This window comes from Erigeron canadensis, chromosome 7 (genome assembly GCF_010389155.1).
Source record: "Erigeron canadensis isolate Cc75 chromosome 7, C_canadensis_v1, whole genome shotgun sequence".
NCBI lineage: Eukaryota > Viridiplantae > Streptophyta > Magnoliopsida > Asterales > Asteraceae > Erigeron > Erigeron canadensis.
The window spans coordinates 5,403,988-5,514,267 of NC_057767.1; the positions used below are offsets into that span (position 1 = coordinate 5,403,988).

The 110,280-nt window shown below is 32.6% G+C and overlaps 8 protein-coding genes and 1 non-coding gene across 14 annotated transcripts; 2 read left to right on the top strand and 7 right to left on the bottom strand.

Moving 5' to 3' along the window:
* Positions 1-18,881: 18,881 nt before the first annotated feature.
* Positions 18,882-29,907, bottom strand: LOC122607327 (protein MICRORCHIDIA 6-like). Of its 3 annotated transcripts, none has more exons than XM_043780281.1 (20): positions 29,854-29,907; positions 28,455-28,733; positions 27,794-27,868; positions 27,651-27,685; positions 26,708-26,786; positions 26,507-26,596; positions 26,038-26,113; positions 25,690-25,768; positions 25,103-25,228; positions 24,570-24,668; positions 23,808-23,909; positions 23,446-23,577; positions 22,927-23,019; positions 22,404-22,455; positions 22,221-22,332; positions 21,158-21,402; positions 20,975-21,069; positions 20,633-20,697; positions 20,225-20,267; positions 18,882-19,259 (listed from the first exon to the last, which is right to left on the bottom strand). In XM_043780281.1, exons 2-20 carry the CDS (start codon positions 28,675-28,677, stop codon positions 19,176-19,178), a joined length of 1,905 nt encoding a protein of 634 aa, XP_043636216.1. In that variant the 5' UTR covers positions 28,678-28,733; positions 29,854-29,907; the 3' UTR covers positions 18,882-19,175. The 3 variants fall into 3 exon arrangements, with proteins under 3 accessions (XP_043636216.1, XP_043636214.1, XP_043636215.1); XM_043780279.1 differs by having other exon boundaries at positions 29,776-29,902; XM_043780280.1 differs by lacking the exon at positions 29,854-29,907 and adding an exon at positions 29,373-29,440.
* Positions 29,908-31,139: 1,232 nt separating this feature from the next.
* LOC122606972 (protein MICRORCHIDIA 6-like) lies at positions 31,140-47,629 on the bottom strand. Of its 4 annotated transcripts, none has more exons than XM_043779880.1 (20): positions 47,430-47,612; positions 46,239-46,392; positions 45,742-45,816; positions 45,599-45,633; positions 44,725-44,803; positions 44,514-44,603; positions 44,041-44,116; positions 43,559-43,637; positions 42,807-42,932; positions 41,842-41,940; positions 41,428-41,529; positions 41,073-41,204; positions 40,480-40,572; positions 37,924-37,975; positions 37,741-37,852; positions 33,521-33,771; positions 33,288-33,379; positions 32,942-33,006; positions 32,472-32,514; positions 31,140-31,403 (listed from the first exon to the last, which is right to left on the bottom strand). In XM_043779880.1, exons 1-20 carry the CDS (start codon positions 47,451-47,453, stop codon positions 31,320-31,322), a joined length of 1,863 nt encoding a protein of 620 aa, XP_043635815.1. In that variant the 5' UTR covers positions 47,454-47,612; the 3' UTR covers positions 31,140-31,319. The 4 variants fall into 4 exon arrangements, with proteins under 4 accessions (XP_043635815.1, XP_043635813.1, XP_043635814.1 ...); XM_043779878.1 differs by having other exon boundaries at positions 33,288-33,382; positions 47,430-47,609; XM_043779879.1 differs by lacking the exon at positions 47,430-47,612 and adding an exon at positions 46,739-47,070 and having other exon boundaries at positions 33,288-33,382; positions 46,239-46,480.
* A 2,263-nt stretch (positions 47,630-49,892) lies between these two features.
* LOC122606986 (anthranilate phosphoribosyltransferase, chloroplastic-like) lies at positions 49,893-56,327 on the bottom strand. The gene is made up of 10 exons (XM_043779899.1): positions 56,047-56,327; positions 55,679-55,822; positions 54,788-54,949; positions 54,185-54,268; positions 53,014-53,202; positions 52,493-52,583; positions 51,813-51,872; positions 51,401-51,519; positions 50,796-50,939; positions 49,893-50,228 (listed from the first exon to the last, which is right to left on the bottom strand). Exons 1-10 carry the CDS (start codon positions 56,245-56,247, stop codon positions 50,208-50,210), a joined length of 1,215 nt encoding a protein of 404 aa, XP_043635834.1. The 5' UTR covers positions 56,248-56,327; the 3' UTR covers positions 49,893-50,207.
* A 10,578-nt stretch (positions 56,328-66,905) lies between these two features.
* Positions 66,906-72,717, top strand: LOC122608537 (triose phosphate/phosphate translocator, non-green plastid, chloroplastic-like). Its single transcript, XM_043781638.1, has 9 exons — positions 66,906-67,425; positions 69,642-69,764; positions 69,852-70,004; positions 70,149-70,234; positions 70,556-70,640; positions 70,738-70,857; positions 70,960-71,028; positions 72,199-72,328; positions 72,447-72,717. The coding sequence occupies exons 1-9, from the start codon at positions 67,060-67,062 to the stop codon at positions 72,515-72,517; spliced, it is 1,203 nt and encodes a 400-aa protein (XP_043637573.1). The 5' UTR covers positions 66,906-67,059; the 3' UTR covers positions 72,518-72,717.
* Positions 72,718-72,936: 219 nt separating this feature from the next.
* LOC122608821 (transcription factor MYB98-like) lies at positions 72,937-75,401 on the bottom strand. Its single transcript, XM_043781902.1, is given in 6 exon segments — positions 72,937-73,569; positions 73,746-73,840; positions 73,843-73,871; positions 74,281-74,630; positions 75,076-75,106; positions 75,319-75,401. Coding segments are annotated over 6 exon segments (1,038 nt in total). The 3' UTR covers positions 72,937-73,119.
* Positions 75,402-75,529: 128 nt separating this feature from the next.
* On the bottom strand, positions 75,530-79,478 carry LOC122606895 (GDSL esterase/lipase At5g62930). The gene is made up of 6 exons (XM_043779782.1): positions 79,252-79,478; positions 78,978-79,055; positions 77,954-78,094; positions 77,788-77,864; positions 77,152-77,316; positions 75,530-75,851 (listed from the first exon to the last, which is right to left on the bottom strand). The coding sequence occupies exons 1-6, from the start codon at positions 79,354-79,356 to the stop codon at positions 75,683-75,685; spliced, it is 735 nt and encodes a 244-aa protein (XP_043635717.1). The 5' UTR covers positions 79,357-79,478; the 3' UTR covers positions 75,530-75,682.
* Positions 79,479-86,280: 6,802 nt separating this feature from the next.
* On the top strand, positions 86,281-86,352 carry TRNAP-UGG. Its single transcript has one exon. It is a non-coding gene; the product is annotated as a tRNA-Pro (tRNA).
* A 1,408-nt stretch (positions 86,353-87,760) lies between these two features.
* LOC122608172 (dof zinc finger protein DOF3.1-like) lies at positions 87,761-89,025 on the bottom strand. Its single transcript, XM_043781262.1, has 2 exons — positions 88,539-89,025; positions 87,761-88,205 (listed from the first exon to the last, which is right to left on the bottom strand). The coding sequence occupies exons 1-2, from the start codon at positions 88,990-88,992 to the stop codon at positions 87,832-87,834; spliced, it is 828 nt and encodes a 275-aa protein (XP_043637197.1). The 5' UTR covers positions 88,993-89,025; the 3' UTR covers positions 87,761-87,831.
* Positions 89,026-95,541: 6,516 nt separating this feature from the next.
* On the bottom strand, positions 95,542-99,270 carry LOC122607963 (54S ribosomal protein L51, mitochondrial-like). Its single transcript, XM_043781046.1, has 4 exons — positions 99,143-99,270; positions 97,107-97,186; positions 96,427-96,533; positions 95,542-96,018 (listed from the first exon to the last, which is right to left on the bottom strand). The coding sequence occupies exons 2-4, from the start codon at positions 97,184-97,186 to the stop codon at positions 95,846-95,848; spliced, it is 360 nt and encodes a 119-aa protein (XP_043636981.1). The 5' UTR covers positions 99,143-99,270; the 3' UTR covers positions 95,542-95,845.
* Positions 99,271-110,280: the final 11,010 nt, after the last annotated feature.

The following is a 110,280-nucleotide window of genomic DNA, read 5'->3' on the forward strand; positions in this document are numbered from 1 at the left end:
TACCACTCGTTGTGAGACAGCGGTGGACGATCTACATGTTCTTAATTGGGCGACTTAAAACGAGTTAAGAGGTGAGACCTTAACCCGTGGCATAAGATGGGACAAAACATGTTTACAAAACACTTAATACCCCTTTACAGTGTTATTGTAAGTCCCATAATCCTAGGAGTTACATGAATGCAATTATCGACTCTCGATTACCTTTTGAATGCCGTCATTTCTAGCAGATCAACTGATGAAATGATTGTATGTCAAGTTGGATCCTAGCCTTAGTGAAAGTAATTTGTTAGATGAATTTAACAAGGGTAAAATTACATTTCTTAAGGATAATTATCGGAATACTGATAATTGAACTTTTGTCTGTTTTGTAGATGGCAACAAACAATACCATTCAAAACATACATCAATCGGCGTTCAGGCTGATGTTGGAAAGGGAAAAGCTTTCAGGACCGAATTTCAACGATTGGTATCGTCAGCTCCGGATTGTTTTGAGAGCTGAGAGGAAATACCAAATCCTTGAAGAGCCAAGACCCGTTGTTCCGGGTGCAAATGCTTCTAATGAAGCATTAGCGGAATATGCGGCTGCATGTGATAGACATAATGAGGTCGCTTGTTTGATGTTGGGAAGCATGAATGCTGACCTACAAAAGCAATTTGAGCATTCATTTCCGTGTGATATGATTAGTGAACTCAAGTCTATGTTCGAGAAGCAAGCTGGCGTGGAGTTATATGATCTTATCGATGTACTTCATGACTTGCGACATGAACAAGGAACACCGATGAGCGCTCATATCCTTAGGATGAAAGGATATTTCGAGCAGTTGGATAGGTTGAATTATGCTTATGCAAAGCCAGTACAAATTGGTATGATTCTCAAGTCCTTGTCTAAGGATTTTGATGAATTCGGACGCAATTATACTATGCACAACATGGATAAAACCGTTACGGAACTTCTTGCAATGGCTACTGAATTTGAAAAGAAGTTGCCAAAGAAAACTGCTACTTCCAACGTTCTCATGATCAAGGGGGGTAAGGTCCAAAAAGGCAAACAACCGAAGGGAAAGGGCAAGGCTGACGGTAAAGGAAAGCAAGTTGCTGCTCCTAAACCTAAGAAGACCCCTCCGGCGAATAAGGGGCATCCCGCTAAGAACCTACCTTGTTACCATTGTAATGAAGTGGGTTATTGGAAGCGGAATTGTCCCAAGTATCTTGCTGAGTTGAAGAAGAAGCAGCCCGGTACGTCCGGGACTTCCGGTATATTCTTCACTATTGAATTATATTCATTTTCTAAGCGGAATTCATGGGTTTACGACACCGGGTGTGGTACTCATATCTGTAATTCTTTACAGGGGCTTAGAAGGGGAAAGAAACTGAAGCCGAGATCTTTACAACTGTTCGTGGGAAATGGCCTACCTGCAGCTGTGGAAGAGATCGGCGATTATCATTTGGTTTTACCTAGTGGTTTAATAATTGTTTTGAACGATTGTCATTATGCACCTTCTATTACTAGAGGTGTTATTTCAGTTTCTTTGTTGAAAAACAACGGTTACGTTAATGTCTTTAATGATATTGGAATTTCAGTTTTTCGAAATAATGTTCATTATTTTGATGCTATTGCTTGTGATGATGGTATTTATGAAATTGATATGCGTGGTTATGATTGAAATGATAATTCAATGTATCATGTTAGCAAACGAGTCAAGTCCGATTCGGACTCGACTTATCTTTGGCATTGTCGACTTGCTCATGTTGGCAATAAACGCATTGAAAGACTTCAAAGGGACGGTGTCTTGCAATCAAATGATGAATCATTTGAAAAATGCGTATCTTGTGTTTCCGGCAAAATGACAAGGAAACCTTTTCAAAATAAACCGGAAAGGGCTAAAGATCTACTTGGACTAATACATTCGAATGTATGTGGCCCATTTAGACATGTGTCAAGGAAAGATTCTAGCTATTTCGTCACTTTTACGGATGATTTCAGTCATTATGCACTACTAGAAAAACAGCTATTCTTGACGCGCAATGCGCGTCATAAAGGAGTCAGATGACGCGCAAATGCCCGTCAAGGAAGGACTAGTCATAAAGCTTCATGACATGCATTTGTGCGTCATCCGTCTATGACGCGCACTTTATGACACACATTTATGACAAACTTTGATGACACTATTTTATGACTCTTTTTTGCGTGTCATGGTTAATTTTTTTTTTAAAAAAATATTTTTTATAAAATTATTAATATCCACACATTAAATAACAGTTAATCTCATAATACAAATAAACACACAAATAGCAAAAAAGTACATCTCATATATATCAAAACACTGTGTTTCATACAACCACAAGTAATTTTAAAATTCTAAATTTACCATAAAAGTTTACAACCGCTAAAGTATATAGAATTCAAGACCGGTAAATGAAGCTTGCCACATAATTTGCCTATTCTTTACGAATTTCATCCAAATCATCAACCGTGTTTTCATAGGCGAGCTTGTATTCGTTTCTGCAATCATTATTAACAACAACAAAAAAAAAAAAACGTAAGAAGATAAATTATAAATGCTGAAATCAAAATTATAATACCTCCAGGTACAAGATAAATTATAAATGGTGAAGGCCAGGAGTTGTAAACTCAGATGCAAACTTAGCTTATGTATAAGAAAACGGGTTGAACTAAACTTCTCAAACCTTATAAATGACTAACTTTAACAATGGACGAAAAGAAAACAGTTTAGACTAGTCCATTTCATTCATCCAATTTCCTTTTTAACTGATACCTTAAGTTAACCACAGATTCTACTTTATATATAGAAATAGTGGCAACAATACCAAATAAAATACATCTAACGTAACAACATTGAAGTCTGCTTGAGCAATAGACATGAAAACAATAAATACAGATTAATACATATACAGTAACAGATATATTATCAGAAGTCTAGAAATGCTTATAGCGTACCAGATCAGAATGGACTCAATTCAAAAAGCTGATCAAGATTCCCTAGTTCAGCAGGAATTCCACCACTGAAGTGGTTATTATTCAACTGCCTGAATAACCATTAAATATGCCAACTTGGTTAATATAGGAACAAGACCAGGAATGTTAACAATTCAAGTCTAAGAGCTGCACTTACAGATAGCTAAGTTTCATCATATTTTCGAGCTCTGGTGGGATTGGTCCTGTAAGTCTATTTATCGAGATATGAGACTTACAAATACCAAAGACCAGTCAACTGGCACATATCAGCAGACAGGGTCCTAGTTAATGAATTGCCTCGCAGACCACTATAAAATCCAAGTACCAAACTACGAGTAAGCTTCTAAGGAAAAAATTTAAATGATTGTGCGTTGATTTTGTAAAACATTTAGAACTCACAGATACTGCAATACTTCATTCCAGTATATCAATCTCGGTATCTCACCAGTCAGTTGGTTTTGAGTCAAATCACTAAGAAAATAAAATAGGCAAAAAATAAATTACAAGTCACTATCATGTATGCATAATTTTGAACGTACTAACCACATAACGGTAAGCATAGAAAGAATATGAACTGGCATCTTTTGTGAAGTTATGATTTGGGGATTTCTCCTTTCTTTTAGAACTGGCCCCCCACACAATAGTGGCCCATGGAGCTAAAAGTAAAATCCCAACTAAAAGATAACCTTTATGGAAAAGGGAAAGGGACCAACACCCAACTTACAGTGTCTTAAGGTTAGGAATGTGAGTTAGTGTCGAGGGTATGGGACTGGTTATCTGGTTGTTCTTCAGAATCCTGTTTAGAGGGTTACACTATTAATCAACGACTATGAAACTTACAGCAAAATTAGAGAAACACAACTGCCAATTTCATCCGGCGGTATCTGTCCAGTAAGCTTATTTCCCTGCAAATCGCTGTTACCATTCAAATCAAGTTATTAGAACTATTTCTTATTAAAAGATACATACATATATATAATATATAAACAACAGGTGTTACATACATAGACTGCAGATTCCTCTAGTCTCCAATGGCAGGTGAAATTTCTCCTCCTAAGGTTTAAGTTTGAATGAATTTTCGAATCAGACAACAATTAAACCGACGTAACATATACCAAGTTTTGAAAATGCTTATAGGGAAATATAATCAATTTTATGAGAAAATAAACATACAAAGCAACTACAGTAGTGCTGATATTATCACATATAACCCCTCTCCATGAACATAAATTATCGTTCTGGTCTTCGTCCCAATCGAGAAGTACATTTTACGACATCGCTAAACGACGCTTTAATAGACATTAATGCTTTACCTGCTTAAATAGTATACAACACAATTTTATTAAAAATTTCCAACACTAGCAAAATAACATCATAACCTGTCTATATCAAAACAAAACTACAAAAACAATAATAACTCGTAATTAATTTACTAAAACATATAGCAAAAACTAGTAATATTATGAAAATGAAAACTTCATTAAAAGTTTAATACACAATTGAATAGTAATATAAAGCACAAAAAATACCTCTTGAAAATAATAATAATAATAATACATAAACATAATTTTAATAAAATAAAAACAGAGTAAAATGTAATATCCAAAATTAGCAAAAATTAAAAACGAAAAACCCATAAAAATTAAAAGATTAAAATTTAACATAATCTCAACAGTAGTAGAATGTTATAACAAAATAGATAAATAAAATTAACAAAGCAGAATATCATAGCTAAAACTAGTAAGAATAATTGGTCAACAGTTTGAAAATAAGAAATTGCCAAACAAAATTGCAGCCAATACGACGTCGTTTTAGCGCAATTTCACTATTCGAAATATTTAAATGATTAAAAATGCATAGTAAAAGCTAAAAATGCATCAAATCTGGATATGAACACAAATTACAGTAACAGCTTATTAAAAACGATAGATCAGACAGATACAGAAATATATATATATATATAGCAATAGATCTGAAAATGAAGAAGAAATGATATACCGAAATGTCGTGCTCGAGGTAGTAGAGTTCCCAACAAGCATTACCGACTTGGATTCCGGCCTGACCGATGTGAACAGAAATGCATTCTCTCATTTTCGCTTGATTTTGATTTTAATATTATTTTTTTTAAGAAGAAATGAGAGATCGGTGATCTAGGGTTTGAAAGAAAGAGAGAGATTGAAGGGGCGTTCGATTTTGGGGTTTTTTTTGTTTTATTTTAGCATTAAAGGCGATTTTGTATAATAAGAAGACACTGTAGCCCCGTGTTACCCTACCTTTTTTTATGACATTAAAAAATGCGTGTCATAAACCCTTCAGATTTTACAAATTATGACAGTATTATTATGACTTCTCACTTTGCGCGTCATCTATTAGTGTGGGTCATAAAAAGCGGGTCAAGGATAGCCCTGTTTCTAGTAGTGATGGTTATGTTTACTTGATTAAGCATAAACATGAAGTCTTTGAAACATTCAAGGAATTTAAAAGTGAAGTGGAGAATCAACTCGGTAAAACCATCAAGATCCTTCGTTCGGATCGAGGTGGTGAATACTTAAGTTAAGAATTTAAGGATTATCTTAAAGCTTGTGGAATAGTTCAACAGCTTACTCCTCCATATACTCCTCAACACAATGGTGTTTCGGAGAGGAGGAATCGAACCTTGTTCGAAATGGTTTGATCGATGATGATTCATATGACTCTTCCTTTTTCGTTTCGGGATTATGCCCTCGAGACTGCTGTTCGCATTCTCAATATGGTTCCAACTAAGAAAGTTGACAAGACACCGCATGAATTGTGGCATGGAAGTGTTCCTCAATTGTCTTACTTAAAGGTCTGGGGATGTGAGGCGCTCGTGAAACGAGATACGCCTGACAAGCTTGCACCTAGATCTGTCAAGTGCATCTTTGTAGGATACCCAAAGGAAACGATGGGTTACTACTTCTACTTTCTTACGGAAAACACTGTCAAGGTCCATCGATGCTGAGTTCTTTGAAAAGAAACTCATATCTCAAGAAGACAGTGGGAGGATTGTTGAACTTGATGAGCATCAAGAAGATGTGTCAACTTCTAAAGATACTAGCAATCTTCAACTTGGGGGGGAAAATGTTCAAAGAGATGAATCTCAAGATGAACTTCAAGTTGAAGATGAAGCGATTCCACTTCGTAGGTCCTCAAGGACCATACGTGCTCGTGATAGATTAAATCTTATGATTGAGTCTGAACAACACGTGGTAGGAGATTTGAATGAACCTCCTAATTTCAATGCTGCATTATCAGATCCGGAATCTAGAAAATGGCTTGAAGCTGCGAACGTGGAAATGAAATCCATGAAAGACAATCAAGTCTGGAGCTTGGTTAATCTTCCACCAAATGGTAGAACCGTTGGGTGTAAGTGGATCTTCAAGAAGAAGACCGACATGGATGGAAATGTACACACCTATAAACCTCGTCTTGTGGCGAAAGGTTATACTTAACTCTTTGGAGTTGATTATGAGGAAACCTTTTCTCCGGTTGCGGACATTAGAGCTATTAGGATCATCTTATCCATAGCAGCGTAGTATGACTTTGAGATATGGCAAATGGATGTCAAAACCGCTTTTTTGAATGGTTTTCTAGACGCGGAAGTCTATACGGACCAACCTGAAGGTTTTGTTGATCCGGAACATCCCAACAAAGTATGCAAGCTTCAAAGGTCCATTTATGGACTAAAGTAAGCATCAAGAAGTTGGAATAAAAGGTTTGATGAAGAGATCAAAAAGTTTGATTTTGTTCAGAATCCGGATGAGCCATGTGTATATCGCAGAGCTAGTGGGAGTAATGTTACTTTCCTTGTCTTGTATGTCGATGACATATTGATAATAGGAAATCACATTCCAATGTTTAAAGATGTTAAATCTTATCTTGGAAAGTGTTTTGCTATGAAAGACTTGGGTGAAGCAGCATTCATACTTGGAATCAAAATCTATAGAGATAGAAGTAAACGGTTGATCGGATTAAGTCAAAGTGCGTATATAGATAAGATCTTAAAGAGATTCCAGATGGAGAATTCTAAGCGCGGGAACTTGCCTATGCAAGAAGGACTTAATTTATCCATCAAGAATGGTACTTCTACACCTGAAGAGGTGGAGCGTATGAAGAGAATCCCTTATGCTTCGGCGGTGGGATATATCATGTATGCAGTTAGATGCACTAGACGTGACATTGCGTTCGCGCAAAATAATGTAAGCCGATATCAGCAAAATCCCGGAGAGGATCATTGGACTGCTGTGAAAAACATTCTTAAGGATATGCGTGCTACTAGAGAAATGTTTTTGGTGTATGGTGGAAATCTGGATCAAGAGCTTAGAGTCACTGGATACTGTGATGCTGGATTTCAGACTGATAAGGATGATACCAAGTCTCAGTCAGGGTATGTTTTCATTTTAAATGGAGGAGCAGTAGATTGGAAGAGCAAGAAGCAATCTACCGTTGCTATGTCTGCTACAGAGTCTGAGTATATAGCTGCTTCGGATGCAACAATGGAAGCTATCTGGATCAGAAAGTTTATTTATGGGCTTGATGTGATGCCATCAAATAACACACCTATGGATCTGTACTGTGACAATTCTGGAGCAATTGTCATTGCCAATGAACCTGGGGTTCAAAAAGGTGTCAGACATTACCAAAGGAGATATCACTATGTTCGAGAGCAAATCGAATCACGTGAAATCAATTTACTCAAAGTTCACACAGATAATAACTTGGCGGATCCTTTTACAAAGGCATTGTTAAAGGGAAAGCTCAACAAGCATGCAGAAGGCTTAGGTCTTAGATATTGCTAAGTTATTTCATGTAAATCTGTGATTAGTATTTGGATAATGGGATGTTAAACAATTGTTATTTTCAATAAATGAATTTTTATACGCGGTATAAGTGGTTTCATTTTTATAATAATTGTGTCCTATATTTGCATGTTTAAATCCATGAATATTAGTTGAATATTCTAACTGTCTTTTGTCGATTAATTATGTGGGAATATAACTAAAGTAAGACAATTGTGAGAGATTGGTGAAAATATTTAAGGGAATATTTTGAAGATGGTGGATCGTACCAAACTCACATGATATTCAAAAGGTGAATATTGGACTTACCCCACAGAACGAATTATCATTTTATGGATCGGCGTCATTAAATGAAATTCGTGAAATTGTTACTTTATTTATCCTTTGACTTCAGATACAAGTGAGTTATGCATGTGTGGATTGCATTTCTTGATATAGTTCCTAACTGTCCTGAACAAGGCAGTAATACAAGGCTATTTTCAGAAATGTTGAGAAACGACATGGCCAGACACTTGTAGTCAATACAGGATTTGTTCCTTCAATTTGCAACTGAAGTATGATACCATTTGGCGCCCTCATTAATTAATTAAGATGTTTGTATGGCCATACCCAAATGAACTCAAGAGGAGTCTTGACTAATTTGGTAATCTTGATTAATCGTAGAAATGAGAAACATAATCGTTAAATTATGAAATGACATTGATCCATATTCATATTTAACAAGGGTATCTGAACAAAGGGATATCAAAGACTAAATCATTTCAACTTGACAATTTAAGAATCTATTCTTAAATATTTCCGGGAGCATTAAAGTGTTGCGAGACGCCAACCAATGTTATTGCCTTTATAATAACATGCTCAAGTGGGAGCTGTTGGTATATGATCATATTATTATAAATCGCATGTCCGGAAATAGTTTAAGCCTACGGGGTCACACGAAATGACACGGTAACTCGATAATATTAATTGATATATTAAAGTAATATATTAATTAATTTGATCACGAAATAGTTAATTAAACATAATTAAAGGGTTAATTATATTTAATTGATTAAAAAGGAGGATTTAAAGTGAAAATCGGAAAATGGATTTGGACCTAAAAAGTCCATAGGGGCCGGCCACTTTAAGGCTTCTTTAAGCCTTGGTGTGGCTTATTTTCCAAGCAAGGTTAACCCTAATTGTGTCCTATAAATAAAGGGTTAAGCTTAAGGTTTTTCACACACAATTACAAAGTAATTCTCTCCTCTTTCTCTCCTTTTCTTTGGTTTGGCCGACCTCTCCCTTCTCTAAGGGGTTTTCGGCTTTTAAGTTTAAGGTTAAACAAAGGGTTGTTTAGGTTCGTGATCAGGGTACTAGCATACATTACTCGGGGTGTCTAGTGTGCGTTCGTAGAGGGGTTTTGCTTTAAACCCTAAGCATTAATAATAATCTTATTATTATTATCTTATTGGATCTTTGCATATAAGGTACACGTTTCGATTCTATTCTTTGTTAATTAATTTGATTGCATATATGTTTCGATTTCTTCCGTTGCGCTTACTCGTGATTATGTATGTCTATGTGTTCATATTCTAACAAAGGGGTATACATATTTTTTTTCTTGTTGTTGTTGTTGTTGTTGTTTTTCCACAATTCATTCCTCCTAAAAAATAAGGTGGTGCTTATAGATGTAATGAAATGATTATCATTTTATCTTTTTATTTCATTTCATTTATCTATTTTTTTTATTTCATTTCCTTCTAAAAGAAACTCGAGAACATATAATGCGGCGTCTAGGCAGTTGAAACTCTTTGATTCCAATTAAGAGGTTGAGTTTAAGTACTATCCACTTAAACAAATAAATATATGTCACGACATGTATTCATACACTTAAAGCCTCTCGTTAACATTAAATAGAGTAACCAAGGAAAGCAATATAATTTGTATTCCTTACTTTTGTTAGTACCCCATTTTTTGTGTGGAATTTTTTAATTCTCTTGTTCCATTTACATCACATTTCATCTTCTTAACAACAATCTTAGATCCATCATGTAACTCGCCTTATATTTCTCCCCAACACATTGTTATTGTCAAAATTATAGTGACTTGCTCAAGCATGTATGGTGTAACACCCCAACAAGGCGGAAACTTAGGGCATTAGTAGAAAAGCTCAGCGTGACATGGAAATTAAGTAGAGATGCTAAATGCATTCAAGGATTGAGTAATCTGTACATAATTCAAGTACAAATACAAGTTACGGATCAAATAATGCACAAGGAGCACAACACCATCAATAGTTTACAAAAGAGATAGTCCAAATGATGGCTAACGATCCTAGACATAACCCATAAACGGGTGCAATGAATCACGGATCCACAAAAGTCCAAGCTCAATCCTATCACATGCAATGAAATCATCCATCACGTCTTTGATTCACTTGATTACCTGAAAAGCGTACTAAAAAGCGTCAACATAAAGTTGGTGAGTTCGTAGGTTTTGACTATAAGAAACAAGTGTCGGGATAACAACCGTTTAACCTTGATACGAACATAATTAGATCATTAAATGATCATATAACCTTGAAACCTTGATTGGGTCATTAAATGATCTCATAATTGGGATCGTTAAACGATCACCAAGCCTTGAAACCTTGATTGGATCATTTAATGAACCTCATAACCTTGATACGAACACATAACAATCATAGAACCTTGATTTACAAATTAGTCAGACACATAACCTTGATAACATAGCCAAACAATCATTCAACCTTGATTCACAAAGCCAAAGAACACATAACCTTGATAAACTAGCCCACGAATCATTTAACCTTGATTCATAAAGCAATTGAACACATAACCTTGATAAACTAGGCAAACAATCATAAAAACCTTGATTTACAAGCAAACGAACACATAACCTAGATTTCTTACATAAACAAACACATAACAATCAAACAAACCAATGAAATAAGTTGTACACTTTTCACCCCAAAATCATGTAAAGAAAAGGGGCTACGAACTCACCTTGAGCGGCTACAAAAAGTTTAGATTAATCTACAAGCGTGCAATGTTCGCCACACGATCACAACCTATCAATATACACCCCAATACAATCAAATTCAACTCTAATAACCCTAATAAGTTGGTCTAGCAAGTTTAAGTCGAGTCACAAACCCACTAACGCTTAAACAACTTTTCCGGGTAAGAACAAGACACTTTGACAAGACAATTTTAGAAATGGGAAAGGATTGACTTAGAAAGGATGATACCATGAGAAATTAGACTCTCTCACGATTCCATCGATAGGTCACATGTCTAAAACGGACTTACGGATCAAAAGATACATGTATATATGTATATAGTTTGGCTTATAGATCTCAGGTTTGGTTCCAAAAGTGACTCACGACTTTGAATGAATGGTTTGTCTTGTGTAGAGCACCAATAAGGTCATAAGAGGACATTCCGGAAAGTTCGGGACGATCCTAGGATTCCAGAACCAAAGCTAGGAAAAAGTTAGTTGATTAAAGACCCAAATTGCGCCGCAACTTAATGTTGCGCCGCAGCTCAAAAACAGAACACTTCAGCTGCGCCGCAACGTGTATAGCTGCGCCGCAACCCACCCAATTCAGCACCAGCACGAGCCAAACACCCCCAAAACACTCATTTTGACCCCATAGACGACTTAGGAGGATCTAGGACCTGATTTCAAGCTTAAATGCACACATTTGGACATAAACAAACTCAAATGAACACAACCCATTCCAAGATTTCACTTCAAAACATCAAATCTAGTTTAAATTTCGCTTTGACCCATTACAAACCCTAACAAACCCTAATTCGACTTTTGGCTCAATTCGTGACCCGGAAACACTTGAATATGACTAGAAACATGATTATAAACATGAAATGGTGAATATGAGATAGTTTTAACTTACCAAATCTTCCACCAAAGTGTCAAACCCGAAAATGACGCGAATTGGATGATTTCTTGCACTTATAAACCCAAATTTTTGATATGTTGATAAGATGATGATATAGATGAATAACCCTAACAAAATCTTGTTTGAAACATTTAATTTGATGTATTAATTTTAGAGAGAAGGAGGAGAGTGCAAGAGAGTTAAATGCTCTTACATTTAAGAGAGAGAAAGAGATAAGGAAAATGAATGAATGAGAGGGAGAGGGGTGTAAGACTTTGGTTGGGTCATGGGTATGGGTCTAGGATATGGGTTGACCCATGGATAGTTCATTTGCTTAATCAATCTAGTTTCACCACAAGTTAGCAATCGACCGTTACATTAACGACCATTCGATCTCATAAAACACTTTCAATATCATGTAAACACAACTTGACTAAAAACGATCATTATATATATAAAATGCATATTCACCTTGAACACAATTAAATCATAGCCAAACTCTATCATATATAGAGTAAATGATCATCATTAATCAAATGTACACAAAACTAACGGGTCAAAAGTTAAATTTCTCGAATGTTACATATGGAAATCATTACATTGCCACTCTCAAAAATAGGTCTTTTGACATTACTTTCGATACGTGACTTTATATAGACTTTATAATACTTGTAATACACGAGAAACACAATCCTGGATGAAATATGAACATTAACTATTAAACTATCAATAATCACACGTAAAGAACCATTATTTATGTATAACTTTATCTGCCTAATAAAATATTCTTATGTAAGAATTTCACCATTTATGGGAGTACATGTATATTTCTCAAAAGATTATTGTTTGACACATCAAAGAACCGAAGATTCTCTAAAGATGCCAAGCTCTCAGAAATAAATAGGTAAACCATTCAATGAAATTTTTGTCTAACTTTTTTTTTTTTTTTTTGTCATAGTTCATTCTTCCTAGAAACAAGGTGATTAAAGAGAAAATGAAATGATTATCATTTTTATCTTTTCATTTCATTTCTTTTATCTTCTTTTTCTTCTTTCATTTTCTCCTAGAGTAGGGGCGGATCTAATTAATAAGTTACGGGGGGTAACGCCCCTAATAATTTTGTGGTGAGTAAGGTATGAGATTGAGGTTTTTATGGGTTTTTTTAGCTTGTTTATAACAATGTCCCTAGCCAAAATTGGATGTCTCTCCGTTCTTTCAATTGAAGCCAAGAAAAATCATTGTTGTTTATAAGAATATGATATATTTGCTGTGATGAAATTATGAGAAGAAGCCGCAGCAGTAACTTTGAGATAATAAAGAAAAGAAGAAACAATTGATGAAGGGTTGTGGGAGAGTGAGAAAGGAAAGTGGATGGACAGAGAAATGTCCTTTTATTTCTATTATACTATGATATTTATTATTTATTATTATCATTCTATTTAATTAGAAGTGATTGTGTTTTGTTTGGAAGGTAAATATGTTTTTTGATCAACTAATAATTGAGTGATGAAATAGAAGGGATGTTCACAATCTACCTTATTTTTACGTTTATCTTTTATTCTGTTAATACTTAATATTATATAAATCATAGATAACTTTTAGGTAATAAAAAAATGAAATTTATGTAATTGTAGCTAATTTTGATTTATTCTTTTACTTGTCATTTATTGATTTAATTACATACTTCTAACATTTATTGTACAATAAGTAAATCACATATCCTCATGTATTTTATTGTTTTAAAAAATGGTATGTGAGAAGCTTTATACCTAAATGTATAGTAAAACTGTCACATTAGTGGAAGTCTACTTATACTTGATATCAAAACTGCCGATTTACAACTTAATACTCTACATAATTATTGCATTGAGAACTTAGGGCTGTATTCATTTGAAAACTAAAATTTTCGTGAAAAATTTAAAACCAGCCAAAACATACTAGAATTTAACAAAATGTGTGTTAAGTTTCAAATCACCATGTGTTTGACCAGTGCGCTATCAAAAACACACTGTGATTTGAAACTTAACACAATGTGTTTTTAGAAAACTCATTGTGTTATGTTCATGTCATAGTGTATTTTGGTCAGTTTTTTAGTTTTCACAAAAATTTTATTTTTCAAATGAACATTTCTCTAAGAACCTAATTATTGTCATAATAATGAAAACAAAGTTAGAATAATAAAGTGACCGACACATTTTAAATGGATTCGTTTTGACATATTACGCATCTCGCTTATGTTATAACTTTTTCCCCTCTGCCCCCCTACACACTAAAATCTTGGATCCGCCTCTGAACCCGAGTACATATAATCCGAAGTCTAAACAATTGAAACCCTTTTATTCCAATTAAGAGGTTGAGTTTATGTGCTCTCCATTTAAACAAATGAATGTACGTCATGGCATGTATTTGTACACTAAAAGTCTCTTGTTAACATTAAATACAATAACCAAGGAAAACAATAAGATTTGCATTCCTTACTTTTGTTAGTACCCAATTTCTGCATAGAACTCTTTAATTTTGTCGTTCCATTCAAATCACATTTCATCTTCTTGACAACAATTTTAGATCCATCATGTAACGGATAATTTCCCAATGCTTCTTTTTCATTTCATGAATGAATGTATGCTTGTTTCAATTCTATTTTGCAAAACTATGTTTTTTAGTAAACCAAAACATGAAATTGGTTGCTTTCTTCCATCCACTACCACGTACACCATCCAAATTTTCTTTTTTAAGAAGTTCAAATCAAATATCTAGATAAAATTTTGTTAAAAATATAAGAGTTCTGATTGTGTAATGACAAAAAGATCAATATATATATCATTGACTTCGTTGTATGTTTAATCACTGAAATAATACATTATTTGCACAAAAATAAAATAAAACTATAGTTTCTATAACTTTATTATTTATTTGTATCCTTAAATTTGGTTTTGCAAATAATGTATTTTACTAGCGATTGAATAATTTATAATTTTGATCTTTTGTTGTTATAGTTAGAACTTAATTGTGTATAGTTTTTAGCAAAGTTTTATTAATTATTAAAAAGATAGATTTGGAAGGAAAAAAAAAAACCTGTAAATTTTGTTTTATTTTGCTAAAAAGCATAGTTTGGGAATGTAGTTTTGAAACAAATATATATTCATCCATGAAATGAAAATTGTGGGATATTACTCTCATGTAACTCGCCTTTGTAAACCATATCGAATCCACCTCTCCTCAACATAATGTTATTATGTAAGAACTTTACCTTTCGTGGGAGTACATATATATTTACAGAAAGATTATAGTTTGACACATCAAAGAACTAAAGATTCTCCAAATGTCAAGCTCTCGGAAATAAAACCGGTGAGATTATTGTCATTCAATGATACATTGGGACTCTTTTCATTTCTCATCTAATCATCACATTTTTTAGATGAAAGAATTATTTTAAAACAACTAGATATCCACTAAGTTACTTTTCTATATTGAGAAAGAACATAAAAACTCAAAAACACAATTTATTTTTTAAATATTATATTTTCATTTCCTTCCATTCTACAAAAAAGTAAAAATAAAATAAGAACGATATAGCATAAGCACAAACCTTTTTTGTGGTAGAAGGAAAAAAAAAAGTATAAGATTTCAATATGGATGAAAGATGAATGAATTCAATGGTTGTCATTGAATACACAACCATAACACTTGAATGAATGTTTACAGATTATACATATAACTATATACATATAAATAACTCAATTAAATTTGGTGGTTGACAATTGAATAACTCATTGATATATTATTGTCATTTAATACCTCAATTGGATTTGGTAGTTGAATTTAACTTGGTAGATTAGTAAAGTAACTTAAGTTTTACAACTATATATACATAAAGTAAATATTCATTTTGATTCTACATGCATTGCAATTGGTATAAGTTCTTAATAAAATTACTTTCTTAATTCAATTACTCTCTTATTCTTTCTATCTTATGCAACAAACTCTATTGGTATTATTCTTTCTCCAACCACCATTCTCAAAGAACACACAAAAGACCACAAGTTCAAGTTTTAATACAACAAATGTGTAAAATAGGTCTAAGTATTAATAAAATGTAAAGTTAATTGTTTTTAAAAAAATTGAAAGCTACATATATAATACTTGCATGACTATATATAAATTGAGTAAAAAAGAAAATTACATCAATTTGATTCATGTTTAGGGCAAACTGGGTAAATTCTAATTACTTCTTTTCATCAAAAGCATTCATTAAGAATGATTAACTTTTTTTAACTATTTTAAAAATGAGGAGAAACTAAAACTTCTATACACAAAGTAGAGAAGTAAAGAAGGATAATAAATAAATTTATTAAATAATATGTCATTAAATATACGCAACCATTACACTTAAATGTTTGCATATTATAACAAGGGATTTTTTAATGACAGTCATATAGGTTGTTTTTAAGCAATAAGTATATTCCAAATTTAATCTAAAATTTAATTCAGATTCCTTTTATTTATTTTATATTTAGTCCGTTCAAAATCTTTTGTCAAAGTAAACCAATAACTAAATATTCTATTTGAATTTACAAGTTTATGTATTTACATGTTCTTAATTTTCTTTTTACTAGTTCCATTGTTAAACAGAATAAAAGTCGAGCTCTATTACCAACTAGTTCTAATCACTTATTTCCTTCATGATGATAACAAATATCACGTCTAACTGACGTATCATTTCGTTTATGAGACCGATCTTTGCGAACCGTAAATCCATGTTGTTTCGCATAATTTTCTTAAAAAATTATATGCCTCTTGAAAAGTAATAATAGTTTGACCAATAAAAAGTTCATCATTCAAATTTCATCGATAATATCTTTATCGTATTCCTCGTATGAAAGATTGTTCAAGTCAAACATAATTCCTAACCGTACAACAGCATTATTAGTAACAATTACGAGTAATAGGCTAGACTATTACATACCCCAATTATGGTTTTCAAGAAAAAAAATGCACAACAAAAACACTTCTTAGATATAAATTACAAAGATAGCTAGCATAATAAACATATCAATCAAACTACCAACAAAATTAATATGGTGTGCTACTTGTTGGTTACTATATAGACAATTAACAAAGGAAAAAAAATACAACAAACAAACCAATCTAATAAAAAACTAATTATCATATATATATATATAAATGATATCCTATCCTATCATCCGACAACACTTGTTAAAAACAAAAAATATATAAATTAACAAATCATATATATCACAATCAAATACTTGTTCAAACGGAAACATAAAAAGTTTGAGATAGATACATACAAACTTGAAGAGAAGTAGAAACATTAAAAAAATTTTGTGTGATTTTTCTTTGATAAATGTAGGTGTACAAAGGAATTGCTGTTTGAGAATAATTAGGAATGTTAAAATTACATTGGTTTGACTTCGACAAAAGAATTCGAGTGGATGGAACCCAAAAATTAATTGAAAGAAATCTGAATTAATTTTAGCTTATATCTAACATTAATATTAAAGAGAAACCTAAAATTCAACCATGAAAAAGTATGAACCATTGGATAAAGTTTCTTATTAAATTTGAGCCATTGATCAAAAAAGATGATGTCATATTTGACTAATCTTTTAGTCAAGATCAACTTAAGTCCTTCAATATTAATAATTTTTCATTTAACCCCGTAATAATAAATTAGAGAAATAATTTATGATATTTTTAGAAAACTTTAATATATTTAACATAAAATTCCTCCCACTTCTTCCACTTATGAATTTCAAGGAATACATCTATTTTATGTTAATTGTTTGTACAAGAAAAAACAAACTTCTACAATATAATAAATTTAATTAAATAGTATATATATATAACTATTTTTTACGATTTGTTATAAATGTAAAAAGGTTTTTTTATATACATTGGCATGTTAATGGTAAGAGAACTAAAAGAATTGTTAAATAAAGTTCAAAAGATTGTAGCTAAGTTGTATAAATTAAAAAACTTATATCGATCTTTTGTATCAAAAGCCTACTTCCTAAATTTTACTGTAAGTGTACAACTATTTTGTGCAACTTACATACAACCTCTCTGGCTGGATTTACAATACTCAAAAGTTTATAGACAATAGTGAGGTTATTAATACATGATTTGTTGTTTTTACCTTAGATTTTTTTGGGCTTAATTCCCTTTTATTTTGTTGTTTTTACCTTAGATTTTTTTCTCTCATTTGAATGTTATTCGCTTTGAATATTAATTAGAATATGAATAAATACGCTATGTAGTAAGGATAAACGTTTAAAAAGTTTGGTTGATGTCGTTCAACATCCTTGATAGCCGTGTAAGAAACTAAGGAAGTATAATATTAATACATTATAAAGTTGATCATTTCTTTTAATTCTTTTTACATATGTTATTATGTTGACTTTTTAATAGTAAGTGTAAAATATAATAATATAATATGATTAATCCTTAAGTTTACTATTATTGTTATATGTAATTAGTAAAAATATAATCATTCGCGTATTACGCGGGTCATTAATCTAGTTTAGAAGTATAATTATTACTTAAAAACTATTTATAGGGTTGCCAATAGAAAATCCCTCATAACAATAATAAATGACGTCTGGTATCCCGACCATATTTTTGGTAATCCAACCAGACTATTAATGACAGGGGGCCGCTTTTACTCTATCAGATTTGTCATTACAAACAGAGGCCCACATTATTTTGGAGCGATATAGTTGAGATACCAAAAATTTGGGTTAGGATAACAGGCCTAATAAAGGCAAGCTCACTCATTTATTGTCATTTAATACCTCAATTGAATTTGACAATTTTGGTAGATAGAGCTTAAATATAGTCGTAGGTGAGCTTGTCCTTCGAATTTCAACAACCATTTTCACCTCAACAATATATATATACGCTTTGAGCAACAACTACCAAATAATGTTGATACTCCAATGATAATATGTATTTCGACCTCCTTTAGTTTGATGATTGGTTTGTGAAAGTAGCAAGTCAAAAAATTGAAGACAATATACAACATAGTATATGTTCAAGACAGCGACACAAAACGTAAAATCAAAGGTTGCTTAAACGATGATATGAACATCTTTGAGATCAAACCCAAAATAGATCTTGAGCCATTTTTGCCCAAAAACATTCGATGATAAAGAAAACATTTGGATTTTAGTTAAAGTACGATTGGATAAAGAAAAATTACATTTTGTACTCATAATGTTACAACTTACAACATAACAACAATGATACTTGCAACCGAACACCATGTGTGGTAGCCCCAAGCCCTGAGGTCTCACTAGAACTAATCACTTATTTCAAAGTATTTGTTAGGAAAAACGGACCTCAGTTTTCATCTACGGTAACACTGCGGCAGTTTGAAGCTTGAAATAAATGTGCCACCTTTAAAATATCAATGATACTATACACGCTAAGTTAATCAAACACTTGTACAGTTCCCCCTTCAGTTCTCCAAGTCATGCAATTCAGCCAAAACATGAGCATACTCTTCTTGGGCTTTTCCTAGTTCCGTTTTAAGATGCATCACCTGCCAAATATGGATGATGAAACCAAAAATAAACAAATGGGAGTGGAAAATGCAGCTTATGTATGTGAAGATATATTGTTCAGGGCTTTAAATTGATGCTAACATGATGACAACGGTCCTGGTTTAGTGGCAACGGGCAAAAGACGGTGACATCAACGGCGCCGGTTAATAACACCCCCTTTTTTGAAAAAAATCTTAATTGGTTGTGGTTTTACGGTAGAAGACGAATTTATCACGATAAAACGCAAATGTACCCTCAAATTACTCTTCATTTCAAAATCCCTTTGGAATTGATATACAGGGGTGATGGGACAGATGGGTGAATCTAAGATACGGGTTAAACAAATTTAACGGTTTAGAAGCAGCCCAGCATAACCAATTGTTAGTAACTTCAACAATCATCACTAATATAATAATGATTAATAAGTTTAAAAGACGAAGAAAAATGATGGTGGGTAGCCCTGCCCAATTTTAAAGATCTAATTTCTTTAGCCAAGACATGAACTGCTCGACCCGCCCGCTTTTACCACGTATAAAGTAATTCAGTAATATATTAAGCCTTAATATGTTGGTCTAGCAGTTAACAAGTTCAACATGATATTCGGTTTTCGAATCAACTTTAGTTGGGTGCTATCAGTTCTTATGAGGGTCATACCCCACAGTTCGCATGGAGTGGATGTTTTGCAAGAACCATGTACACTAGTTGAGTTGTACGAAATACCAAAAGTCCATAACAAATCAAAGAATATTATAACTTTAACAATCCTATATGCATCTAGAAAGCTGTTAATTGTTTAGAAAATTAAAATTGTATCATCATTATGTCATGGTGCAATAATAAATGAAGATGTCAATACTGAATATGATAAAGCAAGCAATAAATGGACCTCAAAAACGAGAAATCAAAACCGAGGTACCAGGAACAAAACAATAAGTATCTGCATATTAACAAATATCAAATTTACCTTGAGATTAAGTTGTTCTTCTGCCATCTCATATTCAGCACATCTGAAACAATGAACACAGTAACTATTATAAAAAGCAGACTTCTATTAGCGCCAGGACTGGCCATTTTCACCCAAAAAAACATCAATGGATCGATCCGGGCCATCTTTTATCGCTAATAAATCAAATGAAATTTCTTAAATTTCGACATGCAACCTTATTACCAGGTAAATAAAGAAAGCCAAAAAGTGTTTCAAGTCAACCCATAGCGTACCAAAAAAGTACCCGTTTTTACCCGCAGCCCAACTCGCCAATTTGGACACATGTACTTGAGACAGAATCACCAAGATTCTTAAGAATATCAAAAAAAACAGAGAAGTAATATCAAGTGCTTGGCTGCATGCAGCACATACGTAAAGAATACTTACTGGGCTCGAAGCTTTCTGTTATCTGTAATCACCTGTGCTGCTCCATCTGAACTGACCAAACCAGGCTATAAAGAAAAACAACATGATGTAAAAAAAAATCTTTCTACAAAAGTATAATCTTCATTGAGCTAATAAAATAATAATACATAGAAGAGGTGGCAATCTTGACCCGTTTAACTATGGCTAGTTACTCCACGTAATGAGTTAATCTCTAACATGTAAAAAGGGTGAATTAAAGATATTACATTCGAAAACTGTTTCATGTCAGCCTCAGACCCATCCATTTGACCTGTTACCCAACCAGCCCACCTTGGCACCTCTACATAGTGGTTGCAGTTTTACCTGATTAACTCCTTTGTTAGAGTCAACCTCCATCTGAGGCTCTAATTTGAGTATCGTAGGTTGAAAACTTGATTTCCTCTTCAAGTTTGACCCTTCTAAAAACAAAAAAAGAATCATACACAGTCAATTATAGGATATGAAGATTCAGAACACTCTTTATAATATTCATTATAGACTTCTCACCACCTTGAAAACCTCTAGGTATGATAGATTCTACTGGTTTTGGCAATGATTTTGATTCAAAAGCAGCCTTGCTATTTATGTTGGTTATCGTTGGTGGTTTTCTAGTTGAACCACCAGCAGCAGTTTTCTTTGAGGAAACATTTTGTTCTGTACCATGCTGATACATAAAATTAGAGGCACCCGGGGCTGATGGGGGCCGCGGCTTTTTATATATATGATAGCCAAGCAGTCCACAATGGTAATCCCTGCAAAATTGGAGAAAATGAGCATATTCAAATTCTACCAATTGAATCTTTTAGAGGAATATGTTCATCGGGAGTTAGGACGACACTAGAGCCGAAAATTAATAGTGCCGAGAACTAAAAAAACCTAGAGCAGTTTGGTTCTAACCTGGACTATAAACTGTATACAAACTTCAAAAGATACTAGAATTTAGTCTCATGTATGCACATGGGGAGGTTAAATTAATGACATTAAATATTTTAAAATATTTTATTATGATATTCTCGATTAATGCACTCCTCATATCCATAATGTAAGCTGATTACCATATATTTATTTCAAAATTTGATGTGAATTCACCTTGAAAGCTACATTCTGATCTTACTCTTAATATAGCATAATAAAAGAAATAACTCCAACTAAGTGTATAATAGTCAATGTATAGTCAATATGAATCCTGTATGACTTTCTATAGACTATAGAAAGAAGTTATCTTGAAAAATAATTATCTTTTGTAAATTTCAATTTATATAAAACTTTTATAAATAGTAGAGATTATCTCCTATAGAAAGCTAGAAAGTATACCTACTGGTCAATAGTAGCCTTTTTTCAAATTCCTTTTCCTTTTATTGTACAATTAAGATACTATAGAAGGACGCCAATTAAAAAGTATACTTGAAAAAAACTTCGTTCTGTCCGCATTCAAAATTGGTTCGAGAAACAATCAAACCAAGAAACAGTTTCTAACACACTCCAAGATTGATAACCAGTTTAATTCTTTGTGCTTGTCATCATAATGCACATGTTATGTTATTTTTGGCATATAAATATTACTGCTTACCAATACTCCCATGTCATTTCTTTCAAGCGATACATAAGTTTTTGGAAAGTAGAGGTCTTCTCAAAATCTTGCTTGTCATGAGTAGGCTCGATAAAATTTGCTTCAAGAACGCCTGCAAGGAGCCTTTGTGTGATTAGACACCAACTAGTTATCATTAGAGACCAAAAACATCTAAAGACGTACCAACTACGCCTCTCCCTCTATTTCGAGCAAACCTAACCGCAGGGCAATATGGCTGAAAGGAAGAGCAAAAGAAATGCAGATTATGTGTCATTGGTCAGAACATGTAACTAGATGTGTTTAATGAATGGGTTGATTTGGATTATGCTCTATTACAAATGGGTCAGACGGGTAAAATCAAAATAATATCCAAAAGTTAACAGATCATATGGGTTGAAATTCACTAGAACTGCATCATCAATTAATAATACCAACTAATTCATGTAGTCACTAAGATATCGAGTTATTGAAATAATAAGAATTCTGTAATTGTATATGAAACATTAATGTTCTACCAAGAAACCTGTAAAGATTTGACACAAAATGCTTCTGGCCAAACCAACCTGTCTAGCTTTCGCCCATAACAACATAAATTATTTAGACACGTAATCAATATATGCGGCCAATCAATATCGAACCCCTGTTACCTTGAAAATCACAAGAAGTAGTTTAGGTCTGTTTATATAAAAGGAAAGGTAGTAATCACCAGAATCAGACGATTTTTGTGGTAGACATTAAATCCGTGGACATTGACAAGTGGAGCCTCTTTGATAAATCCAACCGTTGTAACTACGGGACCCTAAGTTGATCAAATTGTACCTCAGATCAGTGTGATTGTTTCAACCTCATTAACTATTTTCCTTAAAGAAACAATACAGAGCAAGGTTAATTGCATAAAACGGTAACCAGCTTTAGTACAACTTCCATTTCAGGCAATTATCCGTAAAAAACTCTATATAAAAAATCTCAAACTGCCAATTTTTTGGTAAGAACCCTCAAACAAAATTTGAATTATCAGAAAAAACCATGTTAACCTTTCTTTGATATTACCTTAAATAGAAAGTTTAAAATCTTAGGGTCTTTACAGTGGAAACAGAATTGGTTTCCCGTTGCTGAAACAAAAATTGAACCAAAGTTTGTTTGCCTTCTAATGGATTTAACCCTATGAGTATCAATTCCTTGAAAAGCAAACCAGTATTCGAGTATCCATTAAATTAAAACTAACCTTGGGACTTCTATACATGATATATTCTGGGTACTTCAAGTCTGTAGCGACATTATGATAAAGGATGGTTTTCCCACGCAATACTATTGCAAATGTTTCAGGTAACTTTAAGTACAAAATGGATAAGTATGCCTGCAACAGGATAACGTATAGCAATTTCAGAATAATGTTAGTCTGATAAAACATATAAATATATGGGATTAAGAGTGTTCCAAACGACATCCCTAAGGGCTGTCATTAATAGTTCATAACATGCAAGAATGATTGTACTTCATGCATTTCCAGTGGTTTTAATGACAGCCCTTAGGACTATCATAGTATGGTTATCGAAACCCAACATATAAGATCATATTGAAACTCACACGGAGAGAATAATGGAGTTGATTGGCAATATGTCGTTCACTTGCTTCTTGGCGAGAAGCATCATTTATTTTGACAAGTGCAACCCGGGTAATACGAATATCCTGAGGCAAATTAAGCAATGAGAAATCATGCAAAAATACTCGCCCATCTCTACTACTTAATTTATCACACTCTCTCTCCTAACACTTTTCAACACTCTCCCTCATAAAAATGTCCCCACGTGAAATGACTATTCTACCCTTAATGAATTAATTAATTCTCTTTTTATTCATTAACTTAAACATCTTCACTTAACTTACAAATAATACCTTTAATGAAATAACCTACTATATAGACCCATGAACTCCTAAAATAACTACAACCCCTTTTACATTAATTATTTTTACAATAATAACCACACCGCCACCACCCATCACGCCACCACCACTACCAACCACTGCCGCCGCCACCACACCGCCGCTACCGCCGCCGCCGCCGCATTGCGCGGGTAAAATGCTAGTATAAAATAAGGGAAACCAACATTTAACTGTTTGTTTTACGCACATGTTAAAATCATTTAAATGAAAGACCAATGGATTTAAAAAATAAAATACACAACATGCCCTTTAGTCCTGTATTTCTTTCTTTCCACACGGGAATAGAAACTTCTCCCAACTTAGTTCTGGTGTGGTATATATCAGATACATTCAAGCACACAACAGATAACCATATTTTCCGTTCTATCTGCATGTAATGTAATGAAAGAGGAATGCATCAAAAACCTCAGGTTCAGAATCAAAATCAAGCTCCATATCCCCGTCCTCATCAAGCCATAAATTGTATACGATAACTTTCGTGCCATGAGGACCAATGTCTTCAAACTACATACAATAAAACCTTATTATGTTCCAATAAAAAGGTATTTTTCAAGCAACAAACCTGATATAGTTAGTCACCATATCAGGAATCGGAACTTATCTACTTGTTTTTCACCAATAATATACTTGCCCAATTTCACTCGCATTTGAAGTTGACAGTGAACCCTTTCAGCCTCAAAGATGTCTCACTTTTGACCATGAGGAAGAAAAAAGAGCACTCTTATTTTATGTTACATTCATGGTAAACAGTTAAAGCTAAAGCCCAGTAGCAAGTAGATCTAAGGGACACAATGACACATAATAACTATGAGATGGGTGGTCATACAGAGAGCATTAAGTCACAAGGAAAGTACTAAATACTATTGCTAGGTCATATGGAATGGTTTGAAAAATGATGAAAGACTGAGAAGTACAATAATGATTGAGGTCAGGCTTACTTGCTCTAATAGTTTCTGTTGTGTTGAATATGGTGACCATTGCAACAGCATGGAAAGATTTAAATTGGAGTTATCTGATTCCAGGAAATCAAAAGATCCCGTTGCGTAGTTGAACTCATAGTGGACCTGGATTTCATAAAGAACTTAAGTTCAATAATAGTATAGGATTAGAGGTGAGTCGGTGACAACTTCAATTCATTCGTACTTAAATAGGTTGATTTAGGGTGCTTGTCTTAAACAGGTCATATGAGTCAGATATAAATTTCAGCTAAAAGGAAAATGGGTTAAAACTTAGAAGATGCCCAAATTATTGGATAAAAACCCCCTAAATCTTTATATTAAGAGATCCATACTATTACTTTAATAATATTGATTCTGTATAAATAACTCATTACTTGTATATAAACATTAGGATACAAAAGTGTTGGTGGGGTCAACCAAATCCAGCCCATACTAAAAATGACCAGTTTAAACTCTGAACTCAATCTGCACATGCTACAAACCCTAAGATGAAATGAAAAGATGATGCCGGGAACTTGTAACAAACAAGGCCAACATAAGAAGATCTACAGAACTGAATGTCTTACCATTGGAACTACTATTCTGTCATAGCCCTCTCGAGTCAAAAATGTATATGATAGAAGTCCAATGCTTTGGGTCATTTTCCTGATCATAATGATAACAAGAATATGAAATATGAGGTAGTCATTAATTCATATGAGTACCCTCATATTTAAAGAAACCATTCCCAAAAAGACAGCCCCAAAACAGAATATAGATCCAGTGAGAATATGACCAATCATTTATTATTGGTAGTCATTAATTCAAGTGACAGTTATTATTAACACATATTTCTGAAATTCTTGGTTGTAAATGCTTCTCACCCAAAACAGTCTTAAACGTACTTTGGGAAGATCAAGAATGAAAAATAACACCTGTCCGTAAAGCTGCGGCTGAAAACTATGACATCAGCTCCAAGCCTCATAGAACTCGTCTTAAAGCCATTTCCATCTGAAAATCTACAAGTCAGTCAATTTAAATAAGAAAAAGTAGGCATTACAAGCCAGTTGGTTTGATTGGAGGATTGTGTCAAAACTCAAAACAAACAGGTTGGGTAGGTCGACCTACATACACTCTTTTGTCCATTATTAGATATTATTTAACTTGTCATAAGAATTACAAAAACAATGTCAGGACAATACTAAAACTTTTTAAGAGGTTCTATGCATTATACGAGTAATACTTGAGACGCTTTTAACAAGTACCCTTCTAGCTGAATTGCTTAGCTTAACTCATTTGAGGGGAAAACAGCAACACCCAAATTGCCAAATTAATAAGTAAATGGGTCAAAATTGCCACATTAGAGAAACGTTGTATTTCTAGAGCTTTGGAACATAAACTTACACTTTCCAATCGCTGATATTGACGACTTATCAGAAAATCCAAAACTCAGACAGCGGCGCATTGCTTGTGGATCCATTCCATTTCCATCATCTAGTTTGAATATACAATCTCATGTCACAAAATTCTATTTAATGTAAAAATATGAATATCCCTAGCAGGAAACTTTAAATCATCATAAAAACCATCAATGGAGTATGCTACCTTGAATTAACAATGCTGAAGTTCCATTTCTTGGATTTGAGGTCTTATCTACATATACATAGGTGGCTCCATATTGTATCTACACATTAATAAGAACTCGTATGGGAAGTTTAGAGTAAAAAAGAAGAGAGGAAGGTATGTCTTTGACATATGACCCATTAATGCAGATTAAAAGTATATAACATTCTTATAGAACATAGAATGGTTTCTAATCCTTGAATCCAGAACCCACATAATCTTTTAGACGCCACTCTCTAACACTAAGGTCTCACAAGCATCACTCAAACATACAGAAAAAGTTTTAGTCATTAATACCAGAGAAGTCGTATATCGATTCCGCAATGTTTTATATAGAAAGGTGCAGGACGGAAAAGTTGGGTAACAGGTCATAACTGAGTGATACTTTATGCAGGCCGAAATTGGCCAGATCGAGTTGAACTGCAGATTACTTTTAATTGTTAAATTTTTTTATAAATGGTAATACATGAAATATGATATAAGTAGTAACTATTACTATTATATATACTTGTAAATATGAATAGAGTGATTCAGAAGATTGTATGTATTAGACATTCACTTTAGGCAACTTTTAACCAATTCAGCCTGTCTGCCCCAATTGTCAGTTTTATGTTTAGCTTTTTTTACATGAACCATTTAAAAAAGGGTAATAGAGGAAACCCTAGCCCCGGTACCACAATTAGATACCCATTGACTCACCCCGTATGAGCCATATGATGCCAGTACGAATACTCATATTAACTACGAATATACTCATATTAAGTTATTAACTGTATAACGTTTCCACTACCAACATTTATGTGATGAGGGCAAAGCTTTGAAGCCAAGCATTACTTAATATACCAGTAAGCTAGGCTAAAAAGTGAATGAGGTAATCATATAATCTCATCCGCGAAAGGTCTGAAATCAGCAGTGGCTATATTACCTCGTCCACAGCATTGTCAATAAGCTCTGCTACAGCTGCACAAACAAATCAGCTATTACACTTGCATTCAGCACTTCTTCCAAATTGACCAAATATGGCAATCCAATATACACTTTAAATAGATATGGTGAAGCTCAACATACCACCAAAAACCCATTTGTGAGAAGTAGCATTTGAGTGAAGAAATCTCGGGTGTATGTGTAGATAAGTCGAACCAGCTGTAAATCATATAAGCAAGTCATTAGCTTGAACGAAAAGGACGCATAACAGCAAATATATCTGCAGGTTCATGTATAAGCTCATTCGCAAACAATAGAAAAATACGAGACATATGAACCAGATGTAACAACATACATACATACATACAGACATACATACATACATACAGAGAAGCAACAAGGAAAGGAAAGAAAAAAACTAAGAGGTGACAATTTCTACCCCTTCACCTATATGGGTTGATTTCGGTAATGCTTATCCCCAATGGGTCATCAAAATACATGGCTAAAAATAATATGTATGAAGCTGAGAGTCACCTAAATTATTTTCAACACTGAGTTCTTGATAGCTTCCTAAACCATTTTTATTTTAAAGAAAACAGATTATTATCGTAATAACAGAACAGTAATCATACTTAAAACATTAACAATTTATAAAAACATGGACAAAACAGACAAAAAAGGTTTGAGGGTCAACCCAATCCGGCCCAACCAATACTAAAAAACCGCATTTCGCCCACCTGATTGACCCACCCATTTGCCACCTTTAGAAAAAATTCACAAGGTACAACATGAGACAGAAAGATACATTGAGTTGCAGATTTAGGAGTAAACTCGGTATCGTAAGCTCCAGCTTTCCAGAACTGCCGAATTATAGGTGCTTCACAAACTGGTGATGATGAACAAAGGTCTGCATCATCAACCGCTGACTGTTCTTGATCCAAGATGCTGGTTCTACCCCTGGATGGCTGTTTTACTTGATCTGATATTCCATCTAAATCAGGTTCCAACTTAACAGCATTAGCATCCATGTCAGTAAGAACTCTACTAAGTAACTTAGAAATGTTCTTACAAACTATTTTAATACCTGCAGAAGTTATTCAGTCGTTAGAAATCTTCCAAAATCTTATCATTTCATAAGAATTTAAATCACAAATATATGAGCATATATATATATATACACATAAATAGATATAGAAACCTTAAAACATTTTATTGTATACAATACTAGTACTTCCTTCCGACTTAAGTCCAATTTATCATGTACAACAACAACAACATGACCCAATCTCTGCAAGCGGGGTATGAGGGAGGTGAGATGTAGATAGTACCCAGAGGTAGAGAGACTTCTTTCAAAAGGACCTCCAATATATCATATACAAGTAAACTAAATCCAACAATTTGAATCTTAACCCTTTCGAGCACTAAGAAAACACGGTTCAAACATCGAAAGAGATGATTATCTGCATTTTCCAAAATGCCATTTTGAAAATGCAAAATCTTTTTCGAAAACACAAATCCAAACACCACCTTATTAAAACATTGAAATTGAAAAACTGTTGATTTGGGTTGAGGAGAGAAGGTGAGGCTTTGACTAATATGTACGTGGGCCCAACCTACTTATCCCAAATTAAACTTCTTCTGTACACACAATCTTAAGTTACCATTTTTTGAAAAATTTTTCTCTACCAAAATGGAAATATGAAAGAGTAGAAAGTAAAATTACCATAAAAGAACCATTAGGTAATAGCCCAGTGGCCACCAGCCGCAACTTTCCAGGGAGGTCTTGGGTTCGAGTCTTGCCAAAGGCAAACTTGAGATAATCAAGGGATTATAATCACCTGGGCCTGGCTGGGGGATTAGTGGGTACCAAATGTTACATGGGATGAGGGGGTTTTCCATTCAATCACCCCTTTTTAAAATTACCATTAAAGAACAAATAATTCAACATTTTTTTAAATAAAAAAATGTAGGCATGCAGCTAAAAGGAATAAGCTTTACATGATCCCAAACTCTAGCTTAAAAAACCCAGTTATATAATCCTTTATTAAGCTCAAAAACACAATCTAAGAACAAAACAATATATATATATATATAATTAATAACTAAAAGACAATACAAAATCATACCAGTAGTGTATTTGCAAAGCCCATCTATAAATAAGTTTCAAAAAGAAATGAAAAATATTTATATATAAAATTCATTACATGCAGCAATGGATTCTGCTGGTGAGCTGGTGGCCTGAGTGAGTGTGTGTGTTTGGAAATTTGGGTAGCTACTTTTTTATACGAGTAACAGTAATTGTGATTTAATTTGTTTTTCTGTTACATAAATTAGATAAAAATAATATTCGGAGTAATTCCAACAACTTTTTGTAACGAACGGTCCGGGATACATCATGTTTCCGAGAAATTTTTTAAAGTAAAATCGATTTAAATTATTTATATTAGTGGAAAGGTTATTACTCAGTATCATTTAAAAACTAAATTTATTGTAAAAACTAAAAAATTGGTTAAAAAAACATTTTGATCTGTTTTTAATATGTTTTTTAAAAACACATTGTATTAGGTTCATATCATATTGTGTTTAAACAATTTTCTGATTTTCACGCATTATAAAAAAATGCATTGTGTTTTTAGAAAACACAATAAAAACATATTGGGTTTTTAAAAAACACGATAAAAACACATAGTGTTATGTTAAGATTACAGTGTATTTTGGCCAATTTTCTAGTTTTTACAAAAATTTTAGTTTTCAAATAAACATTTCATATTAGTGAAAATAACAAAATTATTTATAGTAATAACTTTATTAATATCAATAACGACATTCATAGGAGAATGATATATATTTTACGGAACATAATATGTAGCAATAATAAAATAAATATGACAATAAAAAATTTTTAAAAGAAGTTAAAGACCCTAATCAAAATAAAGTGAAACGGATGTTAAACAAAAAGATATATATAATTGAAAGTTCAAGACTCAAATATCATTGTAATTGAAGATGATAACCGGAGATGTCACCGGTGATTACATCTGACGATGAAGATGATTAGAGACCCTTCCATGTGTAAGTTTGCTTTTAATCTTAACCATTAATGATTGTTGATCTAATGGTTAAATTTAGCTCTTTGGATCTCACCAACTTCGGTGGTTTCTTCAAATAATAGTCGTAATTAACAAATACAATTAAGTATAGAGTAAAACGGGATATCTCGATTAGGCACACTAGAGTTAAGAAATACCCAGTACACACTATCGTTGATAATCTAAATCTAGAAAAGATTATCAATTTACCAGTTTAAATGAAGAGTAAAAGCAAAAACAATGGCTTTAGAGCATGACTCAACACAGAGAATAAGGAAGAGGCTTGCAGAGATCAGGGATCTACAACTTGGTGGTAAATTGGATGTTCCACTTCAAATTTGTTGAGATAGTTTAGTTTATAAATTTGATGACTGGTTTGTGAAAGTAGCAAAGTCAAAAAATTGATGATAATATACAACATTTTATTCAAGACAGCGACAACAACAAACTATTACAGACCTTAGTTTTCATCTACGGTAACAATTTAGCAGTTAGAGGCTCGAAATAAATGTGCCGCCTATAAAATAACAATGATACTATACACACTAAGTTAATCAAACACTTGCACAGTTGTTCCCCCTTCACTTCTGCAAGTCCTGCAACTCAGCCAAAACATGAGCATACTCTTTTTGGGCTATTCCTAGTTCCATTTTAAGCTGCATCACCTGCCAACAATGCATAAAACCAAAAATAAAAAAATTGGAGTGGAAAATGCAGCTTATGTATGTGAAGATATATTGTTCAGGGCTTTAAAATGATGCTAACATGGTGACAACGGCCCTGGTTTCATGGAGACGGGCAAAAGACGGCGTCATCAGCGGCACCCGCTGATAATACCCCCTTTTTTTAATTTTAATTGGTTGTGGTTTCATGGTAGAAGACAAATTCATTGTGGTAAAAGACAAATGTACCCCCGAATTACTGTTCAAATGAAAATCCCTTTGAAAATTGATACACAAGGGTGTTGGGTTAGATGGTTATTTTTAACAAAAAGGGATACGAAACGAGTTTACTGATTTAGAAGCAGCCCAACATAATCATCATCATTGTAATAATAACTTCCATAATCAACTTTGAGATAATAATGATTGATAATTTTGAATAAACGAACAATATTGATGGTGGGTAACTCTGCCCAATCTTAGATTGGTCTAGCTGTCAAAGCCCGACATGATATGCAGATTTCAATTCAAATTTAGTTGGGTGCTATCAGTTCTTATGAGGGTCACACCGCACAGTTCACATGGAGCAGATGTTTTGCAAGAACCATGTACACTAGTTGACTTTTTTTTTTTTGAAAGGCAGAGATGTATATATATATATATATATATATAAACTACTAGCAAAATCACTAGTAGTCCAAGGATACAAATTTACAACACATGTACAAATTTAGACACCCAAAAGGTCCAGATCAGAACTGAACACCAAAAGAGATGGAAAAAAACCTGGAAGACAGCTCAGGAATGTACACTAGTTGACTAAAAAGTAAGAAACACCATAAGGAAAATAAAAATATTATACCTATAACAATCCTACACCCATCTAGAAGCTGTTAATTGTTTAGAGAATTAACATTTCTGTATCATCATTATGTCTTAGTGCAAGGTGAAATGAAGGCGTGAGTATTGAGTATGATAAAACAAACATGAATGGACCCTCAAAAACGAGAAAATAAAAACCGAGGTGCCAGATACAAAACAGTATCTGTATATTGAAAAGAGAAAAATTACCTTGACCTTAAGTTGTTCTTCTGCCTTCTCATATTCAGCACATCTGAAACAATGAACACGGTAACCACTATAAAAGTAGAGTTCCAATAGCGCTAGGAGTAGCCATTTACACCAATTTAATCATCAATGGGTCGATCCAGGACATGTGTCATCGCTAAAGAATCAAATTGATAATCTAAAATTTCGACATGCAAACTTATTACCAGTAAATAAACACAGCCAACAAGTGTTTCAAGTTAACCCACAGCATACCTAAACCTTATTACCAGGTAAATAAATAAAGGCAAAAAATGTTTCAAGTCAACCCAAAGCATACCAAACAAGTACCCGTTTTGACCCGTAGCCCAACTCGCCAATTTGGACACGTGTACTTAAGTTGGAATCACCAAGATTTTTAAAAAAAGCAAAAATAACAGAGAAGTAATATTAAGTGTTTGGTTGCTTGCAGAGCATATGTAGAGAATACTTACTGGGCTCGAAGCTTTCTGTTCTCTTTAAACACCTGTGCTGCTTCACGTGAGTTGACCAAACCAGGCTACAAAAGAACAACAATATGATGTTAAAAAACCTTTTTACTATAGTATAATCTTGATTGAACTAATACTACGTAGAAGAGGTAGCAATTTTGACCCACTTATCAATGGCTAATCCAGGTAATGTGTTAATCTCTAACATGTCAAATGGGTGAATTAAAGATATCACCTTGAAAACTGTTTCATGTCAGCCCCCAAACCCGTACAAAAAATTTCCGCTTGACTTGTTACCCAACCAGCCCACTTTGGCAACTCTACATTGAGCCAGCGGTTTCAGTCTTACCAGATCAACTCCTTTGTTAGCGTCAACCTCCATCCGAGGCTTTGATTTGAGCATCGTAGGTTGAACACTTGATTTTCTCTTTAAGTTTGACCCTTCTAAAAAAAGCACAAGGTAAAATAAGCATGTAAAACAAAAAGAGAATCATACACAGCCAATTTCAGGTTAGTTTGCAATGAAAGTACAGGCATTAAGATTCAGAACACACTTTATAATATTCATTTAAGACTTCTCACCGTCTTGAAAACCTCTAGAGATGAAAGGTTCTACTGGTTTTGGCAAAGATTTTGATTCAAAAGCAGCCTTGGTATTTATGCTGGTTATCATTGGTGGTTTTCTAGTTGAACCACCAGCACCATAGTATTTCCTCATGGGAACATTTTGTTCTGTACCATGCTGATACACAAAATTAGAGGCACCCGGAGTGGCTGATGGGGGCCGTGGCTTTGTAATAAATTTATAGCCAATCAGTCCACAATGGTAATCCCTGCAGTATTGGGGAAAAGGAGCATATTCAAATTTTACCAATATAATTGTCTAGAAGTATATATTCATCAGGGGTTAGGACGACAATAGAACCGAAAATCTACCAATACTGAGAGCTTAAACAACCTAAAGCAATTTGGTTCTAACCCGGACCATAAACTGTATACAAACTTGGGATTTTATAGCTCAAAAGATACCAGATTTTAGTCCCATGTATACAGCCAGGTAGGTGAAACTAATCATATTAAAAACTTTGAATATTTTATTTCTGAAATAGTTGATTGATACACTCCTCTTATCCATAATGTAAGTTGAATTCCCTATATTTATTTCATAATTTTGATGTGAATTGATACCCTTGAAACTTAACAGCTACATTCTAATCTTAGTAGCATAATAACAAAATTAGTTTTAACTAAGTGTATAATTGTTAATGTATGATCAATATGAATCCATTATGATTTTTCTAAAGATAGAAGTTATAGCAATTGAATAAGGAAATGTGCTTTGTATTTTTTATGACATTTTAGTGTATAGCAGTAGTTGGACACAACACATCGAGGATTTAGGAGGAGTTTTGAAGCTTATGAGACACAACCTACCAAAGGAAACAAAGTCCAAATGTTGCAGGAGGTAAAGTGGAGTATATGGGACATGTAATAACGCAGGAAGGTATGTCTACATATCCACCAAAAATTGGGGCAATCCAGGAATGGCGCAGTCCCACCAATGTCAAGCAATTAAAAGGATTGTTAGGACTAGCAGGGTATTACAGGTGATTCATGAGGAGTTTTGAAGTAATAGCAAAGCCCTTGACTGAATTATTGAAGAAAGAAGGTTATAAATGGACTATAGAGGCTCTAATTGCATTTGAACAACTCAAAGAGGCTTTGAGTAGTCCAGCAACCAGATTTCACAAATACTTTCATTATTGAAACATGCATCTGCTAAGGGAATAGGTGCAGTCTTCTGCAATAAGGTCATTCTTTAGCTTTTATTAGCAAAGCATTATCAATTAGACAACAAAGCTTATCAGTCTATGAAAAAGAGCTATCAGCTATTCTTATTGAAGTGGCATAAATATAAGGCTAGCAAACAATTTGTGATTAATACAAATCATCAAAGTTTGAAACACCTATTGGAACAAAAGATTGTCACTCCATTGCAGCAGACATATTTTCCACAATATGGGAGTAAATGATGCATTATCCAGATTGGGTATAGCTTTGTTACAAATGGGTTTAAGTTCCATTGATTGTGTATTGTGTGGGACAAAATTAACTGATCATGGCGGACAACTATAAATTGAATAAAGCTCATCAAGTTGGAACAAGGGACAATGGTTCCTAATAGATCATGGGATGGTTAGTTGACAAGAAAAGCAAGTTGTTGAATCCTAAGGACCAATCTCTCAAAAGAAATGTCATTTCTTTATTTCATTCTTCTACTATGGGTGGTCATTCAAGTATGATCCCAACTGTAAAGAGGGTGAAATAATAGTTCTATTGGAAAAGATGCCACAAAGCATATGATCCCAACTGTAAAGAGGGTGAAATAATAGTTCTATTGGAAAAGATGCCACAAAGCAAGTGGAATAGTTTGCTAAGGAGTGCTCAAATTACCAAAGATCAAAGTATGACAATGTGGCTAAACCAGGTCTTCTACAACTATTACGACTTCCTAAATATTCGGTGATATTTCTATGGACTTCAATTTTAGGTTACTCAGGGTGCAAGAGAAGGATACAGTGTTAAAGTAGTGGATAGACTCAGAAAACATGGTCATTTTTTGCTTTTGAGCCATCCCTTTACAGCATCCATAGTAGCCAAGGTGCTTTTATACAATAAGTTCAAGATTCATGGTAGTGCTGCTATGATTGTATCTGATAGAGATCCTATAAGCAACATTTGGCAAGAGTTTATAAGACTACAGGGAGTACAATTGGCTATGTCTTCAGCTTATCACCCCCAATCTCAAATAGAAGTCGTGAATAGGTATGTGGAATCCTATTTGAGAGGCATGTGTATGGATGACCCTTTGACATGGGTGAAGTCGGTTCCTTTGGCTGTATAATACTACAATGAAACATTACTTGGCATTAAGCCCAACATTCACATACCCTACATACTTGGTGATACCTGGAGGAGTTGCATAGAAAACAAGGCATGATAAAGAAGTTGAAAGGAACTTTGGAGGCTACAAGAAACAGGATGAAGCAATTGGAAAATAGGAACTGAACAAATCGGGAGTTTTAGTTGGAGATTGGGTGTATGTGAAGTTACACCCATTTGCTCAACAATCATTGAAAAATCACAAGCACCACAACTAGAAATTATACCTTAAGTACTTTGATCCTTTTCTAGTATTGCAGAGGATAAGCAGGGTTGCCTATAAGTTGGACTTGCCTCCAGATGCACAAATCCACCCTACATTCCATGTTTCTTTGTTAAAAAGAGCTAATGGGTCAACTACACCTACTATGCCTTTACCACAAGGGGAGCGATTTATGTTCCAACCACGAGCAGTCATCGGAAGACACATGGTGAAGAAAGGAAACAAGGCAGCCATGAAGGTACTAGTACACTTGGAAGAATTGCCAACAACTTGGGAGTATCCGAGTGATGTAAATGCAGGTTTCCGAAATTCCATGTTTGATGACAAAAATCATGTTAAGTGGAGGGTATTGTTACGTATAAAATAAGATTTTAGTACTCTTTTAGCAAGTTGTAAGTGAAGGGGGACAAAGTGTAACAATTGGTAATAGTTGGTTAGAAATACTCATTCGATTGAGCTAAGAAAACTGGCCCACTAAAAGGACTTAAGGCTGCCGATCTTAATTAAAAATTAGTCCTGGTTTTATTAGTTACTTGGGGAACAAGAATTAAACCCTAATTTTGTAGCCTATATATATATATATATATAAGTTTCTCCCTGTGTATTAGTACACACTTTTTAGTGTAAGATACGTTAAATCTCTCGTGTCCTTCCTTCTTCCTTGTGTGTGTGTGTGTGTGCACATTATAATCCTAACAGCTGGTTACAAGGTTGCTGAAGCGCGGTTAAACCCTATTATAAATGTAACAATGAACGAATGAAATGATATACTTGATTTGATTCATTTTCTCCTCTTTCATTTCTCTCTTATCACTTATTTATATGTGGGAGGTTTGCCTCTATTTATTTCTAGAGATGGAGTTTTGATGTAACATATCTATCTTTTGTAAATTTTAATAAACTTTAATAAATAGTAGAAATTTTAACTCCAATTGAAAGCTAGAAAATCTTCATGCCGGTCAATAGTAAGCTTTTCTTCCAATTCCTTTTTCTTATAATAATACTATTAAGATAATATAGAAGGTCATCAGTTGAATAACTTTAAAAAAAATTCACTTCTGTTTCCATTTCGATTGGTACAAGAAACAATTAAAACAAGAACCAATTTTAAAATAAACTCCAAGATCAATAACCAGTTTGGTTTTTTGTACTCGTCATCGGAGACCGACTTTTGAAACTGTTATGTTATTTTTAACATATAATTAGTGTTGCAAATATCGGCCGGGTGATATATCGGATATCGGCCTTCAACTGATACGAAAAGTGGGTTATCGGGCCAGCTTATCGCTTTGGTCAAATTTCGGTCAAACTCGGCACTTATCGGTCAATATTGGCCATATATCGGTCAACAAAAAAAGTTGACTTAAAAAAAAGGGTTAAAATAAGTAATAGGGTATAAATTTTAGATAAATTTATTGTATATACTAACATTTATATATATACTAACAATATATACATTTATAAAACACAAATTGTATATATTGTTAGTATATATATATATATATATATTAGATAAATTCCTTTACAATTTAGGGTACCGATATCCTCGATATATCCGATATATCACTTATCGGGGGTCGGCGATACGATACCGAAAGCGATATTTACAACCTTGCATATAAATGTTATTACTTACCAATACTCCCATGTCATTTCTTTCAACCGATGCTTAAGTTTTTGGAAGATAGAAGTTTTCTCAAAATCCTGCTTATCATGAGTAGGCTCGATAAAATTTGCTTCAAGGATACCTGCAAAGAGCCTTTGTGTGATTAGACACCAACTAGTTTTCATTAGAGACCAAAAAAATCTAAAAACGTACCAACTACACCTCTCCCTCTATTTCCAGAAAAGCTAACCATGGGACAATATGGCTGTAAGGAAGAACAAAGAAATGCAGATTATGTGTCATTGATCAGAATATGTAACTGTGGGACCTAAAGAATGATAGTTATTGAAGTTTTGATTTAGAGGTGGCAAACTTGATGTGTTTACTTATAAATGGGTTCGTGTATATAATTCGGCCATGTATATATATATATGGATCCGAAAAGTTTCATATATGTATATATAAGTCGTTTTTGAGTTCGTGTATATATATATATATGTAACCGAAATCTAGACAAAATACATATATAAATCGGTTGTGATTATACATGTACATATAGATCCGAGTTTTTGACTAGAGTTATATATATTTCGGTTATATATACCCGAAATCCTTTAAATCCGGGTTCTTTGATGCGAAATCTTGTGGAATCCGAAAACCTTTTACCCGAAATCTTCAAATCGAAACCCTTTTGGTCCGAAATCTTTGTTCTTGGTTGGATTCGAGGTTGTAACTTGATTTTTTTTTCGGTTCTTGTACTTATGACTACAAAACGGAATTATTTAAATCCGTGGATAATAAGTAAATCTCGAATTATTTTGGTTGTTTTTGGGTTAGATTTAGACTTGTTCTTGGTTATTTTGGTTAGATATTACTTAGATCCGAATTGTCTTTGGTGAATTTGGTCTAAAAATGTGTTATTCGGGTCGGTCAAAGCTGGTCAAAGCTGTTTTCTAGTCAGTCAACGCCGGTCAAATCTGCCGGATTATGATTTTGGGTTCAAAAATCAGATTTGTTGTTAGTTTAGGTATTATTTCGGTTTGATGTGGATTTTTGGTTAAAGTCAAAATTGATTTTAGATTTGATTAAGTCAAAATTAATGTTTTCTAGTCAAAAGTCAAAATTAAGGTTTCTTGGGCAAAGTTAATTATGATTAGTCATTTCGAGCCGTGCTTATAATTGAATCAAAAATTGTCGTAATATCGAAGTGATATGGACTTATGTATTTATATATATACAAGAATCAATTTAACATGGACCTAAACATATATATCATCGATTTAATAAGGACATTGAATATATATATATATATATATATTTTTTTTTATATAAATATAAAGATTAATGGACTTAAAGGTATAACAATAATCAATGACTATCGGACTTAACATATTCCATACAGACTTTCCATAGGAGGACTTGACGTGATATAGACATTAAAATGTGACATTATTAAAAGATTATTTCATTTGGACAATCTATAAGGACAACATAACTATTATATATATATATATATATATATATATAATATATATATATATATTATGGCATTTGACGAGACATAATGGCATTTCCTAAGACACTAGTATACGACATGGACTTGTGCAATTAAGTAAGTACTTACTGGGTGACTTGTAGACAATGTAGGACTTTTGGACAAATAGTGAGCTTATTTCAGGTGTATCTGACTGTTCGTATTCTTGTTCGTTGATCTAGGATATCTATATTTGTGCTGCTTTCAGGTGAGTTTCGTAGCCCCTTTTTATTACAGGTTTTGGGGTGAAAAGTATACTTTTTCTTTTTAAACAGTTTTGTCGATTTCTGTTTATGTTCAATATTGAGCCTGTGCGTATAGAGTTACTTATGTCATTTGACGTGCTTCTGTCTTGTTGTATGTGTGTGATTATGTGTTTGTTGTTGTGCTTTATGACGTGCTTATTTGACGTGCTTTTATCTATTGGAGACTTGAGACTATGGACTAAGGCAGGTACCGTAAGGCCGGACTTGGAGACATTGAGACTTTGAGTACTTTAGGTACATTGAGTACCTTGGACATTGAGACTTGAGACTTGAGACTTTGAGACTTGGACTTGAGACTTACTTGACTTATATGGCGTAACTCTGCTCATTATATATTGAACAAATACTTATTTTGACTTAAAAGAATCGACAAAAGACTTATTTCTTGACTAGACTTTTTGACTAAAACCTACGAACTCACCAACCTTTGTGTTGACATATCTTAGTATACTTTTCAGGTACTCAGACTAATCAGGGATAAAGACTTTTATGCTAGGACTGGACTTCGGAGATTATGCTCCATTGCTTATTGTCAGACTTTAAGGCTACATGCCTTGGACTATCATGTAGATGGACTTATTGTATTGAGCTGTTCTAGCATCGTTATGACTTTGAACTCATGTTTTGGGAATATATTCATTATATTTTATTTCATATAGCAGTATCTATGTAATTCCATGTCGTGCTGTACTTTTCATGACACCTCATGTTTCCGCCAACGATGGGGTGTTACATTAACCAAAAAACCTATAAAGATTTGACACAGGGTGCTTCTGTTTAACCCTGACTAGCATTGGCCCGTAACAACATGAACCATTAGACACTTGATCAACCTAAGCAGCCCGTAAATTCTTCCACCTCAATTTAGATGATGTTAACATAACTTTTTAGATCAGTAGAGCCTCTGTTAACTTGAAAATCACAGGAAGCAGTTTAAATCTGTTTAAATAAAGAGAAGGTAGTGATCACCAGGATCAGACGATTTTTGTGGTAGACATTAAATCCGTGGACATTGACACGTGGAGCCTCTTTGACAAAACCGATCGTTGTAACTATTGGACCCTGAGTTGATAAGATGGTACATCAGGTCAGTGTGTTTGTTTCAACCTCATTAACTGTTTTCCTAAAAGAAACAATATAGAACAAGGTTAATTGCATAAAACGGTAACCAACTTTACTCCAGCTTCCATTTCAGGTAACTATTTGTAAAAAACTACTAAAAATTTCAAACTGCCAATTTTTTTGGTAAAAACCCTCAAACATAAAATTCAAATAATCATAAAAAAAAACGCCAACCTTTCTATGATGGGTAGTTCAGGTTAAGTATTACCTCAAATAGAAAGTTTAAAATCTAAGGGGTTTTTTTACAATGCAAATAGAATTGGTAGCTGAAATAAAAATTGAGCCAAAGTTTATAATCTAAGGGGTTTTTTACAGTACAAACAGAACTGGTAGCTGGAATAAAAATTGAACCAAAGTTCGTTCGCCTTTTTATGGAGTTAACCTTATATTCATTCCTTGAAAAGTATATCACATTCAAGTATCCATTTAATTAGATCAACCTCGGGAGTTCTATACATGATATATTCTGGGTACTTCAAGTCTGTAGCGACATTATGATATAGGACGGTTTTCCCACGTAATACTATCGCAAATGTTTCCGGTAACTTCAAGTACAAAATGGATAAGTATGCCTGTAACAGGATAACGTATAGCAATTTCAGAATGTTATACATAAGAAGTTAGATAATACATCTAAATATAAGGGACCAAGAGTTTTGATCATGACAGCCCTAAGGGTTGTCTTTTAACATGCAAGAATGATTGTACTCCACGTGCAGTGGTCTTAATGACAGCCTTAGGACTATCATTATCAAAACCCTACATATAAGATCAAATTGTAGCACATCAACTCACACGGAGAGAATAACGGAGTTGATTGGCAATGTGTCGTTCACTAGCTTCTTGGCGAGTACCATCTTTCATTTTGCCAAGTGCATCCCGGGTAATACGAATATCCTAAAGCAAATTAAGCAATGAGAAATCATGCCAGGAAATACTTGCCCATATAAAATAGGGAAACCAGCATTTAATTGTTTGTTTTATGAACTAGTTAAAATCATTCAGATAAAAAACAAATGGATTTAAAAAATGAAATACACTACATGTCCTTTAGTCCTGTATTTCTTTATTTCCATATGGAAGGGTTCATAGAAAATTCTCCCAACTTGGTTCTGTCCTGTGGTATATATCAGATATATTCAAGCACACAGCTGATAACCTTATTCTCCATTCTATATGCATGAAATGAAATAAGAGTGCATCAAAAACCTCAGGTTCCGAATCAAAATCAAGCTCCATAGTCCCGTCCTTGTCAAGCCATAAATTGTATACGATGACTTTTGTGCCATGAGGACCAATGTCTTCAAACTACAAATAAGAAAACCTTGTTACGTTTCAAAAAAAAAGAAATTTCCAAGCAACAAACTTAACATAGTTACTCACCATGTCAGGAGTTGGAACTTATCAATATGTTTGTTACCATTTAATAATATACTTACCCAAATTCGCTCGCATTTGGTTGTCTCACTTTTGACCACAAGGAAGAAAAAAGAGCACTCTTATATTATGTGACATTCATGGTGACACCTAATAACCATAGTTGTCAAGGGCGCAGGGGGCCCTCAATGCGCAAAGGCATCGAATATGGCCTAGGCGAGATGCGCAAAAAAAGCGCAGGACTGGGAAAGAAAAGGCGCACTTATTAAAAAAACACAAACGCCATCGAAATTGAACTTTAGCAATCAAAAACCAATATTCCATTTAATCAAAAGCTTGAAAACAAATTGTTCACAAATTGACAACAGAAAATCTTAAAACTAGATTGTTCAAAATAGAAGTAAACATAAAATACCTTCCAGTGATGAATATATTTTGTGATATATATTGAGAGGTATACGTAATATAAAAGGTAATTCAATGAAATATTTTGGATATATATGTTTAATATACCTTATATTATTAATTAAAATAATGATAAACTCAAGAAAGGCGCCTTTTCTTAGTGGGCCTTGGGCTTAGGGTTTTGATGCGGTTAGGTGAAATCGCCTGGGCCTAGGGCCTATGCGCACAAGGCGATGGCTTTTGACAACTATGCTAATAACTATGAGATGGGTGGTCATACAGAGAGCATTATGTCACAAGGAAAGTACTAAATACTATTGCTAGGTCATATTGAATGGTTTGAAAAATGATGAAAGACTGAGAAGTACAATAATGATGGAGGCCAAGCTTACTTGTTCTAGTAGTTTCTCTTGTGTTGAATATGGAGACCATTGCAACAGCATGGAAAGATTTAAATTGAAGTTATCTGATTGCAGGAAATCAAAAGATCCTGTAACGTAGTTCAACTCGTAGTGGACCTGGATTTTAAAGAGAACTTAAGTAAGTGAGTAATGATATATCAACCTAACAAATCAACCTAATTCTTTTATCACTTAACATGTGTAATCCACTCATTCTCTCTCCAAATATCTTCCTTTGATTATGCCAAATGTCATCATCATGTTATTAGGTTGATCATTAGGTTGATAAATCATTTTCCTAAGTATATAAGCACAGGTTATGTATGATTAGAGGTGGCAATTTCAATTCATTTGGTAACTAATAGGTTAATTTAGGGTGCTTCTGTCTCAAACAGGTCAAATGAATCAGCTATAAATTTCAGCTAAAAGGAAAATGGGTTAAAAGCCAAATTATTGAATAAAACATTAAAACCTCCTAAATCTTTATATTCAGAGATCCATATTATTATTGTAATAATATTGATTCTGTATAATTAGCTCATAACTTGTATATAAACATTTGGACACAAAAGTGTTGGTGGGGTCAACCAAATCCAGCAAATAATAAAAATGACCAATTTCAACTCGGAACTCAACCTGCACATGGTACTATGGTAGAACTCCTAGATGAAATGAAAAATGATGCCGGGAATTTCTAACAAACAAGGCCAGCATAAGAAGATCTCGGGAACTGAAAGTCTTACCATAGGAACTACTATTCTGTCATATCCCTCTCGAGTCAAAAATGTATATGATAGAAGTCCAATGCTTTGGGTCATTTTCCTGATCATTAAAAATAACAAGATGATATATATGGCTTGTCATTAATTCATATGACTGCCCTTATATTTAATAGCCACCATTCCCAAAAAGACTGCCCCAAAACAGAATATCATGATAAGAAAAGGATAAGTCAAAGAAGAAAAGAGCAAAAAAGCTTTGTCAGAGATAGCATACAAAAAGTCTCAAAGTCCATATGAGTGTCCAGAAATGCAAGCACGACACATTCATGGCACAAAGTATTCAATATTTATTAATATTACTGAAGTAAAGCAATAAATGTGATTCGAAAGCAAGTTCATATCGCATAAACAATCAAATTGAGCCAACTTAATCAATACAAAAAGAAAACATATGAATACTCATTGATGATTTATAGTAGTAAGCCAAGAATGAAAAATAACACCTGCCAATAACGCTGCGACTGAAAACTATGACATCAGCTCCAAGCCTCATAGAACTCGTCTTGAAGCCATTTCCATCTGAAAAACTACAAGTCAGTAAATTTAAATAAGATAAAGTAGACGTGGAAAGATGGACAGGCCAGATGGTTTGATTGGGACGATTGTATCAGAACTAAAAACAAAGTGGGTCCGTTAGGTCGATACGTAAACACGTTTTTGTCCATTCTTAGACATAATTAACTTGTCATAACAATTACAAAAACAACGTTAGTACAGCACAACGGTATAAGAGGTTCTATACATTTATGATGAACTTTTGACACTTTTAACCTGTTCCCTTCTAGATATATTGCTTAACTTGGCTCATTTGGGGGGAAAGACAACACCCAAATTGACCAATTTATAAGTAAAGCGGTCAAAATTGCAACCTCTAGAAAAAGGTTGTACTTCTACAGCTTTCGAACCAGGAACTTACACTTTCCAATCGTTGATATTGACGACTTATCGGAAAATCCAAAACTCAGACAGCGGCGCATTGCTTGTGGATCCATCCCATTTCCATCATCTAATTTGGATATACAAGCTCATGTCACAAAATTCTATTTAACGTATGTAAAAATAGAAATATGCCTAGCAGGAAACTTCAAAACATCACAAAAATTATCAACGGAGAAGATATATGCTACCTTGAATTAGCAATGCCGAAGTTCCATTTCTTGGGTTTGAGGTCTTATCTATATATACATAGGTGGCTCCATATTGTATCTACACATAAATAAGAACTCATATGGGAAATGTGGAGTAAATTGAAACGAAACAAGTCATAAAATGACATACAACAGAGGCAGGTACGTCTTTGGCATATGGCCCATTAATGCAGGTCAAAGAATATGTAATTCTTATAGAACATAAAATGGTTTTGAATCTGTGAATCCAGAATTTACAGAATCTTTTACATGCCACCTTGCACCAAGGTCTCACAAGCATCGCTCAAACTACCTCCCAAGATAAGGAATAAGTTTTAGTCATCAATAATGTTATATGCAGAAAGGTGCAGGTCGGAAAAGTTGGGTAGCAGGTCATAACTGGGTAATACTTTATGCAGGTACTTTATGCAGGCCGAGATTGGCCGGGTTGAGTTGAACTGCAAACACTTTTTTGTCCGCATTTTATAAAAGGTACTACATTATATATGACATAAGTAGATACTATTACCATTATATACTTAGATATACGAATAAAGAGATTCCGAAGATTGTATGCATTAGAGAATTCAGTTTAGGCATCTTTTAACCAGTTCAACCTGTCTGACCCAATTGTCTATTTTATGTTTAGCTATATTTTTATGAGCCAATGACCAGTATGGAAAAATAATAACCTGAATCTACTCATATGGAATGTATGATCTTTCCACTGCCAAGTGCCAAACATTTATGGGATGAGGGCAAACCTTTAAAGCCAAGTATTACTTAATATACCGGTAACCTAGGCTAAAAAGTTAATGAGGTAATCATATAATCTGATATGCGAAAGGTCTAACAAGAGCAGTGACTATTTTACCTCGTCCACGGCATTGTCAATAAGCTCTGCTACAGCTGCAAAAACAAATCAGCTATTACACTTGCATTTGGTACTTCTTCCAATTTAACCAAATATGGCGATCCAATATACACTTTAAATAGATAGGGTGAAGCTCAAAATACCACCAAAAACCCATTTGTGAGAAGTAGCATTTGAGTGAAGAAATCTCGGGTGTATATGTAGATATGTCGAACCAGCTGAAAATCATATAAGCAACCCATTAGCTTGAAACAGATAGAACGCATAATAGCATATATATCTGTTGGTTCCTATAGACGCTCGCTTGTAAACACTGCAAAACACAAGACTTATGAACCAGATGCTACTATATGTAACAGCACACATACATACAGAGAAGCGAAGGGGACTAGAGGTGACAACTTTCAACCCCTTCACCTAGTATAGGTCGATTTCGGTAAAGCTTAATCCCGGGTCATTAAAAATACTTGACTAAAAAGTAAAAACATTAATCATACTTAAAACATTTGTTATTTTTATACAAAACAGTAATCATACTTAAAACATTAATTATTCATAAAAACATGGACAAAACAGAAAAGAAATGTCTGTTGGTTAACCGAATAAATTTCACAAGGTATAAAATGAGACAGAAAGATACACTGAGTTGCAGCTTTAGAAGTAAACTCAGTATCGTAAGCTCCGGCTTTCCAAAACTGCCGAATTATAGGTGCTTTACAAACTGGTGATGTTGAACGAAGGTCTACATCTGGCTGTTTTAATTGATCTGATATCCCATATAAATTTGGCTCCAACTTAACAGCATTAGCATCCATGTCAGTAGGAACGCTATTGCTAAGTAAACTATAAATATTCTAACAGACTATTTGTCTATTTCATTACCTGTAAAAGTTATTCAGTCATTAGGAAGTCAGTAAGAAACTTCCAAAAATTTTTCATTTCATAAAAATTTAAATCATAGGTATATATATATATATATATATGTATAATAGAAGCCTAAAGACGTTTGATTGAAAACAGTACAAGCACTTCCTTCTGAGTCAAGTACAACTAATCATATTCAAGTAGATTAAATACAAACAGGTGCAAGATTGTTCCGATTCGAGAGGCAGCCGTGGGCCGTCTCTCAGATTGACTTACTTTCGAGGGGTAGCTTTTCTCCAACAATTTGAATCTTAACCCTTTAGAGCATTGTAGTTTGTTTTATGGACAACAACTACTCCAGCAAATTCCGCTATTGGTGGAGTATGAAGAAGGTGGAATGTAGACGGTCTTATTTCTACCCAACGTTAACAATTATTACTGAGAAACCCCAAATAATAAATTGGAATGTTTCAGCCGCAACTCACAAGCAACAAAGAGAACAGGTTAATAACACCAACTATAAAGTGTAGTTTTTTTTTACCATACAATACCAAAATACTTTTGTTCTTAATCCATTTTAATACTGTACAAAGTTATTATGTAACAACCCATTTTCATAAGTTTTCACTGTTCATAATTGCTAACTACTACCATGATTAAAGTTTTAATTGCCCCCATTTGGTTATTACCTTTTACACTATAATAATTACCAAACTAGAGCATTTAAAACTTACACAAAAAATTAAAATTGCCAAGAAATGTAATTCATGATCCCAAATGTGACAATGAAAATTATAAAGGAAAAGGCTTTTCATGATCCCAAACTGTAACTAAACAAACCCAGTTTTATAATCATAACCTAAGTTCCAAAAAAAGAACAATCTATGAACAAGATTAATAAGTTATATATAAAAATAATGATAATTAATATATATATATATGTATATATGTTCAGGGAAAATCATACCAATATTGTATTTGCAAAGCCCATTTATAAATAAGTGTCAAAAGGAAATGAAAAAACATTTATCTTTGAAGTTGATTACATGCAGCAATGGATTCTGTCGGATGACTGAGTGAGTGTATCAGTGTGTTTGAATTGGGTAGTTAGCATATTAGAGGGTGCCCAATGGTGAGACCAGACAGTCCGCTGTCAGCGCCACCACATAAAAAAAAAAACAACCCAAAGACTAATCCTCAAAATTCACTAACCCATTAATTTTTTTTCTTCTATTTTGTAGATAGAAAAAAAAAAAAAAAAATACTCGTCCCAAAGACTATGACCCGGATGAGCACAAGGATGCGTGGAAGACTAGTCCCATCCTAGGAGTGTAAGAAATGAATTGGAAAACCGAAAAACCGGTCCGAACCGCGTGATCCGAAACCGAAAAAATCGAAACCCGAAAAAAGCGAATACATAAAAACCGAAGTGTAACGGTTCGGTTACGGTTTTCAATATTCATTACCCGCGGTTAACCGAACCGAACCGAATTTTGATATATACCTACATATAATCATATATATGTATATTTACACATATATGTATTCCATAAATACATCATTTACATATCTTTTTAGCTAAACTTTTGTATTTGTTGTCTAAGATATTAACAATTTTACTAACTTTCTTTCACAATCTATAATTAATTTTGAATATTATAAGTAATTTTCTTATTTATATATATATATACTTTTTTTAAGAAAAGTTGTTAACTTTGTTTAAGATATTTATAAAAAACATTAGTAATATCATATAAAAGACATTTTAAGTAGTAAATCATGATACTCTTAGATAGAAACTTGCATTGTATAAATAAAACGTTAGAAAAAAGTAATTCACAATTAGATAAAATGTATTTATTTATAAAACAAATATTAATATAGTTAAATAACTATTATATAAAAAAAATTAATTAATGCAATGTAAATTGACTATTGTAATTAAAACTTAAACTTTATATTAGCATAACTTTAATAAATGGTTAACCGAAAATAAAACCGAAATTAACCGACTTTTTCGGGTAACCGATTTTCAGGTAACCGAACTTAACTGTTCAAAATTTCTAACTAACCGAACCGAACCGAAACCCGAAAAACGGTTCAAAATTTATAGCTAACCGAACCGAACCGTTTACAGCCCTATCCCACCCAATGGTGTAGACTAGTCTCTCCATGCCGGACTAGTGAGGGACGAGCCCCATTGGGCACCCTCTTAGGGGACTAGGAGTGTTAAACAAGATTTTAACCAATAATATTTATCTAACTCATTTTACTTTTTCAATTTTTCTACTCAACCCTTTCAACCCTTTTTACCGACATTCCATAAAATTTTCAACCCTCTCAAATTTATTGTTTTTTTCATTTTTCTTTAGCATAACTTTTAACTATAAATATAATATTACCTTACAAACTAAAACACGAAAAATACATTGCAAAATAATATATTTTACTTCCAATTTTGTGACTATTTTATGAAATCAGGTTAAAAACAAAACTGTAACTATTAAAACATGCATAATTGTTTGAAAAGTTTGGAATACTTAAGGGCCTAAGTTGAAAAATAAAATAAGAGATAAACATTATACGTCTTCTTCCTTCTCTTCATTATTGTTGTCTTTTTCAATGTTTTTTTTATAGTTTGAATGGTCATAAATCAAGGCATCCCCCTCCAACAGCTCATCCCCTTTTTCTCTCTCCATTATCACCAACGGGTTGTAACCCCACTCTCCAATCCGCTCGAGCATAAATTAAAGGGTGGCGTCGGTGTTAACGCCGATATGAAGTCATAAATTGGGTAAGCCGATGACTACTCCGAACGCCCTTAATATATCAACACTCAACAGTTGTGTTTTTCAAAGCTTGTTTTACTGTCAAATTAAAGCTACACTTGTCCCGATGCCCTTACTATATCAACAATAATGTTGGCATTTATTTATTTTTTAGTTTATGCATTAAACGGTCACAAAGGACCCCCACCAACCATCGGACGTTGCGTCTTTTCTTGGCCCAAACCCTCCAACACCGCAGCTAGACGTCGTTGTGCAACTAACGTCGAATGCCGGTCTTGCGTCCGTTGTGCGTCCGACGACCTTATAAGGAGGGGTCTAATAATGTTATATTTGTACGTATTAGTATACGAGTGTGTAATATTATTATAGTTTCGACTTTTACGTGTTGAGTCAGTTTATACTATAAACAAGACAATTGGGTGTTACATTACATTTACCATAGTGTTTTCCAACATCAATGTTTTACTTTACCTCATACAAAAGAATCTATTTTTCCTAAAATCTGTACTATAAGTTATTAAAAAAACGATGGATTATTTATCTACATTGTTATTTACACATCTTTAGACAACTTAGAAAAATATTTATACATATATAAAAAACTAAATCACTATAAAGTTAAAAGGCGACAATAGAAGAGATGAATTAAATTGTAATGTTATTATTATTCTTATTATTCTTTTGCATGTTTCCCCCCTTTGATACCTCACTAGTTCGTCACTTCGTCGATATCATTAAAGAGACAACAAATGAAATAAATACACAAAATTTTCTATGATCTTCGTATGATATTATGATAAGGATATACCCATGCATGTGCTTAAACCATGCCATAAACCCTATAACTGATCTAAAAAAGAAAGTTAAAAAACTGATTCGGGTTTTCTTTTGCCAAACCTCCTGCAAATAAATCTACAACAATTCGTCGCTTTGAACAATATTGCATGATCTGAAACTCAAGCTAACACTTTAATATTCTGCAAAAATGCATCAAGCGTCAATGCATCACCAAATTTAAAACAATGCAGAATTATACATGTGTCAATTTCAATCATTTATTTATTGGGTCATTTTGGGTTATGTTTCATCTCTAACGGGTCAATCATGACAAGCAAGGGCGGTACCAAATGGGGGACAAAGAGGGACAATGTCCCCCTCAAAATTTAGATTTTGTCATGTATTTTATATTTTTCGTGGATTTTTAAAATTAAATTGTAGGTTTTTAACATTTTGCCTGCTTTAAACTTTGCCCCCTTTGAGATTTTTCCGACACCGCCTCTGATGTCAAGTAGAAGAAATATACAGTGATAAACTAGTTTTACACAACCTAAAGTGTCTTGTTATCATAAATTCCTGGATCATTTTACTCAAATAACAAAAAAAAACTTATTGATATATAGTATATGTAGAGATTTTTGACCAACTATTTGTATGATATTATTACATTTGTGTCAGGTCAGCTATACCCGTCCCATTTCACAGCCCAACAAGCTCATCTTGCCACATAGAAAATATACCAACTTTAAACAGCGGATATGACTTACCATGGAGTTGTTGGAGATATCTATCCATGAATCAAGAGTTTTGATTGCCGTTCCAGATTCTAACGTTTCACGGGCCACCGCCACCCCGTCTCCCAGGCTATTTACACATCCGCTGACCAACAAGGCTGCTGCCGCATTGAGAGCCTAGAAACAAATTCTTGTTAGCAGATAGGTCGAAAGTCAAATGTTGCTTTCTCAGAGATGGTAGGACGAAAACAAACAGATTTCACTTAATGATAGATGGTTGAAATCTGGCAACAGAAAACAGATCAAACCGTCGAACAGAACCAAATTCTGCCAAGTGTATTTCCAATGCGTATAACCTCCTCAAGGAAATAATACTGCTATATGACACTCATTAGTTATATACTTATACTAGTTTAAAAATAGTTTTGACCAAACAGTGTCTCAAGTCAGCCTGTATCAACTCGTAACAAAAGTTACTCATTTTTATTAGTTAGACCTGTATCCAACCTGTCCAATTTGTCACCTCTAGTTGGATTGACGCACAACAGAGGTATTGCTAACTCTGGTTAAATTTCGAACTATTATCACATGAGCACAAACATGTGTAAAGTTTGAATTTGGGCAACCAAAAGACTTACAAATGCATCAGCAATAGATCCTTTTTCTCCTGCTAATACACGTCTTAAGATTTCTGCATTATATTTAGAATCACCACCACGCAAGTCATCTACAGTGCATCGTGGCATCCCAAAATCCACTGTCAGACAAAAACATTAAGTTAGTTAAACATGAGAGGAATAATAAGAAGGCATGACAAGTCCTAAATATTGCATGACTATATACTGTTGATTTGGTTCTAAATTCCAACACAATACCAATTGGCATTGAGTGGATGCGGTTAAGACATGATGATATATGATACATATTTATCGTTATATTGTACTTCCATGCAGAGTGCATGGTACCCGTTTTGTAGGTTCACAGTCTCAACACTTATAGCACACAAATTAATATTAACAAAAGATCTCAAGTAAATATTTGAAAGCTTACATGGATCAAATGAGAACTTCTGAATTGAACTTTGTGTAACATCAATGACTAGCCCCGGCCCTGAAATTGGATGAAGTGTAGAAGATGAAGATATGGCTCTAAAAAAACACAAAAGATTGATTGACCTTTCAAGACATTGTACAAGGTATTTGTTTTTAGCAAGCAACATAAGTTTGAAATTGTAATATACAGAATACTCCAGATTGCAACAAATAGTTGAAGCAACACTCCAGTGCCAAACAGAGGTGGCTAATTCTGGGAACCTACGATGTCTCTTTCCCAAATCCTTTAAATAACTTCAGAGGGTTTTTTTTGTCATTTATAAATACATATTAGTAGATATTTAGAAAAAGGTGTCAAACATAATGGTTAAATCGATCACATGTAATCATAGCAATATTCGTGCACATGTGATCAAGAATCCAAATCTCCACATAATTGTATAACGGATGATAATCCATGCCTCCACACAATTATAAACTTCAAAATTACACATAAGTTATTCAGAAAACAATCAAAAAACAATTTTCATGTAAGGAATAATCATCGGTTGGGCTTGATTTGAAAAGTTCTCAAAGGTTCTCGCAAAAAAAAGGTTCTCAAAATAACTTTTCACTATATATATATATATATATATATATATATAAAGGTATAAGTGTATAACACAAACAATATCTTACCAAGAGGGCTCATTTCATCTAAGCCTTCAGAGTGGACAACAAGTGCTCTTTTCATGCCAAACCGTTGAAGTGCTTTTGCCATTTTATGAACCTATGCAACATTAAATTATATTCAATAACATGATTCATATATTTAGCGACATAAGATGATATAGGTAAACAAAGGATAGAATGCTCCAAATCATAACAGAACAAAATTTTCTTTTGGCACCAACCTAGAGGTGGCAATTTCGACGCATTCCGTTATATATGGGTTAATATAGGTTTGTTTTTACTAAAATGGGTAAAATAAGAAAAAAAAGGCAAAAAGGGAAAGAGGTTAAATAGCGATTAGGGTTCAAACCAGTTACAAGCTGCCAAATGTATATTTAATGTATAAGATTTCCTAAATCGTTTTAGAAAAAACTGAGGATGTTACAGTGATAAAGTTGTTTCGGAATCATATCTAAGAACATCAATTAACTAAAAACATTTCAACCCATTTGCCACCTCTGTGTAAAGTAGTGGTAGAGAAACTTAACTAGGTCTTCCTTGTAGACACCAACAACTGCATAAGGTACACTTGCTGGATTTAACATAGGACCGAGAATGTTGAATACAGTTTTCACTTTGAGTTGCTTCCTCACAGGTCTAACAATTTGCATTGCAGGATGGTATATTGGAGACATCATAAAACCAATTCCTGCCATTTCCACACACCTTTTGACCCCCTAATCCAATGAATAGCAAAATGGAGCAAAGATTACCAGGGAAGTAAATCATATTTACTTTATAAACGTGAATTTCTATACTTATTTACAACTACTTCCCTACATATACTACACTTCATTTCTATAAAATGCAAAACAAAAAAGTAACCTTTGCCTCATAAATGGTAAGAGATTTGTACAGGCTTTTATAATCTAGAAAGTACTCCATCTGTTTTGTAACATATCCCGGAGACCCGGAGTATATTCTCAATATCTATATTAGCGGTCTTTTAATGTTTCAAGAAAGTTTTTTTTAGTTGTTTCACGGTTAATAAGCTACTTTTCTCAAAAATCGTTTTTGTTAACATATAAACAAATAAAAAAGGAACAAACACGACACACTCTATGAGAATAAAGTATTTCTAATTGATAACCAAAATATAAATTTAAAGTCAAATATAATCTTTGTAAAATGTATTTTGTTTTCATCCTAAAAGAGGGCGTATGCAATATGCATGTAAACTGATTATTAAAACTTGTCAGTTTGCCAGTTTTACGTGTTTGGGGTAGAAGTACATAATTCTGAAGAAGGGATCCAAATATAATATTGCTGTAAAAAAATTGATTACTGGGATATTTGTAAAAGAACATCACTATTCTTAGCTTTAAGCAACTAATTATCAGATTCTGATTCTAATTTATGACCATTATATGATTGCTTTCAAAACTCCATCAACGGTTAGATACATAATTTGTCTTTCTTGCTCTAACAGAATGATGGTTTGTTTGGAATAAAAGATCAAGTACCATGGTTTAAAAACCTGATCACAGTTTTACTTCAATTGAATAGTTGGCTTAGTTTTCTGGGCATCGAGAAAGAGCCTGCTAATACCCACAATGAGATAACAAAGGAAATATATTTCAATGTCATTCTATGAAAAAATGTTAAATGGCATAGCAACTCGTAAAGCATTATCCAACCAAAATTATGAAATCAACAAACCTCAGGGTCTAACTCAATCGCCACACCTAATTCTTCTAAAACATCTGCACTTCCACAGGCTGATGAGCTTGACCTATTTCCTTGCTGGCATTACATAATTTGGATCATTATAATCTTTCAAGAATAACCTCAAGATACACCAAAAATACTGCATAGAGGTGACAACTCGTAACTTAACCAAATTACTTATGAACAGGCCAATTTGGGTTATGTTTCCATCTCAAACAGGTCATATTAAAAAATGGCAAAAGGAGGACTGGAGCAAATGGACTCAACGAAAGTTTATTATCAAATAAGCATACAAGCTGTTAAGGGACTTTTATTTAAAGATTTACAGTATATGTTATAGATGGTTGCGTTTTAGTTTCACATTTCCTTTTCTCATTGTTCACTTGTTAACTTCACTTATCTTTTTCGGACCTATCTTACCTGCTTGGAGCTGTTTTTTAGTCCTAGTATGTACATCTTTCGAATTAACACATTAAATATTGATAAAAATATATATGAAACTTCATCCCAAAAAAAAGTGATTACCCAGCCGGTTCCAACCTGAATAGAAATTGACTAGTTACAAAAGAAGCTAAAGTTGGAAAACAAATATACCTTAGCAACTTTTGCTCCACAAGCGGCTGCTAATATAGATGATCCAGTTGAGATATTTACTGTATTTGCACCATCACCGCCGGTTCCAACTATGTCTACAGCATCACCTAACCCTTCTACCTTTTTACAATGTTTGATCATAGCTCTTGCCAGTCCTACCACCTGCTCATATATGATTCCAAAATTCCAATCAACCAAACTACCAAAAAGCATTTCACAATGTTAATCAAAACTGCTGCATTTTGAAATGTGGGTCAGGCATGCTAATATATGCACTTAGGGATCTAAAGTATAAAAATAAATGTAATAACACAAGAGGTTATAATCACTTGGAGCATCTCCAATGATGCACCTTTTTATAGGTCATTGACATGGCATGTCATCAATTACAAACTTTTTTCAAATTGTAAATTTACTTTACTTTCTACAAATCATATAAAAATAAAACGGGTAACAAATGAGATTTTCGCTGTTAAGGTTACTATGGAAGGGAGAGTCTTTGACTTAGAATTACACGGCCAAACAAGGACCGTTTCCGAACCCATTCCCTAATGTTTTACCTAGGGAGGTACAAACCTATCAGGACACCTGACCACTAGGCCACCTACGTGGTGGTTAGCCTTACAAATCAAATAGACATCAAACTAAGAAAACTTACTTTATATACCATTTCATAAGCATGTATCATTGTGGATGCCCTTAATACAAAAATGCGCTACAAGTTGAATTTTCACCTTTTTAAGGCCAAACAATAGATTTATTGATCGAAACAAAAACCATAAATCAGGAACTACCAAAAAGTACTAAATTTAATGATATGAAAAAAATAACAAAAACTAGCACCAATAAAGCTTGTCAAAATGAATATATAGCATTGGGGTAAATACTTACTTCTTCGTAAGTTTCGCCTTTGGCTCTCAAAAGAACAAGAAAAGCACTAATCAAAGATTCATTTGCATCATTCAACAAATAATCAAGACTTTCTTCAGCCTCTTCTTCTGTCAAATTCTTTCTTTCAATCAATGATTCAATCAACTACAACAAACAAACCCCACCAATCAAAATTCAAACTTTTACACAAATTAATCCAAGAAAACATAAAACTCACCATAAACAAAGAAACACAAACCGCCAATATATATTAAAACTTTAAATCAAAGTAAATACAAAACCCACTAATAAAGATACAAACTTTGAAACATTTTAGTCAAAGATAACATAAACCCACAAAAATTAAAAAAATACCCAGATGAAAAAACCTGTGAAAACGATGTAGTTTTGGAGGTTGTGCCAGGAACAAACACATTTGGATTTGCAGAAGATATCAAATTCTTGAAATTATTGAAGGTGAAGTTAGAGTGTAGATTGAATGAAGAGTTTAGATGAAGTTGGGTTTTGGTGAGAATGGGTGAAATTGATGATGTGAGAAAGGTATAATGAATTTGAAGAGATGATGCCATTGAATTGAAATGCAGGTTGAATATGATTTTGCTTTGATTGAATGAATTAAAGTAAGTTTTTTGTGTCAGGGGTGTAAATGCTGGTGAAGTGGGGGTTGTTCTTTTTTTTTTTTTGGGATAAGTTTATGTAACAAACTTTTTAACGAATGTGTAAATACTAAAGTTGTATCTATTGAACTCGAAAATAATGTATTCAACCAATTAAAATCAGACAAGTAACATCTCTATATGGTTGTTATATATGTTTTCTTACATACAATAAACATTTTTTAAAATTGTTTACATGTAATACACACAACTTTAGTTATTTCCTACTATAGACATTCATCCAAAGTTTATTACATTACAAGATACTTATTTTTTTTAAGAGCGTATTAAATGAACAATTTAAGGTTTTGTTGGTAGTTCATGGTTTACAAAATTACAAGTCAACTTTTACCACAAATAGTCACAATACTTACATATTAAAAAAAGATGGGTTTTACTAGATGAAATTCTAAAGATTTTCGTTAAGGTGTATTAAATAGTTGTATAATTATCATAAAAATCAGGAGGTGAACATTTGATATGGAAACGTCCAGCCTTTTTATGCACGTTAAGTAAAGCCTTAAGGGTTTCATTTAGCATTTTCTTTAAAAAAAACTATTTATTAAAAAAAAAAACTATTACTTAAATAAAAATTAAGTATTCAACTTTTTTAATATGATAAAAGTTTTATTCTTATCTAGAAACTAGAGCGCTCGTTGCAGCAGTGATAAATGGTGGTGGCGATGGTGGTGATGTAATGGCGGTGACGGTGACGGGTGGTGGTGGCGAGCGGCGATGGTGGCAGCGGAGATTGGTGGTGGTGGCGGTCGCGCCGATGAGGATTGAAAATTATTGATGTAATGTGATTGTGATGTATACAACCCAACCCTGCTCAATTTTCACTCACATTCACAATCAAATCGAAACTATTTATTTTATTATATTAATACAATTTAAAATTGTTTTTATCATATTAAAAAAAACTATTTATTTTAAATAAATAAAGAGTATTTACAATAATCTTGTATTAAAAATAACAAAAATAAAACACAAAATCCGTAAAATCTTAAAACTACATTCTTGAAATATAATTTCATTTTTAATAAAATTTATGTCAAAATGTACGTAAAAGAAAAATGTAAAATACCATCATTTTATATTTATATAAAAAAATTTTATAAAATGTTAGATATTAATGAAAAACTAACAAAGGATGAAACTAATTATATGTAATAAAAATTTATAATATAACTAAAATAGGAGGTTAAGGGTACAATTCACACCTTTAAAATATTTTTTTAGATCTAATACTCTCTCTTAATTAATCTAGATTTTATATTAATATTTGTAGATAAAGTTTCATTAATTTATATTTTTTTATTTTCCATCAATAATTTATATTTTTCAGCACTGAATACTTGATTTATATTTATTTTTAGCCATCAACTTGAGAAGATTTTAATCATTTAATTAATAAAAAATTTCAACATATAAAATATTGTCTACAAAAAGATATTTCAAAAAATGAAAATACAATATATGTATTCAATGTAATTTTGACATTGTTTTCCTTATAAATAAATATAGGTTACACATATAGATATCAATATCGACAACATGACTAAAGATAAATATTAGCTTATAAGTAAACGTTATAACGTATTATAAATTAATACTTATGAATGTCGTACATTGGTTTGTCAATACAAATTTGATAATGTCGTCCAATTTAATAATATGTAAGATTATATTATATTTGATCATGACTTATTCTTCTGTTACAAACAAATTTATTATTTTAAATTTATTTTGTTCATGTTTTGTTATTTATTATTTTGATATTTGCTATTGATATATATATATTAGTATATTAGTATATATATATATTGAAATTATCTATCCATCGGACGGGCTTGAATACTTATATAATAAATATTATCTAGTGAAAACTTGCCATGTGGCGAGAAAAATGTAACGATCTTCAATTGGAATGAGAACCAGATCGTGAGGATGACTTTTGGCATTTTCTTGTTTTATTAATTTTATATTATTCGATCCACCTGTCAAGTTCACTGATAAAGGTAATCTTAAGTCAGCCTTATTAAAATTTTAATATAATCACCTACAATTATCTATGCTTTTATACTATATTATAACAAAATAATATATATATTTTTTTGGAAATGTTAAAAAATATGTAATATTTCACTTAGCACCCTTAAAATATTTTAACCCACATTACCTTTTAACATTAATGATTAAATTACACTATCAATATTTTATTATTTAAAATATCTCCATTAACCTTTTACACAGTTATCTAAACCACTCGACACTTCATCTACCACCAACAATTGTCCCCATTATCACATCATCACCGTCACGAGTCACGACTACCGCCGCATTGTACGAGTAATGTGCTAGTATAGTAGTTTTTATAATCCATATTGAAAAAACTTCATGTCTTTAATTCTCGTACACCTCAAATCTCAAATTTAACAAGTATCAATTTATAAATTGATGGATTACTGTCATGTTCTTGTTAATGATATATTTTATACTTTACTTTTTATTTTGTATTATTAAACTATATACAATAAATTTTGAAAGTGTTTGTGTTCATAGAGACAAGTTTTGAAAGATTTCGTTGCTCATGTTGCTCCGGTAACTGGATTGGCGATAATAGGTTGATTAGTGTTTTTTTTTAATGTGAAAAAAATAAAGAAGATTGTTAACGTACTCTTATTCTTATCTATTGTAACTTGTAATCAATACATCGTTGACGTACTGGTAGAGATACACTAATTGACTATATATATCTAACCTTACTCATATTATCTTTCATCATGACGTAACGTTGAATATTTGAACTTCAAGCCACTATAACCTTCAAGTCTAATAAAAGCAGTAGCTTCAAAAATTAAAATGCATATATCATGTGAAGCTCGTGGCAACAAACCCATTAAGAACCCAAATTGAAAAGAAAAGAAAAGAAAAGAAAGACAACATTGTTCACGCGCGGCTTTTGTCAAACTACTAAGGGTGAGTATAGATCGGTTTGAATCGGTTTTTGGCTAAAATAAACCTCTGAACCGATCAATTCGTCTTTAAAAAAATCAAAACCGTTGGAATCGGTTTTTGTTCGGTTCGGTTATTTCGGTTTTTTTGTTCGGTTTGGATCGGTTTCGGTTTTTGTTCGTTTTTTATTTTAATTTACTTTTTTGTTTATGATGTTATATATTTAATTTTCAATTGTTAAAAAAAAACTATGATATAGAAACTAAAATATAGATATGCTTTTTAGTAACTAATTATACTTTTTAGGTGTTAATTGATATAACTTTTATACAACGAATTGATTTTATTGTACGTTTTCATCTAAAACATATAATTTATATAGATTTGTACACTTAAAAGACAAAAAGTTTAAATATATTAACATATTTACAAATTATAAGTAATAAATATAAATGTAATATGAGATAAATATAAAATAAATTAAAATATAATGGGTTCGATTCGGTTCGGTTTTTGATCAGTTTTTTGACATATTAAACCGAAAACCGAACCGATCCGTTCGGTTTTTGGAAAACAAAAACCAAACCAATGGATTTCGTTCAGTTTTCGGTTTTTTCGATTTCGTTTTATCAATTTTTTTCGGTTTTTGATTTTCCGGTTCGGTTTTTCTCACCCTTATGTCAAAGTTAGCATTCCCTTATTCATATTTCAGTTTTCTTGGCCACGGCTTCACCTTTTAAAGGTTCTTTTCACTTCTTCTTTATTTTATTTTATTTTATTTTTATCTACGTATCTTTGAAAAATACTAGTGTATTTTCATGATTAATAATGCGTTTGTACACAATATTAATATATTTAACAAAACCAGTAATTGCTTTTGTCACTGTTAGAATATCAATTTTGACTAAGATAACATTGTCTTTGATTTCGCTTGCCAATGATACATGTACTAACGTTTATAACTCAATTAATTTGAAAATTATGCAAGTTGATAATCATATAGAGAGGTAATTACCCGCAATTTATATCCTTAACTTCCACCATAATGGCTAACTATCATGTGTACCCAAACCATATGATAAAAATAATTAATAAACACACTAGATTGTTTTCTTACTCCCTGCGTTAAACATAAAAATATACATTCGTTTTGACATAAAGAATTATCGTTTAACACTACTACTTGTTAAAATGTTTAAGAAGCTTGAAAAAAAGAATGTGTACTAGGCTTCGGAAATCAAGAGCAATATTCATTATACTTCAAACTTTTACAAGTCTATAACATTGACACATCATGTCTTGTCGTTTTTCATAAAACGTGAGGTCATTATTTTAAACTTATCATTTTACTTCTATAAAATTATAAAGTCCATTAATAAACCCCATTTGATTTATTATCGATCACTACATAATATTGAGTTATAACATATATACCCTAATAACAATACGATGGAATATAATTGGCTAAAGATACTAATGAACCCAACTTGAACTTCTCACTCATAAATCCATCGGCATGGACTTCATCTTGATTATTTCATATGAACTTTCCAAATAATGGCCACTTTTTGCTTTGAACTCCCACTCAATTAAACTCATCAACGTCACCATGGATTTGTCTATAAATCTTGCATTATTGATGCTCCAAGGGTCCAACGGTATTACACAAATTGTAAAGTTTGACGGTGAAAGGACTAGGTAGTGCAATTGGTGCGGTGGCCAACTTAAGGGGGAGAGGTGTAGTCGGCTTGTTTCATCGGCAAAAACTATCGGCAAAAATCGGCAAATCGACTATACTATAGCATCTGGCTCGGCAAGTTTAATCGGCAAGTTTGGCTAGTTCCATCGACTAGTTTTGGTCGATGCAATTGAACGTTGGGCATAGGCAAGTGAACGTTGGGAGCGTTTTTTTTTTTTAAATTTTGGTAAATTGGCAAGTTTTAGCACTATACCCACAAAATTGGCAAGATTTCGGCTAGTATTGACAAGTTTTTGGCTACTACACTTGGCATCTCCTTATTTGTTTAATTTTGCCAATTTAGCCAATTTATCAACTACACCTCTCCCCTTAACAATGGCAAATTGGCAATTGCCAAACTGGTTCCTAATTTGGCCGGATCACTTTACTTTTAATATAAAAAAAAAATCAAAATAATGAAAAAAAGTATCATCATTCAAGTAAAGTTAAGAGTTTACATTTTTTACTTTATACTTATTGTAAAAACTTTACTGTAAACATTTACACACCTCTTAGTTACACTTGAACCATTTAGTTGGTAACACATATTTTTACTAACATGTATGTATGAAAACTATACAAGTAGTCATGTCATTTAGTAATTAATAATCAAATTAGTTTTATGTAATCGGTTTATAAGTTATAAGACGTTACAAACAATACCAATGAGTTAAATGTTTAGAATACATAAAGTTTTTTTATAAATATGCCATTTATGCATTACTCTCTTATTACCTTTTTTAATATGTTAACCGTATGTGAATAGTAACAGCTGCCCATTCTGAATCAGCTTAAATATTTTAAATGCTTGAAATTTAATAAAGTTTTGATTAGCTCAGTTGGTTTTCAGATCATATTTAATATAAATAAACACAGGTTCGAATCTTGCCCTTTTTTTTGGCTTTTCAGAAATTTTATAATTTTATTTGTATTGAATGTACTGCTGGCATCATCATACGAGAGATTAGTGTGTTGCTGCTACGTGTAAGCTTTTAAACAAAGAAAGCTTTTTAACAAAGATATTTTTACATATTTCATATTTTCTTTCCATTAACCATTTGTACTGTTTTTACTAAGGTTTACTCTTGCTTAGAATATAATCAATCAACTGTTATTGCTGTTTCTATTGACAAGGTAATTTGTTGTGTCTGTGTGTCTTTTTTCCTTTCAATTTAGTTGTTAATTTAGGTTATTAATTTGAAAGGACCCAACTCGATAAACCAAAAATATAAGATTTTTTTTTTTTATAACCCACTGCGCCGCAGTGGAAATCCTCGGAACAAAATGAGAAGAAGTCCCACTGCGCCGCAGTGGGTTTGACACTCTCCCACTGCGGCTGAAAATAAGGACGAGGAATACCACTGCGCCGCAGTGGGTGAAACCACCCCCACTGCTTTGTGGTTTTGCTAACCAGCAATATCGTGCAAACGTTAGGTACCATTTTAGTAATTAGGAAACGCGATATTACATATTTACCCCTCACGTGCAAGTCACGTGGGGGAGGTTTTAACAGCCAGCTGACGGCGTTAGCCTCCAGTATGGTCCGAGTGGAGATTTGCATACGTTGGGTATGATCAACGTAATTTTGAAAGGAAAGGTATGAAACCAGTAATATGGCGCAAACGTGAGGTACCATTTCAGTAATTAACTCTAAATTCAATTTATCATAAAAACTTATCAATTTCATAATCAAACACATTATATAACTCAATGATAACTAGGTTAACTAAGGAATTGGAGAGAAATTAACCACAATCCAATTTCTAGCAAAACCCCAAATTTGGGTTCCTTCATGAATCCTAATTTCGAAAGAAAAGATAAAGCTAGATTGGGGAAATTCCTTACCTCAACAAAGAAGACAATTACTTAGGGTTTTCAATACACAATTTCTTCCCCTTTTTCCTCTTAAATTTCGGCCACCTCCACCACAAATTCACAAACCCTAACTTTTAATCTTGCTTGATAAGAGTTGTTAATGATGATTATTATTTTGATTTCTACCTTGGGCTTGGAAGATTAAACTTTGATTTAGTGGAAGTAAGGAGAATGCATGAAATGAAGAAGAAGAAGAAAAAGTGAAGTGGGAGGTGACTCAAAAGAAAAAGAGGGCTGACACTCTTTGGAGATGCCACGTCCCATATGATTTCTTGATATTAAAATATCCGCTATCCGCTAAAGTTCCAACTAAATTAACCACATGTCCAAAAATAAAATACTAAGAAATTATTTTAATGCTAAAACTATAAAAAGGGGTTAATTTTTTTTACCTTAAAATCTTTGGGGCGTTACATAATTATTGTCAAAGGATGATAGTTTTACTAACAACCAAATGTATGTTAATATGCCATCGCAATTGCATCTTTGTCTACAAAAACCTATAACTAAAATAGTACAGTACATAATTACATCTATACTCTATTATAAAATAAACTATCTTTGTCTTTTTTTAACTCTCTACCTTTAAAATACTTAAAATACCAATAATTTTTAACACATTCCTAACACACTAAATTTACCCAATGTATCCCTAAAATACTTTCCATCTATACCTATATATATATATACTCTATTATAAAACAAACTACCCTCCTCCTTTTGAACTTTCTACCTTTTATAATACCCAAAATACCATTAATTTTCAACACATTCCTAACTCGCACACTAAATCTACCCAATGCATCTCTAACCATAAAATAACTACACTACCAATTACATCAATTACTTTTATATTAATAACGACATCATTACCACCACCGTCACCATCACCACCCGTTACCGTCACCACTGCTGCATTGTACGGGTACCCGTTACATATACTTTAAGTCTTTGTCTACAAAATGAACATTTCTAAACATTTCTTTTATATATAGTTAAATGGTCCAAGACAACCCCATCATCCACCTATTACAAGATGGTCCAAACCAACTACTACATCATAACCAACTAATAAATGATATTTCATACCACCATCGAAAAAGTTTGATCTCTTAGTGGAAACATAAAATATAGAATTATTTGTGAGAGGCATATAATAAACGACAATATGAGAAATTAGAAATGAATATTTTATAAGGTCTGTTACTTTATTTTTTTCTTTCAAAAAAGCTAAATACATTAGTCATTAATAATTAATAATGTAATCTAATATTCTATAATCTATATAATGTGTCAAAAATACAGTAATATGGGTTATGGAAGGTGATCAATATTTATGCCATTGTTATATATCATTAAGCATCTAATTTAAAGTATTGTACACCAACACTTTAAACCACTTTTAAACTATTTTGATGGTGTGATTGTTAGAATCACATTAGTGTGACCGTTACTGATCATCAATCATTTTCGATATGATAATTGACGATAACTGAAATTCCTATGTCTAGTAAATATATAATGGAAGTATTTACTCTCAAAGACATACTATAAGATTTTCCATTAGGTGATTGAAACTAAAAGGACTAACGGTGCACACATTAAACATCAAAGGGACTGAATGTGTAAATACTCTCATTATAAATAGAGAGTCATAAACTCGAAGTTAAGGTCAATGAGAGACTAATCCCTCACTAAATTTCGTGTGCCTCTCCTCTAGGAAATTCGTGCATCATGTTCCAACTGAATTTCTCATCCTATTATTACTCAATCATCTTGTTTTGAGAACCCGAAATTAATAGCAGTTATGTTTAATACTTTTTCAGGTTTCACTTCCACATGATGATCAACGATATTTTATTATTCAAATCAAATCATGTTTATTCCAACAGTAATGGCTTAAAATAGATGATGGGATAATCACCCATAAGTTATTAGTATATCGTTTTTAGAAAATTGTGATATTGGAACTTTAAAACAAGGATATACAAAGATACGTACATAATTTAATTGAAACGGGCAAAAACTCAAAGCTAAAGACGACGAAAGGAAAATTATATACGACGTATATTATATGTTAGTATGTTACTATAGTTTTGTATACTTTACAACGGATCACGTTGTCAACGTCTATGCACATATTTCTGTCACTTTTGAGTTTTTATGTTTAAAATATAATAATGTGTTTTTTGATCGGGGCGGATTCAAAAGTTTATGAGATGAGGGCAAAAAAAACTAACAATGTAAGTACATGAACATGTAGGGAGGTGATACTCATACCATGTTTTTTGATTGATGCACCATAATATATAACTTTTACAGCCGATTGTACAAACATGTACTGCACAAGTGTGGTAAATTTATCAAAAGAAGTGGTACAAATATCACTTCCCGAACATTTAGGGGTCGGCTTATTGCACAGTTTAAACTTACGTTATGTAAAAAATAAAATGACACTTAATTTAATTTATCGAAATAGAAATGCTTATTTCAAATATCCAGTGGGGGGAACCCCCTACTAATCCGCCAAAAAGCAGGAAACTTGAAACCTATGGGTCATCAGCGGAACTCCAAACCACTCCACCAACTCATTATTGATAAAAATGACTTAACTACGTACAACAAAATATGAGTTTTACATGAAACCAAAAGAGGACTTAGAATGAAACAATCTTTTTAAGAAGAAGAGTTAAATGCAAGAATGGTCCCCGTGGTTTGTCACATTTTGCAACGACAGTCTCTTTCTTGATTTTTTAGCAGCTGTGGTCCCTGAAGATCTGTTTCAGTTGCAATGGTGGTCCCTCACTAACGGAACCGTTAGTTATTGTCGTTAAGTTTCCCAAATGAGTAGCACATGAGATGTATTAATGTCCTTCCTCCTACATAATTAAAGGGGTGTTCAAAAGTATCCGATCTGAACCATGATCTGAAAATTCGATCCCATTTTCTATGAAAAGTTGGATACAATAAATTTTGGATTCAAATTCGGATAGTGATTTTTGAAAAGTTTCAGATATTTTGGATATCTAAAAATATATAGAATTTTTTTTTGGTTAGATTTTAATATCATTTTCTTAAAATTCGAAAATATCAAAAGATATCGAAAAATCCTAATTTTAATATCCGAAAGTATCCAAAACATTAGTCTCAATATGTAATAATACGACAATATCTATGATATTTATTTTTTTTCTAAAATTCAGATACTTCGAGATATGTTTTTCTAGGATACTTATTTTTTTTCCCTAAAATTTCGAACACATATCCAAAGGTTTTGAAAATCCGAAATATCTAAAACTTTCAAGATAAGATAGACATAATATCCCTTTTGGATATCCGAAATTAGATTTAGAAATTTAGGATATCCAAAAGTCGAATATCCGAAGTTTTCAAAAATCTTTACCTAAATCTCAATCCAAATCCGAAACGAAATTTGAATATCCGACATTTCAAATAATATCGGATTAGATTTTTCAATAACGTGTTTGGATATAAGACTTTTGAACACCCCTATGTTTGTTTAGGTGGAAGGATATTAATACCCCTCAAGTGCTATTCACATGGGAAATTTAACGACATTAATTAACGATTTTGTTAGTGAGGGACCACCGTTGCAACTGAAACCTATCTTCAAAGACCACGGTTGCTAAAAAATCAAGAGAGACTGTATTTGCAAAAAGTGACAAAACACGGGGACCATTCTTATATTTAACTCTAAGAAGAAATAATGAAACATTCCAAAGTTCAACAACTATTGGTCAAACTTAACTGTTATGATTCCGGACTGATTCTTGTTCTCTATTCATAAATGGTAAAATAGCATGACACTTAATTTAATTTAATATAATATAAAAATGCCACGTGATAAAACCAATATAAAAGCTACAAAGACAAAACTGCTTTATATTTGACGAATTTTTTTTTTTCATATGTCCTGCATAAATCCGATTGAATATTCTTATGCGTATTTAGATACAAAATTGGAATCCAAACACTCTTCCAAAATATTAGTACGATTCCTTTTTAAGTCCAAACCAATAAAAAGTACACAAATTATAAAACACATACATATTTAGTCTACATTGCTACACAAAACAAATACCACTATTTTCCCTCCTTCCATTTCCGGCGACTTCCCATAAAAAATACTCTCGATGGCGAAACAACTTCATCACACCTCCTTCATCACTTCTCTTCCAAAACGACACCGTTTTGATCACACATCCTTTCACAACAAAAATACCAACATTTTTCTTCCTTTTAATTTAAACCCATCATCACCAATAAATTTACATTTTTCGCGTTTATTATGGCATTCTAGATTAATCTCTTACTCGCCCATTACAGCGCGTGGGACGACACGTGACGGTGTAATAGTTACAGAAAGTGATGATGACGAACGTGATGACGTGGCGGCGGCTGTTGTTAAGAAAGAGAAGATCAAGGAAACGGTTGTGTTGGGTTTGTTGTTTGCTGTTTGGTATCTCTTCAATATTTATTTCAACATTTACAACAAACAGGTTTGTTTTGTGATCTTCTTTCTTTTTTCCTTTTTTTTAAATTTTGTTAGATTTTATTTTCTAACATATTGTAAAATGTTGTAAATAAAAATAACCATCATAAAAAAATGACAGCCCTATGTGGTTAGCTAAGATATCAATTTTTTATACATTATTCTACTGAAGCTAAATTTTATGACAGCAACATGTTGGATGCTAAATTTTTTTTATAAAAAAATATATATATACACATATGCGTGTATGCATACACAATATAACATGAATATGTCTTTGGATGGTGTTTTGAGAGAAAAGGGAGATATTAGGGGTGTGATTAGTTTAGGAAAACTCGCTTGTTATGGAAAACAAGAAACGCGTTCAAATTGTATTTTTCTAGAAAAGTTTTTTAGAAAATGAAAATTCCCTTTCCAACTTTTGCACTAAAATTTGAAAATTATTTTTTTCAGGTTTTGTTTTCACTTTTCTATTTTCCAAACCTATTATAAACCTAAAATTAGAAAACAAGTGAATTTGAACATGTTTTCTAGTTTTCTAAAATAAAAAAATGAAAACTCCATCTTTTATTTTGAACGCGTTTTCAAAATTTTCAAGGGTTTTTTAGAAATGAAAAATCTTTTCATTTTCTAAAAAACTAGAAATGGAAAACTTGAAAACATTTTCTCGAACTAAACGCGCCTTAGATTTGTTTGTGAGTGTGGGAGTGTGTGGGATGGGTGAATTAAAATCTGAAAAGTCAAAAATACCCTTTCTTTAATCCTAAAAGTCAAGGGAGTCGACCCTTTTAAAAAAATTTTGTGTCATTATTCCATTAGTAGTATAGAGGTGATTAATGCTGGTGACAACATGTTGTATTTGATAACTATGGAGTTATTTTTTTTTTTTTTTTAAAGTTGTGCTTCATGTGATTTATGTGGGCCGTGCTGGTTTTAATAATATGAAATAAGGGGGTGTTTGGTTACATGGATATGAAATGGAATGTATGAGAGAAAATATGGAAGGGGTCGCTATTGTCTTAAATTTTGAGGACCATGTAAGATATATACTGCATAATATAGATTAAAATATAAAGTGATGCTTCACATAGGAAGTCTAGGAATGATGATGCACCTACTTTTGTGATGCACCCGTAAATGCATCAGGTGCATCAAACTGCAAAAAGTATGTAAAAATTTTTGTGGATCATCCTTTCTACATTCTTACGTTAAGAACTCTTTTTAGCGGAACTTCATACATGATTGCTTACACAAGTTTAGTAGTAAGGATATGTTTTAGTTTGAATGGTTTGTTCTACTTATTGATACAAAATGATCAAAAGTATACCGAATATAGGCTAACTTCTAGACTGCCTTTTCTTCTTCTAATGGTTGTGTAATCTAACTTTGAAAGTACAATATATACAATGATCATAGGCTGATCTATATACTAATTGCTGATTTTTGTTCACACAGCTACATATGATAGATATGGAATTGCGTGTATAAAACATGACTTGTAGAAGTAAGTTATACTTAAGGTAAGATACTGCCTGAAAACCATACTATTTGATAGTGAACTATCAAAGCGACTAAGGGTGCGTTTAGTTCAAGAAAACTCCCTTGCTTTCCACTTTTATTTTCCAAGAAAACATGGAAAACAGGAAACGCGTTCAATTTCTATTTTTCTAGAAAAGTTTTTCATGAAAACAGAAATCAGTGTTTTCCACTTTTCTATGGAAAATTAGAAAACACATTTTTATAGTTTTCGACTTTTCATTTTCCATTTTCTAAATTTTCAAAACCTCAAATTGTTTTCCATTTTTTAGTTTTGAACGCGTTTTCAAAATTTTCATTTGTTTTCTAGACACGGAAAACTCCTTTCATTTTCTAGAAAATTAGAAATGGAAAACTAGAAAACATTTTCCACAACTAAACGTGCCCTAAGCTTTTGATGCAACAGTAGCAGTATCTGTTCTAGCCTAGTAATTTCAGTAATAAATATGCTTATGACAAAGACTGTTAAGAAGAGTCAAGCTTTGGTGTCTGAGAAGGCCGTCAAATAATAAGATAAACTGATGTAATAAAGCTTTAACCTACATACTAGGTGGAACTGAAGATACAAGTAAAATAACATATCTGACAAGAAATGCCCTTGTGAAGTTAGTCAATGGATTATATCAATATGTGCTTAACAATTCCCGGACAGAAATAAGCACATCTCATCCTGATCTACATTTACAGGTTCTGGAAGTTTTTCCGAATCCAATTACCTTGACTGCAGTTCAGCTTGCTGTCGGTACATTCATTATATTTTTGTCGTGGGCTTTAAATCTTCATAAGTGGCCGAATATCAGTCATGCACAGGTATGTCGTTGGTATAAAGCATTTGATCAAACTGATTTATTTAATCTGTATATTACTTTTTGATTCTAATTTAGTGACTTCTTGCAGCTTGTAGCAATCCTGCCATTGGCTGTAATGCACACCTTGGGTAATTTTTCGACTAACATGAGTCTTGGAAAAGTCTCTGTTTCATTTACTCACACGATCAAAGCAATGGAGCCGTTTTTCACAGTTGTACTCTCTACAATGTTTCTTGGAGAGGTATGTCTCCTATCTACTTCCATATATGGTTTTCATACTTTTCTATGAATTTGCATGTTGGATGGTGTTGCTTTTTCATTCAAATGTTTGTATATACATGTTTCGGACATTACAAAGTTACGAATCGATGTTTAACATTAACAGATACCAACAGCATGGGTATTGAGTTCCCTTGTACCGATTGTTGGCGGAGTAGTACTCGCATCTCTGACTGAAGTCTCGTTTAATTGGTGAGGACACGAATTGAGTACTTGATGCCTGTTGTTTTCTTTCCTATAGAAAGTGGAAGCCACGATGCATTAACTTCCTAAATAGTTTTCAAAACATTAAATCACTATTGAAGTAGTATAATGTCTGTAATCATATTAGGCTCGCTAACTAATCATTTATAAGAAAGAGATCTTGTACAGAAAGTGTTTTGGGTCAGTTAGACTTGTCTCCTACAAAAGAAGTACCTGTTTTAGCCTGTTACCCAGTTCACCTATTTTTCTGTCACCTTTACAGTGTCCTGTATTCCCTTTATGTGTTAATCTTTTGCTTTTGGGTAACAGGCCTGGTTTTTGGAGTGCGATGGCATCCAATTTGGCAAATCAATCACGTAATGTACTCAGTAAAAAGTTCATGGTTAAGAAAGAGGTAATTTTTGCTAATATTCTTACTGTTCTATATGGTACTTATTGGCGTGATAATACAAAGTATAAACATACAAGTTACCAACCTTCATCTCTTACAGGAATCATTGGACAACATTACTCTCTTCTCGGTGATAACAATCATGTCTTTCTTGTTGTTTACACCTATTGCATTACTCGTGGAAGGAGTCAAATTTACGCCTGCTTACCTACAATCCGCTGTGAGTACTAATGAAACTCAGATACAGATATTTTCTTTCAATTACATAAATAAGCTGACATTACTTTGTGTGCCTGATCACTAATTATATCTACATTCTCAGGGGTTAAACATCAAAGATGTGTACATTAGGTCTCTCCTTGCTTCAATCTGCTTCCATGCATATCAGCAGGTAATTAAATCAGCTCTTGTGATTACTTAATGTTAATAGTTATAAGATCATGAGTACAACAACTGGGAAGCTTCAAAATATTAAATAGATGAGGCAATATGGGTGGGCTGGGTAACAGGTCAGAACAAGTAAATTGGTTGGTATAGGTCACAACAGGTTGGGTGGTCATAAAAAAACACTCTTTTCTGAAATTGTAGAGTTTTCTTTAGTAACTATGATTACAACATAACATTCGGAAGAAAATGGTTAGGAGGTTTCGTACATTAGAAATATACTTCACAGATGTTTCAACTCATTTTAAGACTTCTTTTTTAGCTACATTTTTTTAATATTGCTTGATCCATTAGCAATTAAACATAATGTGAATCAATGATTATGAATAAATGTGTTGAACTTGCAATTGATAATGGTCAATGCATAATATGGACTGTTATTTTTTATAACTAGACATGCTTGTTGATTGTGAGAGTACCAACTTCATAATCGATTCTTATTTTTTATAACAAGTAATATGGATTGTTATTTTTTTATAACCATAGATTCTTAAAGTTGTAATCTTAAATTCAAACTTCATAATCGATTTCTGATTCTGGGTTGGTATATCAACAATTGATAGTAGAATGTATGCTTTCTATACGACTGTCTTTCAAGTTTCAAGCTGGTCCCCTAGGGTATAGCATATGGTATTCCATCATCTTTTTCAATTGCCTGATATTCATATTCTGCAATACCCAAGTGATCATTAATAGTGATATTTTGACCCATTCACATGAAAGGTCAATTTGGGTATGCTTTATTTCAGCAGTAAAAATTCAGCTTAATGAAAAAGGTCAAATGGTTTAAGTCACCAAAATTGCATTTTTAATATATATAACATCCTAAATTGTTTTATTTAAAAAGTTAATCGCTATTGAGATAACATAGTTTTGTATTTTTTTTAATTAAACTTGACATGTTATGAAAAAGGTAAATCATTTTATTATTTTGTATTTATGGGAAACACAACAAGGGATTGCATGTTTAAACGTTACAAGTAACCCGCCCAACCCACCCAGAGTGCAACCTCTAGTAAAAATGAACCGTTGATTACATGATGAATTTTGACATGGTCCCATACATCTGACGTTTATTTGACCAAGGAATGTATGCTAACACAAGTTGATTATGCAGGTTGCTTATATGATATTGCAAAGAGTATCTCCAGTTACACATAGTGTGGGTAACTGTGTGAAACGCGTGGTGGTCATCGTAGCCTCCATCTTCTTTTTCCGTACACCCATTTCATTTATCAATTCCGTAGGTATATTTCTTCTCATTTCATAAGTAATGTTTATCTTAACTCCCCTATTGCTTTTTTTTGTCTCCACTATCAAAAAATCACAATGTAACTGTCACAATTGTTAATACATCCAATTTAGGTACTGGAATTGCCCTTGCTGGAGTATTTTTCTATTCACAGGTGAAGCGTATTAAGCCCAAAACTGCATGAAGCTACACTAACTTGTGATTATAGTGATTTTTGAACTGTAGAAAATGTTTAGATAGCGATTTTTGGTGATAGATGTTTTGTAGAGTAACATTTATTACAGGGTAGTCGTGATTATAAACTTTAGCCCCTTGTGACTGGAGGCGAGCTATTCAAACTTTTCACAATTGTTTTAGCTATTCGAAAGATCTTGGGACAGTCAACTTTTGTTGTACTATAATTGTACATTCTGCTAGGACGTTCATGAGCCAGTCCTTAGTCCAGCGCGGCTTATCCATACGACCATACCCCTATAATTGTCCATGGATACTATTTCTGTTTAGTTTAACAGAAATATTATAAATCAAACGGAGGTTACTCAGATTGCCATGACATCGATGCATATAGTGAAATAGTACTGGTGTTAAACCACGATGGTTCATTTTTTATGCAGTAGGATATGTATCTTTATTTCACATCAAATATCCCAGTAGACAGTCCTCTTTATTTATATATGATAGCTAAATGTGTGTGTGTGTGTGTGTGTGTGTGTATATTATATATATATAGTAACCAAAGATAGCTAAAATCAGACTTGGGATGTCATCTCCATCAAATCTAGCTTCTTATTGTCCCCAGTCCTCACCAAAGTAGAGTGATGGTATATCATCGAGCAACGACTCCATGTTATCATCTTCAAGCAACTTTTGATCAAGTGCAAATTCGGGCACCTTGTTGAAATCAAAATCTGGCACCAGCCCATCACTCAAGCAAGGACCGAGGTTGTTTTTGAGCAATGATGACAATGGCTTAGTAAGCTTATTATTTTCTGTAGATGGTTCCCGTCTTGGCAAGTTTAAGTTCTTAATGTAGTTTTGGAGGATTGCACTTGGTTTAGGCCACTTGGATCGACATTTTCGCTTGGTGTATTGTCTTCTCTTAGTCGCGTTCCAATGGTTTTTGATGGAGTTCTCGGTTCGACCAGGCAGTTTCTTTGCTATTTCGGACCATCTGTTGCCAATTTCAGCATGGGTTGTGATTAATATTCTGTCTTCCTCTTCTGTCCATATATCCTTCTGATGGTCGAGTATGAGACCCACAAAAAACGAAAATCAACAAAAACAGTTGAAACTTTTTTAGATCTATTGACTTTTAGATTAATGCAGCCTCTTCTATACTCTTTCCGCAATGATCTTTAGAGCATATGATATAACTAGCTTTAAGATGAGTTATTAAGGAAGATAGAAATGACCTTGATATCAGGCTTGAGATGATTGTGCCACTTTTCTCTACATTGCTTTCCAATTCTTCCTTTTAGCTTTTGAGCAATATATGACCATTTTCTCCTCCATGCTTTTCCACCATTTTCTTCAAAACCCTGCGCACATGTCCGTTGTAAAAATATGACATTTAGCAACGAAAAGATATAATCCATTAATGATGTCTGTCTCATTTCCATTGTCACCATAATATGGTTTTGCGATGAGCAATGGACCATAACCAATCTATTCAAGAATCAAGAGATGTTGATCATGACCAATGCCACGATAAATTGATAACTTTTGAAACATATAACTTCAAGACTGTGTTGACCATTTAAAAAACCTAAGGCGTCGATATACCAAAACTTTATATTGATCATGAATTGATTTATTGCAAAGTACGACTCTTTGGAGCACATAAAAGTTTCATAGGAGTCATATGATGCTCAGGTTTGTATAAAATACTTATTTTTAGACGCGTCTTTAAGAGAAAACAACGTTAGTTGTATTGTACTATTGTGTTACCTATCTTCTTCTTTAGTCCATTGACCCTTTGATGAATATGTCTTCTGAATTGCTTTACATGGATTTCCATTAGTTTTCCTTATTCCATTTTCACGTGTCACGCATGACCCTTCATCCGCTATGAGTAAACCTACTGGTTGAGGGTCATGGGTCAGGCCACCATCTTGCACAAAATGGTCCAATTCGGATATACTTACAAAACTTTTTCCCATATGGGTCAAACACCCATGAGCAATATTATTCTGCATCATTCCACAACCATTTTCTAGTTCAAATGGCTTAAAATCGAAGTCATCCAAAGCTGACCCATAAGAAAACGAGCCAAATGGGTCATAACCGGATGCATGGAGCTCATAAGTTGGGTGAAAATATGACCCGTTAGATGAAAATTGTCAAGTTGGTGCAAGTCTTGAATTGGAAAGTCATCTTTAGCTTTCGTGTTGGGTTCAGGTTCAGGTTCTAAATGGTGGTTTAAGAGGAAAAGTGGTGGATTTTCTTTGAAAATTGCTTGATATTCCATGAGGGAACAAACGTTGAGATCACTTTCTTGTTTAGATTTATGTTTTTTTGCTGTTATGTAATGGGTGATGTATTAAGGGGAGCATTAAATTTGCATTTATTTAATTGGCTTATTTTATGTCCTTAATATCTAAAATAATGTACAAATTTTATGCACAAAGCAATTAAGTTTAAAAGCTTACGGTTTTTTATACTTGAACTTATAGCTAAAAGTATACTTGTCATGGTCCTATGTTGTTCCATATTTATTTCATTAATTTCATGAAAGCAAGAGACCTTGAGTCCTCCATTCATCCTAAGGTACACACTGAAAATATCCAAAAAAAAGGGAAGGATCAGAACAGACTTTCAAAAAAGTCGGGTTAAAAATAGAACCAAGCCGAAATAGGACCGCACGAAGACTAGGCTGGACCAGGTACATACTAATTGAGCTCATATCTATTAGGTTGCAGTCTTGCAGATTGAAACTGACTAGTTAAAATAGTTGGATAACCATACATACAAAAAACTCAAAACTACCTGTGACCCATTTCTACACTTTTGACAACCTGCAAGTTGTAACCCGACTGACCCGCTTTAGTTTTAGCTAAATAAGGGGCCATACTCGCTTTGATATACTGTAACATTATCTGAATCTTCCCAAATGTGCCCCTACAATCAATTATTATCATACTCCATTTAACATGGAGAGAGATCCTAGGTATTTTTAAAATATAAGGATACACAGTTATTTGTATAAGCCGATTAGATAAATTTGTATTGAACAGACATATTGGATACTTATTGTGTTCATATCTCGAAACATACAATATACTTCATTAGATCCCCAAAACAAATATTTCAGAAATTTTGTTTTAATAAAGTAAAATGATTGATGGTAGTATTACAAGCAGCTTTGCTGGAAAGCCTTTTCAGGGTCCTGGGAATCAATCTCTGAATGATGAGGGAAATCAGAAGGCATTTCAGGGGCAGAAAGCCAAGCACCATTGAATACTTTTACAACTTCTTCAAAAACAATCTTATTTCCATCTGGTGTTAGGTGCAATCCGTCACTGCAAACACACAATTTGCATAACTTAAGTTGAAGCAATGAGGTTTTCCTTATTCAAGTTACCTGAGTCTTTTTTGACTCAGACGTAAGCGATATAACTGGTTAAGTTATCATAATATTATAATAATAGATACCAATCATCAACCTACCATTATCCAAAAACTGTTTTTGGAGACATCTAATATCTCTGTAGTTAATAACTAGGATAAGATACCAACGGAACATTTTACTTGCACACAGCCGCACATTCAAACATAACAGATAACTACATAAGCATACGAGTATCATAACAGTTTCTTAGTTTTACTGTAGAAACATATATTTGTCAATCACCAGTGGTAGATATTCAATTTGATGGATGGCCCAAAGACTGTCATACTGTCTACTATTTGTGAGTAGGTTTGATAAGGGCGTTGGATATCAAATGTAGCAAGTTAGCAACTGACGCATTCAGAAAATAAGTGGGCTGCTTTGGGTTATGTTTTATCCCAAACAGGTCAAATCATAACATATACGCAAAAATGAGATGGGGCCAAATGGGGTGGAGTGGTGAACATCATAATCACATTAATACTTGATGGGCTGATAGCCGACCAATGTGTACATTTAAATCATACAACCTCCTAAGCTTTATCCAAATACTTTTTACTGCAAATAATACCTTTTTATAATCGTAATGAATAGTTTAGAAGAAAAGAATTTGACAAAAAGTGGTTAGTGGGTCAACCTAATCCAACCTTCACGAGACAGATGCAAGGTGAAGGCAGAGGAATCACATGACCACACTCCAAACTATGCTAATAGTGTGATCAAATATTGAAAATTGATGATGATTATACTGAAGTATTACAAGTTTTCTGAAAGTAAACTAAAACGGGTGGATCCTTTTATTAAAGCTTCAATGACTTTACATAATTGTGTTCAAGCTCAAACTAATAAAACGCGTAATTGTTCGACCTAGATGCTCGATCAGTCATTTATAAAACGAAAACTCAGTTACTCATTTTCAAGCTTGAGCTGCTCAGTTTAAGTTAACTTTTCTTATTGGGTTACAAATTGTGAGAAAATTAGCGTCCAACCCAACATATTGCAAGATCATGCTGAGTAGGATTTAAATAATCAGTATTTTCACCTAATATTTTCACCTAATACACTATAATTCACGAGTGATTTATTGATCCTAGCAATAACTATGTATCTAGGCAAATTGCTAAAACATATTGATGCTGTATCTTCTATAGTTTGTTTCTTGCAACTTCGTATGTGTGCATGTGATTAATAAAAGCTGAAAAATCACTAACCTAAGAAACTTTTTCTGCCAGCCCTGAGTTTCTTGCATCTTGGACCATAAGTTGATTGAAGACACACCGAGTTCCTTAGCTACGTCAACACACCCATTTGCATAAGTTCCTGCGGCTTCATTTGTTCTTTCGGGAAGTTTCATTGCTTTTTCCCCATATACAGATCTGCCGCTCACAAGATATACCCTTAGACTCGCAAATGTCAAAACAAAGAGATGGCAATTTCTACCCATTTTACCTATGAGTGGGATGATTCAAGTTGTGTTTTTTTTAAAAGAAATGGATCAAGCAAAAGAAACTAGTGCAGAGTCACCCTAAGTGTAATACGGAGTATAAAGCATCAAACCTCCTGGAATTATTCTATTTAGCACTAGTACTGAGATAAAAGCAAATTTCTTAATCATTGTTGGCACATTAACTATTAACTATTCACAATTAAAAAAGAACTGAAAACTTTTGGCGTAAGTATTTTGAATCAACCCACACAGGACTTGACCATTACTAAATAAGTAAATATTATTCATTATGACCCACATGATTTTGAATCGTTACCCAGCCCACATGAGGTGACATTTGCTACCTGCAACCAAAAATTTATAAAGTAAACTTAAAAGTAATGAAATGGATGAATTGTACGTTGCATATTCTTGGCGCCCTTCCTCGTCAACTGGTGGGGGAGTTATAAGGACAATCAGCATGGTGGCAGAGCATTCCTGCATTGATATAGTTAAATTTGGAATTAAGAAAGAAAAAAGTAGATTGAACTGAAAGTGGGTATCATTTAACCCCTAAGTAGTTAAACCTTCAAATGATGAACAATTTTTCTAAGATTCTCTTTGTATTCTTCAAGAGGCACATGCTGACGTTCGCTTGTCCTCCCTGGAAGTGCAGCATCGTTAGCCCCAAAGAATACTGTAGTAGCTGCAGGAGGAGTGGTAGAACCCTGTAAAAAAGATGTTAGCTTGACATATTACCTGAAAATGGAGGTCTCGAATTTCATGGGATATATATATGTATGTAAATAGTTAAGGGGGTACATATAGTCTTTCTAGGTAACTTACCTATCAAAGTTATCAATATAACTACTGGCAGACGATATAGGGTGTTGATACTAGCTAAATTATATTTTGCATGATTATTTATGGGATTATATCTTTTACTTGGTTGTATTTTATAATTTAGCATGATTATTTATGGGCTTATATCTTTTACTTGGTTGTATTTTAAGTTCGATTGTGTTATTGGGATGTTTAGCTGCTAAATTGATGCTAAAATGGACAAAAGACAACTCAAAATGATGATCAGGTAGAGTGGTGTTCGGATATATTCAAAATAAAATCATGGCATGAGGTATCTAGTATCTTATGCATCCTTATAATCGTTAAAAGAATCGACCGAATTGTGTTAAGTTTTTAATCACGGTGTGTTTTTGATAGCACATGAAAATCAAAAAATTGTTTAAACACACTGTGATATGAACTTAACATAATGTGTTTTGGCCAGTATTCTAGTTTTCACGGAAATTTTAGTTTTCAAATGACTACAACCCTATCAAGTATATACCCACTCACTATTGATTAAACCAATTGCTTTTATTCCATATTACTTCAAAAAAAATTTGATCTTTCAAGGAGAGAAAGAAATATCACACACTATTAGTACTCGATTACCCTAAATCCTGAAACATAATACCACATATATTTATTTATTTATTTATTTACACAATATGAATCAAGAAATGGAAAAATTGCATTACTATGGATTGCATATATATATAATTAGTATAATATATAAAAGCATGAAAAATGAAAGAAGGAAATAATTACCAAGGAGAAAATGTGAGGCAACATGAATAAAGCCCAACGAGTTGTGTATCCACCATATCCACGAACAACTATATCAGCCTTAATTTTTTATTATTATTATTATTATTATTATTATTATTATTATTATTATTATTATTATTATTATTATTATTATTATTATTATTATTATTATTATTATTATATTTTTTTACAAAAATAAAATCAGAAACATTCTGCTATAAATAAATTAATTCTATAAAAATATAATATATAGCATATATGTATATATATAAACCTTGCGAGAGTACGTATCAGTAAGGGAAGCACCCCATCCACCGTATCTAAAAGATTGTTCTGTTATTGAATCTCCAAATAATACTATGTTTGGCCTCCTCTTCATTTTTTTTTTATTTTGAAGGAAATAAAAAAAAACACACACGCACACACTGTTTGAATAGTTACTTTGTGTGAGTGTGGGTGTGAGTTTGTGTTTGAGTATTGAAGGAAGATGGGATCTGTAATCGTTGATTTTTAGTTTGGTGGGAGAGGGGTGTTGATGAGTCGTGTTAAATGGGTTTTGGGTTATTTGGTTCAGGTTATTCGGGTTTCGAAGAATTATAAATTAACCCATAACTTAAACCGAATAAGATTTGAATTATTCGGGTTTGGGTTGTTTGAGTTCGGGTTTTTTGGATCGGGTTTTGGGTAACCCAAATAAAATGTGATTGACTTTACGTGCATTCGTTACGTAACATTGCAACAATTTAATTTCAATTTCGAAAACTTGAATAACAGGGATACTTATATTGATTAAGTTTGTGCGTTTTTGGAATTCTTGCATGAAAAGATGATTGTATTATTAGAATAAAAGTCATAGACAAAACAAAAAAAAATTTATAAACTATATAAAAATATAAAAACTACTGATATTAAATAAACAAAATTTGACAATATATTACTCTTCTGATATTCATATTGTTATCATCTTTTATTAGTGTATTTTTAAACATTTATTATTGTTTAACTTTGCACGATCCTAATTTTGTTTATAAATCAAATTTTAATATTCAAATAATATATACTTTAAATAAATTTAATGTGTTATATTAGTGTGTGTATATTTTCACCCGTAACCCAAACCGATTAAGCTTTGGGTTATTCAGGTTGACCCAAACGATGACCCACAAACCAAATAACCCAACCCATTTCATCCAAACCCATTTGGGTTGGGTCGGGTTACTTGGGTTTGGTTATTTTCAACACCCCTAGAGAAAATGAATGTTGATCAATTTTTAAATAAATTTTCTATAAAAAATTGCGTGTATCAATTGTTGAATATTTGACCCAAAAAAAATAAAAAGAACGGTTTGACTAGCATCTTTTTGGTTTCTAGAATTTACAAAATAATATGATGAGTACGGTCCTTATAGTAAATGGTCTCTACGTCTTATATGTTTCTGACGCACGAGTTGGTATAGAACACTATTAGCACGGTTGCATCTACACTGGCGTTTAAGGGGGTTTTTCTAAACTTGGACGTGTATTTAAGGCTGTGTGTGGGTCCGTTTTTTCATTTTGTGAGTGTAAGAAGTGGGGATTATTAGGAGGGTTGTGTCTAAAAAAGAGAGAAACTGATGAATAATGTTAGACGTGGGTTAGAAGTGTGTTTCTATAAGGATAGTCCTGATGGAATATAAAACCTTCTATGTTAATTTAATATAATAAAAGAAAAATAATTTTGTTTTTTCAAAAATTATAGGAACCAAACTGTCCTTTAAGTCTTTTTATTCCGTGAAAACAAAAAGTATCTACCAGTCATTTTAGACCTTTCAAAATGGTTCCTGTTTGACTTGACTATGAGAAACGTAATTAACTAATGAGTGATGATAGACATATACTCGTGGTGTTTTGTTTGTGCTTGTGGTATAAACTAATGGGTTAGCATGTGTTTTTATTAATTATTTGTTTTTTTTATATCTAATTTTATCTTTTAGTGTAGAAAATTTGAATGAATAGTATCTTATTTTAGCATAATAAAATATTAAAATTAGAAGTCGATTGGTCAGAATTTATATTTATTATTTATGCATGTAAAATCCCATTGACTTGTTTGGCTCACAAATCTTTGGTTGGACATTACTTTTATATCATTTAGTATAATTTTATAAGTGTAAAATGACTTTTTGGGCGTGTTTCACTATTGACCTTTATTTTATTATATTGTCATTTATATATATATATATATATATATATAACTCAATCACTTTATAAAATTGAATTCATCTTTTTTTTTTCCTGCTAAGTCCGTATAATCAAAGAAATGATACGGGTATATCCCATATAAAAAAAATTGTATTAAAAATGTCAATGTATAAGTTAAAAAAGAACTAAAATATTAGATGTATTTTAAGTTATTGTGTAGAGAAAAAATAAGTTGTTTGCATTTTACATAAAAAAGAAATTGTTTTAAATAACAATGCATATAATAAAAAAAACAAAAAAATTCGCTTCCAATCAATTAATCCATAACATGTATGTAGGAATAAAGGCGTGGGTGCATTACAACATTCGAATAGAAAGAAAAATGGCATATTTTCTAGGATTAGTAAACGGAATGAAACAATTCTACTAGAATCTCATTTTTTGAGATTCAAAGTGAATGTGATAATTTGGGATCGAGATCCTCTAAAGTTATTATTAACTTTATAGGTAAAGTTGATGATTTTGACCTTTTGATTAAAATCAAGAGTCAAGATTCAAATATCAACTTTGAATCTTAACCTTTGATTCTAATCCAAGGGTCAAGATTCTTCCAACTTCACCTATGAAGTTAATAATAACTTTAGAGGATTTTAATTTGATAATTTGTTATAGGCTAACAAGTTTGATCAAACACATCTACATTATATTATAAAGCAAATAAGGTTTCAACTTTTAATTTCAACAATGTACATTTAATAATGCATTATGTACTATAAATCAATGTCCCACAACTTTCAACTTTTATTTTCATTTCTCTCTTTAAATCTTAACCACTCATTTTTTTTCTCTATCCTACATAAATCATTTTATTCCTATAATTCATTCAAAATAAATTATCTCAAAACCGTACATCGATAAATTATAAAAATTATATGATTGCTCTTAAAATTTCATGATATTTCATTAAAGAGGTCATTCGATATATTTTCGACGAATTTTTAAATTCGAGGGCGGAGCCCGTACGGCTAAGGCATTTTGCTATCACACTCTTTGACCTATCACACTCTATGACTTATCACCCCACCATTTCACCGCCAGAATGCGCGGGTACTTTTTCTCGTGAATCATAAAAAGTATGATTTTCTTCAAATATAATATTTGTTTTTTTTAAAAAAAAAAAACATAAATGGCTAACAGCCTAAACTTTGGTACGCCCACGTCAGGTTTGAATCTTGGCAATCTCATGTGTAGATGAGTATAACATTGCAACTAAACTTATATCCTAACTTGAGTCCAATTAAAAAAATTTTAACACATTGGATTAAAATCAAATGGCAAGATTCAATGATCATCTTTGAATCTTAACCCTTAATTATAATCTAATGCTATGATTTTTTCTAACTTGACCCTAACTTGAAAGAATATCTATCCATAACATTGTCAATACCTCTCATAGCATTTGCATGTGGCAGAATACAAACTCTTAACACCCTATGAAAAAAAAATCACAAAGCGGAAAACTCCCTTATCACTTGACGATCACCCTAAGTCCCTAACCAGTAACCACAAATGGTTTCTATTACCGTAAGTACCTTATCACTTGGTAATCACCCTAAAAAAAATGACATATTTGCTAGGATTAGTAAAAAAAATGAAACACTTCTAGTATAATCTCTCATTATTTGAGATTGCAAGTGAACGTGATAATTTGTTATACGCTAAGAAGTTTGATCAAACACATAAATCATAAAAAGTATGATTTTCTTCAAATATAATATTTGTTTAATAAAAAAAAACTCACAACTAAGTGGACAAATTACTAACACCTTAAACTTTGGTGCACCCACGTTGGTTTGAATCCTGGCAACGCCCTTGAGAGTTTGTTCTCCCATGTGTAGATGGGTATAACATTGTCAATATTCCTCAACACATTTGCATGTGATACAATGCGAACTCTTAACCCCTTATGAAAAAAATGACAAAGCGGAAAACTCCTTTTTCACTTAGCTATCACCCTAACCACAAAGGGTTTGCTATTACCTCTTCATACTCACCCCTGACTATTTCCTCAGAAACTGCATTTCGATCATGGTTGGTTTTTCAAAGTTGATAATTCATCTTTTAAATCCGTACTTATCCTTAATTAATCAATCTTACGTACTAAGATGACAAAAGATCTATGAAACAAAGCCCAGTCCATTCACAAACATCAAGGCCCAATATTGACAAGTAGTAGCCGAATTTCCATTGACAAACAAAATATCTCGACCAACAAAACTATAAAAGTAAAAACCAAACAACAACAACGTTGTTACACGTTCACCGTCTTTCAAACAACCCAAAAATAAAAATAAAAAATGTTGAGAAACACAACAAAAAAGATCATACGATTAGGGCCTCAAACATGGTTTTACCCCTTTATCAGTTACTACATCAATGTATTCGAGTCATTTTTTTACCCACGTACCTCAGCAAACTTCTTTTTTATAACCCGGTGATAACTTCTTTTTATTAACTCATGACTAAGTTCCCAATTGGAACTCAACCAAATAACAATGAAGCTGTAATCTTAAGATTAGACAAAAGTCTGATCATATGATGATTTATTTAGAAGATGCACTGTTGAAATTCAAACACCGTTAAGACTTCTAAGAATAATTCTAGGAAGCATTATTTAAAAGAGTTGAAGAAAACGAAAGATATTATTGAAGTTGCATGATACTGATATATAACAATGAACGGACACGAGTTCTTCTCATTCACGGGCTCAACTTTCAACTAATGTGTGTAGCATATGGAAAGTTTATCAACTAAGATTAGTCTTCTCTATTCCTATGAAGGGAATTCCTTGCATTGGAAGTCAAACAAAAATACTTGTTTCTTGAATCACTATTCATTTGCAACATGGTTTTAATATTCCAATTAGTTTTAGCTACTTGTTGATTCTAGAAGGCTCTGTTACATAGTTCTTAATGCTTGTAGTGTTGCATGTTACCCATAAGTTAATGCAAAATATTATTTTAGAGGTTATTTCCAAATCTTTCGAGTCCAGCATCACTCTGTCACATTCTCATACACAAGATGCTAATACAACTTTGTCGATTCTGTTAAACCCTAATCCCCGTTATATGGAATCCCCAGACCCAACACAAAGTAGCCCTTTGATGAAATTGTGATACAAAACTTTGGGAGTGCAATTTTAGAGCGTATGGATGGTATGGACGGAGATGAATGTAAAAAAGGATGATAATGTTGGTTGAATATACGTATTGCACCGACATTTAAGGGTTAGATTTTGATATAGCGGCCTAGCGGGTAAAGTTATTGATTAGCATTTCATGACCGGGGGTGAATTGTTTTGCAGGACTTGGAAATAATTTGTGATCAGATTATCGTTGTGGTCATGATATCTGCATATCGAAGTAGAAGTTATTGGGAAGGCTACATATACATTCTTTTAGACCTGACAAGCAGTTGAAGAATATTACATTATTACTTACTAATTAGTCCAAATTCTCAAGGATAATGAAGATATCGTAAGAAGTTTATCAATGAAAAATAACTCTTTTTACACATGTATCAGTTAATCATAATTAAAAGGAAAAATAGGTTTGTATTGGTGGCCTTTTTAAACATGTATTAGTTAATGATAGATATATATGAATTTTGAATCTGAATTTTTCTGTTGTAAACCTTGCAGAGAGATTTCAAAACACCTTTCCCTTCCACCAGTCAAACTACATTGCAGTATGCTTGCTGAAGATGCAATTAAGGCAGCCGTGAAAGACTATGGAACTAAGCGTGGCAATAGCCCGTAACTTGTTTCTGCACACTCATTTTATCTGGTCTAGATAAGATGTAGCATCTGTTTGGAATGATGGTAGTACTTCCTATCTTGCACGATCATTTCTACTCTGGTCTAGATAAGACGCAGAATCTATTATATACGATGGTATTGCTTGCTTTTTTCTATAGCGTGTAATAAGAAGTTGGAAACACATGTATATATGAATTCAATAGTTTGAGGAAGATGATGTATTCTGCATCTCTGCAATATGATGTTTAATATGCACACCCTCTAACGATGCGTTGACATGATAATTTGGTCACATTTACATAAAAAGGGTTAATCAATTTGTTATTATCCATATAGAGGCAAACAAGTAAACCATATTTAATAGCTACATGTGAAATGGGTCAACTGGGTTGGATGGGTAAAAAGGTCAAAAGTCGCCTAATGCTTATTTAATTGCTTAGAGATCTCAAAGTTCTTATAGATGATTACAGTTATCTTTTTAGTTTTTGGATTCTTGAGTTTGTTTATCTTAATAGTTTTACTAACAATGTTCTAATTCATACTTAATAGGTACATTGATTCTTGATACAATTCCAACAAAAAGAGGGTTGATGGGTAAACCAAGTATGATCTGACCCATTTTGGGCTGGTGTAGCATTTGAGTTTGGCTTTATTTCATGGTTGCATCATATCTGCTGTTTACAGTTAATTGAAAAGCATTGTAAGTTGCTTACCATCTGTCGGGCTTTCAGCAAGACCATTGTAAAGGACATAATACTGCTTTACGGCAGCATACAAACGTATATGGAAAGTGTGGTGTCGAGTTTACAGCTAATGAAGTGTAATCTCATTTTTGGTAAAATCATCAGAAATATAGACGTATCCATAACTAGAAACTCTTATACATTATTGAATAACAAGTTTGAACGACCAACCTCACTCCTCAGATATCTATATGAGACAATTTCTTACTATGCGGCAAACAAATTCTGGGCTCATTGCTTGACAGGCTGCATATATAATTCTAGAACACTAACATCGTTTCTACAAAACGAGACTCACTCTAACTCGATTAAATGTGTACAAGTGTACAACAGTACGGAGTTGGTAAGGTGAGCACGAGTACGTTCCATTTTCAAATCTAACTATCAAACAACAACGTTTTAGCAGTCGCATCATTCATAATATGTTTGGCAGCAGCTCACATTATAAGCTTTGATAATAAGGTTTCATAAGTCTACAGATAAATTGTCTGAGATATGGCTTTGTCTTTTTTGTATTCATTTGACCATTTTATATATTAAGATACAAAGATAAGTATAAAGTGGGCATTTGGTCTAGTGGTATGATTCTCGCTTTGGGTGCGAGAGGTCCCGAGTTCGATTCTCGGAATGCCCCTTTTCTTTTTTGTTTTGTTTATAACTTTTTAGTGTCATTACTAGTTATTGACCACGCGCGTTGCCGCGCCAAATTTTAAAAATGGCAACTAAGCATCTAACAATAACATTAAAAATATTATAACGGAATCATAAGTCGTATAAAAACATAAACAATAACTATATTAATGTTTTAAATGTAACATGAACGTAAGACGTAACGATGATAAAAGTTATTGTATAATGAAAACGATATATGTATAAAAAAACAAATGAAAATAATCAAAGACCAAATGTTTAAAAGTAAAACGGTAACTGTGTGAAAATTGTTTGATTAAAATATAAGAACCTAAAAGTTTAGTGTCACGAAAATGAAAGCGAAAACTTTGATGTGGGTTAAAGTTAAAAAATAGAAATTGTAAAGAGTAAAAACAAAATTTGGTTGAAATTGAGGGGGTTAAAACGAAATTTGATTAAAATTAGTATGTATTTTATAAATTTTATACGTTTCACGCATAAAATACTTATATATTTATATAGATTTTTAGTATACAGTATATAATTATGTTTTTTACCTTGTGTCTAGCTCAACACGTTGATGATGTCATGATACCACAAAAGACATTCATCATGTTGAATGGAAGTCTAAGTAGTCGAGCAGTATCTTTATAGTGATCGTGTCTATCGAAAAATTAGGCTTTTGTGGACTTGTTTGTTGAGTTAAATGGTTCTGAGTCGATATCTTTCTTTTGAGGATGATGAACATTTGAACATTCAATATCTTGAACATAACTTATATAGGTAAAGCCATTGAGGATAATATCAACTTCATAACTTCATTTTTGTATACGGATTATACTCTTAAAAAATGATTTTTGGTCTATTAGTCAAATATTTGTTTGGGGAAAACCACAACCCGATTATGATAAGATATAAAATATACTTTCATTCCATTTCATGTGCTAGCTTGTAAGTTTCTTTTCTCTATTATATAAGTGTCTACTGTATAAGTACATAACACAACATAGAAGGTGATAACAAGAGTTCAAACCAAGAAACTCGGAATGTTGGAATCAATACAGACAACTCGTTTGTGAAATGTTGCAAGGGCAAAATACTTGTCCAACTACAAAACGTCCATCAATAAGAATTATAGGTTGATGAGTTATCACACACACTATATGAGTAAGAGACTGATTAAGCGTCTTTGATTACCATAATTAACCACCAAGGTTGTTTTACGTTTGTTGTTGCATGTGTTTATGATTATGTTTATTTGTGACATATATACATTAGATTTATAATAGTCGAATTTACTTTTAAAAAAATTTCTAACAATCACATAATACTAAATTGTTGAGTAATATGTTATCTAGTCTAGGCAAGGAACTATCCATTTTAAGAAATAGTAAAACATGACAACTTCAAAATTTACCAACAAAACCACTAAAGCTCTATGTGATGCTAGAAACATAAAATGTAACCATTACAAATTAATTAGCTATACTAGAGAGTTTGTTGATGATGATCCATACCCGCTCATCAACCCGGCCCATGAAGACCCATTTATCCCTCCACCCGACCCATGTAAATCCAAATGACAACCAATTTGGTCCCTCCATTCCAAATCAAAATCACATAACCTTGGCTTAACATCATCTCCATTAATCATCTTTTGATAATGCTCATCATAATATGACATCATTTCTCCAAACGGGCTCATTCCATAGACATTACCCGTACCCGATTCATACCCGTTTGCCACCGTAGTCGAAAACTGATCACCACCCTCATTTTCTCTTGTACCACCGCCACTCTCCATAAAATCGATAGTAAGATTATCAAACATTAAATTTGGGTACGCGTATTCCGCCACTACAGATACAAATATTATACACGTTAGTACAAAATAAATTATCAACATTAAACAGTTTATAGAGAAAAAAAATCCATGACCCCAAACAAATTCAAATAATTTTAATTTATAAAAATGACGACTAATGTTATAAAAAAATTGATGCCCCTTATAAAAATGGTCTTGGGAATATAACTTATTGGCCTTGATAAGCTTTTTACTAAAGAATGTGACAAGATAAGCTAGGTATTATAAAAATAATTTAATTAAACATAGCCTTTAAAATGACTATGTTTAGCAAAATCTTTTAATAAAGATTATATTGTTATGTGACACAAATATAATATACGTACAATTGTTGTTGGAATACACGGGTGAGGTTGGACACGAAAGTTGTAGACCACTCGAGTTGTGGCTAACCACATTGCCATCATGGTTCGGTTGTTGTGGTTTGAGTTGGCGACGGTGAAACATTTTTTTGTTTTTTCGAGACAAGCCACCAATTGGGATGTTACGAAGGGTCCCACCTTTAGTCCAATAACGTCTACAAGACTTGCAAAAATAACGTGGTTGAGAAAGTGAGTAGTTATTGTAGTAACAAAATTTAGTTTGTGTTGAGTCACATCTAGGACAATGGACTATTGGTTGGTCCATATCTTGGTCTTGGTTTTGGTCTGGTTTGAGCCGTTTGGTAATGGGTTCGGGTGAGTGTGAAGGGGTTTGGAGCCAGTTGGGTGGTGAGTTCATTGAAGGTTGAAATGGGCTTGATGGGTTTGAGTTTTTTTCTGATTTGATACAAGTTTGCATTTTGGGATGGAAATAATGTGTTTTTTGAGTGTGTGATTTGTGGGTGGGGTTTGTGGTTTATATTGAGGATTTGGTGTGAATTAGAAGGAAGAAAAAGTGCACCCTGGTGGGATCACTCTTGTTACTGCCGGTAGTGACATGACTAAATGAGTGGTCCACCATTGGCCCTCATGACCATGGTTTTTGAATACTTGATATGTTTCTTTGACCATAAAACTTAACACATGATAGAATAATTTCATGATTCGGATTAGATGTTGATAGGTTGGGTTAATCAAGTTTTAGTAAATCGTAACTAAATCGCTACACGGATTGAATAAGAACTTGAGTCGGTTTGGTTTTGCTCATCACAATTCAAGTCATATAATATACGGTGTTATGTTTCAATGGTTAAAATAGGGCTCCTATTTGTATTCTTCAAGTTATTTAATTGATTTCGTTCTTTGAGGTTTATATGAGAATGCATCAAAAACAACACAGAGTGAAAACCGGCTCGGCCTCTATCGATTGAGGATTTTTTTCTCGTTTCTTTTGCTACGAGTTTTTTCATCCTTTTTGCATTCTTCGCATTTCAAACCTTAAGACGTGCCTAGGATTTGTTGATTTGTTTCGATCCTAAGTAATATTCGTTTCGTCTTGTAATTGTAATTGTAAATGTTCTGTTATATTAATATATTATTTTTTTGCCGTTAAAAAAAAAAATAGGGCTCCTATTGTAGACTTGTAGTATGGATACCCCCTCAATTGGGGCGATTCCAAATATACACTCTTAATTGAAAAAAATTTAGGTGGAATATATCTCAATTGAGGCAACTCACTTGTAATTTGGACGACTCTATTACAACTAAAAGTGTCAATAAAAATACAATAACAAGATCTGGTTCCAAAATAATGTTACTGAAATAAGTGTCCAAGGTGGATTCATTTTATTGTTTAAAATATAAAAAGTTGACAGGGTTAAAATTAGAAAGAAAAAAAAAAGAATGTCAATATGAATTTGAAATATAAAAACTAAAAAGTTCAAAAAGATTGATCCAATAATAACTCAGTTCATAATATTAGATCCTTCAAAAATTCAACCCATATAGGGTTGCTTATAAAATTTGTCAAAGAAAAAATTATTAAACCAAATGAAAAGGTAAATTCCGTATACTATTCATTTTAAATACACCCATACATCATGCATACAAATTCATATTCAATTCTGAGAAGGGCATTCATACTAATTACTCCACAAGATAAAGGTATAATTGGATTTTTTTTTATCAAGTCTTTCCATTGACAAATTTTGACTAATCAGTTTTCCTACACCCCATATTCTGACACATTTCAGTATCGGGACATTAAAAATACATCGGCATCATGTAGTCGATTGAAGTGAACGTTCAGAGCTTGCATATTTAATATCTTTAAAATACCTTCTTTTGTTTTTTAATTGTGAAACTAGTTTTTTGCACAATCTAGCTCCATTAGTTCTCACACCCTTTATATTGGAAAAGTTTGGTAAATTTTGACATTTTTATTGAGAAGTCACATGACAAGTTGTGAGCAGTCCATTATTTTGTCAAAAATTGATATATTGGTAAATTTTGACAATACACCTTGCCCCTTGCATTGTAAATTTGTCTTATCAACAATCACTAAGAATGTGAACAACAACATTACAATATAACATCACACCACACTTGTAACAATTACATTAAACCACATGATATTTTACGACACCGGAAAGCCGACGTGGTGGAATAGGAATATAGGATGGTGCCAACCACACTCACCATTGCATTCCTCTCTAACACTCCCGATCTGTCGTTAGTCCAAGTTACAATTTAACAGAATGTAGTTAAAGTAACTACAAAATTTAATCCTAGTTGCTCTTGTTTTTAAAGAAAGAAAAAATGAACGGGTCAACTAAATATAAGGTCATGTCAATAGGGTCAGAATAGATTTACAGTTTAGGGGCCACTGAATTTGGTTTAGACGGTTGTCATATTTGTTTGACACGTTTAATGTTTAACCATAGCTTAGCGTGGGTGACGTGTGATTTGGGGCTACAGTTGACAGCGAGACGAAATTCATTACAATAACCGGAAATGACCCGGCTTTATGAAACCGGGTTGTCGCTTCTGACAAGTAAAAGGCATATATTCTTTTGTCCTTTGATGACGTTTTCAATAGTATCATCGAATGGATGTCAATGTATAAAGCATGTTTTGTAGAATTTAGTAACCTTATTATTTCATTATCATTAGTTCGCTACATATGAGTAAAGATTCAATTTTTTATTTATTTATTTATTTATTAAACCATATATCAGAAAATATGTTCTAAGGTGAAAAAGAGTAAAAGTAATAGGAGAATCCTAGCGTCAATATCTCTATCTTAAAGTCTTCCACTTTACAACAATATGAACTATGTTTATCGACGTGCGATAAAAATACGGTAATGTACAAATAACATTCCATTATATATTCATTATCATTCATAATAACGTACAATAAACAATTTATATTGGATATATTTGTTGGAACTACTTTAGTGTGATCGTCACTGATCATCTATCATTCCTGATATGATAATTGACGATACTCTATGTCTAGTAAATGTATAATGGATGTATTTACTCTTAAAGACATACTATAGGGTTTCCCATTAGATGATTGGAACTATGAGGATTAATGTTACACACATTTAACACCAAAGGGATTGAATGTGTAAATACTCTCATTATAAATAGAGAGTCATAAACCCTAAGTTAAGGTTAATGAGACACTAATCCCTCACTTAATTTCGTGTGTCTCTCCTCTAAAAAATTTGTGCATCATGTTCCAGACGAATTTCTCAATCATCTTGTTTTGAGAACCCGAAATCAATAGCAATTAATTATGTTTATTGATCTTACAGGTTCCACATGACGATCGGGGATGTTTTATCACTCGAATTGAATCGCCATGGTGAACTCAAGTTCGTCTAAACGCTTTTTGAGTCGCCACGCGAAATATTTTTCAAAGGGTAATAAATAATTAAATAATATACATTGTTGATTTGTTGATCCATATGAGATTTCCACAATAATACTCATTCAGATAATTCTGTAGAAAAAAAGCCAAACCAAACGATAATTTAGTTACCATGTCAGTGTTTATTTGGGTATAAAATGACAAAAAATAAGGAAATTTTGGTGGACAATGTCAATATCAATCTTAATACGCATGGGTGACAAAAACTGGAAACAGTGACAATAGAATAGAATATAATGTCATATAACAAAACAAAACAAAACGTTTGAACAGAAAACGGGCGGTGGACAAGATCTGAATATCTGATTAGCACCGAATAGCCCCAAATTTCTAGCCCGTTTGCACAAGAAATTCAAAGTTTGTGGGTCAATACTAATGGTCTAGTGGGGTTATATTATATATAACTCAACGATATTCATATTTGTTTTTACAAACATCTTACAAAATTGCTTAGATATTAATATATTATGCATGGAGTGAGTAATTGACAAAAGATCACTCTTTAGCTGGTCAATCCAGTCAAATGAAGCGTGTAAGCACCTTTGTTGGAATAAACATGATTTAATTTAAGTGATAATATATTCTCAATCATTATGTGAAACTTATAAGGACATTAAACATAGTTGTTAACTTATCATTGATTTCTAGTTTCCAAATCAAGATGATTGTAGATTTGTAGTATGATGGGATGATTAACTCACTGAAGTTATGCACGAATTTAATTGAGAGTCACATGAATTTAAGTGAGAGATTAGTGAAAGTTTAGTCACCAATTAGAGTTAATGACTCTCTATTTATAAAAAAAATTCTTATCCCTTTAACCCCTTATGGTGTTTAATATGTACAATGTTAGTCCTCTTAGTTTTACATACTGGAAAACTCTATAGTATATCTTTGACTCTTTGAGACTTTAGGAGTAAGGATTTCAGTTATTGTCAATTATTATATCAGGACGGATAGATGATAAATGATGGTAATGTGCTCCAACAACCTCAAGTAATTGTAGACCAGCAGAAAACCTAATAACTCACCCGTCCGGACAAGTTGATTGAAGTATTAGTAAAACCTGTTTACATTAAGGATCGAAAGTCAAGATTTTCGCTAAACCCAGTTGACGTGGTTGTATATTTGTGGGTCAATATTAATGGTCTAGTGGGGGTGTGGGGCGATGTATGGTGGGTTCTATAGTGTAGCTCGAAACAAGCCGACCATTTATCCTTCATGCTTGTCCTTTGTGCCTTGTGTGTACACTTTGGTGGGTTGATGGCTAACGTTACTAATGGCAACAACATAAACATGCGATATAGCTGTAAATGGATTATGAAAGTTTATGGAATATATTAATGGGTGCTTAAAAAAAAAAAAAAAGAACTGCCGTCGTTTTTTATAAGTTTTGGGTCCTAATACCTCGACGATATATGAGAGAGGTTAAGATGTAGACAAACCTTACATTTGCCTGGGTAGAAAAACTGTTTTCACGTTTTACCTGAATGATCATCTTTGTGTGAGATGAGGATCAAACTTTTGACCTTGTTTTCATAGATCAAAGTATTTACCAACTAATCCAAACCACATTATTTTAACCGGTGATTTCAAGTTGCAACAAAATAAATAGCATGGTTGTGTTTTGAACAAAAGGAGAATACAAGTCTCACTTAATATAAGGATTATCTATACTCAGATCATAATTGAAAATTTTTGAATTTTTAAATGAGGTTTAAGTTTTTAAGTAGATCCATAAAACCAAAATAATGATGTAATGTATTTTCTTTAACTTTTTAAAATATAATTTTTAATTTAATAAATTCAAATATATGAAAAATAATTTCTACATTTTATAATCAATTATGAACACTAATTGAAAAAAAAACACAATAAAATGCATGATCAAAGAATGGCAGTATGTAGATTCGTTGTTCGCATTTTTCGGATATATAATAATCCAAGAAGGTGATTTTACTGTTATGGTGAAAAAAAAGATTCTTACATCTAATTACATCTAATTTTATAACTGACTTGGGGAAGAATATGATAGGAAAAAGGAATCGGGTATAAAAAGTGTGGAAAGGGATGTGTGAGGAAAAATGTGGAGGAAACTACATAAATAACCCTGCATGTGTTGACCACGTGCACATTTGATGACACCCTTTACATATCCGTCAATTTAAATATCAAGTTTATTAAAAATTCTCAAATTAAGGACCCTCATTGCAATGAAACTCGAAAAAAACTCCATTGCTAAAATGAACCATCCACGACGACCAATCTTGCAACTAACTCTACACCATTAAAATGTATGCATAAAAGACAAATTGATATGAAGTTTACAATTGCAAATTATTATGATAAGGAAGCATGGAGACTCAATTATGGAGATGCTGGGACAAAAAATAGGATCAGGCACTTCAAGATTCCAAAGTGAAACTCGGATACAATGTTAAATCATACAGAAAAATGTGAAGATAATAATAAAAAAGCATAATGAGGCTCAGATTCATATACAACTAAAGCAAACCAGTTGCAACGCCAGAATGATTCGGATTTTTTTTTTCTTTCACAGACCCATCTAAATTGCTGCTCTTAGACCCAGGTAATCTTAAATATGCTCAAACGTAACCGGACACACAAAAATTTATAGTCGTAGCCTCTAACATCTTTCATCGTAAGTTAACTTTGTTTATTCTTACCTATATTTAACATGTCAGAGATTTGTTCTATTCCCCCATTACAAACCCCAAAACGAACACTACACAAGTTACAAGTGTCGGATATGATTTGCGATGTTTAACACTACACTTTAGAAAACTTTTAAAGACCTTTACTAAATTACTAATCGTTTGACCCGCTAAAAACTCAATCAACCCAATAGCATTCAAATTAAACGACTTCCTGATCACAGTTCAAGACACAACCACATTGCCAAACATCTAACAAAATGACATGCTACTTGTTTGAGCCTTTGAGGTAAGACTCGTTTTTAGCTTTAACTTGAAGCGGTGAAGACCAGAATGATCGTCAGAAAAAAAAAAAAAAAACAATGTGTATTAGAATTTTTAAAAGAGCCGAGCTCCTTCATTTTGCAGCTAGATCATGGCATCAACATAGACAAAGATTAAATAACCCTTAAGAAAATTACAAGGCTTCCCTTTTAAACCAATTAACCTAAAAAACATGCAACCACATATTTCAACTTGACAACTTTTGTCCATTTTCCATTTCCCTAACACTGTATTATGCTTTTATTTTTATCTATTTTGTATGAAGGGATTCTATTGTGGTAAATAACAAACTGGCTCCTAAGGAACACGACTATTATTGATAGAGCTAACAACCAATATAAAATACAATACTACACAAGAGAGCAGACTGAACATAAAACATGCTTACCAGTGACCAATAGCACAAGACTACCTACCGGGCGTCCGGGCTGAGAATCAATTAATTAAGAAAGCTAAGAGAACGAAACAGAAAGAGAGTGTGGGATATATAGATATTTAAAAAAAAATCTCAAACAGCTGAAATCGTGATATGCGATAGAATCAAGCTATTGTACGAACACGTACATAACAACTGATCTATTAATCCCCGAACAATGGTCACAACTCACAAGAGAGTTGCCTAATACATAAGCATTTATAAAGACCAAAAGAACTGAAATTGATTTCTTTATAATACAAAACATGCTTGTGAAATTGCTCATAATCAATTGCAGATCTTGATAACGATTATGAGAAAAGGGGAATGTTACGGCATATTAAATATACGTCTAAAGAAATGTAACACAAAATCTTTCTAAACACTAGAAAAAAGTTTACTTGTGCAATTATTTTGATTCAGATCTGCGTGTCTGTAGTCCATGTCCCTTGTACACTGGGGTGTTTGGTGACATGTCTCGTCTTCAGCTTCACCACCTTTCTTCCCAATGAATTTCTAAGCCTCGTTGCGCAAAGCAGCACTTCTTCTTGAGTCATGTTCATCACAGATACAACACGCTCATTCTTGTTCTCTGCAAAGAGTCACCAAAGCAAGAGATTTCAACACCTCATTTGACTAAAGTAAAGGTGGCAATTTGAAACTATTTACTTAGAGATGGGATTATGGGTTGTTTGTCTAGCGCTATCGAGTCTAACAAGTAAAATTTTAATCAGATTAAAGGTAGCCCAATGTGTGATCTTAACACACCTAACCTCATATATCATTCAGATAATTAAAATGTTAGAACAAAATACATTTGTATTCCCTTTATATAATTTTGTATTCGAATTGACGTTATAATAGATATATCTAACAACGGATAGCTCAAATTCAACCCATATTTTTAACCATCACCCAACCCCACAATTTACTCCCGGTTTTAGAAAATACAATGCCAAGGAAAACAGCACATCATACAACAATGGTAAGAGAGTCTTACTATATAATCCCTTCAAAAATGGATGTTGACCTCGATTAAGCTCAGTAACCACCTCTAGCTGAGGATTACTTTCCTTAAATAATGGCAAATCAGATTCCATAAATGCCCTACACATTGCAAAGGCATCTGTTAGTCCTGTAAATGACTAAATGTGTTGCACTTTCACTTTAACAATTTGACACCAGGATAACTGCTTTGGAAGATCTAAAATACTCGATGGCCCACAAACCTGGAAGAGCCAGAGCAGATCGAGAATATTCCTCAGATGAGAAGGGAAAATCACAATACTTAGCACTTGTACATGTTAATGGTTTAAAACCATGGAAGTATTATGATCAGGTTGTATTATGAGTCTTTCATTTAGGAGATCCTTTGGTCCAAAACGAGCAAAATTTGCAACATTCAATAATGTTCTAACTCTAACCCATCCTAGAATAACATAGATAAAGTAATTCTAAGTTGTAATCATAAATCGTTTCAAAAAGATGTATCACAGACAGCAATCGATTAGATAAGTAGCTCTTACTAAACATTAAGTCATGTGTTTTCCATAGAAATGTAGCTTTAAAGATCATCTTTAACAAAAGCATATGACATGTAGAAATAAATGTATAATAAAAACAAAGATTAATTTTCAAAATAAGCTGTAAAACGATAAACAAAGAATAATAATTACACACCTGATGCCCCTACTACTTCCACCCCAGTTACAATAGCTCACGACCAGCTTCTGAAGCTGCCAAACACCTCGTTGTGACATCTGCCAAAATTCAAGAATCATACTGCTGAATTATACTGGGTTTTTTTTTTGATGATATGAAAATAAACTTTGGGCCTGTTTGTTTTTGGATGAGGTTATTGTTTGAGATTAAATACCATTTCTGAATGTTAAAAGGCAGTTCATATGTCTGAACTCTGAATCTTTAATACTGGACATCTTAATAATTATAATTGTCTAATTTGCAAGTTGTGAAGTTGTGAAGTTGACATAAAAACCATTTGAAATAAAGTACACAAGCAACTACTAACATATTTCTAGTTCATCTGGTAAGCATTCAAATTTGATTTTGTATTCATTACGCCCTAACTTGATCTCACAAACTTATCATATATTGTTGATCCGCTACACTCCCATGTGGTTAAACTTCATCATAGGCTAACTACTATCAAATAAAACTACTACCAAGTTAACTACTTTCAAATAGACCAATTACAACAAAAGACCAACTGTAATGACCCAACACCACAATTACATTACCAAAGCCATATTTGACTAATCCATCTACTTGAATACCCACACGCAACAGAGACATATGAAAAAAAAAATCCATATACTGAAATTGGCTCGAAGAACAGCCGAAATACATAAACCACGTGACCAGGTAGCAAGAAAGTTATCCAAACACCAGTCCACATTAGCTTGAACATAATCTACGACTTATAGTAGCTTTTTGACGCCCAATTTGCTCTCAATATAATACTTACTAGTGATAACAGCATCAACCATATCACCAATTCTACGTTTTTCGTATAATTCTCAAATGGCATTCCTCCCAATTCCCAGCACACAACCGATTATATTATTCTCAAATCACATAATATTCTCAACTATACAAATCTATACTATCTATACTATATTATAAAGCAGATTCCTTCCAGATTTTCAACATTGAGTTGAAATTTTCAATATTGATTTTAAGTACATCCCCAAAATACCCCTCTCATCTATTCTATATTTATCTAAAATAACCATAATACCTTTTCTCTCTCCTCAAATCTCAACCAATCATCTTTTTTCTCTCTCCTCCATAAATCATTTATTCCTCCAATTCATTCAAAATCTTTTATCTCAAAAACGGTACATCGATAAATCATAAAAATTGTATGGGTGTTCTTAAAATTTCATGCTCTTTCATTAGAGATGTCATTCGATATACTTTCGACAAATTTTTAAATCCAAGGGCGGAGTCCGTACGGCTAAGGCATTTGACTATCATACTCTATGACATTTCAACTCCTATAACATATCATACTCTATGACCTAGGTATCACCCCACCATCTCACCGCCGCAACGCGCAGGTACTTGCTCTCGTACTATAAAGCAAATAGGGTTTCAACTTTCAACTTTCAATTCAACATTTACTTTCCCAAAATGCCCCTTCTATCAATTATATATTACCAAACACCATTTCTCTCTCGTCAAATCTCAACCAATCATCTTTTTTCTCTCTCATCCATAAATCATTTATTCCTCCAATTCGTTCAAAATCTTTTATCTCACAAACCGTACATCGATAAATTATAAAAAAATATATGGGTGTTTTTAAAATTTCATGCTCTTTCATTAGAGATGTTATTCGATATACTTTCGACGAATTTTTAAATTCGAGGGCGGAGCCCGTACGGCTAAGACATTTGGCTATCACACTATATAACCTATCACCCCCATCATGTCACCGCCGCAACACGCGGGTACTTGCTCTCGTAACCTACTAGAGTAGAATATAAACATGTATATAACATTAACCCAAATCATGTATTTCATTTTTATATACAAATAAGCACCGACTAATACAATTATTAATTCTAAAAAAAAGTAATTAATTCCAGAAAAGATCACATTAATCAACTTATTAGAATGAGTATAATCAGTATAAACAAATAAAACTTTTCAGTTTCTTTAATGAGAGAAGAAAAAGAAAAAAAAAAACAAACCTGATTTGAGGAGATAAAAGGTTGTGGGGAAGGTCTTCAGTTCCAGAGAGAGTGAAAATGACAACGAAAATAGGCTCGGAAGATATGGAGGCGTGGTGTGATTTTTTTGGGTTTTATTTACGAGTATAATTTTTTAGTTAAACGACTAAAATAAGAAGATATTTCTCGTTCCTAAACATACAAATATCATATATATATATATATATATGGGACAATCCAGATATACATGGGACAATCCAGTGAGAACAGTCTTAAAATGAGAACGGTAAAAACACTTAAAAAATATCATTTTGATCCATTAAAAGTCTATAAAACTAACATAGTGCTTAACTAATTATCATTATTTAAGTGTTTAACAACACATTGATCTATCAAAATTGAAAAAATCAAGTTTTTTGGTGGATGCATTATTTTGAAGAATATGCATCCAAGATGGATGCACAAAACAAAAAACGTGATTTTTTCACAAAACAAAAAACGTGATTTTTTCGATTTTGACGGATCAATGTGTTGTTAAACACTTAAATAATGATAATTAGTTAAGCACTATGTTAGTTTTACGGACTTTTAATGCATCAAAATGAAGTTTTTAAGTGTTCTCACCGTTCTTATTTTAAGACTGTTCTCACCGGAGTGTTACCCTATATATATATATATACATATATATATCTAATTTAAAAACAAAATATCATATTTCACCTCCATAAACATTAAAATATCATATATGTCCAACTTAAAAAAATAATATTATATATATCCAACTTAAAAGAATAATATCATATTTCCCCTATGTGAATATGAAATTATCATTTGTACCCAATTGAAAATTAGTTGCAATTAAATTTAAATATCTAAAACAATTAAAAATTACTTTAAAATATGTTAATAATCATATTTTTTCAGTAAAATGCCAACCTATGTATTAATGTAATTAAAAAAACTTGCATTCATAGTAAAATACATAAACAATATAAATCTTTTTTTTTATGTTGATAGGCCATCAGGCAAAAAATTGACATATGATCGATACTTGCATGTTTTTTAGATGCCCGTGCCAATTTGCTTATATAGGTTGAAAGTTGAAACTAATATTTTATGCATATTAGATTTTTTTTTACTGATCCATTATGATTTGATTGCGGTTGCTCATTTGCATAAATGGTACTAACATATAATTGAAAAATGGATGTAATAATTCTTAATGGATTAAAAATAAATAACAATTGTTATAAAAATTTAAATACAAGATTGATAAACGGGGTATATATGATATTTATATGACTTAAGGAGGGGAAATATGATATTAGTTATTTAAGTTGGGTATATATGATATTTGTATAGTTTAGGGAGGGGAAATTTGAAATTCACTCAAATAAAAAAAGGGCATATCATACTTATAATGTAGAAAATCAGGGCATTTTTGATACATATAGAAGTTTAAGGATCAAATATAAAATCAAGAAGTATTTTTGTGTGTGTAGTAGACAACCCTGGGTACTGTATGTTGTATCTATCATTTTTCCCTAAAATAAATGTGACCGTGACTAAAAATGTTTTTTTTTAAAAGTAAACATTATTCTCAACCCGTCAATTTCTAAAAAAGAAAATAACTGATCTTAATTTTAATTTTATCTTAATTCTTCTTTTTTTTAACGAGGGTTGCTGCTCGCGTATTATGACGGTTAAACGGTGATAATAATACAAAACAGATATGAGTGTGTGTAAATAGAAAGGGGGAAAGAAGTGACTGTGTGTTAGATCTTGATAGGATGTTTGTCTGATTGTGTTTAGAGATATAAAATTAGAGGCAGTGTTGTGAAACTCAACCGATACACCCCGGTACAGCCGAGTCGGATCGTGTATCGACAACAGACGATACGAGTTTGCCTTATTCGGTTTGGTCAAGACTCGGCTGTATCGGATCAGGTCAACCAAAGTCAAACTTTTTTTTCTTTTTTTTTTAAAGCTTTTATTAATTATGTTATTGTTTATAGAGGATTATGTTTAAGTTTAAAAATCATGTAATCTTTAAGTTTGAAGTTTTATATATATTTTTAATTTTTTCTTGCATATAATTTCGGAAACTATTATTTTATACTTAAAAAACTCACTATTCACTGGTCCGATTCCGATTCGATTTCTAAAAAATCTTGTCTCCCCCTCTCGCCTATCCGCTATTGATTCCCGAGTTTCACAACCTTGATTATAGCTAATGTGTGAATTTGGGGCAATATGGAACTACTGAAAAGATTGCTGAATAATCTAAAATAGGGGTCCAATATCTATATCTTATACAATATTATAAAACAAAAAATCTCTATTTAAATTTTAAGTTTCAATATTTACTTTCTCCAAATTCCCCTAACAATTCTATATTTACTTAAAATAACTATATTACTCTTTCTCTCTCTTCAAATCTCAATCAATCATTTTTTTCTCTATCCTCCATAAATCATTTATTTCTCTAATTCATTCAAAATCTTTTATCTCAAATACCGTACATCGATAAATCATAAAAATTATATGAGTGTTCTAAAATTTCATGTTCTTTCATTAGAGATGTCATTCGATATACTTTCGACGAATTTTTAAATCCAAGGGCGGAACGCGCGGGTACTTGCTCTCGTGTTTTATAAGGGATTATATATATATATATATATATATTATATATTATAACACAATTGCTCTAATGACTTATTAACCAATCACAATTCATGATTTGTTAAAGTTGACTTTTGTTTTCAATTTTGACTTTAACTTACACTTTTTTATTTTACATCACAATTAATTCAATATATTAAATAAATATTTAATAATAATAATAATCAATATATATATATATATATATATATATATATATGATGGGGTTGGGTATTGTAAAACAACTATTAAAATAAAACAAATAAAACAAGATCTTAGCCCTTAAATCATGGTTAAATTGATGCACGAAGATTCACGAAGCAATTGATGCACGATAATATTTATGATGCACATTAATCGCTAGTGAATAAAAACCTATTATTTTATTTGTTTTATTTTAAAACTTGTTTTATTTTACTTAAAACCTATATATGATACAACAATAAAAATTTTACTCTAAGTATTACTCCCTCAGTCCCTTAAATCTTGTCATGGTTTGAAAAACACATATTTTAAGATTGACTTAATGATTGCTTTTTTCCTTACAAAATTATAATAATAACCTTGGACATACATATAAAAATATCAATTATCTGAAAATTGTAAACAAATGTGTGTTGGTCCTACCTAACTCGTACCCTGACAACTTTTTCTCATAAAAACCTTTTGAGTCTCTTTTGGAGCGATATATACTCTTCATTTTAATATTACTGCCAAAACACATTATGTGAGATTAACCATTGAATTTTTAGAGCCAATCTCATCTTTAACTCCATATCTACCGCCAAACTAAAACTCAAAATTTACGTATCATTTCAATTGTGAACCTCCAAATTAAAACTCCAAATTACTGCCACTTTTTTTTTCATTGATAAACTAGTCATTTCAATTGTATACATTTTCATTTGCCTCATTAAAGTCAGAGTACATACTTCACAAAAGTTTGCTTTTGTATTCATTTTCATCATATCTAATGGATAAACTTGTCAACTCAAACACTAAACCCAACTTGACAAATTCCAAACGTCGAACCATATATGAAGCCTTATTGCAACAAAGTAATGACGGGAAACTAAAATATGGATCTATAAGCAATGTCGCATCACATTTCTCTGTGTCTATTCGCATCGTAAGTCGCATTTGGTATCAAGCTACTTTTGAAGTCCAACATGGATATATATATATATATATATATATATGGTTGACGTGTCAAGAAAACCATATATCGTTAAACAAAAAAGGATACAAATCAATTTCGATCAAATTGCATATATACCACTACGTCGTCGAACCAATATTTGATCAATTGAAAAAGCAATAAATGTTTCAAAATCAAAGGTGCATAGAAGAATAAAAGAAGGTGAACTTCGACCGCATACGAACGCAATAAAGCCGAATTTGACGGAGGAGATCAAAAAAGAAAGGTTAGAATTTTGTTTATCTATGATTACCTCATCATTGTCTAATCCTTCGTTTTATGATATGTTTAACGTCATTCACATTGATGAAAAATGGTTTTACATGTCAAACAATCTAAACGTTATTACCTTGTACCCGGTGAGGATGAGCCATTAAGAACATGTAAATGTAAAAAGTTTATCACAACGGTCATGTTTCTAGCCGAATCTGCACGATCAAGATTTGACACGTCGGGTAATGAAATTTTCTCATGAAAGATAGGTATCTTTCCTTTCACAAAACTTGAACCCGCAAAACGTTCAAGTAAAAATCGTGTTGCGAGGACTATGGAAACTAAGCCTATCTTATCGGTGACTAAAGAAGTAACGAGATTATGGTTAATTGATAAAGTATTACCGGCCATTAGAGAGAAATGGCCACGAGATCTGATGTGACTAATTTATACCCATTACCCACATTGTTATTGACCGTTTATTTAAGTGTTTTAAGTCTATTTTGTGTGCATTTGGCGCATTTATGGTGTTTGTTAGTGTTTACAGGCTCTAAACAGGTTACGCGTTCATCTGGCACATTTTCGGATGATTTTTGGTCAAGACAACGATTTATGAGATTGAGAGTTGATAAAGTTTAGAAGATTGAAGAGTTCAGCAAACTTAAAGATCGAAAGACAAATTTTAGTCACCAAGCTTGTGACTGCGCCGCAGTGAAGGTTGCCATGCCCACTGCGCCGCAGTCCTTATCCACGGAAAAGAGTGGTCCATGTTTCATATACGTCATCTATTTTGTTGGGAGTAAGTGGTCCATAACTTACTTGTCTCATCTATTTTGTAATCCTTAGATATACACACAAACACGAAATACGAAGAAATTAGATGGGATCTCATGTTGTTGGCTTGTTAGGAGTAAGTGGTCCATAACTTGCTTGTCTCATCTATTTTGTAATCCTTGGTATAGAAATAGTACGCCCCTAAAATGTGTATGAACTCGTTTTTTTGGAGAATTAAAAGAAGGAATCTTTTGTTTTGTTTTGTGTGTTTATCAATATTGTTTATTGATGTTAGTTGCGTAGACATAAAGGTAAAACTGGAAAGTGACTAGTAAATTTTAAAAGTGGACATTTGTAACGACACATATAAAAAAGGGAATATGAACACTTTTAATAGGACGGAGGAAGTATATATTTCAAGTGTAATCAATCATAATATTACCTTATCTTAAAAAAATTAGACCTCTTAAATCTAACTCTAAATATTAATGGATAATATGTTTTAAGGTGTAATCATATTACCTAATCTTAACTCTTAATTATATTATGTTATATCTAAAAACTACATTTACGGGTGTAAACAATGGTTACATTGTGAGTATAATCATTGATTGATAATAATTTACTTCAAGTGTTATATAACACAACTATAAATAGTTGCGATGAAAGGTAACGTTTAACTATTTGATATTGTGATATTAGATATTTAAAAAGAATAAAACTAAATGAAACTATTTTATGGGTATATATAGGCTTATTGGGTAAAAAAGAAATTATATTAAAAAAATTGAGCTTAAATTTATTATGTTATTTCTTATTAGATTTCTACATGAGAGTTATTAATATTCACATCTAAATAATCTATCTATCTTTTTAATATGTGAAGTAGCTAGTAAATATACAGTTCAGTGTTAACAAACAGAGTAATTGGTTATACAGTTTTTAAAGATAGACAATAGCTTCTTTTTGTTTTTGCCAATACAGATAGTAATATTTAAAAAATTGTGAAATATAAACTGAAGGGGCATAAATGATAACTACAAGTTGAAGGGGTGTGAAAGAAAAGCTTACAAAAATTAGGTGGGACTTAAACGAAAAAAAGATAAATGGGTTATCTTCCTCAAAAGATCTACAGTACAACATAGAAATCTCCGTTAAAACTCAAATTTGAAATCTCCGTAGCAGCACCTCACTTCTGTTGCCCCCTGTCCGATTGATACTCAGGTCCGTCTCCCTGCCCGCCCATATCCAGGGCCGGCCCTGAAGCTACATTATTTTAACTACATGATTACAACGGACAAAAGAAAATCAAAACAAATTTAAAATGATGTCCTTTTTTCAATTATTACAAATTGAATATTTATTAACATGAAAGGAAAGGAATCTGCATTATTTCTTGTCGGTCATGCTTTGAATTTATTACTTTGTCAACGTCATTGCTTACGTATTTCTTCTAAAAATCTTTGTGTGTACTGTCGATTGAAACTAAAGATGGGGGATCTTCAAGGATGTCTTCAAAATATTAATATATAGTATATGAGTTTTAGGAGTGGATTAAATATTTTGTATATATACTTGATTGTTGATAATTTGTTTGATTAAGTTTTGGTAGTTCATAGTTTGTTAGATTAAATCAAGAAATATTAACAAATATATATATATATATATATATATATTGTACTCCATATTGTTTAGTTTTTTAAAACTATATCATATAACTGTTGAACATAAAAATAAACGTTAATGTAATACTGTAAATCCAATCTTAACTACAAGTTTAACTACCAAATTTAGTTGTTAAATTCAATCTCAACTACCAAATTCATTTTTTGTATTAAGCTTAATAAAAATATTATTGTATTAAATTCAATCTTTAGTACCAATTCAACAACCAAATTTAGTTGTTGTATTAAATTCAATCTCAACTACCAATTCATTTGTTGTATTGAATTCAATTTTAAATTAAAACTAATATCATCTTAACAACTTATATTAGAAAATCATAATAGTTTAAAATCCAAACAACTATTCTACCACATATACTACAACTAATTATGGAACTCAGAATGGTTTAATTTTAGATAATCCTATTGTGAATCACTTAAATATCTTAAACTACTGCTCTGATACCAACTTGGAACATCCAGATATATTTTTTTTTTTTTACTTTTTTTAAACAGTGTTTAATGACTTAAATATAAGTATTTCTTATGGTTACATATGTGTACAACAGGTCTAGACACTTGTATATACCTGAAACCGCCAACCGGCCATAACAACAATTATTCAAGAGCTTATAAGTTATACTTGACACCTGATATAGACTTTAAGACAACAACCATTAGAAAGTAGACTTATTTCCCTTTATGTGGAAAACTCATTCGTCAAAAATGGAATTACAGTTTGAAAGTTATGACCATTTTAAATTCAATTAGAACATTAGCAAGCATCCTCAACGGGTTGTTTTGTGACTCGGTCTTAACACACTTAGACATGTCCATTTTGAGCAAATCTTATGTATTTTGAAAGATCTAATCATATACTTTCAATACCTATTTGCAGACTTTACCAAAACAAAATACACAAAAAGTTATAGCTTATGGAAAACTGCTCAAAGGCATTTCTTGTTGCTGAAACACAAAATGTCAGCTCTCACCGGCAGTTTTGTGACCCAATTCAAACGACTTTTCCGTGGACAACGTTTTAATAGTGAAAATCACTATTATAACTAATTGTTGTTTTTAAAATAAAATTAAAGTCATCCTAGAGTGTCCCATGACATCCTAACCCGTTTATTTTTTATTACTACTCTCACTTTCTAATATATGTAGTACAACACTGGTAGAAGTAGATACACAAGCTATTACACTTAATTAAAAAAAAGACACATCTCACTCTATCTCACACCGACTTTCACCTCTTTCAAACCTTTTCCACTTTCTGAATCCAAATGAATTTCTAGTTCTACTAATTTTATTCCCAAAAGCTCAAACATGAACAAAATATCAGAAGAAGAAGAAGAAGGATGAACAATAATAACTTTGATAGATTTAGTATGCTTCCAGAAGATATCGATGTCAACCACGTCATCCTCAGGCTTGAGATGTCTTTTGCGCTATTTTAGACATGAAGCTTTCACAAATGAGCTTGTCGAGTGTTATAATCAAGTACATGGTGACATTTATAATGTCAAAAAATTTTGATTCTACCGGTAGATGACATTAGATGGTTTCAATGTCACAAAGAAGAGGACGCATCCACGTGTCATTTTGTATTGCGGGACCAATTGGTGAGTTTTTGCATTTAGGTGAAGAGGTTGTTTACCTTCTGTGTGCGACAAGATGTTTGTTACTGTTACATGTCCGAGAGGTAGAATATATCGGGCATGCTCTCTTAGAGTTCAACATTTGCCGGTCAAGCTGCACAGGGATCGAGTGTCCCGATGAAATATTTATTAGAAGATGCTTTTTCTATATTAAAACTGTTCGGTCAAAAACGACCAAGTATAATTTGTACAACAAATAGTTGAAGATCAGTGAAAAATACTTGTACAAGATTCTAAAGCAATTTTAGTTTCATAATGTTCACTTAGCTTCACTTCGGTTCAGATCAACCTCAACCGAAAGCATTCATTTGAAGTCGAAGACTAAAGAAAGAGAATCATCTCAGTAGCAAAACTCAGATAAGATTCCACTTGATCGAAGACTGAAGCATCTAAGTGTAAAGTACTTACAACACTTTACATTGATTACGAGGAGGCCTTTTGACTTTACCAACCTTTACTCGTATAATATCATATTGTTTGGAAAAGTACAAGGTTGAGAATAAAGGTAAATTGTCACATCAAAGTGACTTTCACACCCATACCATCATCATCATCATTATTGGGATGAAATTTAGGATTTAATTTGTCACATGAAAGATGATAAGAAAATGATACATGCATAATGTACGGTGATTGATAGTTAAAATAATTGAGTCGATGTAAAACAATATTATATTAATTTTACCGTTAACAATTAATTAGAAACCGGTCTATTAGGAATTGTTTTAAATTCCTTAAATGCTCTGAACCATAACTTGTACGGCCAAGTTCACGTCATCATGGAATTTGCCTATAAATAGAAGGCATCTCACCATTTGCAAAATGCTTGAAACTTTGTCATTGCAACTTGTGAGTTCTACTTTAAGAAATTCTTAAGAGTATTTCCATGTTTATTAGATCACTTGTATTTCAAGGTTGTTTAGATATTACACTTGGGTGATTATATTTGTTCCGCAACAACCTTTGTATTTTGTTTAACATAACTAATAAAATACATTGAAAAGTACATCGTGTTCCTTTGCCACATACTTGATATATATAGTTTAGTCCTTTAGTTTCTTGCATTTACGTTTACTTGTTCATCTGAAATCTGGATCGTCGCATCTAAACTAGTTACCTTACCATATCAATGACGCTTCATTTTCATTGATATTGGGGTATCTTCGGGTAATCCACCAAGTTGGGACTTACAAAAACATGTAAAACTGATCTTGGATTCTAAGAACAACCTCCAATATACCATTATGTATGTAGAGATTGTGTGTGACGTCGTACTCTACTATGAGTAAGATTATGAAGAGGCTCGTTTGACTCACTTGGTCGTGGAGAAAGAGAAGGTGCATGGCCCTGGCGATGTCGACGTCGGAGACAAGCAGGCGATGGTTGCGGTGGTTCTTCCGACGACCTACTTTTTTTGCTATTATGGGGAACCGATGTGCATTCGTCGATTGGTTGTTAATATGAAACGACCCAAACACAAAACGACAATTAAAAAGAAAATTGGTATGACCTTTTAGTAAAATCACAACGAATGCTTTTATTAGGCATTAAAACCTTGTTAAACACTTTTCCAAACATGTCAATACAAAACTAGTCGAATGCTTTTGAAACCAGAAACAATTAACATCATTAATATATTTGAACAAAAAGATTAACAAACCAAATTTCAACAATCAGAACAAAGATTGACACACTTTAACAAATTTAATCAGGAGCTTGGCTAGGGATTTCTAATACTCAAATGCCATCAACATACTCAAACTACCTTTCTTGCACTAAATCTTCTCCCAAAGCATAGATAAACTTCCAAATACTTCAAGCTAGTTACTTTATCTTTTGTTTTTGCGTTAAGTCACATGCACCTATAAAAAGGTAACAACTAAAACATAAGTCACAAAGCTTAATGAATAAATATTCATAAATTACAATCTAGTTGTCTTACTTTCACGATAAACAGTATAAAGCCTATCACATGATCTCTCATGCCATCTCTAATACTAACTCATCATACTTTTATAGACGCATATAATCTTAACGTTCTAATAGAGGAGTCCTCTATTAGCCTCATTATCCAAACTTATAAAAGTTCCTCATTTTACATTTCATAAAACATCGTCATTTTATTCAACTTTAAAATATACAGACATTACAAACAACTCACAAACATCGTAAAGATTATTTCATACTTTACTTATACCGACATCACGTTGATTTTCATACATACATCTCAAACAACGTCTCACATATTATGCATATATCCATCTTATCATTATAGGAGTTATAATCCTATTAGTGTCTATGCATTGTTCTCATCATAAACATATCTCACATAATTATCACATCTCACTTCATATTGCATCTTATTTGTTTTATCATTATATTACCATATACATATATCGTTATCATCGTAAAGGAAAAGCAAAGTTATTCCATAGTACCCTGTTATGCTTTTAACATTGGTGGTTAGTCAAACCATCCGGTTATACTAATCCACGTAACTAATTTCACAAGGAGTTACTCAAGTGACCACATGACACACTAGCTTGGAATACGGAGGGTAACAACTAAAGTATCTTTAGTACCTTATAAAAGATTTGACTTCATTCCATATTCTCGAAAAGGAATTTATCCATCCAAACTACCTGCAATTTTATTATTCAATTTAAATAACTTCACTTAATATACTTATAAGTTAGAATATCTTAATAAAATTATTCACAATAATCCAACCTTAATATAACTACACTATTTATACTACTTTTTAAAATTTTCACACACTCTCTCTCCTAATATTTTTCAACACTCTTTCTCTCATAAAAATGTCCCCATACGAAATGATCATCATACCCTTAATGAATTAATTAATTATTTCTCTTTTATTAATAATTTAAACATCTCCACTTAAAATACCTATAATACCCTTAATGAAATAATTTACAACATAGACCCTCAACTCCTAAAATAACGACTAACTACTTTTTACATTAA

Bases quoted from the DNA above. Each gene is read 5' to 3' on its own strand.
- LOC122608172 (XM_043781262.1), bottom strand. From the start codon at position 88,992: ATGCAAACTTGTATCAAATCAGAAAAAAACTCAAACCCATCAAGCCCA. The intron at 88,206-88,538 runs GTACGTATATTA...TTGTATCTGTAG, and splicing joins CGTGTATTCCAACAACAATT to TGGCGGAATACGCGTACCCA.
- LOC122608537 (XM_043781638.1), top strand. From the start codon at position 67,060: ATGGCGAAACAACTTCATCACACCTCCTTCATCACTTCTCTTCCAAAA. The intron at 70,235-70,555 runs GTGAGGACACGA...TTTGGGTAACAG, and splicing joins ACTGAAGTCTCGTTTAATTG to GCCTGGTTTTTGGAGTGCGA. The intron at 71,029-72,198 runs GTAATTAAATCA...TTGATTATGCAG, and splicing joins GCTTCCATGCATATCAGCAG to GTTGCTTATATGATATTGCA.
- LOC122606895 (XM_043779782.1), bottom strand. From the start codon at position 79,356: ATGAAGAGGAGGCCAAACATAGTATTATTTGGAGATTCAATAACAGAA. The intron at 77,865-77,953 runs GTTTAACTACTT...ATATCAATGCAG, and splicing joins AAATTGTTCATCATTTGAAG to GAATGCTCTGCCACCATGCT. The intron at 77,317-77,787 runs GTACAATTCATC...TGTGAGCGGCAG, and splicing joins GGGCGCCAAGAATATGCAAC to ATCTGTATATGGGGAAAAAG.
- LOC122606986 (XM_043779899.1), bottom strand. From the start codon at position 56,247: ATGGCATCATCTCTTCAAATTCATTATACCTTTCTCACATCATCAATT. The intron at 53,203-54,184 runs GTTTGTTGATTT...TCATTGGATTAG, and splicing joins CGATTGAGTTAGACCCTGAG to GGGGTCAAAAGGTGTGTGGA. The intron at 51,520-51,812 runs GTAAGCTTTCAA...TTTGTCTGACAG, and splicing joins GAAGTTCTCATTTGATCCAT to TGGATTTTGGGATGCCACGA.
- LOC122607963 (XM_043781046.1), bottom strand. From the start codon at position 97,186: ATGTCACAACGAGGTGTTTGGCAGCTTCAGAAGCTGGTCGTGAGCTAT. The intron at 96,534-97,106 runs GTGTGTAATTAT...TGCAATGTGTAG, and splicing joins GGAAGTAGTAGGGGCATCAG to GGCATTTATGGAATCTGATT. The intron at 96,019-96,426 runs GTAAGACTCTCT...GACTCTTTGCAG, and splicing joins ATTTTTGAAGGGATTATATA to AGAACAAGAATGAGCGTGTT.
- LOC122607327 (XM_043780281.1), bottom strand. From the start codon at position 28,677: ATGGATGCTAATGCTGTTAAGTTGGAACCTGATTTAGATGGAATATCA. The intron at 23,578-23,807 runs GTGAGTTTCAAT...ATCCTGTTGCAG, and splicing joins AACTCCATTATTCTCTCCGT to GCATACTTATCCATTTTGTA. The intron at 21,070-21,157 runs GTGAGAAGTCTA...TTTTGTTTTTAG, and splicing joins ACCTAGAGGTTTTCAAGGTG to AAGGGTCAAACTTGAAGAGG.
- LOC122606972 (XM_043779878.1), bottom strand. From the start codon at position 47,453: ATGGGCTTTGCAAATACAATATTG. The intron at 45,817-46,238 runs GTATCTTTCTGT...TATGATTTTCAG, and splicing joins TTCTAAAGCTGCAACTCAGT to CTGGTTCGACATATCTACAT. The intron at 33,383-33,520 runs GTGAGAAGTCTT...TGCTTTTTTTAG, and splicing joins CTCTAGAGGTTTTCAAGACG to AAGGGTCAAACTTAAAGAGA.